General features: G+C 45.5%; 2 protein-coding genes and 1 pseudogene across 2 annotated transcripts in view; all 3 read left to right on the top strand.

Annotated features, from left to right (window-relative positions):
- The first annotated feature begins 35,272 nt into the window (after nucleotides 1-35,272).
- Nucleotides 35,273-106,919, top strand: LOC123067618 (uncharacterized; annotated as a pseudogene).
- Nucleotides 106,920-109,727: 2,808 nt separating this feature from the next.
- LOC123071142 (probable LRR receptor-like serine/threonine-protein kinase At2g28960) lies at nucleotides 109,728-116,318 on the top strand. Its single transcript, XM_044494638.1, has 12 exons — nucleotides 109,728-109,894; nucleotides 110,140-110,707; nucleotides 110,980-111,479; nucleotides 112,157-112,301; nucleotides 112,590-112,661; nucleotides 112,749-112,814; nucleotides 112,890-112,970; nucleotides 113,738-113,892; nucleotides 114,009-114,244; nucleotides 114,399-114,528; nucleotides 115,317-115,376; nucleotides 115,455-116,318. Exons 1-12 carry the CDS (start codon nucleotides 109,744-109,746, stop codon nucleotides 116,123-116,125), a joined length of 2,835 nt encoding a protein of 944 aa, XP_044350573.1. The 5' UTR covers nucleotides 109,728-109,743; the 3' UTR covers nucleotides 116,126-116,318.
- A 26,234-nt stretch (nucleotides 116,319-142,552) lies between these two features.
- LOC123071139 (probable LRR receptor-like serine/threonine-protein kinase At1g51810) overlaps nucleotides 142,553-144,179 on the top strand; it is a 14,217-nt gene continuing 12,590 nt past the window's right edge. Inside the window, exon 1 of the mRNA XM_044494637.1 lies at nucleotides 142,553-142,566. Within this exon, the coding sequence (XP_044350572.1) occupies nucleotides 142,553-142,566 (14 nt within the window). The remainder of the gene's footprint in view (nucleotides 142,567-144,179) is intronic.

Here is a 144,179-nt window from a genome sequence, read left to right as displayed (position 1 = left end):
CCGGATACACCCAACTATCTGAAATGGTCTCAGACTGCCATCACATTTGACCAGTCTGATCACCCGACATACATAGCCACCCCTGGGAGGCAAGCTCTGGTGGTCGACCCAGTCGTCGAAGGCACTCGACTGACTAAAGTTTTGATGGATGGTGGCAGTAGTCTGAATATAATGTATGCAGAGACATTGAAAGGGATGGGCATTCCGATGTCCAGACTCAGTACCAACAACATGAGTTTCTATGGAGTCATTCCCTGGAAAGAAGGCTGCATCACTCGGTCAGATTGCTCTTGATGTAGTTTTCGGTGATTCCAAAAATTACCGCAAAGAAAAGTTGACATTTGAAGTCGTGGATTTCCAGAGTGCCTATCATGCTATTTTGGGCAGGCCGGCTTATACACGTTTTATGGCTCGACCATGTTACGTGTACCTCAGATTAAAGATGCCTGGCCCCAAAGGTGTGATCACTGTTACTGGCAATCGGAAGAAGGCGGAAGAGTGCTTTCAGAAAGGCTCAAAGATCGTCGATGCTTAGATGGCAGCAAAAGAGTGGCAGGAGCACCAGAAAAATACAGACCCGAGTGATTTGTTGCGAGCTAAGAAGCCCACTACAGAATCAGCATTTTAGTCGTCTGGTGAGACAAAACCGATTCACATTCACCCGACTGACCCCAATGCTGCTCCGACTGATATCTCTACAATGCTCGACTCCAAATAGGAAGAAGCGCTCATCCAGTTCCTCCGTGAGAACTGGGACATCTTCGCATGGAAACCTTCTGACATGCGGGTGTTCCCAGGGGGCTGGCTGAGCACCGTCTACGAGTCGACTCAAAAGTGAAACCTGTTAAAGAGCATCTTCGATGGTCCGCCGTCCAGAAAAGAAAGGCCATTGGCGAGGAGGTGGCTCGGCTCTTAGCAGTAGAGTTTATCCGAGAGATTTACCACTCCGAGTGGCTCGCCAATGTCGTCATGGTCCCCAAGAAGGACAAGTCACTTCGCATGTGCATTGACTTCAAACATATCAATCGGGCCTGCCCGAAAGATCATTTTCCTCTCCCCCGCATCGACCAAATAGTCGACTCGACTGCGGGATGTGAGCGCCTGTCTTTCTTAGACGCTTATTCCGGTTACCATCAGATCCGTCTGTATGGACCCGATGAGATCAAAACAGCTTTCATGACCCCATTCGGGTGCTTCTGTTATGTCACCATGCCATTCGGCCTCAAGAATGCCGGAGCCACGTTCATGAGGATGATTCAGAAGTGTTTGCTCACTCAAATCAGTCGGAATGTGGAAGCGTACATGGATGATATTGTGGTCAAGTCACGGAAAGGTTCCGACCTGCTGACTGATCTTGCAGAGACATTTGCCAACCTCAGGAGGTATGATATCAAGCTTAATCCATCAAAGTGCACATTCGGAATTCCTGGCGGAAAGTTACTCGATTTTCTTGTTTCCGAACGAGGAATCGACGCCAATCCAGAAAAAGTTGGTACTATACTCCGAATGAAATGTCCTGTGCGTGTGCACGATGTATAGAAGCTTACTGGTTGCTTGGCCGCGTTAAGTCGATTCATCTCTCGTCTCGGTGAAAAGGCATTGCCTCTTTACCGACTGATGAAGAAGTTATACAAGTTTGAGTGGACTCCTGAAGCTGATGCAGCGTTTGCAGAGCTAAAAACCATGCTTTCCACCCAGCCGGTGCTTGCTGCCCCGATCAGGAAAGAGCCTTTGCTGCTCTACATTGCAGCCACAGGACAAGTCGTCAGTACAGTACTTACGGTCGAGCGGGAAGAAGAAGGAAAAGCCTTTAAAGTTCAGCGCCCAGTGTATTATATTTCTGAAGTTTTGACCCCATCAAAGCAAAGATACCCTCATTATCAGAAGCTTGTATATGGGATTTATATGACCACGAAGAAGGTTGCTCATTACTTCTCTGACCATTCCATTACAGTCGTCAGCGATGCTCCATTGTCAGAGATTTTGCACAACAGAGATGCAACCGGTCGAGTGGCAAAATGGGCGATTGAACTCCTTCCCCTAGATATCAGATTTGAGGCAAAGAAAGCCATCAAGTCCCAAGCAATAGCAGATTTCATCGCCGAGTGGACCGAATAGCAACTACCGACTCAAGTTCACTCAGAGCACTGGACCATGTTCTTTTATGGTTCTAAGATGCTGAATGGATCCGGTGCTGGGGTAGTGTTGGTTTCCCCCCGAGGAGATAAGCTCAGATATGTGCTCCAGATTCACTTTGATTCCTCCAATAACGAAGCAGAATAGGAAGCACTTTTGTATGGGTTGCGCATGGCCATTTCACTCGGCGTCCGTCGCCTCATGGTCTATGTCGACTCTGATTTGGTGGTTAACCAAGTGATGAAGGAATGGGACATCAGAAGCCCATCCATGACTGGTTACTGCAATGCAGTAAGAAAGCTAGAGAAGAAATTTGAGGGGTTAGAGCTTCATCATATACCCCGACTGAAAAATCAAGCAGCTGATGATTTGGCAAAAACAGGTTCCAAGAGAGAAGCCATTCCCAGTGATGTGTTTTTGGAACACATCCACACGCCATCAGTTCAAGAGGATCCTTTCACCAAAGAAGCCCCGCAGCCTAAAAGTGCCACGGATCCGACTGAAGTTGAGGTCCCAGCTGTGGTCGACATGATCATGGAAGTTTTGGTTATCACTCCCGAATGGACAGTGTCGTACATCGCGTATATCCTGAGGAAAGAAGTCCCAGAGAATGAAGAAGAGGCTCGGCAGATCGTACGTCGATCCAAGGCCTTTACTGTGATAAGGGGACAGTTGTACAGGGAAAGTGCGACTGGAGCCAGTCAGATATGTATAACACCAGAAGAAGGTCGGATAATTCTCGATGATATCCACTCGGGGACCTGTGGCCATCATGCATCCTCTCGGACTATTGTGGCTAAAGCATACCGAGCGGGGTTTTACTGGCCCAGAGCAAATGAAATGGCGAACGAGATAGTCGACAAGTGTGAAGGATGTCAGCTCTATTCCAATATGTCGCACAAGTCCGCCTCAGCCTTAAAGACCATTCCAATCGTCTGGGCCTTTGCTGTTTGGGGATTAGATATGGTTGGACCACTGAGAACTGGCAGGAGTGGCTTCACCCATGTACTAGTGGCAGTCAACAAGTTCACTAAGTGGATCGAAGCCAAGCCTATCAAGAATCTTGATGCCGGCACTGCTATCAGCTTCATCAGAGAGTTGATATTCAGATATGGAGTTCCGCATAGCATCATCACTGATAATGGGTCAAACTTCGATTTTGACCAATTCAAAGCCTTTTGCGCTTCTCAAGGCACGCGAGTCGACTACGCTTCCTTCGCTCACCCCCAGTCGAATGGACAGGCAGAAAGAGCAAACGGCCTAATTCTCAAAGGACTGAAACCCCGGTTGATGTGTGATCTCAAACACATAGCAGGCGCATGGGTCGACGAACTTCCATCAGTACTTTGGGGATTGAGGACTACTCCTAATCGGTTGACTGGGTGAACTCCATTCTTTCTGGTCTATGGAGCTGAAGCAGTTCTGCCGAGTGACCTGCTTCACAATGCACCTCGAGTCGAGCTCTACTCTGAAGATGAAGCAGAACAAGCCCGACAGGACACAGTCGACCTTCTAGAAGAAGAAAGAGAGATGGCCATGATCCGATCGACCATCTATCAGCAAGACTTGTGTCGATTCCATGCCAGAAACATGAAGAGTCGAGCCTTCCAAGAAGGAGACTTGGTCCTCCAAGTGGATCAACAGAAGCCACACAAACTCGCCCCTACTTGGGAAGGCCCCTTCATCGTCACCAAAGTTCTTCACAATGGAGCATACCATCTTTACAATGTCGGTCACCAGATTGATGAGCCTCGAGATTGGAATGCGGAGCTGCTCCGCCCCTTTTACACTTAAGTACTCACTCGGGTGAGATGTAATAAAAAGTACTCCTGTAGTTTGTTTATCAAAGACAAAAGTTTTATAATTTTCCCTTTGATTGTTGTTGCTTTTGTTTATGTGAGAAATCCCCCAGTTGGTGGCTTAGCTGCGAATCCGTTTCACCTAAGTTTGTAAAAAAAATTCCTACCGAGTGACGAGCAAGCCTCTCACTCGGGGGCTTAGCTGCGAATCCGTTTTGCCTAAGTATTTGAAAATCCTCCAGAGTGGAGAGCAAACCTCTCACTCAGGGGCTTAGCTGCGAATCCGTTTCGCCTAAGTATTTGAAAATCCTACTGAGTGGAGAGCAAACCTCCCACTCGGGGGCTTAGCTGCAGTCCAGTACTCGCCTAAGTGTTTGAAATCCTACCGAATGGAGAGCAAACCTCCCACTCGGGGGCTTAGCTGCAGTCCAATACTCGCCTAAGTGTTTGAAATCCTACCGAGTGGAAAGCGAACCTCCCACTCGGGGGCTTAGCTGCAGTCCAGTACTCGCCTAAGTGTTTGAAATCCTACCGAGTGGAGAGCAAACCTCCCACTCGGGGGCTTAGCTGCAGTCCAGTACTCGCCTAAGTAATTGAAAATCCTACCGAGTGGAGAGCAAACCTCCCACTCGGGGGCTTAGCTGCAATCCAGTACTCGCCTAAGTGTTTGAAATCCTACCGAGTGGAGAGCGAACCTCCCACTCGGGGGCTTAGCTGCAGTCTAGTACTCGCCTAAGTAATTGAAAATCCTACCGAGTGGAGAGCAAACCTCCCACTCGGGGGCTTAGCTGTAGTCCAGTACTCGCCCAAGTACTTGAAAATCCTACCGAGTGGAGAGCAAACCTCCCACTCGGAGGCTTAGCTGCGGTCTAGTACTCGCCTAAGTATGAAATCCATTCCGATCCGCAAGGACGACAAGGTGCAGGTCGACTGCTACCTTCTCCTTCTGAGCTACACCACAAATACAACATGCACTCTACAAGGACGCAGGTCGATTGTAGTCTGTGCTCCATCCTTACCTACAAAAGCGGTGAAGAGCAGGTCGACTGGACTCTCCACCTCAGGGCTGCGTCTCACACATTAAAATATATTCCGAGTGAAGAACAAAATTCACTCAAAGGCAAATGCAAGCATATTCAACGATAAACCAAGTTCGGATAACATCCTACGGATTCGGAAGTGCGCAGGCATCAAGCCTGATAAAGTTTATCGGTTACAAAACCACTCGGCATTCCGAGGCAAATTTAAGGCGAAGCATAGAAGTTTTTTACTCCTCGGGTGGAGGACTGGAAGGCGCGACAAACTGATCCAAGTCGATCCCATTAGCAATCCGAGTGGCAGCGGTAATGAAGGTCTCCATGAAAGACTGGAAGGCATGCTTCTTGGTGTTGGCCACTTTGAGGGACGCCAGCTTGTCCTCTCGCGCATCCTTGCAGTGAACACGAACCAGGGACAGAGCAACATCAGCACCACACCTGGCAAAAGACTTCTTCCATTCCTGTACTCGACCTGGGACTTCGTTCAGTCGAGTCATTAGAGACTCGAGGTCATTTTGACGCGTCTCCCTCGGCCAGAGTGTCATATCGATTCGCGACGCAACAACTTTCAGTCGAGCAAGATAGTCAACCACACCAGCAACACGAGACTCTAGTCGGAGCATGTTCATGGCAGTTTCATCCTTCACAGGAGAGTTGATGGGTTCCAAGCCTGTCTCCACTCGGTTGGTCTCCTCCTCGAAGTTTTGGCAGAATTCTGAAAACACAAGTCAAAGATAAACCAGCAGCTCTACGACGAGTCAACGATAACAAGTCAGTCGGGTGGGAGAGATTACCCTCAAGCATGATGAACAACTTCTTGGCAAGCCCCCCAGATAGACCTCCAGATCGTTCTTCTTCCCCACAAGTTCACTAGCCTTGTCACTCAGAGCTATCTTGTCATTCTTCAGACGGCTGACCTCCTTGTTTGCCGCGTCAAGAGCAGCTTTCAGATTGGCGTTCTCCTCTTCAAGCTTACCGACTGAAGCCAGTTTTTCCTCCGCAAGCTTCTTTTTGTCCGAAGCCGCCTTCTGCGCCTCAACAAGGTCACAATCCTTCTTCTTCAGAGCCTCCTTCATTTTATCTGCAAAATGACAATGAGATCAGAATCAGGAATGGGCAGAAAGATAAAGATAGTCGTCAAGTTCTCACCAATTATACCTTTTGCCTCGTCCTTCGCCTTCTGAAAGTTCTCCTGAACAAGCTTCAAGTCAAGGTCGAGTTGGATATGTTTGTTTTCCAACTCAGTATAGCGAGCCACAAGCTCACAAGATTTCTGCGAAGGATTAGTCGACAGACATCAAAGATAGTTCACTTCCGAGTGACTAACAGAAAAATCATAGCATTTCTAAGACTACAGCCGAATCAAAATATTCAACAGTAGTCTCGGGGACTACACCTAGTGGGTGCACTCAGCGTGCCCCCACTAGTTCTACCGACTTGGTCCGATCGGTCGGCCGAAAGAGACAAAGAGGTCATGGTCTTGGTCTCATCCTGATCTACCAAAAAAAGGTTCTTTAGACTACAGTCGACTGCCAGCAGTCCACCATAGTCTTGGGGACTACACTCACTGGGTGCACTTAGCGTGCCCCCACTGATTCTACTGACTCGTTCCAAAATTCCACTCGACATGGTCTGACCAGACCGAGTGAACAAGTTAGAGTGAAGAAGTTCAAAATACAAGACTACAATCGACCTCCGGCAGTCCACCATATTCTCGGGGACTACACCCACTGGGTGCACTCAGCGTGCCCCCATCGATTCAAATATACAATTGACACACCCAGTGGGTGTACAGATGCAAAGATAAGAAAGTCTTCAGATAACATATCCTAACAGAACAAGCGATGACTAACTAACCTGGACGTTGCTCTAAAGTGCTGAGCTAGCATCATAGGCCGCTTGGCTGGCTTCCCGGATCGCCTTCACCTGCTCCATCATGATCCCCGCCTGGCGTATAGCCTCCTTAGCAGCACCCGCTTGGTCCTCTGGGACGTGGTGTGTGGCGAAAAGGGAGGGCGGGTCAGCAGTCGACGTTGAAGGCCGGACACTCGTCAGCGGCACAGTGAAGGACACGGAATGCCGAGTGACATCGTCACCCCCTTGAACCGATGCCTCAGGCACTGATGCAGTCTGAGTGATCTTGCCAGCCGGCGCCTTTTTATTCCTCCTTACCCTTAGGGGCACCTCGTCGTCATTGTCAGGGAGATCAATGACATGGGGAGGAGCTGCAGGAAAAATCCAAAGTTAAAAACGAGAATCCAATCGACCAAAAGTGAAGCTACAAGAGAGCGTACCAAGGTTGGAGGTGGCAGCGTCTTCCATTTCTTGGTCGTTGTTCTTGGCGGAGGTCTCGGAGGTAGCAACACTGCAGGTTTCAAAAACCAGTCGGTTAGTCGATGATTCGACCAGGAGTTCGTCTATGCTAATCAAGAAAACACAAGTTCTGTTGTTACCCGGAGATTGTGGGAATGGCCATTCTCATCTTGGGCAAGGCCTTCGGCGGCTTTGACGGCTTCGGCTGCTTCGGTGCTTTCTCAGTCGGCGCCGGAGAAGCCGCCCGAGGGCGCTAGGTCGATTGCCCAACGGGCGCAATCGCTTTGCCACGCTCACTCGCGGGGTCATGGATGAGCTTGGATCGCCTTTCCGTGCGAGGAGGATTGACTTCCTCCTCCTCCTCCTCTTTGCTGGAGCCGTTGTCATCCTCTTCCCCCTCACCATCAGATTGCCACTCCTCACTCTCACCTCCGCTTGCCTCTCCCTCCTCGGCCTATTCTTACGCCCCGTTGGGCATCGAGTACATCTCAGTCGTGGCCTAGAAGACAACAAACAAGACAAACGTCAGTCGACTTATTTTGAGCAAACAGAATGAAGAAAGCAGAATCACAGTCAGATATGCAGAATTGTACCTTGTCTACTTCGTATGACTGGTCGAGTGGAGGGATCCTCCTGGCTCCTCGGGGGTTGTCTTTGTTCCCTGTGATGCTCGCCAGCCACCGCTCCAGCGTGGCGTCGTCAATCTCCTCCGGATGAATCCGAGTGGTGTCCTCAGTGCCAAAATACACTCACATCGAATGGTCTCGAGCTTGAAGCGGCTGGATGCGTCGGAGGAGGAAGACCTCCAAGAGGTCCATGCCAGTCACCCCGTCACGGATAAGCTGGACGACCCGCTCGACCAGCACCTTAACCTGCGCCTTCTCTTCCGGAACCACCTTCAAAGAGGAAGGCTTCCTCACTCGTTCCATGGAAAAAGGAGGGAGCCCAGTCGACTGCCCTGGCGTCGGCTGGTCTTTGCAGTAGAACCAGGTCGACTGCCATCCACGGACCGAGTCGGGTAAGATCATTGTCGGAAAGACGCTTTTTCCTCTCAACCGAACCCCAAGACCCCCGCACATCTGAATCACTTGGGTTCTCTCGTCACTCGGATTGGCCTTTTATCACCATCTAGGAGCACAGGTGAAGATGTACTTGAAAAGACCCCAATGAGGCCGGCAACCCAAGTAATTCTCGCACAAAGACACGAAAACAGCAAGGTACACGATTGTGTTGGGTGTGTAGTGGTGGAGTTGCGCCCCAAAGAAATTCAGAAATCCCCGAAAGAAAGGGTGAGGTGGCAAAGAAAACCCATGGTCGACATGGGTAGCCAAGAGAACGCACTCACCCTCCTGAGGCTGCGGCTCGGACTCCTTCCCCGAGAGCCGCACCCATCCGTGGGGGATCAGTCCTCCATCGGCCAGGTCGTCCAGATCCGCTTGACGGGTCGTCGAACGGATCCAGTCGCCCTGGATCCAGCCCTGCGGCAGGCCGACCCTCGATGAAGATCCGCCCCGACTGGTCGCCCTTCCCTTCGCCTTCGCCGTTGCCTTCTTCACCCGTTCCAGGGCCTCCGTATTCTCTTTCACCATCATCGTCGGCGGAACGCGCACGGGGCAGCGGCACTGAGATGGAAGCGAATGAGGTGGATGACTCTGGGAAGAGAGGAGGAAATGAGAACGCACTATTCAAAAATCCCCGTCCGGCTCCTTATATAAGGTTACTTCCGAGTGACTGACTGGTAGGCCCGGGCGATCCTGTCAAATCCCGCAATAGTCGCGCGCGCGATATGTGGCGAAAAGGTGGCACAGGTATCGAGGCATCCCTGCCTTATCCCATCCAATTACTGCAGCCTCCCCTGCCCCACGCACTTCTCGAAATTCAAATCCCGTAAAATCCGCGAGCAGCAGAACAACTTGTCAGACGGAGGATCCCCTCCACATCGTCACTCGGAGTTTTTCAAGCAAAGAAATTCACTCGACGGATACAAGAATGGATCAAGGCGACTGAAAAAGAAGTTGGTGCCGTCACCTAAAGTTCATTGATCCAGAACAAGACATACTCATAGCACGAGAAATGGGTCGGAAGAGTTTTAAACTCCTTCCCCACTCAAACCTCGATCCATTCGGGGGCTAATGATGAAGCTATGTACCTAGGGTAGGGTCATGGACCTATCCAAACTACCCTACCCAAGGACATCTCTAGAAGAAACCACCTTTCAATCGACTCAGTAGTGTTCCACTCGATTGACTCGAAGACACTCGACCATGAAGCCAACCACTCGACCATGAAGTCATAGACTCGACAGTGAGGAGGCCTAAAGTCACTCTGCACACCAACGGTCGGTCATTAAGTAGCTTTTATGGTCATCATAGTACTTTATGTGTAGCGTTGCCAGTAAGGCCCAATCTTAATGTATCTTAAACCCTGCATAACTGAGGGCCGGAGGGGTCTGGTGGACTCTATATAAGCCACCCCCCTCCTTAGTGTAAAGGGTTCGCACCCCTGTAACTCATACGCATACAATCCAGTCGACCGCCTCCGGGCTCCGAGACGTAGGGCTGTTACTTCCTCCAAGAAGGGCCTGAACTCGTAAATCCCTTGCGTATACAACTACTCCATAGCTAGGATCTTGCCTCTCCATACCTACCCCCTATACTACTGTCAGACTTAGAACCACGACAAGTGTTGCGCGTGCGCTTTCTCCTGGGCGGGTCGACCGAGCTGATGCGCTCAACAGAGCTGATGGCCCTCAAGCGCCTCCGCCTCCCCATCCTACCACCCAGGTGGTTGCTCCACAACAGCGTGGGCGCAGTGATGCCGCTGCTGGCTCCGTCCGGAGCCGACCAATGGCGCGATCGACATCATCATCATCTATGCCAAGCACAACCTCGGAGACCATGGCGCGGGCTCAGCTGCTGCTAACGTTTCCACTAGCGGCCGAGTAGATGGACGAATGGCATGCCACCATCCAAAGCCTGTTCAGCTTCGCCAAAGCCGAGGGCTCGCAACGAGCTGGCCCGTAGCAACCTCCCAAGCGGTGGCGGCGGCCCATGCTGCTGCCCACACGGAGGGAGTCGTCCCCATGGTGCAGTCCCCACCACGGCAGCCAACACGGGCGCGACCAAATCAAGACCCCGATGACGTCTCGATGGCCTCCTCTGATCCACGAGCACGTCCAGGAAAATGACATACCCCGTAAGATAGGCGGACAGGAGATGTGTGCATCGTCGAGCAGCACCGCGGAGACCTCTGTTGAGTCGATGGGTGTGATGACCCCGACGTCGACGAGCCCATGCTCGGTGTTAACGGGCCCCTGCCTTTCAAGGTTGGCTGCCCTGCCTTCACCCATGAGCTGCGGCAAGTCCGTTGGCCATTCGTTCGCACGTTCAAGCTAGAGATACATGAGAAGTATGATGGGAGGCTAAACCCGGCAGAGTTCCTGAGCATCTACACCATCACTGTTCAGACTACCGGGGGAAGGGCTGAGAAGGTGTTCGCCAACTACTTCCCTTTAGCCCTCAAGTCCTATGTGAGGTATTGGTGATGCACCTGTCGGAGAACTCTATTTCCTCATGGGCAGACCTGTGCCACGAGTTCATCGGTGCTTTCACCGGTGGCCACCACGAGCTGGGCCATCCCAGCAATCTGCAGCTTCTCCAGCAGAAGGAAGGAGAGACCCTCCGTAAGCTTCTGTGGATCCAGGAACTTTTGTTCTCCATCTTACTCAGCCCTCCGCATCCCCAGCGACAATGGCCCGGAAGAGGAGAAAGTTGGACACCAGAAAGCCTCTCCCGATATAGTCATTCGCTCCCGGCAGAGACCCTGCCGGAAACAACTCCTCACAGCCTGCCGGACCACCCCCTCCAGCCGAGCCCATGGACCCCACGTACGAGGTTGGTGCTCCCGCAGCAGAGGAGGTGCCAGTAGTACTTGTTGCCGAGCCACAGGCTCCAACTTGGGAAAGGCACATTGTCTGCTTCCTCCAAACCGGAGAGCTTCCCGGCGACCAAGACGAAGCTGAAAAAGTAGCCCAGAGGGCCAGTATGTATCAATTTGTCGATGACACTCTGTACAAAAGGAGGCCCAACGGTGTGAAATTGAAGTGTGTCTGCCTGGAAGAAGGAAAGGAACTACTAGCTGAGATACACAAAGGAATGTGTAGATCACACATTGGATCAAGGGCATTAGTTGGGAAACCATTCTGGCAAGGATTTTATTGGCCCACAACCCTCCAAGATGCGGTCGAGCTAGTCACTTATTGTGAAGCCTACCAGTTCCATTCCAAGAAAACCCACCTGCCTACCCAAGTGCTTCAGATAATCCCTCTATCATGGCCATTTTCGGTCTGGGGGCTCGATATCTTCAGGCCCTTCCCCCGTGCAATCGGGGGCTTTGAATTCTTGTTCGTTGCCATCGACAAGTTTACAAAGTGGTCGGAAGTGAATGCGGTGAGAAAGGTGATTGCTGAGTCAGCTACCAAGTTCTTGAAAGATCTGGTGTGTTGTTTTGGAGTTTCGGAAGGACCATCACCAACAACAGCACCCATCACGAGTCGCGCCTTCATGCAATATGTTATTGCTCTCGGATGCAAGATCTCATTCGCCTCTATGGCACACCCCAGGAGCAATGGACAAGCTGAGAGGGCGAACGATGAAGTGCTACATGGACTCAAGACAAGAACCTTTGATACGCTACAGAAGCACGACAGGCGGTGGATCGAGGAGCTTCCGGTGGTTCTCTGGTCCCTTAGAACAACACCAAACCAAGCCACCGGGCATACTCCCTTCTCCCTGGTCTATGGGGTAGAAGCAGTTATCCCCACGGAACTCATTTATGGGTCGCCTTGAGTACTTGCTTACGATGAAGTCATGCAAGATCAGCACCGACGTGATGACCTTGTGCTACTCGAGGAGAACCGTCTCCGGGCTGCTACGCGTGCTGCACGCTATCAGCAAGCCCTGTGTCACTATCAAGCCGCAGGGTTCATGCCCGGTGTTTTGAGGAAGGTGACCTTGTTCTTAGGTGCGTTCAGTCTGCCAAGGGTACACACAAGCTGTCACCAAAGTGGGAAGGCCCTTACCGGGTAGTATGAGTTACCAGACCTGGCGTAGTCTATCTGGAGACCGGAGATGGCACTCTGTCGCAAAACTCATGGAATATTGAGCATCTCCGCAAGTTCTACCCGTAAGGCGCGAGGCTGTCAGGCCCTGCTAGGCAGCCACCCATTTGTACATGCCTTGCCTCAGCTGCATGTAACGCCTTGTACAAAGTCGTGGCGATGACCATGTGCAAGAGAAAATAAAGAAGCGTTGTAGGGGGGCCCCGAACCTAGATTGCATGCATGCATGAGCATTCTAGATCACTGCATAAGCATTTCATGAGCATCTGCATATGCATATAGATAGGATCGCATCCTGCATTCATTCTCATCTTCATGAAGTTGCAGGTTCTTGACGTGAACTTGGCTTCGACAAGGAGTTGAGAGGATTGCCCGACACTGCAATCTCCGACAAGCCAAACAGATAAGTTCTGCCTCTTGTCCATTTGTGTTCTGTAAGCTATAACTTAAGCATTAGAAAACCTCGCCGCCTCTTCTTAGACTTAGGTGGTCCCATCCCTTACTCGAACGCTGCTTTGATCAGGATGGGCGTAGTGGCCTTTGGTAAAAGGAAGTTGGCGGGGGCTGGTCCCTTTGTCTGTAACCCAACAGATATGGTTCTCCGGCAGACAAAAAGGGTATCGGCAAGGTAGCCTTCCGGGAAAAACTCGTTTACTTACACTAAAGAGGCATCTCACCTCTGCATGGACATATACATGCACGGGTTCCCGGCAGGGTTCATCTTTTTCGTTAACATGCTGGTACAAGTACAAGCATTACAGAACACAAGCATGGACACGAGAGATTACATTATTTGAATTAAAATTTGGCAAGTGCCTACAGATTTAGGATTGAAAAAAGATAAGTGCCCCATGATGCCTTTGCCCCTGTCCATATCCTACAGGATGAGGTCAAAGAGGCGGGAAGGCGGGCACAACTGGAGTCCGGCGCCTCCACAGGATCAGGATGACACCGCTCTCTGGCAAGGAGGAAGACACCGAAGGGCATGCATGGATGCTGACGCTGCCGGAGGATCGGGTGGTGAGGCATGGAGTCACCAGCAAACACTACTCGTTGGAATGGAGGCCCCCATTCTTGGTGCGTCATGGGTCATCGCCATCGTCCACATCACTACCACATGAAGACCCCAGATCATCAGCCACACCGAGCGCCATGCTCTATGGCTTCCCACACAAAGAGCATGGTTGTCCCCAACGGCCCTGACATCGTAAATCACCGCACGTCCTGAAGACGTGTACGAAGACGAGAAGCCCTCCACCGCAAACAAAGGATGACACTTGGAGGAGTCAAATCTGCCCTCCACGGCGGCAGGCCTCCCCCAAGGCTCTTCCCCTGTGTCGTGCAGGAACAAAGAATGAGGAGCAACCGACTACCATGCCCCGCACCCGCCGCGGGCCTCGGCATGGTGTAGTTCACATCCCCTCCCACCAAAATCAAGGCTACGGGTGGCACGACATAGAGCACACTGGAATCGCCACCTCCAGTGTTACCGCCGCGCCGCCCGAGTATCCTCACGACCATGAAGAATTCCGAGCTAAAACCTGGGGACCAGCCCCGGCCTCTCCCTTCCAGCATATTCAAGATGGATCAAGACAGAGAAGAAGGAAAATGCGGATGGATTCCTCCACTCCTCCCCTGCTCTTCCTTTTGTAGGCGAGAAGGAGGCTGGAGGCTGGATCTGCAACGGGCGACCACCACTCTCCTCCAACAATTCAAGGAAGTTGGGCCCTCACCATTATACTCTCATGCGCCATGCACCTCCGTTACTTACCCCACGCGATGCATGCGGCATACATGGCTAAGGATAAGGGCGTGGTGGGAAGAGTGAATTGGCAGCTTCTACCCCGTGCATTAAAGTCATTTACAGGCCATTACTAGAGCGGCCCCACCACTATTGGGTTTGCATGACATGCGAGGGAACCCGAAACTGGCCCGGAATCAAGATTAATGAAGAAGCAAAGAAGATCTCGAGAGACCAGCCTCTTCAGCAGCTCTACCTGTGCACATGTTAGGCCCTGCCCCGACGACGCTCGGCAGCGTGTTCGGGGCAGGCCCGTGGGCTTCTGTCGGTGCAACATACCCTGGGTCTATTGCCTTGACTGTGCACATGCACAAGGTCAAGATTCAAGCACCAGTCCAAGACGGAATACAAGAAACCAAGAGACTCAAAGAACTAACAAGCAGACCAGAGGGACCAAGACCAAGCTAGAAGAACAGGATATTGATAGGAAAGAAGCCTCCCTTGCCGGGCAGGTGAGCCCGGCAAGGGGCGAGGCCACCCCCAGAAGAATATGACCAAGGCACCCCGGCAGAGCCTGCCGGGACCTGCGGAGGCCAGATTGCCTCACGGACCGCTCCACCACGACTCACGTCGTCGATCATTGCGGTGTCAAGCTGCAAAGTGATTAAGTGGCAGCCAGTCACCACATGGCAGCTCCTTTCTATCAAGAGAACCCACAGACGACACCCGTCCTATGACGTGTCAGGCAAGCAGGCGTGGAGCTGGCAAGATAGCCCGGCAAGCCTTGCCAGGCAACCAATGACGTGATGCTAAGCAGTGCATTAAATGCGCACTGTCAGCCTGCAGAGTTAGGTATGATAGCACTATTTGCTATCATATCAGTGTCTAATGACTAATTTGCCACTGTGGTGACCCCTTAGCCTATAAAAGGAGGCCCATGGCAACAGTTCGAGAGGTTGGAAAGTTAGATCACTCTGACCCCCATACGCGCGTAGTCACTGCCGCCCTGAGATGACCCCTGCCGGGCAAGTGTACTATGCACCACCACCACCACATTTCCACCATCAATCCACCAAAGCAGGAGTAGGGTTTTACGCCTCATGGCGGCCCGAACCTTTGTAAAACTGCATGTGTGATCTCTGCCGCGCTGCCCCACGTTGGTCTGCTCTTTGTGCAACGTGACTCCTCCCTGCCGAACCAGCAAGGGGTCGTCATGGTCCCATAGGTAGTCGTGGTTTCCCATGACAAAGAAGATCCTAAGAGTCTTGTATGGTAAATATGATATTGTGTGCACATTGATCCAAATGATGCCCAGTTACAAAGATCTTAAGCCAACGAAAGTCATTGGAAGAATTGTTGCTCATGAGATGACACTCAAGGATAAATAAGAGCTTCACAACAAGTCTAGTGGTGCATATAAAGCCTCTTGTGATGCTCCTGCCACATCAAGTGAAAACAAGTCTTCAATGAGGAATTGAGCTTAATGGTGAATAACTTCAACAAATTCTACAAGAGTAGAAATAAAGAGAGAAGCTCCAAGTCAAGATCCTACCATGACAAAAGATCTTCTAGTCGTGAGCGAAATTGCTACAATTGTGGAAGACCCGGACACTACTCCAATGAGTGTACGGCTCCCTACAAAAGAAGAGAAGACTCACCTAAAAGAAGAAGTAGAAGAGAAGAATCACCTCCAAGAGAGAGAAGGAGTAGAGATGTCGTTATAAACGAAGAACTTCTCACAGAAGCAAGGATTCAGAAAGGAAGGACAAGTCATCAAAGAGCTACACAAAACGAAGACATCAAGCTCATGTTGGTGAATGGGTATCCGGTTCTGACTCCTACCACCACTCCGAGAGAAGTTATCACTCCGACTCCGAATATACTCAAGATGAAGGTGTTGCCGGTCTTGCACTTGTGCCAACCAACTCCTACGATATATATTTGACTCACCAAATGAAGGAATTGGAAGATGCTTCATGGCTAAAGGCCCCAAGGTATCACACCCCGAGTATATTGATTTCAATAGTGATGAAGATGATTTGCTAGGTGATGATGAGTTACTTGTTGACAATGCTAGTGAAAGAAACTATGATGAAACTATTATTAATCATGCTAATCAAAATGAAACGAATGACAATGATAAGAAGGAGATTGAGTGTATAACTAAAGAACTAAACACTTTTAAGTTAGCTCATGAAACTACTTTGGAAGATCATCGAGAACTTTTAAAAACTCATGAGAAGTTACGCTTCGAGAAGCTCAACCTAGAGCAAGAACATGGGTTCTTAAAAGCCATCAATGATGATCTTCAGAAGAAAAGTTCTTCTTACATTGCCAAGCATTTACTCTTGTCTACTTACATGCCACAAGTAAAATGTAGCAACAAGAGTAAGAAAGATTCTTCTTCTAGTAGTAAAAATAATCATGCTAAATCCAATATTGTTGCTTCTAGTAGTTCTCTTGATTCCACTAATGATTCTCTTAGCCAAGTTACACTTGAGCAAGAAAATAGCTTATTGAAGGGAATTATAGAGAAAGGTGTTTACAAGAGCCTTGCGGGAAGTAAGCAATTTGAGGAAATTGTACGCAAGCAAGGAAAGCGCCGGCAGAATCAAGGTGTTGGTTTTGAACGGAAGTTCAATGCCAATTGAGTTGAGTGGGAAGAAGATCAATACCCCAAGACGAAGTTTGTTCCTCAACAAGAGAAGTATGATCCTACTTCCTTCAAGGGGACACAAGCTCAAGATGATCTTCCACCACAAGACCACAAGCTAAAAGGCAAGGACAAGCTTCAAGAGGAAATTGATGCATTTGAAGAAGCTCCAAAGGCCTTGGTCAAGTGGGTTCCCAAGTCTACCTCAAGTTCTGCTTCATCAAGTACATCTACAACCCCAAGGATTCCCATCAAGATGATGGAGATCCCGAAGAAGAAGAACTAGAGAGTTCTTGAGGGTGACTCCACCAACATACTTCACTTATATTCATATTGGCAAGAACAAGTGCATTCAACTTCCACATATTACACTAGTTCAAGGAGTCACAAACCCTCTTGTTAGTGTGGCACCCCGGCTTAGAGCAACCGATTTACCTTGCATTTCCAACCCAGAGATCATGTCTTCTGGCAATACAAAACATCTTGGTATAGAAAATAACTGCTTTGTTGAAACTAGCGGAAGCATAGTGTTATATTACATCAAGTAGCAAGGCCAAGTGGCACACTCAGTGCGGCTGAACAATATGTACATTATTTAGTGAACATACAGGGGCCTCGAGCACGACATCTACATGGCAGCAGAACAATGACGTAGCGGGACTCCATAGCATAGGGACACCGATGTGGACACGGTCTAGACACGACAGCACTCTGATCCAGTTAGATTTTCCCGAAATATGGCATAACACGCCAGGTCAGTACATTGAATGTACTTGCAAGCTCACAACAAGTATAACCATAATGGCAAACAATATCGTGACATTTAATCAAGTTAAATGCAAACACCAACATGCTACTCATGCAGTGAAACCAAACTTGTGTATGGAGTTACTTGGACTCTCACGGGTTGCCTCGCAACCAAACGGTGATCATAACGGATCACAAACGGAACCATACTTAGTTCAACGGGTTACCTTGTAACCAAACGGAGATCACTCCCGGATCACAAATGATACCACAATGATCAGTCTCCCTAACATCATCATGATTCAACCAGTGCAATGCAAATAACTTAGTGTGCAAGATTTCTTTATAAAAGTTGATCCATGGTATGACTTACTTACGAACTCGGCCCTTATCCACGGGCGCGACTATCGATAGATTAATACACTCAACAGAGGTAGCGCACTGTACCCACACTACGGAACCCATGGACTCACACTCCCATTCGGGTGGACCAACGGTATTCAGATAGCCGCATGTGGCTTTTTAAATTATCTTTCTAATTATGCCAAACAATCAATCGTCCTTATATTTTCATCAGTCTTGCTATAAGTCGCAGTAGATGCTATATAGGTCCGTCGGATCTTACATCAAGATCCGTGCTTTCAGATTTTCTTTTTTCTCTCTTAAATCTCAGTCGAGTGAGACATAGCCACGCCATTAACTAGAGGCTCAGGCGCCATTAATGGAGACCTTGGGAGAGAGGTGGATGGCATATGGAGGTCAAAGGGCTCTCCTCCCGATAAGCACGCGCAGGGGTCTGATCTCATGCCTCTCCTACTCAAATAGCTACCCTGCATGGTGCCTCCTAGCTAATAAAAAATGGGTACGTGTGGTGGCACGTAAATGGTAGTAAATAGAACGCCCATGGTTTCAATAATACTTGTGTTTCTGATTCTAACGTGACAGCACTTGTTCCAAAATGACTTTGTTCATTGTTAATGTGTGCGCCTTCGCAAATCGGACATGGCACCAAGCCAAGTTTCATTATTTTCATGAATGTTTTGGATTTACAGGAATTAAAAAACTAAGTTTCTCAATGTTTCCAGCCCAGCCACGACGCCCAGAATTTTGAATTTCATTCCCATTTCTTTCATGGAACCTAGAAATTTACCCGAGGACACACATGTGATTTTTCAACCAACTTTGGTGCACTGGAACATGTGCTTGTATTTCAAATTTAAATTATGCACACAAAGGTGACACGTTCCCTCTCAAAACCACGAGCCTTGCTGAGAGAAGCTACGATTTGCAAGAAGCTTATACCAAAATTTGTTCCTATTGGGCCAATTTTTTTTACCACGGCATGGTACTAATATGACATGACACCATGCCAAGTATCATGATTTTAAAACCAAGTTTCTCAATGTTCTCGACCGAGCCACGATGCCCAGATGTTTGAATTTTATTCTCATTTTTTGCATGGGACCTAGAAATTCACCCAAGGATTATAATGTGATTTTTCAACCAACTTTGGTGCACGGGAGCATGTGCTTGTAATTCAAATTTGAATTATGCACATTAAATGACCAAAAACTCAATTAATGTGTAAAAAAGGCCAAACGAAGCCGGAATAATTCCAAATTTTAACAGGGCACTCATGTAGTTCTATGTTGCCTTTGTAAATAAACTCAAGAGGGACAGTGATATAGTTTCGCACTCAAAGGTGGCATGTTCCCTCTCAAAACCACGAGCCTTCTTGAGAGAAGCTTTGGTTTGCAAGAAGCTTATACCAAAATCTATTCCTATTCAGCCAATTTTTCTACCACAACATGTTAGTACCATGACATGACACACATGCCAAGTTTCATGATTTTCAGACGTGTTTTGGATTTACAAGAATTTTCAAACCAAGCTTCTCAATGTTCTCGGCCGAGCCACGATGCCCAGATGTTTGAATTTTATTCTCATTTCTTGCATGGGACCTCGAAATTCACCCGAGGACATAAATGTGATTTTTTAACCAACTTTGGTGCACGAGAGCATGTGCTTGTAGTTTAAATTTGACTTATGCACATTAAATGACCAGAAACTCAATTAATGTATAAAAACAACAAACGAACCCAGAATAATTCCAAAATTTAACAGGGCACTCATGTAGTTCTATGTTGCCTTTGTTAAGAAACTCAAGGGTGAGGGGGCAGGGTATATCATTTCACACTCAAAGGTGGCACGTTCCCTCTTAGCACCACGAGCTTCCAAATTGGCCCAATTTTTGACCACAACATGTTAGCGCCATGACATGACACCATGCCAAGTTTCATGATTTCCAGGCGAGTTTTGGATTTACATGAATTTAAAATCTAAGTTTCTCGATGTTCTCAGTCGAGTCACGACGCCCAGATCTTTGAATTTCATTCTCATTTCTTCCATGGGGCCTAGAAATTCAACCAAGGACACACATGTGATTTTTCAACCAACTTTGGTGCACCGGAGCATGTGCATGAAGTTCATATTTAGATTATGCACTTTAAAAGTCCAGAAACTCAATTAATGTATAAAAAGGCCAAATGAACCCGAAATAATTCCAAAATTTAACAGGGCACTCATATAGTTCTATGTTGCCTCTGTAAAGAAAATTAGGGAGGACGCAACGTATATCGTCTTGCACACAAAAGTGACACGTTCCCTCTCGGAACCACGAGGCTTGTTGAGAGAATCTCCGATTTTGCAAGAAGCTTATACCAAAACTTGTCCCAATTCAGCCAAAAATTATACATATGAAAACAGGGTTTAGATTATCCCGAACATCTCGCTACCTAGACCAATAATGTAATATGATTTGAATTCAACATAAAATGGAAACAATATTTGAATTGGAGAGCGTATGGTACATGTAATTCATAGTGAAATATGAATACTGCTATATGCATGTTTTTTGTTATCAAGATAATATTTAAATTATTGTATAACTTGACAACAATCATATTCAAATAAGGAAAATTGATTCAAATTTAGTCCATATGGTAGACGAGAATATATATGTTCACATGGTGGAGTAAAATGTTCATATATGATGGAAGATCAAAATGTACGACTACATCAATTATAAACCGCAAGGTCACCTAACGATATATTCGAATTCAACATAACGTGGATTCAAAAATTGAAATTTGAGATCCTGGCATTTGTAATCATATAAAAAGGGACATTACTCTTTCTTTTGGTGGGAATTGATTTGTTTTTCGTTGTTGTTGAGGGAAGTGCGAATCGATTTGGTACTGTATATTGAAATACAATCGACATTTTTTTTTCATTACGTATTCCATTTGTCGACAATCTCTGTATATTGAACTACTCTTCATGTGTATCAGCCATTTGGGCCGGTTATGGAAAAATCTGGAGTGAAAACAAGGTCTTGAGAGCAGGCAATGGTACATGTTGAAGCATATATCTCGATGGTTACAGGGAGCTCCTCAGAGGAGGATTCAGAGATAGATGACCAATCCTATATCCCACCTGAGGTGTATGCTCTAAGTTGCAATGTTTTATATTTCTAATATGATGCATATGGTGTCTTGCATTGCTTAGTTTAGACATCATATGCAAAATATTGAATTCCATCTGCTTAGTTTAGAGATCATACATGCGAGTGCCAGCTGCTTAGTATATGAATCAATTATGTCAATTATATCATGTCATCCTGTACACTTAGACAACATGTATGTGAATTATTTCATCCCAACCTATTTTAGAAAGACATCATATAGTTTTGTCATGTCATCTTGTTTAGGTACTCATCATATGTTGAATTATGCCATTATATCCTGTTAAGTTATCCATCATATATCTGAAATTGTGTCATGCTATCCTGTTTAGTTAGGCATTATATATGTGAAATTGTGTCATGCTGTCATGTTTGGTTAGACAACATATATGTGAATTACCACATCTATCTATCATACAATGTTTGTACGTTCAAATTTCTTTTCTTGTTTATCAGCCATTTGAATTGGAGGGGGTGATGGAAGTATCTAAGGGAGCAAAAAGCCGTTCTTCACAAAAGACAGTGCTACCTGTCGATGCAGATAAAACCATGGTTGTACTGGCCCACAAACTAGCCCCACCACACATAATCGAGACTCTTCCAGATTGCACACTTACACCATTGGGCAGAGAACCAGCTACAACCTATCTAACCGCAACCCCAGCGGATAGTAACCCACTTCTAGTTGACAAAGCACCGTGTCCACCACAGAGTACCCCCACATGAGCAGTTTGTAAAGCTACTGCAGTGCCCAAAGCACGAAGACAACCACAGCTAACCCAAACTCCACATTTAAAGCAGAAGATCAACTGTTCTTAGGTCAGATTCCGTAGCTATGGTCCATACTCCTTTGCTGTTGCATCACTGTATTTACTCATACCAACTACTTTCGAATTTGAAGGATCCAATTGAAACTCTAATGGTGTAACAGGTATGTTTTAAACCTATTTCTTTAACCGGATTGTTGTTCTAACTTCTTGCTCTATGTTGATTTCAGTTTAAGTTGTACAAACAGTTATGTTCTCATGTGATGCACATTACAAGTGCTGCCAATGTTGTGTAGTTTCTCACACTTATATTCTGTCTATGCTGATGTGTCTTAAAAATATATGAGTTGAACTGTGTCTCTATCTTGATTAGGCAACATAAAATAGAATTATATGGACAATACAGTGACCATAGTACATAGATATATGTTTGTTTCCTGTTGGTATCCTGTCCACCTTACTACTAAACCGGTTTACCAAAATGAGTTTCATATACTACAAGCTAAACATGTGATGTGTCTGCTTGTTTCTCTTGTAGTAAGCAAACAGAATATTGGAGAAGAGCACCCCAGTATGAAATGGTAGAGAAAGTAATGCAGATAAGGTTCAAGATAGTGAGACAACCCTATTGGTCTCCAAGAAAGGTGATAAAAACAATCATGTAGACAGTGAGAAAACCACACAGTCCTGCGTTGATGTAGTGTTCGAGTTACTGGCCAGTACCGCTAGCACAAGCTCTTCGAACTCGCTGCCTGAATCACTTCGGCTTCTTCAGTCTTCGCTACAAGCTGAAAGGCATCAGTCAGCTGTGTTGTGGCAAGAAGCCGAAGGACTAAGGAAGTCCTTGCAGAATTCAGATGCGTACTTTCTTGTGCAACAACAAGCGCTGGAGGATTTAAGCGCCAAACAAGAGAAAGTTAATAAGCTTGCTAAGCATCTTGCCAGCATTATGGGTACCCAGGATATTGTTTCTTGAGCTCTTCTGAAGTGGTTTTAGTTCTGGACTTGTTTTGCTGCGGCGTTTATATGCTGCATTGTTCCCTATATTTGCACTGGTGGTGAACTTTTTTGCCCAGTGGATGTAATATGTGTAATAGCCGTGATAGCCTAGCATAAGTTGCTTGCTTATTTATTTCCTTGTTGTATTGTTTATTTGTTTGCTTGTAGTTAGTGCAATTCTTTTTCCGTGGTTTGCTAGTGGCTGCAATAACCTATTTTTAAAACTAGGGCACAATAACCATGGGCTACATATTTACTGTAGTGGCACTGGGCCTCCTACCGGCCGTAGAAACCATGGGCCTTCTACGGGCCGTAGAAACAATGGGCCTTCTACGGGCCGTAGACACAATGGGCCTTCTACGGGCTGTATCATCAATGGGCCTTACATGGGTCAGACGATCGATCGGCCAAACATGGGCCAATAACAGACTGCATTATGGCCGTAAACGAGCTAGAGTTGGAATCGTCTGTTCATGGGCCCACCATAACGGGCCGTCGTTAATAGGTTGTATTTGATGATGCTATGAAAACAGCCCAATGTATTAACAGGCCACAAACGGGCCGACTGTAACAACGGGCTGAATTTGGCCCACAAGCAGAAAATGACAGTAATGGGCCGTAAGTAACCGAATGCTGGAAATGAGCCCAAGAATAAATGGGCCCTGAGAAGGCTGAAAGATAACATGGGCTGGAAACGGCCCAATGGAATAATGGGCCGTTAATGGGTATAAAGTGATACACTTTTCATTATGGGCCAGTTTCAGCACGGGCCATCAATGGGCCAAGAGTTACAAAGGGCTCATATGGGCCGAAAGACGTCATGGGCCATACATGGTCCGGAAGTTAAAATGGGCTGGAATCATATTGGACGGCCCAGATGACGCTACTGGGCCTAATTCGGATAGGCCGTAACGGGCCCTGTGTTTGCGGGTTGTAAATAGGCTATATGCGAACAGGCCATTAAGAGGCTTTCCGTGGGCCGGCCCGCCACCTTTTGACCAAGTCAAACGGGTCGGCCTTTTCACAGGAATGGGCCTCTATTAGACCGTGCCATGTGTCGACATATCATAGGCGCCTTCTATCCAATGAGTGGATGACATCTGTCCCAACGATGAGCCGACACGTGTTTCCTCCAGCCAATGATGATTTTACACGTGGAAAATCCCCATTGGTCGGGGCTGTTAACGGGTTATCGGATCCAAAACCCGACTCGATAGCTTAATGGTGTTCCATTACGGTGGATGCCACGTGTTGGTCACCCTTGACGAAAGCACTTGTGCGACGCGCGATTTATCATCATGGAAGTGGACACTTCCGTGATGATAATTTTGGTAATGTCATGGAACACTTCTACGACAGCACAGGTATGACTATCTTGAATCTGTCATAAAATCATCATGGATGTACATGCATGACAGAAAACGTGACCTACTGTGACAAACACGTATCATCAGGGAAGTGTATTTTTTTTGTACTGCGTCGAGCCACCCACGATCTTGTCGTGCGTTGAGCCGCTCCATCATCGTAGTTCTGCTTGCTGCCGCCTTCAAGTTTCCGGCGACGTACCTCCTCCTCGTGTCGTCCAAGTGCCGTCTTTGAGTTGGGCCGTGCCTGCAGTAGCCTCGTCGCCCGTCGTTTCCGTGAGCCTGCGGCGTCCTGACCTGCCTCACTTTCTTACATGCAGTTGCGCCAAACTACTGTTAGCATGGATTCAGTCGTGGCTCCGGCTTATTTTTTCACCCAAAGGCCTCTGCAAGTCTCCCTCGTGCCTCAGCGTCCATCTGAGTCACTGTCCTGCCTCGTCTTTCATCTGAATCACCGTTGCGCCTCGCCTCCTGGAGATGTTACCGTTGTGCATCGCGCCATGTTTTGATCTGCCACATCCAGGCTAGTGCCGCCCTCCATCTCCCTGATTGGCTCCGCCCACCCGGGCTGCTGGGTCTCTGCGACCATCGCTGCTCCCCCGACGGTTGGCCTCGCCTGCGCCTGGCTACCGGGTCGCCGCGCTCGCGGATTCGATCACAAGCTGTTACTGCTGCAAGCCTCCCTCGTCGGCGCCGTCTCTGCTACCAAGGCTCGCGCCTCCACGGCTACCTGCCCCTGTGACTTTACCACCACTTCTACTGCAGTGAAAAAGCGAGTGGAGTGGTTGCAGCGGCTGGTGGTGCCTGCATCCTGCCGCTATGTTTCCCGCCAGTGGCCGGTCGTCGGTGTTGTTTTGCTGTTGCTGCATAAGTAAATGTGAGGAGGATTCTGGTTCTGAATACAGGCGAGCGAGCAAGAAGAATAGAAATGTGTGTTCGTCGGAGGAGAGAAAGTGCAAAGAAAGGAAGCAGTACATGGAGTCCAGATGACATGTATCAGCAGAGGGAGGCGGATGACGTTCTGTCATTTTTTCTTCCGGTTTAAAAGCAGTGTTTTCCACATGGATCAAGTTATCCCTCCATGTATTTGACAGTCACAGCATGGGGGCGTCATGACTAGCGACCTATGTGTGCATGCGTTGAAGCATTGATGGCAGTTAAATCAAAGCGTTCCACGCAAAAATATCATGTGAGATAAGAAAAAAACGAAGGAGGATAGGATACATGGAGGCCTGGTACTACAGCTATACAGAGCAGTACTACAGCAGAAGATCAAATGGTCATTCAAAAAAAATTACCTAGCGATGATGTTAGGCTTGTTGAGGCCGTGCAAGCGTCTGTTCCGCGCCAAGCTACCAGAAAATTCAATCAACACAAGCATCCTCGTTTATCTGACAAAAATACCAGGTCGTATCTGTCCGATTTATTTTTCAATACATATTCATCCAGGAACAATTATTCTGGCCGGTAATATTTTTGCATAGGACAATGATTCATTATAAAGGTGGTGCCATGATGTGCCTATGGAGTGTGCGTTAGCATCACCATGCACCGGCGTCTCTGCCCGTTTGCTGCTGAATGGATGTGTGCAAGCCGCTGCCCGTGCAGCTCGAGCTACATTAACTTGTTGGAACCACGCCCACGATTGACTCGGCGTACGCGCGGCTTACTGCTCCTGTGATTGAGTCGCCCGTCCGCACTGGCTTATAATGCCGCGGCCGGCTCATCTGTCTGCTCCCGTGGTCGACTCGGTTGTGATTGATTTCAGCTTCACCATGATGATCATCCACTCGGCGGTGGATAAATTCTGGCCTGGCATATCAGGTGAAATCAATCCAGTATATTTTTATATATTATATATATTTTTTCTTTAAAAAGAGCAATTAATCTAGCTTGCGATGTTTTTGATGCAGGACAATTGTTCACTACATCAACATGACGTGGTTGACTCACCCGTCTGCGCGGCTTACCGCGCCTATGATTGACTCGCCCGTCCGCACCGGCTTACAGTGCCACGGCCAGCTCATCTGTCTGTACCGCCTCTAATGTTGCGGTTTTCTTTACCGTCCGTCTCTTGCAATCGGATCTACATCAATACACCGGGATGCACCTGTCTGCATGAGCTATTTATTGAGTATGAGCAAGTCACTACTTGGGTAGCCCGATTTTCTTCTAACAATTTCGAGGCAAATTATTATATATTATCATCCGCCATCGGCACTAGATGGCTCAATGAGCAGGCGCACAAGTCGCCGCCACTATAGTTTAGTTAACTTCAAACAACCAGTTGGAAGGAACCATTGGCCAAGTTGTTGATACGGCTCATATGGGATCATTTATAACCCGCCACAGTCACCTCAACTTTCTCTGGATTCGCATCACGCTATCAACACCAATGATATACACCTTATGCTATGGTCAAAATATGAAGAATCTCAAGCCAACTCTTTGAGTCGTCTTAAGACTCGAGGGCTACGATGACATGACTCAGCAAATCTTGCCAGTTTCAATAAATTCAAGAACCCCGGGATGATGGAGGGAAAGATAACCCGGTCCCAGAGGCTATCGCCATATTAGTGAAAATTTAAAAGGCTATCAGAAAATATCCGGCTCAAAATGAAGATTCCGGTTTAAAATCCGTCTCAAGAGACATCTCTCTCCCACAAAGCTCTGAAGCTTTCAAATCCGGTTTAAAATTCCAGCTCAAGAAGAATACATCTCTTGCAAGTTCAAGTTCTCAGGAAAATTAAAGGTTGCCAAAGAGAACTTGCTGCCATGATGTGCGGTTCAAACCCAGGTATCCTGCCTGATGGGTTTATCTTCATATGATCACTTGGAGGCTTCCTGCTCAAAGAGAACATATCTATCGGTACCCTCTTAATCGGCGCAATGCCAAACCCACTAGGGGGCTTCTTGATTGTATTCTAATCATAGCTTGACCCCTTTTGGGTCCGACTTTGATCTTATTCAAATTAGAATCGCTAAAAAAGGCTCAAGGTCATTTGGGGGCTTTCTGTTCAAACATAGGTCGTATTCGAACTAAAGAGAACATACTTGTCGGTACCCTCTTGATCGGCGCAATGCCAAACCCACTAGGGGGCTTCTTGATCGTATTAGAATCATATCTTAACCCCTTTTGGGTCTGACTTTGATCGTATTCGAATCAGAGTCGTTATAAAAGGCTCAAGGTCATTTGGGGGCTTCCTGTTCAAACATAGGTCATATTTGAACCAAAGAGAACATAGCTATGGGTACCCTCTTGATCGGTGCAATGCCAAACCCACTAGGGGGCTTCTTGATCGTGTTTGAATCATAGCTTAACCCCTTTTGATCCAGCTTATTGGTCATATTCGAATCGGGAGCCTCGCTTTTTTCTCTCTGTTTGACTTAAGTTTTTGAAAAAACAATCTTTTGGGTTTGTCTTGAGACCTTTTTGTTCATATCTGAGGCATATATATGAGGTTTCTATTTAACCCGGCTTAACTTGGGACGATAAGTCGCCAGCAAATGACAATCATAAATATTTGGAAGTATTGGCTTCTAAAGATTGGGTTATCACCCCTACTGCATAGGTATCATAAGTCGGCAGTACAATTTCAATATCACAGGTATGATATTTTTTATAATACATGTTTAAACCGGTCCTGACTTTAAGTCGCCGGTATATTTTGGATTGTGCCATTGGAATCATGCACTTATCAATCATTGGATTATTTCCCTTATTGGATACGGCGATGTAAGTCAGCAGTATGAGCCAATTCTACAGGTATGTTTTCCTGATTATATAAATATGCGAGGTTGGATGACCTGACCTGGCTTTTGACGTTAAGTCACCAGTATGTTTAGGCCTGAATGGCCTTGCTTGATCTTTTCGGTAATTACATAAGACTATATTGGGTTGTTACCCGCCTTGGCCTTTGACGATAAGTCGCCAGGGCATATGTTGTTTAAACTCTATCCAGGATTTGCAGAACTATGACTTGTATAAATGATTAAGTTCAAGCTCATCATAAAAATTGATGCTTCAAAATGATTATCTGTTCTGGATTTTCTCAAAGGCTATAAGTCGCCGGGTTATAAAAATTCTGGCTTACAACGAATGCGCATTAAGTCGCCATCGGCCAAGAGCTGTCGAGTATTTAAACTTCAGAATTACTTGACAACTGATAAGGTATTCAAATTTATAATAGCCAAACTTGGCTGGATTTTCATGATGATATTGACTGATTGAGGTTTTCATACCGGATTATATTATTCAAATCTTGAATAGCCAACATGGCTAGATTTTTATAATGGTTATCAATAACTAGTATTATGATTGAGGTTTTCAAAGTTGCTTTGGCGCAATGGCTATTATTTCTTTATCAATGGATATGATTTATTCTGCAATGGAAGGAATAGTCCTAGGTCGCTGCAGGCTTACGACCCGACACTTGGGGGCTACATTATTCAAGTTGAGATTACATCAAATATGCAAGTCCCATGTCACTGCCAGCATGCACCATGGCACTTGGGGGATAATGCAAAGTCATTTTTTGGCTCACTTTATTGAAGATCCGGCTCATCACATTATAATGAGCCGACCCTTGGGGCTACCAATTGCTCATGTCAACAATTCAAGGTACACAAGCCTTAATCAATTATATTGAAAAGGTTCGCTACTCAGTTGGTAGAGTACAAAGCTCTTAACCTTGTGGACGTGGGTTCAAGCCCCATGGTGGAGATTACATCATATGATGTTATTATCAATGAATTATATACAAAAGTCCCTGCTCATTATTGCATAATGACCCGACCCTTGGGGGCTACACTGGTTGAAGTTTTTATGAGCATAAGGCAATTACAAGTCCCAGGTTGCTGCAAGCATGACAACCCAACACTTGGGGGCTATAGGTGATATGCATATAAGAGAGAAAAAACTTCAAATTCTCAGTTTTGAGCATACCACATTGACCCAGTGTCTGCAACAATCATGACCCGACATCAGCAACAATTACATGAACCGACATCATTTATTTATAACCCGACAAATTTGGCAAATCATAAATCGGCAAGATCTACATCTTTAAGTCGGCTGAATATCAGTTGAGTATTTCAAGACCAATATTTTTGTCAAGACAGAGCATTAAAGGCCGACTCAAATGGATTATTTCACTACAAGAGCCAATGTCGGCAAATTGATTATGAAGCTGGCCTATTGACCCGTATTTTTCAGAAGAAGTGCCCGGATTTTTTGCATTGGCAAAGTTTGAACACAACTATTAAAGGAGATTTGCTATGAGATACGCCTCCAGGAGGAAATGACAAGGACTTAAGGATGATCAGGTGCCGGTTCAGAAAAATATTTAACCTGGAGCACAACCTATCAAGTTTGTTCTTGTGTTTATTTTACAGGATCAGTTTAACATGGATAAATCCAAATTAAACTAGGGGCTAATGTCGGGTATATACCCCGCGGTATGACCTGGCCGAAAGTATGACCCGACTAGACTTGGCGTTTCATTGGTAACCCGCAGGAGGATTGGCGACTCACGAGTCTGGAGGATCACTGGTCTGATGACTCATGAGCTTGGCGACTCACGAATGGCCTTGACGGCGGGTCAGATAGAAGACTAGGACCAAGGCCCAGAAGGTCGGCTCATGTTATGGTGGGCCGGCTTAAGAGGAAAGCGTAGGGAATATTCCCTTACAAAGGAAGCAAGACTAGGACTCCGCTTGTAATAGAGTAATCCTAATCCTACTAGGACTAGTCATGTAACCCGCCCCTTCAACATATATAAGGAGGGGCAGGGCACCCCAAGAGGGGGAAGAAAAATAATCTCTAAGGCTAGACACAACTAAAAGGGAGCCGGCTTATGCAGCGTCTCCCTGATGAGCATAATGAGATCTAGCCACAGAAAACATGTAGGGCTATTACCGGATGATGTTTCCCGGGGCCCGAAGTTGTCTAAATCCTTGTCTTTTGTGTCGATGCGTCTCGCGCTTTCGTCCCGCTCAACCCCTCTCAAGATACCACATAGATGCATTAGCCTCACGACTAAGTCCTCGCACTAGGACATCTGTCGTGACAATTCCATGACAGTTGGCGCCTCGCAACCAAACAGTGATCAGAACGGATCACAAACGGAACCATACTCTATTCAAGAGGTTACCTTGTAACCAAACGGTGATCACTCCCGGATCACAAATGATACCACAACGGTCAGTCTCCCTGACATCATCGTGATTCAACCAGTGCAATGCAAACAACTTAGTGTGCAAGATTTATTTATAAAAGTTGATCCATGGTGTGACTTACTTATGAACTAGGACCTTTAGATTAATACACTCTGCAGAGGTAGCACATTGTACCCACACCACGGAACCCATGGCCTCGCACTCCCATTCGGGTGGACCAACGACATTCTGACAGAACTCTCCCATTGCCATGACACTCTTTGGGCCACTCCGACCAACTCCCCATTGGGCTAAGTCATAGGTTGCCCCAGCCTACCAAAGGCAAAACGGCCACCATCGTGGAAAATAAATGGTCCCAAACGGGGACAAGGTACCATAACAACAACGGGCTCACAAGGTCATGTCTGCTTACCGGGCCAGGGTAATGCACACCCATAACCATCCCTATTGGAGGCACCGACAAGAGGCATGACAATGGGTGAACTAACAACCTCCCCATACTAAGGCAAATGTGGTTGCACTTGTCAGCACGATTCAGTGGCACCATGACCCGATCAACTTTATGTTCAAGTTCAATTAATATCAGGTTTAACTTGAAATAAAATGCTCAAGTCACCATATGCCATGCTCATGCAACCATATGACATGCATCACTATCACTTAGAAACAACAGATCAACCTTATGAAGTTCTAATTGCACAAATCATTACTCAACTTACTGGTTCCTTCTTACTGGTCATTTATACTCATCATTTTTGGTTGTCATTGATCATATGAAACTCATCATGCATATATGGAAATAATATCGATATTCATCATACCATAGTCATGTAAAAATCAATTAGGCAAACTACTCATGTTATAGCTCACTAGTTCAAGCACTCATTTCTGTTAACTAAGCATCTTGATCAGGACAAACTATTCTAGCTCAAGAAATATTCATAAAATAACTATATGCAAAAATTATCATATAATCAAGTTGGAAAATCATGGATATTGCAAACAAACCATGAAAATGTTATTGTGGCTTGCCTTAGTGCAGAGGAGCTTCACACTCCTCCTGGATGCCTTCAAGACAAGCTTCACCTTCTGAAAATAATTCAAATGACAAAAATAAAATATCAAGAACACTTCTGAAAATTTCCAGAAATTCTAGACAACAGAGAAAAATCTCAGCTTGGGTGTGCTGCTAGGATTTTCTAGTAAGAACACAATGCAAAATGAATCAACTCATTTGGACTTGTAGTTTAGGAGTTACAGCTAGTCAAAGTTTTGGTGAAAAATTGAATTAAATTTGGATAAAAGAAAAACCAGGGGGTGACGTCGAAGATGTAAACCAGTGGGGCACCAGCACTCATACCGCTTCGGGTGCGGCTGAGTGGCTGACAGCGGGCCCCAACGGTCAGGAGGGGGAGGGGGAGAGAAGCAGAGTCGGGCGGGGCCGCGGCGACACTTTCTCCAGCGAGGCGTGCCCGGCGACGAGATCTGAGAGGATAGGAAGGAAGAGGAGATCAAGGTGCACCTGCCCATACCCGTAGCATGGCTAGGGGTGGCCGGACGGGCCCGGACCGGAGCTCTCCAGCAGTGGCGGCGGGTGGAGCTCATCGGAGATGGTGATCCCGGCGAGGCAGGGCCGGTCCAGGTGCTCCAACAGCACCAACACGCACCAGTGGTTCACCAAGGACACGCCGGAGAAGTCTGTGGAGCTCGAGCGGCTTTGGAGAGGGAGGGGCAGTGGATGGGGATCGCCGGCGAGCTCGGGGCGGGAACGGCAGACAGAGGCCTGCCCAGCCGGTTTGCGGCTACCTACGGCGTTGTGGACGTGTGATGAGTGCGTTTGTGGAGAGAAACGAGCTCGGGGGGCTCTATTTATTGGCGAGGCCGAGGTGGGGGTCGAGAGCTCACCGGAGCTCTCTGGAGTGGCGCCCGGCGACGAATGGCGTCAGTGAGAGGGGGAGACATCGGGGATCACGCGGGAACTGTAGGTGAGCAGCGACGAGCATAGGAGCATGGTACGCGACAAGCACAGGGGCACGGGCACACTGTTGGCTCGGCCGCATCATGCTCGTGCTTGCTGTGGCAAGCTCCGGCATCGGCGAGCGCCAGGGCGGGGTTAAGGAGGTGCAGACGAGGATGGGGGCACGCTTTGGCAAGGTGCGGCGGCTGGGGCTGCGAGCACGCGTGAAACAGAGACGCTGGCGCACTGCAGAGCGTGTCGGCCGCATGCCAACCCCCTTGGATGAACATGGTCACCGCGTGAACTTTGGCATCAGGCTGAGCTAAGCGCAAACACCTTGTCTGGCATGTAGTCCTTAGTGGTTTTGGTTGTTTTGCACGGTTGGCTGGGTCACAGGTGAACTGTGTGAGTGGGTTTCTTCCTGGCAAGTTTCTGGACAGAAACTTGTGAGGCTTACTGGGAATGATCTAGTAGGAATCAAGGGCTGTGCTTCGGGGTTTAGCATTCTCTTGGGAAAGTAATGAAGCTCACAAAAGACCAGCCTCATTTGATCAAGAGAAAATATACTTGTTGTGTAATGTGGTCATTCTGTCCAGAACAGAAATTATTTTTTGTAGCAAAAATATTCCAAAAACGTATGCAATATTTTTTCACATGGAGGTTCCCTAGGGTTCAAAGAATATTTGTAAATTTTCTCAAGATTTTTAGAGCAATAAAAATAGGGGTTGCTTTGGAGCATAATTCTCTGAAGTGATTTTCAGGGAAGAAAATGAATATTTTTCTTTTATGAAAAATATTCCTTGGGTTATTCTTGGAGTTTTTCAGAGAAGGAAAGATGAGCTAGGGGTGGATGGGTCACTTGGGTGAAAAACAAGGGTAGGCCCAAGTTTCAAGTCCATTTGAATTGATTCAAAACTCCAAATCCAAAGCAAATGCAAAAGAAAGTCCAGAAAAAGAGAGAAGGAAAATCGAGGCTATCATAGTTAGTAAATCAATGGACAAGGTAACCTAATGCTTTCATGGACATCATCTTGTGTGTACTTCACTCTATGTCTATGGATATCCTTGCTTGTTCCTTGTGGGACTAACCCATGTAGGTATTAAAAGTGCAACTCACTCCAATGGATTTCTTCAAATGATCTACATCAACATTGAGCATCCACATCTTCAACATCTACATGAAGTCATCATCGACAAAACCCAAGGTTAGTTCATCCCTCTAAGAGGGGATATCACATCTAGGGGGAGCTTTACTCTAAGAATTGAGCTAAAGCAACTCTAATGGTGTGAGCAGAACAATGCTTTATGTAAAAGTGGTAACCCCAGTTGTGCTTAAACGATGAGTATGACCTATGATCAAATGTTCTCATTTGACTCCTAAGTCAATATACTCATATATAGATGACCTAGTCATCACCAATTGCTTGATAGATGCTAGAGTGCTTGTGCATGCTTTCCCACATATTTCATTTGCTATCTTATTGTGTGAGCATGTTGGTTGCATAATTTTTTTCTCCATTCGAGGACATCCATTTGTTGTTTTGATTGTTTGGTCTTTTCTTTTGCCAAATGGATGGACAAGAATTCCTAAGTACTCCCTCTAGCTATCTATGCCTTTCTCGTCTCAAGCTCTATTCATGCTACATCACAAAGTTTGATCAAGTCAGATTCGAACCCTCTAGGTGAGGAGCACTCAGAGCCATTGATTTGTCATAGACTTAAACTTCCAAAACCTCTTGATGTATTTTGGTCTGCCGATTCATTCCTTTCGGTCATACCGAGTTCATTAAGTTGATCTAGGTTTTAATCTCGATGCAATCGATTTGAACACTTTGGTCTCACCGAGTTGCTGTAATCGTTTGCGATTCTACATCTCGGTGCCACCGAGTTGTTCCACTCGGTCACACCGACAGGGTCTGGATATATATACCCATGGGTCAAATTTTTGGAAATTTCTCCGAAACCCTTCGCCCGCGTTGTCCAGCTCTGCCGACTCGAGGTCTCCGGATCATCGCCTTCATCACCTGCGACCCCCTGCCGCTGGTCTTTGCTGCCGTCAACATATTCTTCTCTGCCATTGTCGTCGTAGCAAGCTCACCGCCAAGTTAGGGTATGAGCTCGAACCCTATGTGCAATCTCTGCATCTGATTCCTGCACTTAGGACAATGCCTTGAATATTATGAAGTTTGAAACACTTCTATCCAATCAAAACCCTCATTGGATTAGTTTTGATTCGAAAACTTAGGTTTAGGTTTCCGCCGAATTCATCTCGGATCGACCGAGTTGTAGAAATCGGTCTCACCAATTTGGCCCAGGCATTGCACTTGTGATTTTCGGTCTGACCGAATCTTGCAAATTGTTGTGACCGAGTTCAGATCTCTGTGAAACCCTAGCAATCTTGGAGTCACCAACTGTTTCTCGGTCTGACCGATTTCACTAGTTTGGACTCTGAACATTGCTTCGGTGTCACCAAGTTCATCAAATCGGTAGCTCTGAAATGACTTCTGTAGAAAACTAAAACTAATTTTTGGCTCACTTGTTTTGCAAAAACTCTGCACTTTGTGATGCTCATCCACTCTGTCTCATCTATATCTATTCGCAGGGTCAGCCTTCAGCTTTCAACAATGTTTGACAACAGTGATAGCCAGAATCAGTATGAGGAACAGGTTCGGATGAGTGAGGGAACTAGTCCCTCTGACAGCAGCTATGATGATAGGAGCAGAAGCACTCCCAGCAACCTGCCAAAACTGCAACTAGGCAAAGGAAGAAGAAGACATCATATTCCAAGGATGAAGATTTCAAGGTTGATGAGGAAGTCTCTTCCAAAAGGAAAGGAGACAAGAAAGAGCTTGGCACTGGTACACCAAGCCAGGGATGAAGAAGAAATCTCCTGCTAGAAGGATCCCTATGTCCAAAGCTAGAGCCTCAACCCAGGAAACCATGGAGTTCATACTTGAACCAAAAGAGGCTGGTGAGGGCAAGAAGAGGAAGGAGAGGGTCAAAAAGACCATGGCCAGAGTTATTGGCAGATCTTCTATGATCAGAGACCCATATGAGGAGGAAGAAGAGCAACATGCACCTCCTACAAAGACTCAGAACTTGATGGGGGGTGCAATTAGGTCAGGGGCTGCTCCATCAAAGCCCAAGATTGCCCCCAAGGCTGCTGCTCAAGCCCCTAAGAGACCCACCAGGAACATTCCAGCTGTTGAGAAGAATAATGCCCCAGTGCCTAAAGTAGAACAAGAAGACGAAGGGCAAGTGCTTAGGAAATTGAAGCCCAAGAATCCTGACCATGATGACACCTGTCCTGTGTCTGAGAACATGAATATAAGAAAGGATGCAGGTCTCAAGCTATGGAGGCAGACTAACCCATATGCCATTGTTGTTGACTACAGGTTCCATACAAAGGAACAACAAGACTTCTATGAGACTGTGCTCCTTGACAAGAAGCCAATAGTAAGTGACATGAGATGGGTTGACTGGAAGTTCATTGACAACAATGAAGATCATTTCCCAGGAGTTCATGAGAGTTTCAGATCAACGGGAGTTGATGCATTTGTTGGTCAGAATTTGACTAAATGGAATGATGAGTTGATCATGTAGTTTTACTCTACAGCACACTTTTACCCTGATGGTAAAATTATTTGGATGACTAAGGGTACTAGGTACCAATCTTCTGTTGCTCAGTGGGCAAAGCTATTTAATGCTCCAGAAGAGCATGAGGAGGACACTGATGTGTACGCCAAGCCAATAAAAGTACATGACTCTATGGCTCACATGTACAAGGAAGTTCCAGATGCTGCCTTGGACACCCACAAGTTTGGGTCAGTTTACTATCTACTTTCAGGTCTGCCAACAATCAACACAATCCTCAGACACACTTTGCTGCCCAAGTCTGGAGATGATAGGATGACTAGAGGGTACTCAATAAATCTGATGCATATGTTTGATGTGCCTGAGAAACTCAAAGTTATGACATTGATTGTTGAGACAATCAAGAGGACTGTTGCTGACCAAAAGAGATCATGTGGCTATGCTCCACATATCCAGATGCTCATCAACTCCAAGATGGGCAAGGGCATGTATCTCTTGGACAAGGAACATCTTCCCATGTTGCCTGAGTTTGAAGACAATATAGTTGTCATGGATCCATCACATCCCACATCTATGCAGGCTTAGGAGAAGAAAGAAAAAGCAAGAGCAGAGAAGGCAGCCAAGGCACCAAGTGCTGAAGAGGCCTCCCATATATTTTTGAAATCGAAGCAAGATAAACTTGGTTATCTCATTCAAGCCACTTTGAGGATTGAGAAAGGATTGACAACCCAAACTCAAAATCAAGAGAGTTTTGACAGGATAATCGAGACTAAATTTTATGATCTAGACTTGAAGGTCATAGAGATCCAGACTGCAGTTGAGAAACTCCAGGATTAAGTGGAAGAGAGAAGAGGGAGAGCTACCACAGAAGCTTTTTAGAGAGTGCCAAGGGCACAAAGGTCTACAGCTGTGCCAGCCAGTGACACATGGGCTACTACTTCAGCACCAGCAGGTACAGTCTCTGTTGTTCCTCCAGTTGCAACTCCACCAGCTCCTCAGACCTCTTCGGATGCATTCGTTGTAGGACTCCTCTCCACGCCACCTTCGCACTCTGGACCTCCCGGAGATCATGCTTAGAGAGCCGCATAGCACTATGCATTTTCAAGTTTTTTGGTAACTTGTTGCCAAAGGGGGAGAAAGTGTATAGATCATAGGCTTCGAGAGAGAGTGTGTGTGTTTGCTTCTTTTTGCCTTTCTTGCTACTCTATTTGCTTTGCTTGTTTGGTATGATACAATTTTTATGCTTGTGTGTGAGATACTTCTATGATCATATGTTTGATCATATCATACTTTAATGCTTGTGCTTAATGATGATATTCTATCTCTCATGTATGATCATTCATATCTTATTTTCGTGATGAGTGCATATTTCATATTCTATCATTTTGAGCGCTCCACCAAGATGTATGTGACATGGAAGAGTGACCCATGGTCCTAATTGATTGTGCATTTGCATTCAAAAGAAAATTTCAAATAATGCACAAATTTAGGGGGAGTTCTTGCTTATCACATACTTCTCAAAGCGACGATGTACTTTATTTATATTATCATTTGTCGAAGCTTTGATCTATATGTTGTCATCAATTACCAAAAAGGGGGAGATTGAAAGTGCAACTAATCCCCGGGTGGTTTTGGTAATTCATAACAACATATAGCTCATTGAACTAATATTCTTCAAGATCAATGTTTCAGAAAGTTCAATGGTTGGTATGGCATGGACTAGAGATGTGGACCCCTCAAAATGCTAAGGACACATATTGGCAAAATCTCAAGACTCTACATTTTCATTTTAGTGATTCAAGATCACATTGAGTCCCTAGGAAAAGCCAATACTATTAAAAGGGGATGAGGTGTTGCTTAATGGCTTGCTTGCTCAAAATGCTTAGTGATATGCTCCAAAAACCCTCAACCACTCACTCATTTCCACATATGTCCTAAACCTAAAGTCAAACTCGGCCCCACCGATTTGATCTATCTGGCGCCACCGAGTTCACTTGACATAGCCATATCCACAAACCCTAATCAATTCGGTCTTACCGATAGGGATCTCGGTCTCATCGAGATGGGATTGCAAACTCTATGTTTCCCTTCGTAACGTTTCTGTCTAACTGAGATGAGCGATTGGTCCCACCGAGTTCGCAGTGCGAACTCTCTATTTCCTTTTCGTAACATTTCGGTCTCACCGAAATGAGCAATCGGTCCCACCGAGTTTGCCTGGCAAATCTATGTTTGCTTATTACTGAAATTGGTCTCACCGAGTTCATGTGATCAGTCTCACCGAGATGAGATTTTGCCCTAACCCTAGTGCATCGGTCTCACCGAGTTGGTATTGTCGGTCCCATTGAAAAGCCTAACGTTCACATTTTGAACCAAGTTGGTCTCACCGAGTTTCACTATTTGTCCGACCGAGTTTGGTAAATTGTGTGTAACGGTGCGATTTTGTGTGGAGGCTATATATACCCCTCCACCCCCTTCTCCATTTGAGTGAGAGCCATCAGAACGTGCCTACACTTCCACTACTCATTTTCTGAGAGAGAACCACCTACTCATGTGTTGAGACCGAGACATTCCAATCCAACCACATGAATCTTGATCTCTAGCCTTCCCCATGTTGCTTTCCACTCAAATCATCTTTCCACCATAGCCAAAGCTATGAGAGAGAGTTGAGTGTTGGGGAGACTATCATTTGAAGCACAAGAGCAAGGAGTTCATCATAAACACACCATCTATTACCATTTGGAGAGTGGTGTCTCCTAGATTGGTTAGGTGTCACTTGGGAGCGTCCGTCAAGATTGTGGAGTTGAACCAAGGAGTTTTTAATGGCAAGGAGATCGCCTACTTCGTGAAGATCTACCCAAGTGAGGCAAGTCCCTCCTGGGCGATGGCCATGGTGGGATAGACAAGGTTTCTTCTTTGTGGACCCTTCGTGGGTGGAGCCCTCCATGAACTCATGCAACTGTTACCCTTCGTGGGTTGAAGTCTCCATCAACATGGATGTACGATAGCACCACCTATCGGAACCATGCCAAAAATCTCCATGTTTACATTACGTTTGCTCCTTTCAAACTCCTCCCCTTTACCTTCATATGCAATGATTTACATTCCTCTGCTACACTCTTAAAATTGCATGTGTAGGTTGATTGCTTCACTTGTGCTAAGTTGCTAAAGTCTGCCAAGACTTAAAATTGGGAAAAGGCTAGATTTTTATTTGGTCAAGTAGTCTAATCACCCCCCTCTAGACACACTTTCGATCCTACAGATCCCCAACGCCACTGCCAAATAGAGATGGATGATGACGCAATCTATACAATGACTAAGTCCCTGCTTAATGAGAGTTGGGAGACTTGCAGCAAGACCGGCTTGGCTCCTTTCTGTACCCTCAATAAAGCCCCTGATGTAAGTACTTTAAATAATTTTCCCACTTATTCATTATTAAAATTGTCTTCTCACTATCATTTGATCTTTGTAGGCCAATTCCTCCTTCTAGAACAAGAAATGCCAGGACAAGCCGACAAAAAAGGTCAGAACAAAGGGCAAGGTAGTCAAGAAGCCTGCCAAGAAGAAAACCAACACCTCAGAGAAATTTGCTTTAGATGATGATGATGAGTCATAGGTAGAACTTGACTCCCTTGGCTCATTTTTTTAATTATGTTATTGACACTGATTACCATCAGGATGAAGCGGGTGCCAGCAACATAGATGGTCTTGAGGTAACTATCCTTTCTCCCGACTCAGAGCCTTTGCCAAGACAGACAGTCCTCCCAATAAGCCGGAAAGTAAGGCCTTTAGCTTACTTGGATCCCAACTTTATTTTGAAGAAGCAGCAGCATGAAGTTTGCTGCATGACCTAGAACAACGGAGGTGGGGAGCTCTCCTCTGGTTTACCCAACACTCCGGCCCCGCGCAAGCACCGGGAAGAGGTGCCTCCATGTTTAAACTCTTTTTATCCAAAGGTGAGTCTTGTTCACCAGCCACTTAATCCTTCCGACTCAAACTATCAAGGATCTTCAAATTCTTCTTCTGGTGACTCAATGGGGACTCATATTCCGGCTTTCAAGATTGCCACTGGGTAACAATACTTACCTTCATTGTTTTAACTTTGTAAATAGACATACTGATCTCTTTATTTTTCCTTTCTCAGCGGAATAGCCAAAGCCAAGATAAATAAGCCGGTTGAGGACCCCAAGGTGCACGAGCCAGAAAAACAACTGCCGGAGTCTGAAGCCTCAATTCAGAATCTTGAAAATATCACTGATGAGCCGCCACCAGTAAATCCAGAGGCCTCTGTGGACCCCATGAATATGGATTCATCAGGTGCTAAACCGCCAAGCCCTGCCAAGCCTACTGAAGAGGTTGAAGATGTTGTGGTCACTAGCACCAGGTACAATGAACCGGGGAATCCTATGGTGCTGGCCAAACATTCTACTAAGGAAGAATTTTCAGCTGCTGAAAAGGGCAAGCGGAAGTTGGATTTGGAGAGCTATGCCTAGTTCAACGCTCAGGAGATTCACGCGGGTTATTTAAACCTCCTTCATACTAGCCGTGACTTTGAAGCCGGCTTGGTCAATCTCATGAAGGAGCGCTTTGAGGTAAGCATTAACAAGACCTTCTCATATTAGTTTATACCAGTCAGCCGCCAAGTCTGTTGAATACGAAAGAATTTAATATGTTGTAGACTTAGATAATCTTTTTGATCATGTAGCTATACCATTGCAATTTGTAATTGCCGAATCATAACATGTAGCCCCCAAGGGCCGACTTAAAATTGGAAATTTAAGCCGGGACATCAAGCTGTAGTGCTAAAATCCACATATGTAGCCCCCAAGGGCCGGCTTAGGCTGCATAGCTAAGCTGGGACTTACCATCATATTTATGAACAAATCCAAACATGTAGCCCCCATGAACCGGCTGTAATTGAAGGAATTTAGCTGGGTCATTATAGATTTGTCTTCAAAATAGCAATGTGCATTAGCCCCCAAGTGCCAAGTAAAATACTTGTATTATGCTTGGGACTTCCAAGAAGAAGATCATAATATTGTCTGTCTCTGTTCATTGCAGGCTGAATTAAGTATGAAAGAATCTGAAGTCACTGATCTGCGGCAGAACATCAAGTTCCAACAATCTGAAACTTCGAAAGCCAAATCAGAATTGAATACTGCTTTGGAAAACACCGAAAAGCTAAAAAAGGAGTTCGGTGCTGAGAGAGTCGGCTAGGATACTGAGAAGGCAGCTCTGTTAAAGAGAGCGGAAGATGCTGAGGCTGCTCTTAAGCCGGTGACTAGCGAGTTATCCGGCTTAAAACATCATATCAGTAGCATGACAACCGCCATCTTTGGTAAGTAATATTGTACTTCAATTGTTCACCACCAATGTATAACAATCATTAACCGGCTTATCAATCTCTTTTCTGATGCAGGCTCCAGAAGTTCCAAGCTAGGTCCAGACATGCGCGTAAAGCTGCATATACCCTTGTGGAGCAGTTGTACACCGACGCTCAATGGGCAATTTCTGTGGTCTCCCATAAGAAGCAACCAGTTTCACTCATCAAGGAAGTGATGAAGAAACTATCGGTGCTGCCGTAAAGAGTTGAAGAACTAAAGCGGTCAACTGCTAGAGTCGGTGCCATCACTATGCTGAGCCAGGAAAAGGCATGACAAGCAAAACTTGACCTGAAAGAACTAGCCACCAGTTGCCCACGCTTGAAAGAAGACGGTTCTCCCTTCGAAGCGGCAGATTTCACCAAGTGCATAAAAGAAATGCGCCCTTTGGCAAGCCAGCTGCAGAGGAGACGGACTTGTCAAAATATCAGGCGGCTTACACCAAAGAAAACTTAAGAGTAGCAGCGCTGGTTCATGATTCCATGGACCTCATCCCGCCAACATGTAAGCACACCTTCGCCCCTGATATTGATCCGTCGGGCCTTATAGATGATGAAGCTGTGTTTAGAGCATTGACTGGGATCAACTGGGCCACATCTGACTTCCAGGCAATGGGTGAGGAAGAAGAAGAAGAACCGGTGCAAGATGACTCAAAGTCTTCAACACACCAAGATCAGGACAGCTGATCCCTTGTGGCGGCTTACCAACTACCTCATGGCACAGTTTGTTCAAAAAACACTTAATCATTTTGGGATTCATGGTAGCCTTGTAATAGGCTAGTTGAAAACAATGATCTGACATGCCATTGTGCATGTTTTGATGCTTGAATATGTTAAACTGTCATTCTGACGTTTGAAGATCCACGGTTTTGTGCTTTATCACATTCATTCATCAGACGGGTCATAACAAATAATGTTGTGATGCTTGCACACACACAAATAAATAACATGTGCCCTGGCAGTTTTCCCCAGGGCGGGTTATAATGCTCAACATAATATGTTCTGGTGACTTAAAGTCTAGAACGAGGGCGAGCTATCAAAACTGCGCATATTCATATAACAAGTAAAACATACCTGTGAAATTGGTTCATACAACTAGCTTACATCGCCATATCCGGTGAGGATGACAGTTCAACAACTTAGAGCACATAACTCCAAGCGCATAATCCAAGTATACTGGCGACTTAATGTCTGAAGCTAGAACAGGTTATCAAAACTCCAGATATGCTCAAATCTGAGCCATAATGATTAAGGCTACATGGCCTGAATCATTTTAAACCATATGCCAATATGGTACAAAGATGTGAATCCAACAATCTTTTGAGAAAAATAACAAATTAGGAAAAAAAACAAGGCGTTCATAGGCTGCCAAGCCTCAATATCACGTGTTGTTTGGTAACCTTTAACCTGGGCAATAAACCCCCAAGTGATTTGCAACAAGGCGTATAAGCCGGATCAATAGGGTAGTCATAGCTATGCTCAATGAGTAGGATTTTTAACAAGGCGTGCAAGCCGGATCAATAGGGTAGTCATAGTTATGCTCAATGAGCAGGAAGCCCCCAAGTACTTTTTAACAAGGCATGCAAGCCGGATCAAGAGGGTAGTCACAGCTATGCTCAATGAGCAGGAAGCCCCCAAGTATCTTATGAATTGATAATAAAGACTCAGATACTCATAAATGAAAGGATAGAGGCCCTGAATTATTAGGGGTGCTAGCTTTATTATACTTGATCATAATATATACATGGATGAAAATATATACAACACAAGAGCCAGTGGCTCAGGTGTAATAAGGCAAAAGATGAGCAATGTTCCAAGGCCGGTAGGTCTCCTCCTCCGTTGTGCATGAGTCCTTGTGGTCTCGAATATCAATGAGGTAGTACGACCCGTTGTTCTCACCACAAAGGGCCCTTCCTAGGTGGGGATAATTTGTGCATGTCTGTTTGATCCTGGATGAGCCGGAGCACCAAATCGCCTTCTTGAAAGGTTCGAGTTTTAACCCGGCGGCTATGATAGCAATGTGAATCTTGCTGGTATATCGCCGTACGAGCCGCCGCAAGGTCACGCTCTTCATCCAACAAATCAAGAGCATCTTGACATGCTTTTTCATTATCAGCTTCAACATAAGCCGCCACACGGGGCGAGTCGTGAAGGATATCACTGGGAAGAACTGCCTCTGCTCCGTAAACCAAGAAGAAAGGCGTATAACCCATGGACTGTTGGGGGTAGTATTGATATTCCAAAGCACTGAGGGTAAATCCTCAACCCAATAACCCGGCGTCCTCTGCAAAGGGACCATAAACTGGGGTTTATACCTCTCAAGATTTCTTGATTGGCCCTTTCGTCTTGACCATTGGACTGGGGGTGAGCCTCTGATGAAACGTCAAGAGGAATATGCTCTTGTTGAAAAAATTCTTTCATAGCACCTTTAGATAGATTAGTGCCATTATCAGTGATGATGTTATGAGGATAGCCAAAACAGAAAATAACCTTTTTAATGAATTGAACTATCGTTGCCGCATCACACTTGCTGACCGGCTCTGCCTCAACCCACTTTGTGAATTTGTCAACCGCCACCAAAAGATGGGTCTTCTTATCCTTGGATCTCTTGAAAGGTCCAACCATATCCAGCCCCCAGGATGCAAACCGCCAAGTAATTAGAATCATTCTGAATTCTTGAGCTGGCACATGAGCTCATCTAGAAAATTTCTGACAGCCATCGCACTTGCTAACCAGATCTTCCACATCAGCATGAGCCATCAACCAATAAAACCCATGACGAAAAGCCTTAGCAATGAGAGACTTAGAGTCGGCATGATGGCCGCAATCCCCTTCATGAATCTCCTTTAGAACCTCACGACCCTCCTTAGGAGAGATGCATCACTAGAACACCCCTGTGACACTGCATTGGTGTAACTCGCCATTGGCAATGGTCATTCACTTAGACCACTGGGTTATCTTCCTGGCCAAAGTTTCATCCTCAGATAACTCGCCCATGGGTCATATAAGCCAAGTATGGCGCTGTCCAATCCGTAATAACATGAAGAGCCGCCACCAACTATGCCTCTGGGTTAGGAATAGCAAGATCCTCCTCTGTGGGCAATTTAACTGAAGGATTATTTAGAACATCAAGAAAAACATTAGGTGGTACCAGTTTACGCTAGGACCCCAGCGGGCTTAAAGCATTAGCCGCCTCATTTTTCCTGCGATCAATATGTTCCACCAGATAACTTTTGAAATGACCAACAATATCATCAATCGTCCGGTGATAAGCCGCCATGAGCTGGTCTTTAGAATCCCAAGTTCCTGAGACTTGTTGAGCCACCAGATCTGAATCGCCAAAACACCTGACCCGGTTTAAGTTCATCTCTTTGGCCATCCGAAGACCATTGAGTAAAGGCTCATATTCAGCTGCATTGTTAGTGCAAGGAAACATTAGCCTCAAGACATAACAAAACTTATCACCTCGTGGGGAAGTCAAAATAACTCCAGCCCCCGATCCTTCCAACTGCCTGGATCCATCAAAATGAATAGTCCAATACGTATTATCCGGCTTATCCTCGGGCATCTACAACTCTGTCCAATCATTGATGAAACCCACAAGTGCATGAGACTTAATGGCTGTTCTAGGAATATATTTCAGACCATGGGATCCAAGCTCAATGGCCCACTTAGCCACCCGTCCTGTAGCTTCCCTGTTTTGAATAATATCCCCAAGAGGAGCAGAACTGACCATAGTGATGGGATGACCAAGGAAATAATGTTTCAACTTGCAACTAGCCATGAATACTCCACAAACTAGCTTCTGCCAATGTGGGTACATCTGCTTAGACTCAATTAATATTACACTGACATAGTAAACTGGCCTTTGAACTGGATATTCTTGCCTGACTCCTTCCTCTCCACAACAACTGCCACGCTGACGGCCTTGCTATTAGCAGCCACATATAAGAGTAAGGGCTCCTTATCACTAGGAGCTGCAAGAATCGGCGGCTCAGCCAACTGTTTCTTAACCACCTCGAACACCCCATTGGCAACATCACTCCACACAAAGCGATTTGTCTTCTTCATCATCTGGTATAAAGGAATAGCATTTTCCCCCAGGCGGCTTATAAACTAGCTTAAGGCCGTAATATGACCCTCCAAATGCTGAACATCATTAACACACGCCGGCTTAGCCAAAGAAGTGATAGCCTTGATTTTCTCTGGGTTAGCTTCAATACCTCTCTCAGAGACCAGAAAACCTAAGAGCTTGCCTGCTGGCACACCAAAAACACATTTGGCCGGGTTAAGCAACATCTTATAGAACCGGAGATTGTCAAGGTCTCCAGAAGATCATCTAGCAAGGTCTCCTTCTTCCTGGACTTCACAACAATATCATCCACATAAGCGTGAACATTGCGTCCAATCTGGCTGTGGAGGCAATTCTAAACACAACGCTGATAAGTCACCTGGGCACTCTTGAGCCCAAAAGGCATAGACACACAGCAGAAGGCTCCAAAGGGAGTGATGAAAGATGTCTTCTCCTAGTCCTTAACTGCCATTTTGATATGATGATAACCAGAATAAGCATCTAAAAAACTCAAACGCTCACAACCCGTTGTAGCATCAATGATCTGATCAAAACGAGGGAGAGCAAAAGGATCAGCCGGACAAGCCTTGTTAAGGTCTGTGTAATCTATGCACATATGTTAAGTGTCGTTCTTCTTAAGCACCAGCACCGGGTTAGCCAACCATTCAGGATGAAAAACTTCAACCATAAACCCGGCCGCCAAGAGCCAGGCCACTTCTTCACCAATGGCCTTGCACCTTTCTTCATTAAAATGCTGAAGGAATTGCTTGACCGGTTTAAACTTCGCATCAATATTGAGAGTATGCTCAGAGAGTTCCCTCGGTACACCTGGCATGTCAGAAGGTTTCCATGCAAACATGTCCCGGTTCTCACGGATGAACTCAATGAGCACACTTTCCTATTTCGGATCCATGTTAGCACTAATAATGAACTGCTTGGATGAATCGACAGGGATGAAGTCAACCTATTTTGTGTCATCCACCAATTTAAACTTCAACAAAGGGTCCTGCTCTATAGTCGACTTCTTCAAGGGGGTCATATCTGTCGGGTCAACATTATCTTTATAGAACTTTAGCTCCTCTGTTGCACAAGCCGACTCAGCATAGGCATCGTCGCCCTCTTCGCATTCCAAAGCTATCTTTCTGTTTCCATGTACCGTGATGGTACCCTTATAACCCGGCATCTTAATATGCAGATAAACATAACAAGGTTGTGCCATAAATTTGGCATAAGCCGGCCGTCCAAATAAGGCGTGATAAGGGCTCTTGATCTTACCACTTCGAAAGTCAATTTTTTAGCGTTGTAGTCATATTCGTTACCAAAAACTACCTCCAAGGCTATCTTACCAACTGGATATACTGACTTACCGGGCACCACCTCATGAAAAACTGTAGAGGACGGCTTAAGATCTTTGTCAGCAAATTCATACGGCGAAACATATCATAGCAAAGGATATTGATACTAGTTCCCCCATCCATGAGCACTTTAGTGAACTTGTACTCTCTGACCTGAGGTGCCACCACCAAAGCTAGCTGACCCGGATTATCAACCTCGGGCGGATGATCCTCATGAATCCCTACAGTTGGTTGTTCTGACCATCGTATGATGGAGAGACAGTTGGCGCCCACCGTGGGGCCAGCGCATGATGGTTTCGAGTTCTTGAAGGGCAGCTTCACAGGGCTCAAGGGATACACTATGGGCCGGATGACTAAGAGTCGTCGTGGCAAGCTTTACATCGATGACGTGGGCTGGGGCCTCGAGGCCGGCTCAATCGAGTATGGGTACCGGGTCCCCTTTGGCGGAATTCATGTCTTCATTGGCAAGATTGGAGATACGGAGGTTGAGCCAGACACCTGCACCGACATCATCGAGACGGCTCAACGCATGCGACCCGCCAGGGTTCAAGCCGCCCCAAGAGATGTCTTTGTTGGTTTTACTCAAGGAGTGGATCTTGAGGGTGGATCTGTGTATGGTGGAGAGACGATCGTCTATTCAGGCAATGAGTCATCAACTGGCGAGAGCGATTCCATGTATCAAGTTCTGGATGGCGGGCTTGGGGGTTGTTCCGATAGTGACAGTATTCTGGACCCCTTACGAGCCGCCACACCGGGTTGTGATCTTCATGGCCGATACGCAGCCAGGGCAGGATTATTCAACTGCAGCAACGATGATCTCTGGGTCAACAATGGCAATGGCAGCCGAGGCAGCAGGCCCTGTGCGCTCGTCGACTCAAGTTTTATCTGATCTATTGGATGCCCTGGCAACACTATTAATGGCAGAGGCAAACCAAACTCAGCATAACGCATATGTTGTGAAATTACGTGATGAGATAGCGCAAGCCAAGGAGGATCTAAATGCTGAGAACACCCGGATGGACCAGTAACCCGCCCGGGGTGGACCGAGCTGTTGAGGCGTCGGCGGCTGGAGAACCGTTTCACCTACGTGCTATAGACCCCCGCGTTTGAATTTGACCCCTCCCCAGCGCGTTCTGACACCCCCGGGTCATTTTTCTAATCCCTTGGATAACATGATAGCTGCGTCTACTAGACTGGCGGCTTTCCCCGTTCAAGATGAGTCACCAGCAGCAATGGAAATACAGTGAGCCGAAGAGCTTCTTCAGATGGCCATGACTCAACAGGCGGCTTATTTGTACAATCGTGATTGGATTCATTCAACGCCATGCCCAAGTCAAAGCTATAGCCGACACCTGGATGAGTCGGCTGTGTTGAGCAGTGAGCGGCACCATAATCAACCTCGTAGGCCTGACTCACCGTGTGTTGGGAACATTTTCCAGACCTTGGTGGACCAGGGCAAGGTGCGGCGTGAGGCTGAATTGGCGTCTCAGCAACAATCTCCGGCTTATCCATTAGCCTCTATGGGGGTAGGAGTAACTTCCAGAACCTCAGGTAACCTTGTTTAGTGTCGGCCCTGCGCAATGAGCGCTTGCCCAAGGATTTCAAGGGCCCCGTAAGGTGCTTAACTACACGGAGGATCAACCCCCGGAGACTTGGATTGAAAGCTACGAGATGGCAATGAGATGTTGGACATCAGTGATGCTGCATGTGCTAAGTATTTCACCATGATGTTAGATGGGCCGGCTCGTACTTGGTTGAAAGTGCTACCTGCTAACTCTATCGGGTCATGGGCGGAGTTGAAAGCACAGTTTATTCAAAATTCCAAAGATAAATGCAAACAACCCATGCGAGGGCGAGTCAACAACCCGTTGGGTGCGTCGGGTCTCAGCTATTATACATTCGTCAGAAGGTATCAATGTCGGCCCAACAATCCTGATGTTGGAGAAGAATTGTCGTTTCCTTCCCCTTAAACAGAAATTGGGACGGCTTAAATGTCATTGCAATGATATGGGGGAGCTCATGTTGGCTCTCACTAAATATGTCGACTCAGATAGCACTAAAGATCTTGAATCTGATGAAGAGAAGGACGATAAGGGAAAGAAGAATGGCAATGTGAAGGGACAACATAACCCGACGAACCAAAGTGGCAACGGTAAACGGAAAGCCAATGGCAATTCTGATTTTGTGGCTAACACCAATACACAGGGAAATAACCGGTGTCGTAAGGGGAGAGCACCACCACCCCGGTTTGGAGGGCCAAGGTTTGACCTGGAGGCCATGGTGAATCAACCTTGCTTGAAGCACGACACGTAGGAGACGCCAGCTGGTCATCTGTGGAAGGATTGCTTCATAATGAGGGAGTATAAAAATTCTAGTTTCTCCCAGAATAATCATGGTCCGCAAGGCGGTTCAGAACCCGGCTCACACGGGCCTGGGTTTGGAGGTGGTGGCTCAAGCTCTGGCTTTCAGGGCCAAGGTACTCAAGGTGGTTTTAATCGGCAATCTGGCCAAGGAAATCAGCAGCAGCAGTCTGGTTATCAGAGCCATCCTAAACAGCTTAATAGCAGGCAATATCATGTGTTTACTATGAGTCTGTGAAAACGGGATCAAAAGATCCATAAGCGGGCGGTGAATTCTGTTGAACCGGCGGTTCCTCGGTATTTAAGATGGTCTGAGCAGCCTATCGTGTGGAGTCGGGAGGATCACCGGCCCCGGGTTGACAATCTGAGTCAATTAGCTTTGGTAGTTGCACCTTAGGTGGGAGGATACAAGTTAACAAAGGTACTCATGGATGGTAGCAGTAGTATCAATATCCTTTACTATGAGACTTTTTGTTGAATGAATTTAACTGACAAAGATCTTAAGACATCTTCAACTATTTTCCATGGTGTGGTGCCTCGTAAGTCGGCATATCCAATGGGTAAGGTAACCCTGGAGGCGGCCTTTGGACATGCTTATGATTCCAGAGCTGAGAAGTTGACCTTTGAGGTGGTGAAGATCAAGAGCATGTAACATGCCATGTTCGGGCGGCCGGCTTACGCCAAGTTTATGGCACGGCCGTGTTATGTTTATTTGCAGCTTAAAATGTCGAGTCATAAGGACACCATCATGGTGCATGGTGATAGGAAGATTGCTATGGACTATGAAGAAGGAGATGTTGCGTATGCTGAGTCGGCATGTGCCGCTGAGGAGTTGAAGTTTTATAAAGACATGGTTGACCCGGCGGATATGACGCCTTTGAAGAAGCCAACTACAGAAAACGAACCCCTGTTGAAGTTTAAATCGGCAGATGACACTAAGATGGTTGATTTTGTTCCTGGTGATTCGTCCAAGCAGTTCGGCATCAGTGCTAATATGGATCCGAAATAGGAAAGCGCGCTCATCGAGTTCATCCATGAGAACCAGGACACCTTTGCATGGAAGCCTTCTAACATGCCAGGTGTACCGAGGGAACTCGCTGAACACACTATTAATGTGGATCCCAAGTTTAAGCTGATCAAAGAGTTTCTTTGGCATTTTAACGAAGAGAGGTGTAAGGCCATTGGTGAAGAAGTGGCCCAGCTCTTGGCGGCTGGGTTTATCATTGAAGTTTTTCATCCAGAATGGTTGGCTAACCCGGTGCTGGTACTTAAGAAAAACGGCACTTGGCGTATGTGTGTGGATTATACATACCTTAACAAAGCTTCGGTTGATCCTTTTGTTCTCCCTTGCATTGATCAGACTATTGATGCTACGACGGGTTGTGAGCATTTGAGATTTTTGGATGCTTATTCTGGTTATTATCATATCAAGATGGCAGTTAAGGACCAAGAGAAGACAACTTTCATCACTCCCTTTGGAGCCTTCTGCTATGTGTCCATGCCCTTTGGGCTCAAGAGTGCCCAGATGGCTTACCAACATGTGTTCAGAATTGCCTTCATAACCAAATTGGGTGCAATGTTCATGCTTATGTGGATGATATTGTTGTGAAGTCTAGGAAGAAGGAGACTTTGATAAATGATATGAAAGAGACCTTTGACAATCTACGGGTCTATAAAATGATGCTTAACCCGGCCAAGTGTGTCTTTGGCGTACCAGCAGGCAAGTTATTGCGTTTCCTAGTTTTTGAGAGGGGCATTGAAGCTAACCCGGAGAAGATCAAGGCTATCACTTCTTTGGCTAAGCCGACGTGTATCAATGACATCCAGCATTTGGCGGGTTGTATTACGGCCTTGAGCCGGTTTATAAGCTTCTTAGGAGAAAAGGCAATTCCTTTGTATCAAATGATGAAGAAAACGGATGATTTCGTCTGGAGTGACGCGGCTAATGAGGTGTTTGAAGGCCTTAAGAGACAGCTGGCTGAACCGCCGGTTCTTGCTGCTCCTATTGAGAAGGAGCCCCTGCTTCTGTATGTGACTGCTAACAATAGGGCGGTCAGTGTAGCCGTTGTGGTGGAACGGAAAGAGCCGGGCAAGGAGTATCCAGTTCAAAGCCTGGTTTATTATGTGAGTGAGGTGCTCATTGAGTCTAAACAGAGATATCCGCATTGGCAAAAAATGGTTTATGGCGTGTTCATGGCCAGTCGCAAGTTGAAGCAATATTTCCTTGGCTATCCCATCACTGTGGTTAGTTCTACTCCTTTGGGAGATATTATTCAAAACAGAGAAGCCACAGGTTGGGTAGCCAAGTGGGCAATTGAGCTTCGGCCCCATGGGTTGAAGTATGTCCCTAGAACGGCCATCAAATCTCAAGCACTGGTGGATTTCATCAATGACTGGACGGAATTATAGATGTATGAGGATAAGTCGGATAACACGTATTAGACTATTCACTTTGATGGATCCAGGAAACTGGAAGGCTCGGGGGCTGGAGTCATTTTAGCTTCTCCGTGATGTGACAAATTTTGCTATGTTTTAAGGTTGATGTTCCCTTGTACTAACAATGCAGCTGAGTATGAAGCCTTACTCCATGGTCTTCGGATGGCTAAAGAAATGAATATAAGTTGGGTGAGGTGTTTTGGCGAATCAGATTTGGTGGCTCAGCAAGTATCAGGAACGTGGGATTCCAGAGATCCACTCATGGCGGCTTATCACTGGGAGGTTGATAATATTGCTGGTCATTTCAAGGGGTATCGAGTGGAGCATATTGATCGAAGGAAAAATGAGGTCATTGATGCATTAAGCCGTCTCAGGTCCCAGTGTAAGCCGGTACCTCCTAATACTTTCCTTGATATTTTGCATAACCCTTCGGTTAAATTGCCTACAAAGGAAGATCTTGCAATTCATGACCCGGAGGCGCAGTTGGTGGCGGCTCTCCATGTTATTCCTAATTGGACTGTTCCATATTTGGCTTATATGACCCGGGGCGAGTTATCTGAGGATGAAACTCTGGCCAGGCAAATAACCCAGAGGTCTAAGTGAATGACTATTGTCAATGGTGAGCTACACAAATGCAGTGTTACAGGAGTGTTTCAACAATGTATTTCCCCTGAGGAGGGACGTGAAATTCTAAGGGAGATTCATGAAGGAGATTGCGGTCATCATGTCGGCTCTAAGTCTCTCATAAGTAAGGCTTTTCATCATGGGTTTTATTGGCTGACGGCTCATGCGGATGTTGAAGATCTGGTCAGTAAATGTGATTGCTGTCAGAAATTTTCACGACGAGCTCATGTGCCGGCTCAAGAATTGAGCATGATTCCAATTAGTTGGTTGTTTGTAGTTTGGGGGCTGGATAGAGTTGGGCCTTTCAAAAGGTCTAAGGATAAAAAGACTCATCTCCTGGTAGCTGTTGACAAATTTACAAAGTGGGTTGAAGCTGAGCCGGTCAGCAAATGTGATGCGGACACGGTGGTTCAATGTATCAAAAAGGTGATCTTTCATTTTGGATATCCTCATAGTATCATTACTGATAATGGTACTAATCTGTCTAAGGGAGCAATGAAAGAATTATGTCAACAAGAGCATATCTGTCTTGATGTATCATCAGTGTCTCACCCCCAGTCTAATGGCCAAGCTGAAAGAGCTAATCAAGAAATCTTGAGAGGTATCAAGCCCCGGCTTATGGTCCCTTTACAGAGGACACCAGGTTGTTGGGTGGAAGAGTTTCCCTTAGTGCTTTGGAGTATCAATACCACCCCCAACAGATCTACAGGTTACACGCCTTTCTTCATGGTTTGAGCAGAGGCGGTTCTCCCTAGTGACATACGTCACGACTCGCCCCGTGTGGCGGCTTATGTTGAAGCTGATAATGAAAAAGCACATCAAGATGCTATTGACATGTTGGATGAAGAGCGTGACCTTGTTGCGGCTCGTTCGGCGATTTACCAGCAAGATCTGCATCATTATCACAGCCGCCGAGTTAAAACCAGAACTTTTCAAGAAGGAGATTTGGTGCTCTGGCTCATCCAGGATCAAACTGACATGCACAAGTTGTCCTCACCTTGGGAAGGGCCTTTTGTGGTCAGCAAGAATCTGAACAACGGGTCATGCTACCTTATCGATGTTTGAGACCACAAGGACTCACGCACATCGGAGGAGGAGATCCACCGGCCGTGGAATATTGCTCATCTTCAGCCATATTACACCTGAGCCATCGGCTCTTGTGATGTACATACTTTTGCCAATGTATATATTATGACAAGTATAATAAAGTCAGCATCCCTGATAATTCAGGGCCTCTGTCATTTCATTTTAAGAATTTGAGTCTTTATTTACTTCATAAAGTCACTTGGGGGCTTCCTACTCATTGAGCATAGCTATAACTACCCTACTAATCCGGCTTGAAACGCCTGAATCAAAATATTACTTGGGGGCTTCTTGTTAAATAAACAGGAGCTTTGTTGTCCCTCGTAGTAGGCTTGGATGCGAGGTTTATTCACCAAAAATCCGGGTTATCATGCCTTTGTATGCTTGCCACTCCGACCAAGTAATCCTTGAATGACTCGCCGTACTCTTGACAGTCAATCTTGGAAAGGCCCTGAACTTGTCAAGGTTAAAATGTTGATTGATCATGTGAGGCCCGACTTACAAGGTTTGAATGAAGGAGTAACTCAGTGGTTGTGCAGCCCTTGAAAATCACTTGATGTTGAGGCCCGGCAGCCTTTGAAAGCCTTGATTTTTGTTTTCTATTGCCTTTCAATCTTTTTTGCTATTTGTCCCATGTTGATATATGGTTGAAAGTGGATTCAGGCCCTGATGCCTTGATCTTAATGTGATATTACCCGATGTTTTGGTAACCCTGTCTGGCTTTGGGCGTTAAGTCGCCAGCAGATGAGGATCATATGTTTGAGGTCCTGTACTCTCAACATTTTGGGGGATGTTACCCTCTGTTGTCTAAGGCGTTGTAAGCCGGTAGTGTGAATAAATTACAAAGTGCTGCACTCTGAGTTGGGATTGTTGCCCTTATTTCATATGGCATGGTAAGCCGGCAAGATACATAGTGGACATTGTTGCCCTTATTCTATAAGGTTTTGGTAAATCAGCCCTAGTTATGGACATTACAGTCACTAGTGGTTTGTTATATGGAGTTTTTGACCCGCCTTGGAGAAAACCGCCAAGGTACTTCTGCTCTGTTTTTATGCAGGGTTTATGATGACATGCCTCAGCAAAGTTGATAATGAGCATAAGCATGAACACTGGATCGTCAAGGAAGATTAAAATGGTTCATAAAGTGTTATGAAGGTTAACATACGCGCTGGCATGGCAGATAATTGTTTTAAATCTCACCTATTACAAGGAAGCAGATGGCCCAAAAGAATAACTGTTTTTGTAAAGTATTACAGCTGGCAGATGCTAAGCCGGCGGGCAGCTTACTGGTCTTGACCTTGGTGGCTTGAGGGTTGTGGATCATCCAGCACCGGTTCATCGTCCTCCTCTTCACCCATTGGCTGGAAGTCAGATGTTGCCTAGTTGATCACAGTCAAAGCTTTCAATATAGCTTCATCACTGATGACCCGCAAGTATACGGGATAGTTGTAGCCTCTTTCGATAAGTAAGAGCGTCAAACCCAACGAGGAGCTAAAGGTAGAATAAATACTCTCTCAAGTCCTATCGGCCACAGATACGACTCTACGCACGCTTGACGTTCGCTTTACCTAGAACAAGTATGAAACTGGAAGTACTTTGTAGGAGTGATAGGATAGGTTTGCAAGATAATAAAGAACACATAAATAAAAAGTAGGGGCTGTTTAGATAAAGATGCAATAAAGTAAATATAGCGAGTGTGGAAAAGTGGTGGTAGGAGTAGTGGAATTGTCCCTAAGCAATTGACTACGTTACTAGACCAATAGCAAGTTTTTATGTGGGAGAGGCCCTGCTAGCATGTCATCCCTGACATGGAATTCTATGCACTTATGATTGGAACTATTAGCAAGTAGTCCACAACTACTAACGTTCATTAAGGTAAAACCCAACCATAGCATTAAGATATATTGGTCCCCCTTCAATCCCGTATGTATCAATTTCTATGCTAGTCTGGAGATTCTGTCACTCTTGCCCTCCAATACATAGTCCTATCAACATACAACTAACCCTATGGTGTGATCCATGCACGCGCTCATATGATGGGCACCATAGGACAGCAACATAACCACAAGCAAATTAAATCAATCATAGCAATTCATCAACCACCAATAGGACAACGAAAATCTACTCAGACATCATAGGATGGCAACACATCATTGGATAATAATATGAAGCATAAAGCACCATGTTCAAGTAGAGGGTACAGCGGGTTGCGGGAGAGTGGACCGCTGTAGATAGAGGGGGGAAGGTGATGGAGATGTTGGTGAAGATGACGGCGGTGTTGGTGAAGATCGCGGTGATGATGATGGCCCCCGGCGGCGTTCCGGCGCCACTGGAAGCAAGGGGGAGAGAGCTCCCCTTCTTCTTCTTCTTCCTTGACCTCCTCCCTAGATGGGAGAAAGGTTTCCCCTCTGGTCCTTGGCTCCCATGGCTTGGGAGGGGCGAGAGCCCCTCCGAGATTGGATCTATCTCTCTGTTTCTGCGTTCTTTAATTCCGCCCCTTCACCGTTTCCTTTATATCTGGAGATCTGTAACTCCGATTGGGGTGAATCTTTTGCCTAGATTTTTCTCACAAAATTAGCTTTCTTGCGGCAAAAGTAGAGCCTCAACCGCCTTACAGCTGGCCCACGAGAGCCCAGGGCACGCCCAGGGGTAGGGGGCGCGCCCCCCTGTCTCGTGGCCACCCCGGACACCGTTTCGCGTTGATTCTTCCTCCGAAAAATCCCAAATATTCCAAAATAATTCTTTGTCCTTTTTATCCCGTTTGGATTCCCTTTGATATTGGTTTTCTGCGAAACATAAAACATGCAACAGATAGGAACTGACACTGGGCACTGGATCAATATGTTAGTCCCAAAAATAGTATAAAATGTTGCCAAAAGTATATGAAAGTTGAAGAATATTGGCATGGAACAATCAAAAATTATAGATACAACGGAGACGTATTAATCACAAATAAGTGTTGATGGGTCAATGTCAGGGGCAAAAGTGTGCTTACGACTTGGAGGCGTAAGGTCCAGAGAATCATGGATTTGCGCCTTGACCTTCTTGTTGTCAGCATCGTAAACCGGCTGATAATGTGACATATCAGTATCTTCGGCCATCTTGCTTGCTAGAGGACACATTCCCCTTGCTATTGAAGCAAAATCTTCTGCACTGAAGGCAGGCCCGTCTTCCTTGACGTTGGGGCAACCATTGGCCAAGTCCTTGAAGGAAATATGCCCTAGAGGCAATAATAAAGTTGTTATTTATATTTCCTTATATCATGATAAATGTTTATTATTCATGCTAGAATTGTATTAACCGGAAACTTAGTACATGTGTGAATACATAAACAAAACATATGGTCCCTAGTATGCCTCTACTTGACTAGCTCGTTAATCAAAGGTGGTTATGTTTCCTAACCATAGACATGTGTTGTCATTTTATGAACGAGATCACATCATTAGAGAATGATGTGATGGACATGGCCCATCCGTTAGCTTAGCATAATGATCGATAAGTTTATTACTATTGCTTTCTTTATAACTTATACATGTTCCTCTGACTATGAGATTATGCAACTCCCGAATACCGAGGAACACCTTGTGTGCTATCAAATGTCACAACGTAACTGGGTGATTATAAATATGCTCTACAAGTGTCTCCGAAGGTGTTTGTTGAGTTGGCATAGATCGAGATTAGGATTTTTCACTCCGTGTATCGGAGAGGTATCTCTGGGCCCTCTCAGTAATGCTCATCACTATAAGCCTTGCAAGCAATGTGACTAATGAGTTAGTTGTGGGATGAAGCATTACGGAACGAGTAAAGAGACTTGCTGGTAACGAGATTGAACTAGGTATGAAGGTACCGACGATTGAATCTCGGGAAAGTAACATACCAATGACAAAGGGAACAACGTATGTTGTTATGAGGTTTGACCACAAATACGATGTCAACTACATGATCATGCAAAGAGCAATATGACAATGATGAAACGTGTCATAATAAACGGAACGGTGGAAAGTTGCATGGCAATATATCTCGGAATGGCTATGGAAATGCCATATAGGTAGGTATGGTGGCTGTTTTTAGGAGGGTAAATAATGGGTTTATGCTACCGGCGAAAGTTGCGCAGTAAAATAGAAACTAGCAAAGTGGAAGGATGAGTGTGCGTATATCCATGGACTCACATTAGTCATAAAGAACTCATATACTTATTGCAAAAGTCTACTTAGCCCTCGAATCAAAGTACTACTACGCATGCCCCAAGAGGGATAGATTGGTAGGAAAAGACCATCGCTCATCCCCGATTGCCACTCATAAGGAAAGCAATCAAAGAGCACCTCATGCTCCAACTTCGTTACATAACGGTTCACCATACGTGCATGCTACGGGACTTGCAAACCTTAACACAAGTATTTCTCAATTTCACAATTACTCAACTAGCACGACTCTAATATCACCACCTTTATATCGCAAAACTATTGCAAGGAATCAAACATATCATATTCAGTGATCTACAAGTTTATGTAGGATTTTATGACTAACCATGTGAATGACTAATTCCTGTCATCTTTCTAAATAGATATAAGTGAAGCAAGAGAGTTTAATTCTTTCTACAAAATATATGCCCATGCTCTAACAAATATAAGTGAAGCAAAAGAGCATTCTACAAATGGCGGTTGTCTATATGAAGAGAAACATGCAATCCAACTTCAAATGATATAAGTGAAGCACATGAAGCATTCTATAAATCCATACTCAAAAGATTTAAGTGAAGTGCAATGAGCATTCTATAAATAAACCAAGGACTATCTCATACCAGCATGGTACATAAAATAAAAATGAAAACTAAATGAAAAATACGGTCCAAGACTTGCACATAATGCATAAACGAAACGGATACGAAAACATACCAATACTTGTTGAAGAAAGAGGGGATGCCTTCCGGGGCATCCCCAATCTTAGACGCTTGAGTCTCCTTGAATATTTACTTGGGTTGCCTCGGGCATCCCCAAGCTTGAGCTCTTGCCTCTCTCCCTTTTCCTCATATCGAGACCTCCTCGTTTAGACACTTCATTCACACAAAACTTCAACAGAAAACTCGGTAAGATCCGTTAGTATAATAAAGCAAATCACTACTCTAAGTACTGTAGCAACCAATTCATATTTTGTTTTTCCAATGTGTCTACTGTAATATAGCTTTTCCATGGCTTAATCCACTGATATAAATTGATAGATTCATCAAAACAAGCAAACTATGCATCAAAAACAGAATCTGTCAAAAACAGAACAGTCTGTAGAAATCTGAACAATAACAATACTTCTGGTACCCCAACAATTCTACCAAAATTAGGAAAAAATAAAAAAGTTGTATAGAAATACAGTGCAAAAGGAATCAGAACCATTTGACGTTCCAGTTAAAAACGTAAAATCGCGCACTACAGCCAAAGTTTCTGTCCTGCACCGTACAAACCAACAAGCATTGTAAACATCCTAAAGGCAAACCTTGGCACATGATTTTTATAATACAATGGAATTATACAAGGGGATAATTATTTTTGTTGAAAAGTTTCTGTAATCAAGATTCACAAAGTTCCCGTGAGCATGAACAAAGTTCAAGGCTAGCTCCCACTTCAACAATGCTTGTCTTTCTCACTTTCACTTTCCTTTTTGAAAAGTTTTAGGTTCCCCTCTTTATTTTTTGTTTTTAAACTATATGAAAGCACTCAACAGAAATAAATGACTCTCTAAAACTTCCGGGTTGTCTCCCTGGCAACGCTTTCTTTAAAGCCATTAAGCTAGGCATTTAGTGCTCAAGTAATGAATCCACCCGGATCCCAAGGTATATCAAAGCCAATTTTAATTAACAATGATTTGTAATTTAGTATTGAGCACAACGTAACATATATCGTGCAACAACGAAGTCTAACTCTCTTCCTATGCATCAGCATGTCATAAAAGAACAATTCATGCACACCAAGTAAAGGCCAATGCATAGTATAAGCAGTTTCTTGCAATTTCATAGTATGGGAAACATAGAGAGGTGGAGAAATAGTTCCTCTCTCATAATAATTGCAAGTAGGAGCAGCAAGCACATGCATATTACATTCATCAAAATCATCATGTGCAATGGTAAAAGGCAACCCATCAATATAATCCTTAATAAACACAAACTTCTCCGATATAGTGTAGTTTGGAGAATTCAAAAAGATAATAGGACTATCATGCGTGGGTGCAATAGCAACAATTTCATGTTTAACATAAGGAACTATAGCAAGTTCATATCCATAAGCATAATTCATATTGGTATCTTGGCCACAAGCATAGCAAGCATCATCAAAAAGGGATATTTCAAACAAATTCAAGGGATCATAGCAATCATCATAGCAATCATCCTTCGGTAAGCACGAAGGGGAATTAAATAATGTATGAGTTGCAGGATTACTCTCATTAGAAGGTGGGCACGGGTAGCTAATCCGCTCTTCCTCCTTTTGTTCTTCGCTCTCCTCATCATCTTTTTCATCCAATGAGCTCACAGTTTCATCAGTTTCTTCTTCCATAGCTTCCTGCAAAATATTAGTCTCTTCTTGGACAACGGAGACTTTCTTCATAAAAGCATTAATATAGTAATTGTATTCATGATTTTCATAGCAATATCTAAGCATAGCAAGATTTTCAGGCCTATAACCATCATCATCAAAAGCTTCATACTTTTCAAACAAAGCTTCAATTTCATAAGCAGCCTTAAAAGCAACAAATTCTTCTATTTGTTCCACATCATAGTAATCATATATACCATTAGCATAAGAAGCTAAGGTTTCATTATCATTAAATTTGCATGAAAAGGGAAGGTGTGGAGCCTCCATCCTAGAGCAACAAGTAATATCATATCTCAAGCATAGATTCCAGGCATACCAATGCAACATAATAACTTGATCCCATAATAGTTTCCCTTTTTGTGTCGACCGATAATCCCTAAAGTATTCACGTTGATCCAACGTGTCTCCCATTATGAAGTTGAATGGGGTTTTCTCAGGATTATCAAAGTAGTACATAATATCTCTCGCATAATGAGAGTCGGGGGTTTTAGGAGTTACCCCATCTACATGAGTAGCAAGTACATCTAATTTTTTTGGTATTTTGCGTTCCATATCCATAACTAAAGATAGAGAACAGCTTAGAACAGCAAATAAAAATTATTTAGTGATAAAGCAAACAAGCACACACGAGAATATTCACCCCATGCTATGACTCCCCGGCAACGGCGCCGGAAAAAGGTCTTGATGACCCGCAAGTATACGGGATAGTTGTAGCCTCTTTCGATAAGTAAGAGTGTCGAACCCAACGACGAGCTAAAGGTAGAACAAATACTCTTTCAAGTACTATCGGCCACAGATACGACTCTACGCACGCTTGACGTTCGCTTTACTTAGAACAAGTATGAAACTAGAAGTACTTTGTAGGTGTGATAGGATAGGTTTGCAAGATAATAAAGAACACGTAAATAAAAAGTAGGGGCTGTTTAGATAAAGATGCAATAAAGTAAATATAGCGAGTGTGGAAAAGTGGTGGTAGGAGTAGTGGAATTGTCCCTAAGCAATTGACTACATTACTAGACCGATAGCAAGTTTTTATGTGGGAGAGGCCCTGCTAGCATGTCATCCCTGACTTGGAATTCTATGCACTTAGGATTGGAACTATTAGCAAGCAGTCCGCAACTACTAACGTTCATTAAGGTAAAACCCAACCATAGCATTAAGATATATTAGTCCCCCTTCAATCCCGTATGTATCAATTTCTATGCTAGTCTGGAGCTTCTGTCACTCTTGCCCTCCAATACATAGTCCTATCAACATACAACTAACCCTATGGTGTGATCCACGTGCGCGCTCATATGATGGGCACCATAGGACAGCAACATAACCACAAGAAAATTAAATCAATCATAGCAATTCATCAACCACCAATAGGACAACGAAAATCTACTCAGACATCATAGGATGGCAACACATCACTGGTTAATAATATGAAGCATAAAGCACCACGTTCAAGTAGAGGGTACAGCAGGTTGCGGGAGAGTGGACCGTTGTAGATAGAGGGGGGAAGGTGATGGAGATGTTGGTGAAGATGACAGCGGTGTTGGTGAAGATCGCGGTGATGATGATGGCCCCCGGCGGCGTTCCGGCGCCGCCGAAAGCAAGGGGGAGAGAGCCCCCCTTCTTCTTCTTCTTCTTCCTTGACCTCCTCCCTAGATGGGAGAAGGGTTTCGCCTCTGGTCCTTGGATCCCATGGCTTGGGAGGGGCGAGAGCCCCTTCGAGATTGGATATATCTATCTGTTTCTGCGTTCTCTAACTCTGCCCCTTCACCGTTTCCTTTGAGATCCGTAACTCCGATTGGGGTGAATCTTTTGGCCAGATTTTTCTCATAAAATTAGCTTTCTTGCGGCACAAGTAGAGCCTCAACCGCCTTACAAGTGGCCCACGAGAGCCCAGGGCGTGCCCAGGGGTAGGGGGCGTGCCCCCCTGTCTCATGGCCACCCCGGACACCGTTTCGTGTTGATTCTTCCTCCGGAAAATCCCAAATATTCCAAAATAATTATCCGTCCGTTTTTATCCCGTTTGGATTCCGTTTGAGATTGGTTTTCTGTGAAACATAAAACATGCAACAGACAGGAACTGGCACTAGGCACTGGATCAATATGTTAGTCCCAAAAATAGTATAAAATGTTGCCAAAAGTATATCAAAGTTGAAGAATATTGGCATGGAACAATCAAAAATTATAGATACGACGGAGACGTATCAATCACTAATAAGTGTTGACGGGTCAATGTCAGGGGCAAAAGTGTGCTTACGACTTGGAGGCGTAAGGTCCTGAGAATCATGGATTGGCGCCTTGACCTTCTTATTGTCAGCATCGTAAACCGGCTGATAATGTGACAGATCGGTATCTTCAGCCATCTTACTTGCTAGAGGACGCATTTCCCTTGCTATTGAAACAAAATCTTCTGCACTGAAGGCAGGCCCGTCTTCCTTGACGTTGGGGCAACCATTGGCCAAGTCCTTGAAGGAAATATGCCCTAGAGGCAATAATAAAGTTGTTATTTATATTTCCTTATATCATGATAAATGTTTATTATTCATGCTAGAATTGTATTAACCGGAAACTTAGTACATGTGTGAATACATAGACAAAACATATGGTCCCTAGTATGCCTCTACTTGACTAGCTCGTTAATCAAAGGTGGTTATGTTTCCTAACCATAGACATGTGTTGTCATTTTATGAACGAGATCACATCATTAGAGAATGATGTGATGGACATGGCCCATCCGTTAGCTTAGCATAATGATTGATAAGTTTATTACTATTGCTTTCTTCATAACTTATACATGTTCCTCTGACTATGAGATTATGCAACTCCCGAATACCGAGGAACACCTTGTGTGCTATCAAATGTCACAACGTAACTGGGTGATTATAAATATGATCTACAGGTGTCTTCGAAGGTGTTTGTTGAGTTGGCATCGATCGAGATTAGGATTTTTCACTCCGTTTATCGGAGAGGTATCTCTGGGCCCTCTCAGTAATGCTCATCACTATAAGCCTTGCAAGCAATGTGACTAATGAGTTAGTTGTGGGATGAAGCATTACAGAACGAGTAAAGAGACTTGCTGGTAACGAGATTGAACTAGGTATGAAGGTACCAACGATTGAATCTCGGGCAAGTAACATACCAATGACAAAGGGAATAACGTATGTTGTTATGCGGTTTGACCGATAAAGATCGTCGTAGAATATGTAGGAGCCATATGAGCATCTAGGTTCCGTTATTGGTTATTGATCGGAGATGTGTCTCGGTCATGTCTACATAGTTGTCGAACCCGTAGGGTCCACACGCTTTACGTTCGATGATGATATGTATTATGAGTTATGTTTTTTTATGACTGAAGTTTATTTGAAGTCCCAGTTGAGATCACAGACATGACGAGGAGTCTCGAAATGGTCGAGACATAAAGATTGATATATTGGACCATGTTATTTGGACACGGGAAGAGTTCCGAATGGTACCGGAAAAAAATAGAGTGTCGGCGGGTTTACCGACCCCCCCCCCCCGGAAGCAATGGGCCACCATGGGCCTTAGTGGATAGAGAGGAGGACTGCATTGGGCTGCCCCCCCCCCTAGCAGTGCGAATTGGACTAGGGGAAGGGGGCGACGACTTCCTATCCTACTCCCTCTCCCTCTCCTTCCTTCCCCCTTCCACCAGCTTGAATCCTACTAGGACTTGGAGTCCTAGTAGGTCTCCCTACTCTTGGTGGGCCCCCTAGGGCCAGTCGACCTCCCGCTCCCTCCTTTATATACGGAGGTAGGGAGGCACCCTAGAACACACAAGTTTCTCTTAACTATGTGTGATGCCCCCTCCATAGTTACACACCTCGATCATACCATCATAGTGCTTAGGCGAAGCCCTGTGCCGGTAACATGATCATCACCGTCGCCATGCCGTCGTGCTGACGGAACTCACCCTCGTCCTCAACTGGATCAAGAGCACGAGGGACATCATCGAGTTGTACGTGTGCTGAACGTGAAGGTACCGTACGTTCGGTACTTGTATCGGTTGGATCGCGGAGATGTTCGACTACATCAACTGCGTTACTAAACACTTCCACTTTTGGTCTACGAGGGTACGTGGACACACTCTCTCCTCTCGTTGCTATGCATCACATAGATAGATCTTGCGTGATCGTAGGAAAATATTTTGAAATACTACTTTCCCCAACAGTGGCATCCGAGCCAGGTCTATGCGTAGATGTTATATGCATGAATAGAACACAAAGAGTTGTGGGTGATAATAGTCATACTGCTTACCACCAACGTCTTACTTTGATTCGGCGGTATTGGTGGTTGAAGCGGCCTGGACCGACATTACATGACTGCGTTCATGAGACTGGTTCTACCGACGTGCTTTACACATAGGTGGCTGGCAAGTGTCTGTTTCTCCAACTTTAGTTGAATCGAGTTTGACTACGGCCGGTCCTTGTTGAAGGTTAAAACAACACACTTGACAAAAAATTGTTGTGGTTTTGATGCGTAGGTAAGAACGGTTCTTGCTAGAACCCCGTTGCAGCCACGTAAAATTTGCAACAACAAAGTAGAGGACATCTAACTTGTTTTTGCAGGGCTTGATGTGATATGATATTGTCAAGACATGATGTGATATAAATTGTTGTATGAGATGATCATGTTTTGTAACAGAGTTATCGGCAACTGGCAGGAGCCATATGGTTGTCGCCTTATTGTATGAAATGCAATCGCCATGTAATTGATTTACTTTATCACTAAGCAGTAGCAAGAGTCGTAGAAGCAATAGTTGGCGAGACGACAATGATGCTACAATGGAGATCCAGGTGTCGCGCCGGTGACGATGGAGATCATGATGATGCTTCGGTGATGGAGATCATGAGGACAAGACGATGATGGCCATATCATGTCACATATTTTGCTTACATATGATGTTTATCTTTTATGCATCTTATTTTGCTTAGTACGGCGGTAGCATTATAAGATGATCCCTTACTAAATTTCAAGGTACAAGTGTTCACCCTGAGTATGCACCGTTGCGACAGTTCGTCATGCTGAGACACCACATGATGATCGGGTGTGATAAGCTCTATGTTCACATACAACGGGTGCAAGATAGTTTTGCATGTGCAGAATACTCGGGTTAAACTTGACGAGCCTAGCATATGCAGATATGGCCTCGGAACACTGAGACCGAAAGGTCGAACGTGAATCATACAGCAGATATGATCAACATAGTGATGTTCACCATTGAAAACTACTCCATCTCATGTGATGATCGGACATGGTTTAGTTGATGTGGATCACGTGATCATTTAGATGACTAGAGGGATGTCTATCTAAGTGGGAGTTCTTAAGTAATATGATTAATTGAACTTTAATCTATCATGAACTTAGTCCTGATAGTTATTTTTCATGTCTATGTTATTGTAGATCAATGGCCCGTGCTACTGTTCCTTTGAATTTTAATGCATTCCTAGAGAAAGCTAAGTTGAAAAAAGATGGTAGCAATTATACGGGCTGGGTCCGTAACTTGAGGATTATCCTCATTGCTGCACAGAAGAATTGCGTCCTGGAAGCACCGGTAGGTGTACCCCCTGCGCTGGCAACTGCAGACATTGTGAATGTCTGGCAGACGCGTGTTGATGACTACTCGATAGTTCAGTGTGCCATGCTCTATGGCTTAGAATCGGGACTTCAAAGATGTTTTGAATGTCATGGGGCATATGAGATGTTCCAAGAGTTGAAGTTAATATTTCAAGAAAATGCCCAAGTTGAGAGATATGAAGTCTCCAACAAGTTGTATAGCGCAAAATGGAGGAGAATAGTTCTGTCAGTGAACACGTACTCAGAATGTCTGGGTACCATAACCACTTAACTCAGCTGGGAGTTAATCTTCCTGATAATAGTGTCATTGACAGAGTTCTTTAATCACTTCCACCAAGCTGTAAAGGCTTCATGATGAACTATAATATGCAAGGGATGAACAAGACAATTCCTGAGCTCTTCGTGATGCTAAAAGCTGCGGAGGTAGAAATCAAAAAGGAGCATCAAGTGTTGATGGTCAACAAGACCACTAGTTTCAAGAAAAAGGGCAAAGGAAAGAAGGGAAACTTCAAGAAGAACGGCAAGAAAGTTGCTGCTCAGGAGAAGAAACCCAAGTCTGGACCTAAGCCTAAAACTGAGTGCTTCTACTGCAAACGGACTAGTCACTGGAAGCGAAACTTCTAAGTATTTGGCAGATAAGAAGGATGGCAAAATGAAAGGTATATTTGATATACATGTTATTGATGTGTACCTTACTAATGCTCGTAGTAGCGCCTGGGTATTTAATACTGGTTTTGTTGCTCATATTTGCAACTCGAAACAGGGGCTATGGATTAAACAAAGATTGGCTAAGGACGAGGTGACGACGCGCGTCGGAAATGATTCCAAGGTCGATGTGATCGTCGTCGGCACGCTACCTCTACATCTACCTTCGAGATTAGTTTTAGACCTAAATAATTCTTATTTGGTGCCAGCGTTGAGCATGAACATTATATCTGGATCTTGTTTGATGCGAGACGGTTATTCATTTAAATCAAAGAATAATGGTTGTTCTATTTATATGAGTAATATCTTTTATGGTCATGCACCCTTGCTGAGTGGTCTATTTAGTTGAATCTCGATCGAGGTGATACACATGTTCATAATATTGAAGCCAAAAGATGCAAAGTTGATAATGATAGTGCAACTTATTTGTGGCACTGCCGTTTAGGTCATATTGGTGTAAAGCGCGTGAAGAAACTCCATGTTGATGGACTTTTGGAATCACTTTATTATGAATCACTTGGTGCTTGTGAACCATGCCTCATGGTTAAGATGACCAAAACTCCGTTCTCCGAAACGATGGAACGAGCTACTGACTTATTGGAAATAATACATATTGATGTATGCGGCCCAATGAGCGTTGAGGCTCGTGGCGGGTATCGTTATTTTCTGACCTTCACAGATGATTTGAGCAGATATGGGTATATCTACTTAATGAAACATAAGTCTGAAATGTTTGAAAAGTTCAAAGAATTTCAGAGTGAAGTGGAAAATTGTCGTAACAAGATAATAAAGTTTCTACGATCTGATCATGGAGGAGAATATTTGAGTTACGAGTTTGGTCTTCATTTGAGACAATGTGGAATAGTTTCACAGCTGACGCCACCTGGAACACCACAGCATAATGGTGTGTCCGAACGCCATAACCGTACTTTACCGGATATATTGCAATCTATGATGTCTCTTATTGATTTACCGCTATCATTTTGGGGTTATGCTTTAGATACGGCTGCATTCACGTTAAATAGGGCACTATCAAAATCTGTTGAGACGACGCCTTATGAACTATGGTTTGGCAAGAAACCAAAGTTGTTGTTTCTTAAAGTTTGGGGCTATGATGTTTATGTGAAAAAGCTTCAACCAGATAAGCTCGAACCCAAATCGGAGAAGTGCGTCTTCATAGGATACCCAAAGGAAACTGTTGGGTACACCTTCTATCACAGATCCGAAGGCAAGATATTTGTTGCTAAAAATGGATCCTTTCTAGAGAAGGAGTTTCTCTCGAAAGAAGTGAGTGGGAGGAAAGTAGAACTTGATGAGGTAATTGTACCTTCTACTGAATTGGAAAGCTGTTCATCACAGAAATCAGTTCCAGTGATTCCTACACCAATTAGTGAGGAAGCTAATGATGATGATCATGAAACTTCGAATCAAGTTACTACCGAACCTCGTAGATCATCCAGAGTATGATCCGCACCAGAGTGGTACAGTAATTCCGTTTTGGATGTCATGTTACTAGAACATGATGAACCTACAAACTATGAGGAAGCGATGATGAGCCCAGATTCCGCGAAATGGCTTGAGGCCAAGAAATCTGAGATGGGATCCATGCATGAGAACAAAGTATGGACTTTGGTGGATTTGCCCGATTGTCGGAAAGCCATAGAAAATAAATGGATCTTCAAGAAGAAGACTGACGCTGACGGTAATGTTACTGTCTACAAAGCTCGACTTCTTGCGAAAGGTTTTCGACAAGTTCAAGAAGTTGACTATGATGAGACTTTCTCACCCGAAGCGATGCTTAAGTATGTCCGAATCATGTAAGCAATTGCCCCATTTTATGATTATGAAATTTGGCAAATGGATGTCAAAACTGCATTCCTTAATGGATTTCTTAAAGAAGAGTTGTATATGATGCAACCAGAAGGTTTTGTCGATCCAAAGGGTGCTAACAAAGTGTGCAAGCTCTAGCGATCCATTTATGGACTGGTGCAAGCCTCTCAGAGTTGGAATATACGCTTTGATAGTATGATCAAAGCATATGGTTTTATACAGACTTTTGGAGAAGCCTGTATTTACAAGAAAGTGAGTGGGAGCTCTGTAGCATTTCTAATATTATATGTGGACGACATATTGTTGATTGGAAATGATACTGAATTTCTGGATAACATAAAAGGACTTGAATAAGAATTTTTCAATGAAAGACCTTGGTGAAGCTGCTTACATATTGGGCATCAAGATCTATAGAGATAGATCAAGATGCTTAATTGGAATTTCACAAAGCACATACCTTGATAAAGTTTTGAAGAAGTTAAAAATGGATCATTCAAAGAAAGGGTTCTTGCCTGTGTCACAAGGTGTGAAATTGAGTTAGACTCAATGCTCGACCACTGCAGAAGATAGAGAGAAGATGAAATCAGTTCCCTATGCTTCAGCCATAGGCACTATCACGTATGCAATGATGTGTACCAAACCTGATGTGTACCTTGCTATAAGTATAGCAGGGAGGTACCAAAGTAATCTAGGAGTGGATCACTGGACAACGGTCAAGAACATCCAGAAATACCTAAAAAGGACTAAGGATATGTTTCTCATTTATGGAGGTGACAAAGAACTTGTTGTAAATGGTTACACTGATGCAAGCTTTGACACTGATCCGGATGACTCTAAGTCGCAATCCAGATACGTATTTATATTGAATGGTGGATTTGTCAGTTGGTGCAGTTCCAAGCAAAGCGTCATGGCGGGATCTATGTGTGAAGCGGAGTACATAGCTGCTTCGGAAGCAGCAAATGAAGGAGTACATATCCGATCTAGGTGTAATACCTAGTGCATCGGGTCTAATGAAAATCTTTTGTGACAATACTCGAGCAATTGCCTTGGCGAAGGAATCCAGATTTCACAAGAGAACCAGACACATCAAGAGATGCTTCAATTCCATGCGGCATCAAGTCGCGGAGGGAGACATAGAGATTTGCAAAGTACATACGGATCTGAATGTTGCAGACCCATTGACTAAGCCTCTTCCATGAGGAAAACATGATCAGCACCAAGACTCCATGGGTGTTAGAATCATTACCATGTTATCTAGATTATTGACTCTAGTGCAAGTGGGAGACTAAAGGAAATATGCCCTAGAGGCAAAAATAAAGTTGTTATTTATATTTCCTTATATCATGATAAATGTTTATTATTCATGCTAGAATTGTATTAACTCAAAACTTAGTACATGTGTGAATACATAGACAAACCATATGGTCCCTAGTATGCCTCTACTTGACTAGCTCGTTAATCAAAGATGGTTATGTTTCCTAACCATAGACATGTGTTGTAATTTGATGAATGGGATCAAATCATTAGAGAATGATGTGATGGACATGACCCATCCGTTAGCTTAGCATAATGATCGATAAGTTTATTGCTATTGCTTTCTTCATAACTTATACATGTTCCTCTGACTATGAGATTATGCAACTCCCGAATACCGAAGGAACACCTTGTGTGCTATCAAACGTCACAGCATAACTGGGTGATTATAAAGATGCTCTACAGGTGTCTCCGAAGGTGTTTGTTGAGTTGGCATAGATCAACATTCGGATTTGTCACTCTGTGTATCGGAGAGGAATCTCTGGGCCCTCTCGGTAATGCTCATCACTATAAGCCTTGCAAGCAATGCGACTAATCAGTTAGTTGCGGGATGAAGCATTATGGAACGAGTAAAGAGACTTGCCGGTAACGAGATTGAACTAGGTATGAAGATACCAATGATCGAATCTCGGGCAAGTAACATACCGATGACAAAGGGAACAGCGTATGTTGTTATGCGGTTTGACCGATAAAGATCTTCGTAGAATATGTAGAGCCAATATGAGCATCCAGGTTCCGCTATTCATTATTGATCGGAGATGTGTCTCGGTCATGTCTACACAGTTCTCGAACCCGTAAGGCCCGCACGCGTAACGTTCGATGATGATACATACTATGAGTTATGTGTTTTGATGACCGAAGTTCGTTCAGAGTCCCGAATCAGATCATGGATGTGACGAGGAGTCTCAAAATGGCCAAGACATAAATATTGATATATTAGACCATGTTATTCGTACACGGCAAGAGTTCTGAATGGTACCGGATAAAAACGGAGTGCCGGAGGGGTAACCGAAACCCCCCGAGGAAGCAACATGCCACCATGGGCCTTAGTGGCGAGAGATGAGGGCTGCATTGGGCTGCCACCCCCCCCCCCCCTAGCAGTCCGAATTGGACTAGGGGAAGGGGGCGGCGCCCCCCTTTCCTACTCCCTCTCCCTCTCCTTCCTCCCCCCTTCCACCTGTTGGAAATATGCCCTAGAGGCAATAATAAATTAGTTATTATTATTATATTTCCTTGTTCATGATAATCATTTATTATCCATGCTATAATTGTATTGATAGGAAACTCAGATACATGTGTGGGTACATAGACAACACCAAGTCCCTAGTAAGCCTCTAGATGACTAGCTCGTTGATCAATAGATGGTTACGGTTTCCTGACCATGGACATTGGATGTCGTTGATAACGGGATCACATCATTAGGAGAATGATGTGATGGACAAGACCCAATCCTAAGCCTAGCACAAAGATCGTGTAGTTCATATGCTAAAGCTTTTCTAATGTTAAGTATCATTTCCTTAGACCATGAGATTGTGCAACTCCCGGATACCGTAGGAATGCTTTGGGTGTACCAAATGTCACAACGTAACTAGGTGGCTATAAAGGTGCACTACAGGTATCTCCGAAAGTGTCTGTTGGGTTGGCACGAATCGAGACTGGGATTTGTCACTCCGGTTGACGAAGAGGTATCTCTGGGCCCACTCGGTAGGACATCATCATAATGTGCACAATGTGACCAAGGGGTTGATTACGGGATGATGTGTTACGGAACAAGTAAAGAGACTTGGCGGTAACGAGATTTAACAAGGTATCGGCATACCGACGATCGAATCTCGGGCAAGTACAATACCGCTAGACAAAGGGAATTGTATACGGGATTGCTTGAATCCTTGACATCGTGGTTCATTCGATGAGATCATCGTGGAACATGTGGGAGGCAACATGGGTATCCAGATCCCGCTGTTGGTTATTGGCCAGAGAGCTTTCTCGGTCATGTCTGCATGATTCCCGAACCCGTAGGGTCTTCACACTTAAGGTTCGGTGACGCTAGAGTTGTTATGGGAATTGGGGTGCAGTTACCAAATGTTGTTCGGAGTCCCGGATGAGATCCCGAACGTCACGAGGAGTTCCGGAATGGTCCGAAGGTAAAGATTTATATATGGTAAGTCCTATTTTGGCCACCGGAAAATGTTCGGGATTTTTCGATATTGTACCAGGAAGGTTCTAGAAGGTTCCGGAGTGCGGCCCACTAGCATGGGGGGACCCACATGAACGTGGGTAGTGGGGGCAAGGCCCCGCACCCTTGGTCAAGGTGCATCAAGATCCCCCCTTAGAAGGAATAATATCATATCCCGAAGGAATAAGATCAAGATTCCTAAAAAGGGGGGATAACAATGGTGGGGAAGGAAATGATGGCATTTCTTTCCTCCCACCTTTGCCAATGCCCCAATGGACTTGGAGGGCAAGAAACCAGCCCCCTCCACCCCTATATATAGTGGGGAGGTGCATGGGAGCTTCACCCTTGCCCCTGGCGCAGCCCTCCCCCTCTCTAACTCCACCTCCTCCTCGGTAGTGCTTGGCGAAGCCCTACCGGAGAACTGCAAGCTCCACCACCACGCCGTCGTGCTGCCGGAGCTCTCCCTCAACTTCTCCTCTCCCCTTGCTGGATCAAGAAGGAGGAGACGTCCCCGGGCTGTACGTGTGTTGAACACGGAGGCGCCATCCGTTCTGCGTTAGATCGGATCTTCCGCGATTTGAATCGCCGCGAGTACGACTCCCTCATCCGCGTTCTTGTAACGCTTCTGCATCGCGATCTTCAAGGGTATGAAGATGCACTCATCCTCCCTCTCTCTCTCGTTGCTAGTCTCTCCATAGATTGATCTTGGTGATGCGTAGAAAATTTTGAATTTGTGCTACGTTCCCCAACAGTGGCATCATGAGCCAGGTCTATGTGTAGTTTATATGCATGAGTAGAACACAAGTTGTTGTGGGTGTTGTTTTTGTTCAATATGCTTACCGTTACTAGTCCAATTTTGTTTCGACGGTATTGTGGGATGAAGCGGCCCGGACCAACCTTACACGTACACTTACGTGAGACAGGTTCCACCAACTGACATGCACTTGTTGCATAAGGTGGCTAGCGGGTGTCAGTCTCTCCCACTTTAGTCGGATCGGATTCGATGAAAAGGGTCCTTATGAAGGGTAAATAGCAATTGACATATCACGTTGTGGTTTTTGCGTAGGTAAGAAACGTTCTTGCTAGAAACCCATAGCAGCCACGTAAAACATGCAAACAACAATTAGAGGACGTCTAACTTGTTTTTGCAGGGTATGCTATGTGATGTGATATGGCCAAAAAGAATGTGATGAATGATATGTGATGTATGAGATTGATCATGTTCTTGTAATAGGAATCACGACTTGCATGTCGATGAGTATGACAACCGGCAGGAGCCATAGGAGTTGTCTTAATTTATTGTATGACCTGCGTGTCATTGAACAACGCCATGTAATTACTTTACTTTATTGCTAACTGGTAGCCATAGTAGTAGAAGTAATAGTTGGCGAGACAACTTCATGAAGACACGATGATGGAGATCATGATGATGGAGATCATGGTGTCATGCCGGTGACGATGATGATCGTGGAGCCCCGAAGATGGAGATCAAAAGGAGCAAAATGATATTGGCCATATCATGTCACTTTTTGATTGCATGTGATGTTTATCATGTTTATGCATCTTATTTGCTTAGAACGACGGTAGTAAATAAGATGATCCCTCATTAAAATTTCAAGAAAGTGTTCTCCCTAACTGTGCACCGTTGCGAAAGTTCGTCGTTTCGAAGCACCACGTGATTATCGGGTGTGATAGATTCTAACGTTCACATACAACGGGTGTAAGCCAGATTTACACACGCAAAACACTTAGGTTGACTTGACGAGCCTAGCATGTACAGACATGGCCTCGGAACACAAGAGACCGAAAGGTCGAGCATGAGTCGTATAGTAGATACGATCAAGATGAAGATGTTCACCGATGATGACTAGTCCGTCTCACGTGATGATCGGACACGGCCTAGTTGACTCGGATCATGTAATCACTTTGATGACTAGAGGGATGTCTATCTGAGTGGGAGTTCATAAGATGAACTTGTTTATCCTGAACATAGTCAAAAAGTTTTTGCAAATTATGTCGTAGCTCGCGCTTTAGTTCTACTGTTTTAGATATGTTCCTAGAGAAAATATAGTTGAAAGTTGACAGTAGCAATTATGCGGACAGTATAAGGCTTATGTCCTTAATGCACCGGTCGGTGTGCTGGACCTCGAACGTGGTCTGTGGATGTTGCGAACATCTGACATACACGTTTTGATGACTACATGATAGTTCGCTAATGTTAAATGGTTTAGAATTGAGGCACCAAAGACATTTTGAAATGTCGCAGAACATATGAGATGTTTCGAGGGCTGAAATTGCTCGTGCCCACGTCAAGAGGTATGAGACCTCCGACGAATTTCTTAGCCTGCAAACTAAGGGAGAAAAGCTCAATCTTGAGCTTGTGCTCAGATTGTCTGAGTACAACAATCACTTGAATCGAGTGGGAGTTGATCTTCCAGATGAGATAGTGATGTTTCTCAAAAGACATTGCCACCAAGCTACTAGAGCTTCGTGATGAACTATAACATAACAGGGATAGATATGATGATCCTTGATCTATTAGCAATGTTCGACACCGTGAATGTAGAAATCAAGAAGGAGCATCAATTGTTGATGGTTAGTGAAACCACTAGTTTTAAGAAGGGCAAGGGCAAGAAGGGGTACTTCATGAAATGGCAAATCAGTTGCTGCTCCAGTGAAGAAACCCAAGGTTGAACCCAAACCTGAGACTAAGTGCTTCTATAATAAGGGGAACAGCCACTGGAGCAGAATTACCCTAGATACTCGGTAGATGAGAAGGCTGGCGAGGTCGATAGAAGTATATTGGATATACATTATGTTAATGTGTACTGTACTAGTACTCCTAGTAGCACCAGGGTATTAGATATCGGTTCGGTTGCTAAGTGTTAGTAACTCGAAATAAAAGAGCTACGGAATAAACGGAGACTAGCTAAAGGTGAGATGACAATGTGTGTTGGAAGTGTTTCCAAGGTTGATGTGATCAAGCATCGCCTGCTCCGTCTACCATCGAGATTGGTGTTAAACCTAAATAATTGTTATTTGGTGTTTGCGTTGAGCATAGACATGATTGGATTATGTCTATCGCAATACGGTTATCCATGTAAGGAGAATAATGGTTACTCTATTTATTTGAATAATACCTTCAATGGTCTTGCACCTAAAAGAATGGTTCATTGAATCTCGATCGTAGTGATACACATTTTCATGCCAAAAGATATAAGATAGTAATGATAGTACCACTTACTTGTGGCACTGCCATGTAAGTCATATTGGTATAAAATGCATGAAGAAGCTCCATGTTGATGGATCTTTGGACTCACTCATTTTTGAAAAGTTTGAGACATGCGAGCCATGTCTATTGGTGTATACGCATGAAGAAACTCCATGCAGATGGATCATTTGGACTCACTTGATTTTGAATCGCTTGAGAAATGCAAATCATACCACATGGGCAAGATGACTGAAAAGCCTCGTTTTCACTAAAATGGAACAAGATAGCAACTTGTTGGAAGTAACACATTTTGATGTGTGCAGTCCAATGAGTGCTGAGGCATGCAGTGAATATCGTTATGTTCTTACTTCACAGATGATTTAAGTAGATACTGAGTATATTTACTTGATGAAACACAAATCTGTATTATTGAATGGTTCAAGTAATTTCAGAGTGAAGTTGAAGATCATCATGACAAGAGGATAAAATGTCTATGATATGATCATAGAGATGAGTATCTGAGTTACGAGCTTTGGCACGCAATTAAGACATTGTGGAAATTGTTTCACAATTAATACCGCCTGGAACACCATAATGTGATGGTGTGTCTGAACATCATATTTGCACCCTATTGGATATAGTGCGTACCATGATGTATCTTATCAAATTACCACTATCGTTCATGGGTTAGGCATTAGAGACAACCGCACTCACTTTAATAGGGCACCACGTAATTCCGTTGAGACGACACCATTTGAACTATGGTTTGGAGAAACCTAAGTTGTCATTTCTTAAAAGTTTGGGGTTGCGACGCTTATGTGAAAAAGTTTCAGGTTGATGAGCTCGAACCCAAAGCGGATAAAAAATGCATCTTCATAGGACACCCAAAACAGTTGGGTATACCTCCTATCTCAGATCTGGAAGCAGAAGTAATTGTTTCTAGAAATAGGTCCTTTCTCGAGGAAAAGTTTCTCTCGAAAGAATTGAGTGGGAGGATGGTGGAGACTTGATGAGGTTATTGAACCATCAATTCAACTAGTGTGTAGCAGGGCACAGGAAGTTGTTCATGTGGCACCTACACCAATTGAAGTGGAAGCTGATGATAGTGATCATGATGCTTCAGATCAAGTCACTACCGGACCTCGTAGGTCGACAAGGACGCGTACTACTTCAGAGTGGTACGCAATCCTGTCTAGGGGTCATGTTGCTAGACAACAATGATCCTACGAGCTATGGAGAAGCGATGGTAGGCCCGGATTCCAACGAATGGCTCGAGGCCATAAAATCCGAGAGAGGATCCATGACTTTGGAAGAAATACTTGATGGTCGTAAGGCCGTTGGGTATAGATGGACTTTAAAAGGAAGACAGACAATGATGGTAAGTATCGCCATTAAGAAAGCTCGACTTGTCGTTAAGATGTTTTCCGACAAGTTCAAGGAGTTGACTACGACGAGACTTTCTCACTCGTAGCGATGCTAAGAGTCTGTTGGAATTATATTAGCAATTACTGCATGATTTATGAAATCTTGCAGATAGGATGTCAAAACATTGTTTCCTCGACAATATCCTTGAGGAAAGGTTGTATGTGATACAACCAGAAGGTTTTGTCAATCCTGAAGAACGCTAACAAATATGCAAAGCTTCAGCAATCCTTCTAAGGACTGGAGTAAGCATCTCAGAGTTGGAATGTACGCTTTGATGAGATGATCAAAGATTTTGGGTTTATACAAAGTTTATGAGAAACTTGTATTTCCAAAGAAGTGAGTGGGAGCACTATAGAATTTCTGATGAGCACATGTTGTTGGCATATTGTTGATCAGAAATGATGTAGAATTTCTGGAAAGCATATAGGGTTATTGAAAAGTGTTTTTCAATAGAAAACCTGGAATAAGCTGCTTGAACATTGAGCATCAAGATCTATGAGGATAGATCAAAAACGCTAAATGGTACTTTCAAATGAGCACATACCTTGACATGATCTTGAAGGTGTTCAAGATGGATCAGTCAAAGAAGGAGTTCTTGCCTGAGTTGTAAGGTATGAAGTTAAGAGTTAAAGCTCGACCACGGTAGAAGAGAGACAAAGGACGAAGGTCGTCCCCTATGCTTCAGACGTAGGCTCTATAGTATGCTATGTTGTGTACGGGACCGGAAATGTGCCTTGCCATGAGTCAGTCAAGGGGTACAAGAATGATCCAGGAATGGGGATCATTGGACAGCGGTCAAAAATTGTCCTTGGAGTAAATAAGGACATGTTTCTTGATTATGGAGGTGATAAAGAGTTCGGCATAAAGGGTTACGTCGATGCAAGCTTTAACACCTATCCGAGTGACTCTGAGTAACAAACTGGATACGTATAGTGGAGCAACCATTTGGAATAGCTCCAAGTGGAGCGTGGAAGCAGCATTTACAATATGACCTAGAGATTTGCAAAATACATACGGATCTGAATGTTGCAGACCCGTTGACTAAAACCTCTCTCACAAGCAAAACATGATCAAACCCCAGAACTCATTGAGTCTTAATCACATGGTGATGTGAACTAGTTTAGTAACACTAGTAAACTCTTTGGATGTTGGTCACATGGCGATGTGACATGTCAATGTTAATCACATGGCGATGTGAACTAGATTATTGGCTCTAGTGCAAGTAGGAGATTGTTGGAAATATGCCCTAGAGGCAATAATAAATTAGTTATTATTATTATATTTCCTTGTTCATGATAATCGTTTATTATCCATGCTATAATTGTATTGATAGGAAACTCAGATACATGTGTGGGTACATAGACAACACCAAGTCCCTAGTAAGCCTCTAGATGACTAGCTCGTTGATCAATAGATGGTTACGGTTTCCTGACCATGGACATTGGATGTCGTTGATAACGAGATCACATCATTAGGAGAATGATGTGATGGACAAGACCCAATCCTAAGCCTAGCATAAAGATCGTGTAGTTCGTATGCTAAAGCTTTTCTAATGTCAAGTATCATTTCCTTAGACCATGAGATTGTGCAACTCCCGAATACCGTAGGAATGCTTTGGGTGTACCAAACATCACAACATAACTGGGTGGCTATAAAGGTGCACTACAGGTATCTCCGAAAGTGTCTGTTGGGTTGGCACGAATCGAGACTGGGATTTGTCACTCCGGTTGACGGAGAGGTATCTCTGGGCCCACTCGGTAGGACATCATCATAATGTGCACAATGTGACCAAGGGGTTGATCACGGGATGATGTGTTACGGAACGAGTAAAGAGACTTGGCGGTAACGAGATTGAACAAGGTATCAGCATACCGACGATCGAATCTCGGGCAAGTACAATACCGCTAGACAAAGGGAATTGTATACGGGATTGCTTGAATCCTTGACATCGTGGTTCATCTGATGAGATCATCATGGAACATGTGGGAGCCAACATGGGTATCCAGATCCGCTGTTGGTTATTGGCCAGAGAGCTGTCTCGGTCATGTCTGCATGATTCCCGAACCCGTAGGGTCTACACACTTAAGGTTCGGTGACGCTAGAGTTGTTATGGGAATTGGTGTGCAGTTACCGAATGTTGTTCGGAGTCCTAGATGAGATCCCGGAAGTTACGAGGAGTTCCGGAATGGTCCGGAGGTAAAGATTTATATATGGGAAGTCCTATTTTGGCCACCGGAAAATGTTCGAGATTTTTCGGTATTGTACCAGGAAGGTTCTAGAAGGTTCCGGAGTGAGGCCCACCAGCATGGGGGGACCCACATGAACGTGGGTAGTGGGGGCAAGGTCCCACACCCTTGGTCAAGGCGCATCAAGATCCCCCCTTAGAAGGAATAAGATCATATCCCGAATGGATAAGATCAAGATCCCTAAAAGGGGGGGATAACAATCGGTGGGGAAGGAAATGATGGCATTTCTTTCGTCCCACCTTTGCCAACGCCCCAATGGACTCGGAGGGCAAGAAACCAGCCCCCTCCACCCCTATATATAGTGGGGAGGCGCATGGGAGCTTCACCCTTGCCCCTGGCGCAGCCCTCACCCTCTCTAACTCCACCTCCTCCTCGGTAGTGCTTGGTGAAGCCCTGCCGGAGAACTGCAAGCTCCACCACCACGCCGTCGTGCTGCCGGAGCTCTCCCTCAACTTCTCCTCTCCCCTTGCTGGATCAAGAAGGAGGAGACGTCCCCGGGTTGTACGTGTGTTGAACGCGGAGGCGCCGTCCGTTCGGCGTTAGATTGGATATTCCGCAATTTGAATCGCCGCGAGTATGACTCCCTCATCCGCGTTCTTGTAACGCTTCGCATCGCAATCTTCAAGGGTATGAAGATGCACTCATCCTCCCTCTCTCTCTCGTTGCTAGTCTCTCCATAGATTAATCTTGGTGATGCGTAGAAAATTTTGAATTTCTGCTACGTTCCCCAACACCACCAAGTGGAGTCCTACTAGGACTTGGAGTCCTAGTAGGACTACCTACTCTTGGCGCGCCCCCTAGGGCCGGCCGGCCTCCCCCTCCCTCCTTTATATACAGGGGTAGGGGCACCCTAGAACACACAAGTTTCTCTTAACCGTGTGCGGTGCCCCCCCCCCCTCCAGAATTACACACCTCGATCATACCATCATAGTGCTTAGGCGAAGCCCTGCGCCGGTAACATCATCATCACCATCGCCACGCCGTCGTGCTGACGGAACTCACCCTCGTCCTCACTTGGATCAAGAGCATGAGGGACGTCATCGAGCTAAACGTGTGCTAAACACGGAGGTACCATGCGTTCGGCACTTGGATCGGTTGGATGGCAAAGACATTCGACTACATCAACCGCGTTACTAAATTATTCCGCTTTCGATCTACGAGGGTACGTGAACACACTCTCCCCTCTCGTTGCTACGCATCACATAGATAGACCTTGCATGATCTAGGATTGTTTTTGAAATATTACGTTCCCCAATAGTCCTTCGGGTCAAGATCTGCTTGCCACGCCTTAGCTCCGGTTAGCGCAGTAAGTGCACCGGCTCTTGCGGCTGACTTCTTAAGTTCTTCAATCCACTGGCGCAAAACAGATAGCTTCTCCAGTGTATCCTTTATGAGGTTTGGCGGTTGTTTCTTATGGGCAGCTGTGGAAATAGCCCGCTATGCACCAGTATATAATTGCTCTACAAGGGTGTAGGCGGCTTTCAATTTCATGTGCATATCTGAGCCAAGATGGGCGATTTAGGAGCCTGAGTTAACAAGTACATTTTATGCCGGATTAGTAATGATTTCTATACATTGATAGTAATAAATGGAGATGAAGTTGCTTACCGAAGATGGCAGCAGTCATGGCATTTATTTGATTTTTTAAGCCAACAAGTTCTTCAGCCACCGGCTTAAGAGCAGTTTCTGCTTCCTTCGCTCTCTTCAATAGAGATGATTTCTTTGTTTGCCAGCCTGCCCAGTCAGCTTTGAAGTCTTTCTTAAGCTTTTATATATCTGCCAAGGCGGTGGTCAATTCTGTTTTAGCCTTGGAGGTTTCAGACAGCTGGGATTTGATGTTTTCTTGAAGATCAACAACTTGGGAGACATTGACAGTAAGTTCGGCCTGCAGGATATAAACAATAGCCGGGTCAAAGTCATCTTATTTAAAAGTCCCAAGCACAATACAAGTATTTTACTTGGCACTTGGGGGCTAATGCATATTGTTCTTTTTTAAGACAATTTTATTTTGACCCGGCTAAGATAAACCGGCCCTTGGGGGCTACACATGCAAAGTTAAAGTACTATTGGAAGTCCCGGTTTATCTTGAAAGTATAAACCGGCCCTTGGGGGCTACACATGCAAAGTTGAAGTACTACTGAAAGTCCCGATTTCTCTTGAAAGTATAAACCGACCCTTGGGGGCTACTGGATTTCATCTACAAAATTATTAAAGTTTACAATACATTTTATTCTATCATGTCCAGTAAACTTGGCGGCTAATGGAAGTGTATTCATATGAAGAGCGTTGTAGTGCTTACCTCAAAGCGCTCCTTCATCAAATTCACTAAGCCGGCCTCAAAGTCACGGCTGGTGTACATGCGGTTCAAGTACCCAGAATGGATCTCTTGAGCATTGAAGTGGGCATAGCTGTCTAAATTGGCTTGCCTTTATCAGCAACAAAAATTTCTTCTTTGGCTTGTGCTTTGACAAGACAGTGGGGTTGCCTGGCGTCGTATAACCATGCCCAGTAATAGTAACATCACCAGCCTGCTCTTAAATTGGCTTGATGGGGCTTGCCGGCTTGATGGGGCTTGGCGGCTTAGTAGGGCTTAGTGGTTTAGTGGTAACTGGATCAACATCCATCTGGTCCATGTCAACATTGTGATCGACCAGTGGCGGTTCGTCGACTGTGGCTTCAGGGGCCTGGTGGGAAATATCTGCTGACTGGTGCTCCGGCTCAGAAGGGTTCTCAGTATTTTTTGTCACCTTCATCTTCTTGATGGGCTTGGCCATAGCTATGTGAATGAAACACAAGATGAGGTTAATACATCACTTGAGTACATATTGAAAGCAAAGACTTGACAGTCTTACCCACGCACCGGTTTGAAGGCCGGGACAGATTCCCCGTTGAGTTGAGTCGCCGGAGGAAGAATGAGATGTTCCCTGATAATTTGAATCGGAAGGATTAAGAGGTTGTCGAAAAAGACTGGCCCTGGGATAAGTTAAGTCGGAGTTCGTTGAGACCTCAGGACGACGCTTGCGAGGGGCTGGAGTGTTCGATAAGCCAGAGGAAAGGATCCCGCTTCCGCTGTTCCGGGTTGTGCGGTGAGCTTCATGTTGCTGCTTCTTCAAAATAAAGGTGGGATCCAAATAAGCCAAAGGATGAGAAAACCTTACTTTCCGGCTTGCTTGGCGAGTTTTCTGTTTTGGCACAGATTCTGAGCCAGAGGAAAGAACAATTACCTCTTCGTCACCCGCACGGCTGGCTTCGGCTTCCTCCTGATAACGGTCATTGTCAATGAGATGTATAAAAAAAGAGCCAAGAGAGTCAAGTTCTACCTTCGACTCATCATCATCACGATCATCATCCAAGTTTAACTCGGAGGGATTGGTCTTCTTCTTGGCAGGTCTTTTGGTGGCCTTGGTCTTGGTCCGGGTCGGCTTGGCCGGCTTATTTGCGGCTTCTTCTTCCAAAATGGAGAGTCGGCCTGTTGAGGTCAAATGATTACAAGTGGACAGTATTAACACAAATATGGTTTACAATAAACACAGAGTGTGCAATACTTACAGATGGCGGCTTGTTGAAGGTGCAGTAAGGACTAAGTCCTATTTTACTGCATTCCGCCCAAGTTTCGTTCAGTACGCCTCGGTGGCTTCAATGATTTCTACGTCAGATAGTTAAATTTCGTAGTGGCGTTGGGGGTCTTTTAAGTCATTGGTATATTCACACATTAAGCCAGGGCGACGGCTTAATGGCAAGATCCTCCAGGAGACCCAACACGGAACAAGGTCAATGTCGGTTAAGCCATTAGCCATGAAGGCTCTGACCTTTGAAAACATGGACGCATACTTGGCCCATTCCTTCGTGTTGAGTCATTGTAGAAGCGGATGCGTGTTGCTAAGACGGTGGTCACAGTAACCCGGCAGAGGATTCTCGTCTGTTGGAGATGTGTTTTGGCAGTAGAACCAAGTTTGGTTCTAGTCCTTGGGATGACTGGGCGGCTTGGCATAAGGGAAACTGGCTTCTTTCCTCTTCTGAATTGAAACTCCACCGAGTTCCAAGTTGGGCCCGTCAGTAAACTCTGTTTGACAGTTTAAGTAATAAAACTCTCTAAACAAATCAACGGTTGGCTCTTCTTGAAGGTAAGCTTCACAGAAGACTTGGAAATTGCAAATATTGGAGATGGAGTTTGGCCCAATATCTTGAGGATGAAGTTGAAAAAAGTGCAGTACGTCCCGGAAGAATTTTGAGCCGGCCAGGCTAAACCCACGGATCATATGATCAGTGAGTACAATTATTTCTCCTTCTTTGGGAACAGGAGGATTTTCAAGGCCTGGAACCCTCCAGTGGATGTCCTCTTTCTTGGCTAAGGTGCCAGTTGCAACGAAATTGTTCAGATCTTCCTCGGTGACCCGGGATGGTACCCAGTTGCATGTAGTGAACGTCTTAGTCATGGTTGGTCTGAAAAGATTTTTTTTCCAGTTTAAGGTTATGCTGGTAAGCCGGTTCTTGGTTCAAGGGTAAGAACGGTAAAGCGTGCAAGTGTATTAAGCCGGAGGATAGCATTGGAATTATGAAGGCAAACTATTGGCGGCTTAAGAGGGGACTAATGGTGTCTGGCGGATTACGGTTTATGAGTTAAGCTGCCCACGCAGATCGATTTTCAAATCTGTGAGTGGAAAAATTGCTAAGTGTTGAACAAACAGCTTCACAGAAGGACGCTATGATTTTGGATCTACGGCAGTTCAAATAATGAAGAAAATTCCTACACCTAAGTAGCAGCGGCAGAGCAGTTCATGTGTTTAGATGGGATCTTGCACGGAGAGGAGATGTTCAGATATCAAAAATGAGCGCTACAACTAATCCCACGCAAGATGAGCACTTAACTCAGGCCAAAACTACGAGGAACGGGAAGAATGAAAAGAAATGGAGATGGGCTCCGACGAACTCGAACGAACCCTAATGGATCTATGGTGAGAGAAGGAGGAAAAGTTTACCGGAGTTGTTGAAGTAGCGGAGGCGAGCAGATGAGCTCTGATCCGTTCAGGTTGATGCAGCGGCCATGGATGAGGCAGTGGTGAAGGTCGATGGCGGCGGCAGAGTTCGGGTGCTGGTGGCGTTGTGAGGAAGAAGATGAAGACAAGGAGGCAAGGGGGGAAAGTGAAAGGGACCCCTAGCCCTATTTATAAGGCAGAAAGGATAAGTGGCATGCACGGGAAACAAGGAGGCCAAAAAATGGATATGTGACAGCATAGACGCCTCGATTTTCGGAGGATCATTAAGAAATGACAACATATTAAGATTTGGGCCTTGTGTGATATTAATGTGAGATGACGTCACGACGAGTTACCATGATTTTAAGAGATGACGTCATGGCGGGTTATAAGATCATGTAAGGACAGATGAGGAAGGGTTTTTCTAAGTGTTGAAGATTGATATGAACAAGTTCACACCAACCTGGGGCCTAATGTTGGGGATATAACTATTTGGTATGATCCGCCTAGGAGGGGTCGGGTCATGCCACTGGCGGTTTATAATGAAGAGGCCCAAGAAGATGTTGAAGATGGCGGTTCATGAAGCAAGCTTACTAAAGGCCCAAGACCCAGAGGAGACTTGAGGCCCACGGGCGTAAACCGCCATATGTTTAACTTGTACGTTAAGGAAAGTGTAGTTCTGTCACCGAGCCGGACACGTTGTGTATGAGCCGGTCGGGACTCTGTAAGCCGCCGGGCATCAGCCTGTGTATATAAAGGAGTGACCGGGCGGCGGGTTAAGGCAAGAAACAACAAGTCGAGAACTAGGTCAAGCGTATTCGCTCCCTGATAATCAAAACCCAAGCAATACACCCTTTTTTGAGAACTGATGACAGTGAGGTTCCCTCACTGACTTTTATATTAAATAAGTAAAGTTAGGGGGTTAGAGAGTCTGTTAGTGTACAAATTACATGGGGTGGAAGGGGGTGTTAAGAGCAGAATACAAAGCCCAAAAGAAGCTAAATCAAAGCAAGTTGACTATTGACTGGATGAGGGGCCCCTGCTCCTGCTTCGATCGATGAACCAGCATGGCAAAGTCTCGTTTAAACCTGTCCCTCCAAGAATCAAAAGAAGGTTGCACCCCTAAAGCAGGAGTAGGACTTTACAACCTAAAGCAGGAGTAGGCCTTTACCTCGTGGGAAGGGGCCGAACCTGGGTAAACTCTATGTGTCCTTTGTCCCGTTATAAGCCCTTCAAGTTAACCTCGTAGTGATGGATCCACACCTAAGTCCTCATGCTAGGGCGTCTGCCGTGACAATTCGACGATAGGTATCGAGGCATCAGCGGCTCAACTGAGCTCACCGCTCTCTTATGAACCTTCTGGTCTCGTTTGCACAGACTTGTGGTAAACACATGATATTGACCACTATTCAGCTGCTTCAGATTACTCTGATAACCGGACTGCTGCTGCTGATTACCCTGATTAGGTTGCTGATTAAAACTGCCTTGATTACCTTGGCCCTGAAATCCAGAGTTTGAGCCGCCACCTCCAAAGCCGGGTCCGTGAGAGCCGGATCCTGACCCGCCGTGCAGGCCCTGGTTATTCTGATAAAAACCAAAAAATTTATACTCCCTCATGATGGAGCAATCTTTCCAGAGATAAGTGGCCGGCTTATCTTGAGTACCATGCTCTGGGCAAGGCTAATTCATTACCGCCTCAAGGTTAAATTTTGGCCCGCCAAACAGGGGCACTGATGACTTCCCCTTACGACGCTGATTATTATACTGTGTGTTGGTATTAGCCACAAAGTCTGAACCGCCATCAGATTACTTGCGCTTACCATTATTACCTTGACCTGCCGCATTGTGTTGTTGTCCCTTTGCATTTCCATTCTTCTTCCCCTTGCCAACCTTATCCTCATCAGACTCAGGGTCCTTAGTGTTATCAGAATCAACATATTTGACAAGAACTGTCATGAGCTCCCCCGTATCATTGCAATGGCGCTTAAGCCACCCCAGCTTCTGTTTAAGGGGAAGGAACCAACAATTTTTCTCCAGAATTAGGATGGCTGAGCCAGCATTGATGTTTTCCGACGAGTGGATAATGGCCGAGAGCCGACGTACCCAATGGGCAGTTGATTCGCCCTCACTTTGGACACAAGTGTCCAAATCAAGAATCGACATGGGTTGCTTGCATGTATCCTTGAAATTCTGAATAAAGCGCGCCTTTAATTCAGCCAATGATCGGACAGAGTTGGGGGGCAATCCCTTTAACTAGGTGCGAGCCGGCCCATCCAACAACATGGTGAAATACTTAGCGCACACAGCACCATTGACATCCAACATCTCCATGGCCATCTCGTAGCTCTCAATCCAAGCCTCTGGGGGTTGATCCGCTGTGTAATTGGGTACTTTTCGAGGGCCCTTAAAGTCCTTGGGTAATCGCTCATTGCGTAGAGCCGACACTAAACATGGTACACCCACCGTCTTGGAAGTCATCCCAGCTTCTACGGACACTGAAGGGTTTAATTGAGGTTGCTGAGCCCCAACTGAGCCGCCAGCTATGCCTCTCGGCGTGCCCTGGCTTGATCTACCAAAACTAAGCATGGTTATCCGCCCATGGTGGGTAATGCCCACGGGGCTGGTTACGGTGCCGCTCACTGCTCGAAACCGCCAGCGACTCAAGGCATTGGCTATAGCTTCGACTCTGAAGTGGAGTTGAATGAATTCGATTGCGGCTGTAGGAGTAAGCCGCCTGCTGAGCCACCACCGTCTGAAGAAACTCGACAGCCTTCCGAGCCTCGACCGCCTTAGGAGACTCGCCTGTCACCGAGAGAGCCGCTAGCCGTGATTCCACGGCAACCATGTGGTCCAATGGGTTAGAGAAGTGACCGAAGGTGTTGAGGTTCGCTGAGGCGGGGTTAAATCGACGCGGGCCGGATCTGCCGCGTGGGGTTGAGCCGTCGTTCCAGTCCTAGGCACTTCAGGGGCCCGGGTCATGCCGGGCGGGTTACTTGGTCCTGCCCCAGGTGTATTGGAAAGATTCCTTGCATCAAACTCATGAGGCAGATGACTCTGGTATCTCTTGTGAAAAACAGCGTTTGATGCATTCTGATCCAGGCTTAAGCGAATTTTTTTTGCTTGAATCTGCTGCGATTCCACCTCCAAGGTGGCTTGCTCTGTTGCCATCCTGGTATTTTCAACGTTAAGATCCTCCTTAGCCTGAGCTATCTCATCTCGCAGCTTTGCAACATTCGTGTTATGTTGTGCTTGATTCGCCGGGGTTACCTCCACCATTAGCAAAGTTTCCAAAGCCTTCATGAGTTTAGATAAAACTTGAGCCGACGGGCGCACAGGGCCTCCTGCCCAGGCTGCCGCAGTGGCCGCTTAACCAGAAATCATTGTCGCCGCAGTTGATGAATTCTGCACTGGTTGTGTGCCAGCCATGAAGATTGCTACCCTGCTCGGCGGCTCATAGGGGTCCGGAATACTGTCGCCATCAGACCAGCCCCCAAGCCTACCATCTTGCAGTTGATACATAGAATTGGTCTCGCCGGTTGAGGACTCATCGTCAGAGTAGATGGCCGTCTCTCCACTAGACACAGATCCTTCCTCAAGATCCACTCCATGAGTAAAACCCACAAATGCATGCTTCACAGCGGCTTGAACCTTGGCGAGTTGCGCGCGCTGAGCCGTCTCGATGATGTTGGTGCAGGCGTCCAGCTCAGGCTCCGACTTGCCGATCTTGCTGATGAAGACGTGGATTCCACCGAAGGGGACCCGGTACCCGTATTCAATTGAATCAGCCTCGGGACCCTAGCTTGCGTTGTTGATGTAGATTTTACCGCGGCGACTCTTGGTCATTTGGCCCATGGTGTATCCCTTCATCCCTGAGAAGTTGCCCTTCAAGAACTCGAAACCACCGTGCTTTGGCCCCACGATGGGCGCCAACTGTCGTGGATTTAACACAGCAGATGTCCTAGCAAAAGGACTTAGGTGTGGAGCCATCACAACTAGGTTAGCTTAAAGGGGTTGAACGAGACAAAGGACACAGAGTTTACCGAGGTTCGTCCCCTCTCAATGAGGTAAAAGCCTGCTCCTGCTTTCGGATGTACTGCTTGGGTTTTGATTACCAAGCAGCGAATACGCTTGACATACTACTTGGTCGATTGTTTTTTGAGTTAACCCGCCGCCGGGTCACCCCTTTATATACAGGTTGATGCCCGGCGGCTTACAGAGTCTCGGCCGGCTCCCACAAACATGACCGGCTCGGTTTCTAACTAAGCTTGCCTTACAGAACAAGTTAAACATATCACAGATCACACCCGTGGGCCTCAAATTGTCTCCAGGTCTTGGGCCTTCAATCATCTCGATCCATGATCCGCCATCTTCATGCTTAAGTCGCCAATGGCATGACCCGGCCCCTCCTAGGTGGGGCATACCTAGGAGTTATATCCCCAACACACAGGCTAGAAACGTCCCGTGTGAATCATGGGCCCTTAATGAGTATAAAGAAATTTACTATTTATTATGGGCCAGAGTCACCACAGGCCACTAAAGGGCCCAAAAATACGAAAGGCCTCATATGGGCTGAAAGGCATCATGGGCCATACATGGGCCTATAGTGAAACGGGCTGGTATTATACTGGATGGCCCACATGACATTGTTGGGCCGAATTCAAAAAGGCCATAACGGGTCGTGAGTTACAGGGTCATAAAATGGGCTATATGCGAACAAACCGTTAACAAACTTTTTATGGGCTGGCCCGCTAGCTTTTGACCAAGTCAAACGGGCCGGCCTTTGTAAGCTAAATGGTCCACTGTTGAGCCGTGCCACGTGTCGACATATCATAGGCATCTATCTATCCCAATGGTGAGCTGACACATGGTCCCAGTGACTAATGATAATTTTACACGTGGAAAATCCCCATTGGTCTGGGTTGTTAACGAGTTATCGGATGCAAACAAAACCGGATAGCTTAACGGTGACCCATTACGGTGGGAGCCACGTGTCGATTACCCTTGACGAAAACACTTCCATGATGCGACATTTATCATCATGGAAGTTGACACTTCCGTGGTGATAATTTCAGTATTGTCATGGAACACTTCTACGACAGCACAAGTATGACTATCTTGATTCTGTCAGAAAACCATCATGGACGTACATGCATGACAGAAAATGTGACCTACTGTGACAAAGACATATCATCACGTAAGTGTTTTTTTGTAGTGCTCACCTCGTCAAAGCGAAGGCCGCAAAGAAGGAGAAGCTCAAGAAGTGGTTGGTCACTAGTGGGCCTGGTGGTGTGCATTGGGCATGGAGGTCGTGGCAGATGAGGCGGCCATGGCAGACGCCGCCAGATGGGCACGCCCATAGTAGAGACGACGCCATGGCCGGAACATTACAAGCCTTTGTACTACTACGCTGCCAAGCAACTCGAAACCCCCACTGGTACGGTGCCCTTCATCATCGTTGTTAATGTGGCATCGCTCTTCTCCAAGTATTCTCCGCCAAAGCTCCTCCAGATGCGGACAATGGGCGGGGAGCATATGGGGGGCTGCATGTTGTTCGCTACAATGCCCAGAGTGGGGGAGCCAGTGTACGACGACCCAGACACGCAGATGCTCGATATCATCTACAATGGAGGCAAAGCAGGAAGAGGGGTCTACGAGGATGGGCATGTGGAAGACTTGGATCCCACCCAGCCCGGAAACTACCAACGACAGTTGTCCTACACCCAGACCAGCGATGGCACACGGCAACAGCAGCATTGGGCCGCCAGATAGCAGGAGCCGAAGGAGGAGGAGAACGGCAAGGACGATGATCCGGATAATACATTCAGCGAGCCAAAGAAGAATGGTAGAGGAGAAAGCTTCAATATGCGGGAGGACGAGTGTCGGTGTCAAAACCGGCGAATCTCAGGTAGGGGGTCCCGAACTGTGCGTCTAGGCGGATGGTAACAGGAGACAAGGGACACGATGTTTTTACCCAGGTTTGGGCCCTCTCGATGGAGGTAAAACCCTACTCCTGCTTGATTAATATTGATGATATGCGTACTACAAGAGTAGATCTACCACTAGATCAGAGAGGCTAAACCCTAGAAGCTAGCCTATGGTATGATTGTTGTTCGTCCTACGGACTAAAACCCTTCGGTTTATATAGACACCGGAGAGGGCTAGGGTTACACAGAGTCGGTTACAATGGGAGGAGATCTACATATCCGTATCGCCAAGCTTGCCTTCCACGCCAAGGAAAGTCCCATCCGGACACGGGACGAAGTCTTCAATCTTGTATCTTCATAGTCCAGGAGTCCGGCCAACGGTCATAGTCTGGTCATCCGGACACCCCCTAATCCAGGACTCCCTCAGTAGCCCCTGAACCAGGCTTCAACGACGACGAGTCCGGTGCGCAAATTTTCTTCGGCATTGCAAGGCGGGTTCCTCCTCCGAATACTTCATAGAAGATGTTGAACACAAGGATAGTGTCCGGCTCTGTAAAATAAGTTCCACATACCACCGTAGAGAGAATAATATTTGTACAAATCTAATCTGCTGACGTATTCCGCAGCATGACATCATGCCATGGCCAAGCCTTTATTCGAACCGTTTTACGTCCCACCTCAGCGCGTTTAGCGAGGTGGTTTCCTTGGCACGTCTTGTCAAAGCAGAGATCGTGTCCCCTTATTCCGGGATTCTCATCAATACGGGCGTGGGTAACCCAACCGCGCCATTAATCATGGCGCTTGGGAGATAAGCAAGTTTTACTAGGCTGGTGGGGGTACATAGTTTCGTCCGCCCATATAAGGGGATAAGGATCCACTCTTTCCATCTACGCCTTATTCCTCCTTTGCTTATCCATCTCCGTGCACTCGAGCTCCAGCGCCCAAGTCCGCACTTCCCACCTCAACCTTCTCCAGCCATGTCCGGAGCGGGGGGCAGGTGGATGGCCTCCTCCGTCACGGAGAGGCACATCAAAAAGTTGAGGAAGGTCGGATACTTGTCAAATGACATTGCGCACCGGCTCCCAGATGAGGGGCAGCTCATCCCCACCCCCAGGCCCAATGAGAGGGTGGTGTTCCTCCCCCATTTCCTCCGCGGACTGGGCTTCCCACTTCACCCATTTGTCCGGGGGCTCATGTTCTACTACGGCCTGGATTTCCACGATTTGGCCCCAAACTTCATCCTCAACATCTCGGTGTTTATCGCCGTGTGCGAGGTCTTCCTCCGCATCAAGCCCCACTTCGGCTTATGGATGAAGATCTTCAATGTCAATCCGAAGGTAGTGGGCGGCCAGCAGGCGGAGTGCGGAGGCGCCATGGTGGGCAAGATGGCCAACGTCACATGGCTCGAGGGTTCCTTTGTGGAAACCATCAAAGGCTGGCAATCGGGGTGGTTCTACATCACCGAGCCGCGTGACCCTGAATGGGCAGCGGCCCCCGAATTCCGATCTGGCATCCCCACGCGGCTCACCTCATGGAAAGAGACGGGCCTATCATGGGGTAATTCGGCAGAGCTGACCGGCCTCCAAACCTGCGTCAAAGACCTGATTGACAGGAAGGTTAAACTTGTCACCGTAGTCCAGGTCATGCTCTTCCGTCGGATCCTCCCGTGTCAACGACGGGCTTTTAATTTGTGGGAATTCGACCCGGCCCAGCTCCAAACTTTGTCCAGGCTCTTCGACACAACGCACGAAGATGCCCGGAAGGTGCTTTTCAAGAGCTCTGAGGTTCACCTTCCCATTACTGAGGATCGCGGATTCTGCGCGAAGCGCCAAGCCAGCGCGGTAAGCTTAGTTTACCCATTACAGGGTACTTGTTTTTCATAGTTTGACTCTATGCGGGATCTAAGCTCCCATTCCTTTAACAGGACTGGCAGAAGACGTCCGGACAGATCGACTGTCCGGCTCCTTTGCCCGAAGGCCCAGCAGATGCCCGCTTGGCGAAGCTGCTGGTCCCGGCACCTCACGTGGTGCCGGAGAAGAAGGCCAAGAAGAAGGCCATGGGAACTCGAAGGAGCTCCCAGCACCTGGTGGTGTCGGACTCATCGCCCGACAACCCCAAAGCGTCGTCCTCCTCCGAAGACGAGGAGGAGGAAGAAGAAGCCTCTCCCCCTCCAACTAAGGGAGGAAAGAAAAGGAAGGCCGCCCCAACTGGGGAGGCCGGAGGGTCCAAGAAGGGGAAGACCCTTCTTCCGGACTACGCCACCGACGCCGAAGACGGCGGAGAGGAGTGGCCATCCAGGGCCAAGCCCCTGGCAACATCGTAAGTATCCGGATACCAGAATAACTCATGGCGTTCCTCTAGTGCACAGTATCTTCTAACGCTGGACATAATCATGCAGTCCGCCCAAGGCCCAGCTTGATGCTTCATCGAGCGGATCCCTGGATTCGTCGGATGTGAATAGTCTTTCACTTCTGACTGCTACCTCCCCTCGCCCCACGTACGATGCCGAGGTGGAGTCCCAGAAGGGGCCAAGCCAGGAGGAGGTAGCCCAGGAGGCGCCGCAAGGCGACCTTCCGGGCTCCAGGCGCAAAGGTGATAAAACCCCAGAGGGATCTAAGTCCGGCCCTGGGCCGGACGCCGCCCCGGAAACCTTAGTGGTTCCGGAGTCCGGCAGGTGGCCCCTTCATAAGAAGGGCAAGCCTACGACGTCGGTGACCTTCGTCCAACCGGAGGCACTGTATAGTTTGCTGGAGGTGCTTAACGATGCCTCCATCGACAAGGAGCACCGCACTATTATGAGTGCGGTGATCCAGAAGGTTCAGTCCGCCAAAAGCAGGCTGACAGAAGCCTGTGCCAGCCTTCTAATAGGCTTTAAGGTATGTATTTAAGACATGTAAAAATATTACCGCATAGACAGCAGCCCCTGATGCTCATGTCGGTGTTCGGAAAGAAAAGCCGGACTAAGGATCTACAAAGATATACGCAGGAGTCTAACATAAATATGTCAATATGGGAATGCAGGCTGCGCTGCTGACCTCTGCCGCACTGACTGCGGAGGCCAATGCATTGAAGCAGAGCCTCGAGCGGTCCAAGAACGAGCTCGGCCTCGCCAAGAAGCAGCTTGAGGACAAGGAAGGTAAGTAGTACCTTATTTAAGTATATAAAAATACCTGGTTGCAAATAATGATAGGACCAACATGAATGTTACAGGGGCCACAACCGAGGTGGCGACCCTGAAGGAAGCGCTGTCCAAGGCCGAAGACAATGCGGCCGCGGAGCGCGTCGAGCGAGAAAAGCAGGAGGCGCAGGCAGAGGAAGTGCGGCAAGAGCTCCATGCTCTTGTGAAGAAACACGAGAGCTTGGAGCTTGACTCAAAGACTCGAGAGTCCGAGCTTGCCTCGGCCCTTGAGAGCACCAAATCCGCCAAGGCCGAAGCCCAAAAAGACCTCCAGGAAATTGAGGCGATGAAGAAGATAGCGGCGGGTAAGGAATTCTTTATGCAAAGCAAGCACGTGAAAGTGAATTACTTGTTACTTACCCGAGTCCGGAGCTCTCCAGGAGCATTCGCAGATCTGCCCCACATTGTGTCCGACGCCGTCGCATTCTACCGAGCCAAAGAAGGGAGCTCGACGGAGAAAGTGTTCTGGTCCTAGTATGCTGAGGCCGGACACCCGGTGCCCTTGAGCGACCAGCTGAAGCAGCTAGTCGAGCTCCATAAGGTAGCCGAACAGGCCATGAAGGGCCTTATAGGTCGGTTGTGGCCTGGGGCGGTCCTGCCTGGGAGCTACTTTGGGCTGGTGAAGCGGCTGGTGGATTCCTGTCCACGGCTTGAAGTCAACAAGCGCTCCATATGCATCGAAGGCGCCCGTAGGGCCCTTGCTCGCGCGAAAGTGCACTGGGGCAAGCTAGATGCTGAGAAGCTAGTGACAGATGGGCCACCGGAGGGGAAGGAGCATCGCAGGCCCGACATGTATTATGAGGGCGTCCTGAAGGGTGTCCGCCTTGTGGCGAATGAATGTACCAGGGATGTAATTTTTTAGTAAACTCGCTCGTGTTTATCCTGTGCGCTGAAAACTTGTTCATATGCGCTAAGCAACACTTGTTGAATTTAAAATATTACCTTATGTGTGGCCATTTATTGAATCTGAGAGATGCAAGTCGTCGGCTTCTACCCCCATGCCACGAATGCTGGGGTGTTCGGGATAAACCTGAGCGCTCTTGTTCCCATTCTTGGGTCCTTCTAGGGAGGCACTCAGCACAACGAACAAGGCAATCGGACTATAATGCTTTATCACTCTCACTTAGCCATAGAATTCTATAATTTTAAATTTTGGCGAAGCCCCTAGTATTCGGAAGACCGAGTTCGGGGCGCTATCGACGCCTAGGCCGGACAATGCCAGCTCCTCGCTCTAAGCGGCATGAGTCTTTAGGGACTCGAAAACCTCTTGAACAGCGACCGGCTCTCGCCCTATCATGATGGTCAGTTTTAGCTTTCTCTACTGAGGTGCTCAACCCAGCTCAACTGGGGCACAACCGCAGTTGTTCTCCCAGTGCTACCTTAGCCGATATAACGGAACGTAAGGTACCAAAACATGGGAGCCGGGCAAACCCAACTATTGACCCAAGACATGATTCAGAGCCGATGCATATAATGCTATAAGTTCGGGGTGCCGCACTCATGAGAGTGTTCGGTCTTCTCACACCATATTCTGGGGTACTTAAGCCCCTGGTGTATTGGCCGTACCAAAGTGTACAGTTGCATAATGTTATAACTGAACATACTTACATAAAAAAATGAATGCAAGAATAGACAAGAGCTATGTATTGTTTATTAAAGGGCTACTGTGAAAGCAGAACGATACAAATAGTGCGATAAGCAAGAGCTGGGATTATTTGACATGTCCCCCTCCAGGGGCAAGCTGTGGGACTTTATGTAAGACAGGTATTTAGCTCGTTAAAGAGACCACCTGGACATTCGACGTAGCTTGCTGCCTCCGTGGCTGTTGCATCGTGTGTTCGACGATTGTACTGCCGGACAGGCCTTCCGGAGAATGGAGTCCTGGAAGTAAGAAAAAAGAAATGACAAAATCAGGAGCCCCTAGTGCGGTTGAGCCGCATTTTGGGCGTGCCGTGGTTGTGCCCCTCCCCTTATGCCCATGATATTTCCAGAGCGTAATTATGTACGCGTAGCACTGGTTTCGCAATTTCACGAGGGCTGGGGTTGGGGCCGCACTGCTATGCTTGCACAGAACGTGCCATGCGGTCTTGTTGTAGGTTACTCCGGGTGCGCTTGACGGTGCCCGGACGTGTAATAGTCGGACTGGAGAATTGCCTTGAGAGGCCACTTTGTACTTCCGCCGCGAGGGCCGCTGTATGCTCCTCTGTTCGGAGAGAGCGTTCGGTGTTTCCATTGACCATAATGACTCCTTGAGGGCCTGGCATCTTGAGTTTGAGGTATGCATAGTGCGGCACAACATTGAACTTTGCAAATGCGGTTCGTCCGAGCAGGGCGTGATAGCCACTGCGGAACGGGACTATGTCGAAGATTAACTCCTCGCTTCAGAAATTATCCGGGGATCCGAAGACCACTTCTAGTGTAACTGAGCCTGTACAGTTGGCCTCTACACCTGGTATGACGCCTTTAAAGGTCGTCTTTGTGGGTTTAATCCTTGAGGGATATATGCCCATTTTTTGCACTGTATCCTGATAAAGCAGGTTCAGGCTACTGCCTCCGTCCATAAGGACTCTAGTGAGGTGAAATCCGTTAATGATTGGGTCTAGAACCAATGCGGCGAATCCGCCGTGGCGGATGCTAGTGGGGTGGTCCCTTCCATCGAAGGTGATCGGGCAGGAGGACCATGGGTTGAACTTTGGGGCGACTGGCTCCAACGCATATACGTCCCTGAGTGCATGCTTCCGTTCCCTTTTAGGGATGTGGGTTGCGTATATCATGTTCACCATCCGCACTTGTGGGGGAAAGCCCTTTTGTCCCCTATTATTCGGCGGCCGGGGCTCCTCCCCGTTATCGCTATGCAGCCCCTTGTCTCTGTCTTCGGCGCTTAACTTGCCTGCCTGCTTGAACACCCAACAGTCCCTGTTGGTGTGATTGGCTGGTTTTCCGGGGGTGCCGTGTATCTGGCACAAGCGATCGAGTATTCGGTCCAAATTGGACGGGCCCGGAGTACTTCTTTTGGTGCTACCAAACGTCACAACGTAACTGGGTGATTATAAAGGAGTACTACAGGTGTCTCCAAAGGTACATGTTGGGTTGGCGTATTTCGAGATTAGGTTTTGTCACTCCGATTGTCGGAGAGGTATCTCTAGGCCCTCTCGGTAATGCACATCACTATAAGCCTTACAAGCAATGTAGCTAATGAGTTAGTTACAAAATGATGCATTACGTAATGAGTAAAGAGACTTGCCGGTAACGAGATTGAATTAGGTATTGAGATACCGACGATCGAATCTCGGGCAAGTAACATACCGATGACAAAGGGAACAACGTATGTTGTTATGCAGTTTGACCGATAAAGATCTTCATAGAATATGTGGGAGCCAATATGGGCATCCAGGTCCCGCTATTGGTTATTGACCGGAAACGTGTTTCGGTCATGTCTACATAGTTCTCGAACCCGTAGGGTCCGCACGCTTAAGGTTTCGATGATAGTTTTATTATGAGTTTATGAGTTTTGATGTATCGAAGGAGTTCGGAGTCCTGGATGAGATCGGGGACATGACGAGGAGTCTCGAAATGGTCGAGACATAAAGATCGATATATTGGACGACTATATTCGGAGTTCGGAAAGGTTCCGAGTGATTCGGGTATTTTTCGGAATACCGGAGAGTTACGGGAATTCGCCGGGGAGTATATGGGCCTTATTGGGCCATACGGGAATAGAGGAGAGAGGCCGAAAGGAAGGAGGCGTGCAGCCCCCCTCTGGTCCGAATTGGACAAGGGGTGCGGCCCCCCTTTCCTTCCTCCTCTCCCCCTCTTTCCCCCCTTCTCCTACTCCAACAAGGAAGGAGGGAGTCCTACTCCCGGTGGGAATAGGACTCCCCTTGGCGCGCCCCTCCTAGGCTGGCCGCCCCCTCCCCCTTGCTCCTTTATATACGGGGGCAGGGGGCACCTCTAGGCACAACAACACAAGTTGATCTACGGATCGTTGCTTAGCCATGTGCGGTGCCCCCCTCCACCATATTCCACCTCGGTCATATCGTCGCGGAGTTTAGGCAAAGCCCTGCGCCGGTAGAGCATCATCACCGTCACCACGCCGTCGTGCTGACGGAACTCATCTCCGACACTTTGCTGGATCGGAGTCCGGGGATCGTCATCGAGCTGAACGTGTGCTGAACTCGGAGGTGCCGTACGTTCGGTACTTGGATCGGTCGGATCGTGAAGACGTACGACTACATCACCCGCGTTGTCATAATGCTTCCGCTTACGGTCTACGAGGGTACGTGGACAACACTCTCCCCTCTCGTTGCTATGCCATCACCATGATCTTGCATGTGCGTAGGAAATTTTTGAAATTACTACGTTACACCATCAGTGGCATCCGAGCCTGGTTTTATGCGTAGATGTCATATGCACGAGTAGAACACAAGTGAGTTGTGGGCGATACAAGTCATACTGCTTACCAGCATGTCATACTTTGGTTCGGCGGTATTGTGAGATGAAGCGGCCCGGACCGACATTACGCGTACGCTTACGCGAGACTGGTTTCACCGTTACGAGCACTCGTGCTTAAAGGTGGCTGGCGGGTGTCTGTCTCTCTCACTTTAGCTGAATCGAGTGTGGCTACGCCCGGTCCTTGCGAAGGTTAAAACAGCACTAACTTGACGAACTATCGATGTGGTTTTGATGCGTAGGTAAGAACGGTTCTTGCTAAGCCCGTAGCAGCCACGTAAAACTTGCAACAACAAAGTAGAGGACGTCTAACTTGTTTTTGCAGGGCATGTTGTGATGTGATATGGTCAAGACGTGCTGCTATATTTTATTGTATGCGATGATCATGTTTTGTAACCGAAGTTATCGGCAACTGGCAGGAGCCATATGGTTGTCGCTTTATTGTATGAAATGCAAACGCCCTGTAATTGCTTTACTTTATCACTAAGCGGTAGAGATAGTCGTAGAAGCAATAGATGGCGTAAACGACAACGATGCTACGATGAAGATCAAGGTGTCGCGCCGGTGACGATGGTGATCACGACGGTGCTTCGGAGATGGAGATCACAAGCACAAGATGATGATGGCCATATCATATCACTTATATTGATTGCATGTGATGTTAATCCTTTATGCATCTTATCTTGCTTTGATTGACGGTAGCATTTTAAGATGATCTATCACTAAAATTATCAAGAAGTGTTCTCCCTGAGTATGCACCGTTGCCAAAGTTCGTCGTGCCCAGGCACCACGTGATGATCGGGTGTGATAAGCTCTACGTCCATCTACAACGGGTGCAAGCCAGTTTTGCACACGCAGAATACTCAGGTTAAACTTGACGAGCCTAGCATATACAGATATGGCCTCGGAACACGGAGACCGAAAGGTTGAACGTGAATCATATAGTAGATATGATCAACATAGTGATGTTCACCATTGAAACTACTCCATCTCACGTGATGATCGGACATGGTTTAGTTGATTTGGATCACATCACCACTTAGATGACTAGAGAGATGTCTGTCTAAGTGGGAGTTCTTAAGTAATATGATTAATTGAACTTTAATTTATCATGAACTTAGTCCTGGTAGTATTTTGCAAATTATGTTGTAGATCAATAGCTTGCGTTGTTGCTTTCATATGTTTATTTTGATATGTTCCTAGAGAAAATTGTGTTGAAAGATGTTAGTAGCAATGATGTGGATTGGATCCGTGATCTGAGGTTTATCCTCATTGCTGCACAGAAGAATTATGTCCTTAATGCACCGCTAGGTGACAGGCCTATTGCAGGAGCAGATGCAGACGTTATGAACGTTTGGCTAGCTCAATATGATAACTACTTGATAGTTTTGTGCACCATGCTTTATGGCTTAGAATCAGGACTTCAAAACGTTTTGAATGTCATGGACTATATGAAATGTTCCAGGAGTTGAAGTTAATATTTCAAGCAAATACCCGAGTTGAGAGATATGAAGTCTCCAACAAGTTCTATGGCTAAAAGATGGAGGAGAATCGCTCAACTAGTGAGCATGTGCTCAGATTGTTTGGGTACTACAATCGCTTGAATCAAGTGGGAGTTAATCTTCCAGATAAGATAGTGATTGACAGAATTCTCTAGTCACCATCACCAAGTTAGTAGAACTTTGTGATGAACTATAGTATGCAAGGGATGACGAAAACGATTCCCGAGCTCTTCGTGATGTTGAAATCGACGAAGGTAGAAATCAAGAAAGAGCATCAAGTGTTGATGATTGACAAGACCACTAGTTTCAAGAAAAGGGCAAAGGGATAGAAAGGGAACTTCAAGTACAATGACAAGCAAGTTGTCACTCCCGGGAAGAAGCCCACAGCTGGACCAAAGCCTGAAACTGAGTGCTTACACTGCAAAGGAAATGGTCACTAGAAGCGGAAATGCCCTGAATATTTGGTGGATAAGAAGGATGGCGAAGTGAACAAGGGTATATTTGATATGCGGGTTATTGATGTGTGCCTTACTAGTGTTTATAGTAGCCCCTGAGTATTTGATACTTGTTCAGTTGATAAGATTAGTAACTCGAAACAAGAGTTATATAAACAGAGACTAGTTGAAGGGGAAGTGACGATGAGTGTTGGAAGTGGTTCCAAGATTGATATGATCATCATCGCACACTCCCTATACTTTCGGGATTAGTGTTAAACCTAAATAAATGTTATTTGGCGTTTGCGTTGAGCATGAATATGATTTGATCATGTTTATTGCGATACGGTTATTCATTTGAAGTTAAAGAATAATTGTTATTCTGTTTACATGAATAAGACCTTCCATGCTTATACACCCAATGGAAATAGTTTGTTGGATCTCGATCGTAGTGATACACATATTCATAATATTGATGCCAAAAGATGCAAAGTTAATAATGATAGTGCAACTTATTTGTGGCACTGCCGTTTGGGTCATATCGGTGTAAAGCGCATGAAGAAACTCCATAAAGATGGATTTTTGGAATCACTTGGTTATGAATCATTTGATGCTTGCGAACCGTGCCTTTTGGGCAAGATGACTAAAACTCCGTTCTCCGGAACAATGGAACAAGCTACTGACTTATTAGAAATAATACATACCGATGTATGCGATCTAATGAGTGTTGATGCTCGTGGCAAGTATCGTTATTTTCTGACCTTCACAAGGTGATTTGAGCAGATATGGGTATATCTACTTGATGAAACATAAGTTTGAAATAGTTGAAAGGTTCAAAGAATTTCAGAGTGAAGTGGAAAAATCATCATAACAAGAAAATAAAGTTTCTGCGATCTGATCGCGGAGACGAATATTTGAGTTACGAGTTTGGTCTTCAATTAAAACAATGTGGAATAGTTTCACAGCTCACGCCACCTGGAACACCACAACGTTATGGTGTGTCCGAACGTCGTAACCACACTTTATTGGATATGGTGCGATCTATGATGTCTCTTACTGATTTAGCATTATTGTTTGGGGTTATGCATTAGAGACAGCTGCATTCACGTTAAAAGGGCACCATCTAAATCCGTTGAGACGACATCGTATAAACTATGGTTTAGCAGTAAACCTAAGCTGTCGTTTCTTAAAGTTTGGTGTTGTGATGCTTATATGAAAAAGGTTTTCAACCTGATAAGCTCGAACCCAAATCGGAGAAGTGCGTCATCATAAAATACCCAAAGGAAACTGTTGGGTACTCCTTCTATCACAAATCCAAAGGCAAAACATTCGTTGCTAAGAATGGATCCTTTCTAGAGAAGGAGTTTCTCTCGAAAGAAGTGAGTGGGAGGAAAGTAGAACTTGATGAGGTAACTGTACCTGCTCCCTTATTTGAAAGTAGTTCATCACAGAAATCTGTTCCTGTGACTACTACACCAATTAGTGAGGAAGTTAATGATGATGATCATGAAACTTCAGATTAAGTTACTACAGAACCTCGTAGGTCTTCCAGAGTAAGATCCGCACCAGAGTGGTACGGTAATCCTGTTCTGGAAGTTATGTTACTAGACCATGACGAACCTACGAACTATGAAGAAGCGATGGTGAGCCCAGATTCCGCAAAATGGCTTGAGGCCATGAGATCTGAGATAAGATCCATGTATGAAAACAAAGTATGGACTTTGATTGACTTGCCCAATGATCGGCGAGACATTGAGATTAAATGGATCTTCAAGAGGAAGATGGACGCTGATAGTGTTACTATCTACAAAGCTAGAATTGTCGCAAAAGGTTTTCGACAAGTTCAAGGTGTTAACTACGATGAGAGTTTTTCACTCGTATCTATGCTTAAGTGTGTCTGAATCATGTTAGCAATTGCCGCATTTTATGAAATCTGGCAAATGGATAAACAAAACTGCATTCCTTAATGGTTTTCTTAAAGAAGAGTTGTATATGATGCAACCAGAAGGTTTTTGTCAATCCTAAAGGTGCTAACAAATTGTGCAAGCTCCAACGATCCATCTATGGACTGGTGCAAGCATCTCGGAGTTGGAATATACGCTTTGATAAGTTGATCAAAGCATATGGTTTTATACAGACTTTTGAAGAAGCCTGTATTTACAAGAAAGTGAGTGGGAGATCTGTAGCATTTCTAATATTATATGTGGATGACATGTTGTTAATTGGAAATGATATGGAAATTCTGGATAGCATGAAAGGATACTTGAATAAGAGTTTTTCAAAGCAAGACCTCGGTGAAGCTGCTTACACATTGAGCATCAAGATCTATATAGATAGATCAAGACGCTTGATAAGATTTTTCAATGAGTACATACCTTGATAAATTTTTGAAATAGTTCAAAATGGAACAGTCAAAGAAGGAGTTCTTGCCTATGTTACAAGGTGTGAAGTTGAGTAAGACTCAAGACCCGACCATTGCAGAAAATAGAAAGAGAATGAAAAGTCATTCCCTATGCCTCAGTCATAGGTTCTATAAAGTATGCTATGCTGTGAACCAGACCTATTGTATACCTTGCTCTGTATTTGGCAAAGGAATACAATTTTGATATAATAGTAGATCACTGGACATGGGTCAAGAATATCCTTAGTGAAGACTAAGGAGATGTTTCTCGATTATGGAGGTGATAAAAGAGCCCGTCGTAAAAGTTACAATGATGCAAGCTTTTACACCAATCCAGATGACTCTAAGTCTCAATCTGGATACATATTGAAAGTGGGAGCAATTAGCTAGAGTAGCTCCGTGTAGAGCATTGTGGACATAGAATATTTGCGAAATACATACGGCTCTGAATATGACAGACCCATTGACTAAGCTTCTCTCACGAGCAAAACATGATCATACCTTAGTACTCTTTTGGATGTTAATCACATAGCGATGTGAACTAGATTATTGACTCTGGTAAACCCTTTGGGTGTTGATCACATGACGATGTGAACTATGGGTACTAATCACATACAGATGTGAATATTGGTGTTGAATCACATGCTGATGTGAACTAGATTATTGACTCTAGTGCAAGTGGGAGACTGAAGGAAATATGCCCTAGAGGCAATAATAAAGTAATTATTTATTTCCTTATTTCATGATAAATGTTTATTATTCATGCTAGAATTGTATTAACCGGAAACATGATACATGTGTGAATACATAGACAAACATATAGTCACTAGTATGCCTCTACTTGACTAGCTCATTAATCAAAGATGGTTATGTTTCCTAACCATAGACATGTGTTGTCATTTGATTAATGAGATCACATCATTAGTAGAATGATGTGATTGACATGACCCATTCCGTTAGCCTAGCACTTGATCATTTAGTATGTTGCTATTGCTTTCTTCATGACTTATACATATTCCTGTAACTATGAGATTATGCAACTCCCGTTTACCGGAGGAACACTTTGGGTGCTACCAAACGTCACAACGTAACTGGGTGATTATAAAGGAGTACTACAGGTGTCTCCAAAGGTACATGTTGGGTTGGTGTATTTCGAGATTAGGTTTTGTCACTCCGATTGTCGGAGAGGTATCTCTGGGCCCTCTCAGTAACGCACATCACTATAAGCCTTGCAAGCAATGTGGCTAATGAGTTAGTTACGAAATGATGCATTACGTAACGAGTAAAGAGACTTGCCGGTAACGAGATTGAACTAGGTATTGAGATACCGACGATTGAATCTTGGGCAAGTAACATACCGATGACAAAGGGAACAACGTATGTTGTTATGCGGTTTGACCGATAAAGATCTTCGTAGAATATGTGGGAGCCAATATGGGCATCCAGGTCCCGCTATTGGTTATTGACCGGAAACGTGTTTCGGTCATGTCTACATAGTTCTCGAACCCGTAGGGTCCGCACGCTTAAGGTTTCGATGACAGTTTTATTATGAGTTTATGAGTTTTGATGTACCGAAGGAGTTCGGAGTCCCGGATGAGATCGGGGACATGACGATGAGTCTCGAAATGGTCGAGACATAAAGATCAATATATTGGATGACTATATTCGGAGTTCGGAAAGGTTCCGAGTGATTCGGGTATTTTTCGGAGTACCGGAGAGTTACGGGAATTCGCCGGGGAGTATATGGGCCTTATTGGGCCATACGGGAATAGAGGAGAGAGGCCGAAAGGAAGGAGGCGAGCAGCCCCACTCTGGTCCGAATTGGACAAGGGGAGTGGCCCCCCTTTCCTTCCTCCTCTCCCCCTCTTTCCCCCCTTCTCCTACTCCAACAAGGAAGGAGGGAGTCCTACTCCCGGTGGGAATAGGACTCCCCTTGGCGCGCCCCTCCTAGGCCGGCCGCCCCCTCCCCCCTTGCTCCTTTATATACGGGGGCAGGGGGGCACCTCTAGGCACAACAACACAAGTTGATCTACGGATCGTTCCTTAGCCGTGTGCGGTGCCCCCCTCCACCATATTCCACCTCGGTCATATCGTCACGGAGTTTAGGCAAAGCCCTGCGCCGGTAGAGCATCATCATCGTCACCACGCCGTCGTGCTGACGGAACTCATCCCTGACACTTTGCTGGATCAGAGTTCGGGGATCGTCATCGAGCTGAACGTGTGCTGAACTCGGAGGTGCCGTACGTTCGGTACTTGGATCGGTCGGATCGTGAAGACGTACGACTACATCAACCGTGTTGTCATAACGCTTCCGCTTACGGTCTACGAGGGTACGTGGATACACTCTCCCCTCTCGTTGCTATGCCATCACCATGATCTTGCGTGTGCGTAGGAAATTTTTGAAATTACTACGTTACACCAACATCCGGACAGTCGGCTATTTTATTTTTCTTGGTTAAGAACCGTGTCCAGAATTGTCTGGCCGATTCCTCTGGCTGCTGAATGATGTGGCTTAGGTCATCGGCGTCTGGTGGTCGCACATAGGTGCCCTGGAAGTTGTCAAGGAATGCGGCTTCCAGGTCCTCCCAGCAACCAATTGACTCTGCTGGCAAGCTGTTAAGCCAATGCCGAGCTGGTCCTTTAAGCTTGAGCGGGAGGTATTTGATAGAGTGTAGATCATCACCGCGGGCCATGTGGATATGAAGGAGATAATCCTCGATCCATACCGCAGGATCTGGTGTGCCATCGTATGATTCGATGTTTACGGGTTTAAAACCCTCGGGGATTTGATGATCCATTACTTCATCTGTGAAGCATAGTGGGTGTGCGGCACCTCTGAACTGGGCTATATCACGATGTAGCTTGAATGAGCTTTGTCTGCTGTGTTCGGCCTGGCCGTATTTGCCATGTCCGACATGACGGTTATCGCCACGTGCCATGGGGCGCCCACGCGATCCGTAGATCGATCTTGTTTGCCTTGCCTTGTCCCCCAATATGTCTCGCAGGTCCGGCGCATTTCCCCGTGCCTTGGTATAGCGGCGCCGGGGTGCGGCTTGAATCGATAGCCGAGAGGCCTCTCTGTCGCGGCCACGAGGTGGCCGGTCGGCCGCGTCGTGCGCTGGTGATGTAGGTTTAGGTGCTTCCTCCTCTAATCGGGGTAGCAGCCTGTGCTTTGGGTAGCTCTTGGAGGGGCGTTCGAGTTCATACTCTTCGGCCGCAAGGACTTCAGTCCATCGGTCGGCTAGCAAGTCTTGGTCAGCTCTAAGCTGCTACTGTTTTTTCTTGAGGCTGCTTGCCATGGCCATAAGCCTGTGTTTGAAACGCTCTTGTTCGACGGGGTCCTCAGGCACGACAAATTCGTCGTCTTCGAGGCTTGCCTCATCTTCAGAGGGAGGCATGTAATTATCATCCTCGACCTCCCTGTCTGCCGCTCTCTCATGAGTGCTGGCCTCTCCATCCTCCTGTGCTGAATCCTGCTGGAGGGGGTTGTCTTCGGAACTGTTCGGGGTGTTATTATCTCCCGTGCCGGAATCACCGTTTTTGCTTTGGCGGGATTTAGAGCGGCACCGCTGACGCCGGCGCTTAGGCTGCTTCTTGGAGGGGTCATCCTCTGTTGTTCCATCGTCATTCCCTTCTTTTGGGGTGTCCACCATGTATATGTCATATGACGAGGTGGCCTTCCAGTGCCCTAGATGCGCTGGGTCTTGGTCGTCTCCTACATCGTCGTCCATACCGTCGATGTCTTCAGAGTCGAAATCGAGCATGTCGGTTAAATAATCGATAGTGGCTATTAAGTGGGTGGTGGGTGGGCTTTGAATTTCTTTGTCGTCCGCATCCCATCCTTGCTGACCATAGTCCGGCCAGGGCTCTCCTGATAAGGAGAGAGATTTTAGTGAATTCAGAATGTCGCCGAAGGGCGAATGCTGAAAGATGTCCGCGGCGGCGAACTCCATGATCGGCGCCCAATCGGATTCGATCGGCAGGGGCGCGGAAGGTTCGGGGTCCGGAGAGGAGTCCGGCACCTTGGAGTCGCGAGCTTCGCAAAGGACAAGACTGGTGTTCGGCTCGATCGCCGTAGAGGTTGCAGCCCCCGAGGCGGTGTCTAGCCATCCGTCCTCGATTGGCATAGTCGGCTCCGAACTAAGGGTCGGAGCGGACACCGGGGCGGCCTCCTGGGCACTGTTCGGCGGCAGAGCTAGATCATGCCCATCGCGACAGTGCGGCACGCCCGGCCGTGGCTCGAATCCGTCGAAGATCAAGTCTCCGCGGATGTCGGCCGTGTAGTTCAAGCTTCCAAATCTGACCTGATGGCCAGGGGCGTAGCTTTCGATCTGCTCTAGATGGCCAAGCGAATTAGCCCGCAGTGCAAAGCCGCCGAATACGACGATCTGTCCGGGGAGAAAAGTCTCACCCTGGACCGCGTCGTTGTTGATGATCGGAGGAGCCATCGGACCTAAAGATGACGACACAGAGGAACTCTCAATGAAAGCACCAATGTCGGTGTCAAAACCGGAGGATCTCGGGTAGGGGGTCCCGAACTGTGCGTCTAGACGGATGGTAACAGGAGACAAGGGACACGATGTTTTTACCCAGGTTCGGACCCTCTCGATGGAGGTAAAACCCTACTCCTGCTTGATTAATATTGATGATATGGGTAGTACAAGAGTAAATCTACCACGAGATCAGAGAGGCTAAACCCTAGAAGCTAGCCTATGGTATGATTGTTGTTCGTCCTACGGACTAAAACCCTCCGGTTTATATAGACACCGGAGAGGGCTAGGGTTACACAGAGTCGGTTACAATGGGAGGAGATCTACATATCCGTATCGCCAAGCTTGCCTTCCACGCCAAGGAAAGTCCCATCCGGACACGGGACGAAGTCTTCCATCTTGTATCTTCATATTCAAGGAGTCCGGCCAACGGTCATAGTCCGGTCATCCGGACACCCCCTAATCCAGGACTCCCTCAACGAGCTTTGCGCGTTGCATGGTTGGCCACTAGTATTGGTCTGATCCATGTCACGTAGCAAAAGGGCACAACCTTTTGGAGGAACGTTCACATATGGTTCCATGAACACAAGCATTTCGCGCCCTACTCCGACGCGGTCATCCACAACCGTGAATGGAAGTACCTCAACCATCGATGGTACACCATCCAAGAGGTCGTGTACAAGTATTGCATGCACTTGAAGCATCTCATCTCACAGTGGCCTAGCGGTGCACAAATCACTGAGCAAGTAAGTTGATTACTAGCCGAATATGATTAGTTTTGTTGATCACTAGCTGGACATGTATTGTTTTGTTGCTCACTAGCCGGATATGCATTGTTGACAATGTTTCACTTTGTAGCCTACCTGTGCTTATGTGGTGTACAAGAAGTTGGAGAAGAAGTCCTTTACCGTCATGCATTGTTAGTTGAAGTTAAATGGGCAATGGAAGTTGAATCATAGCCAAGACCGCCGCCCAAGCCAACGCGGAAGAAACTGGTGACCCTACCGACCCAACCCAAGAACTGTCGAAGAAGGTTAAAATAAATTTACAGGGGAAGAAGTGGGAGGGGGAGAGGGTGAAGCGAGAAGGTGCGGCGGCCACGCAGACAGAGAGGTTCGAGGACATCTTGGCGAAGGAGGAAACATGCGTGAAGCGCTCAGACATTAAGGAGGAGAAGAAGGCAGAGAGGTTCAAATTGTTGATGGAGGCGACGGACAAGAAGCTCAAGCTCGAAGAGAGGAGGACCATGATCTAAGAGAGAAAGGTTGCGTTCAAGGAAAAGAAGGTGAGGATCACCGTCAATGCGGAGGACGCTAAGATGTTGACCTTGAATGTTGACTCTTTGGATGCCGACGCAAGAATGATCATGTAATCTGTCCGCTACCAGATGTTGCAGCAGCAGAAAGATCAGTTGACGGCGGCGGACAATAAGGACGCGGCGGAGGCGGAGGCTGTCTACGCCGCGGTGACGTCACCACCTTGATCGGGGAGCAGACGGCTGGGATTGTCGGTCCGACATGGCAGAAAATTGCACAGACTACCGGACTGATGTTCTTTTGAATTCAGGCATTTAAAAACTAAGCATACTTGTCTCTTTTTGGTTCTGATTGGGCGGCGTTGATGGGATCCCGCGGGCTGTGGAGATGGGAGTAAATTTGAATTTGCATTTACTAACGGACATATACATGATTGCGTTGATGACGGCCTACCACATCCATTTCTGCGAACTGGTCCCTGTCTGTCGACGGACGCGGAAGGAAATTTGAGATGCCCTTGGTCTTGTCATGTGAGTCTTTTCGAATGAGAATAATCATTCGACCGATCCTTCCCATGTATTCAGCTGAGAGCTTAAACTAGGACGCGCTCTGCTCTGTTTGATGCTCATGCTGCATGCACAGGATGCAAACCATCCAACAACTGTCCGGTGTGTATGCATCGTATTCAACATGATCTTCTTCTTTCCTAACCACGCGCGTTCAGCACGGTCGTCATTATGCTGACAATACAAACCCGGCCAGGCCCCCTCTCTGGAGAAAGGAAAGGGCAGAGGGAGCCGCGTCGTCCTCGTCTGGTTCACATGGGCTCGCGCATACGTCCGCTTTGGGTTAAAAAACATCGCATAATATTGTCAAGAAAAGCATCCCATCTTCCTTATATCAGCCCAGTTTGGGTGCTGGGCTTTGGTCTTGAAACTTTATCTTTCATTTTGTCTTCTACTTCTTCTGTTCTTAAATATAAGTCTTTTTAAAGACTATAACTGCATACGGAACAAAATGAGTGAATCTACATTCTAAAATATATACATCCATATGTAGTCTTTATTGAAATCTCTAAAAAAAACTTATATTTAGAAACGGAAGGAGTATTACCGTAGCCTTTTTGAGTAAGAGTGTCATCTGCATGCATGCTGGATACATACTTGAGGATAGGGATCATGTCAAAAATAAAAATCTCACACGTGGTTAAAAAGACTTATATTTAGGAACGAAAGAAGTATTACCGTAGCTTGTTTGAGTAAGAGTGTCATCTATCTGCGTGCATGCTAGATACATATTCGAGGATTGGGAAATCATGGCAAGAATAAAATCTCACATGTGGTTGTATGAACTGGATTGACGTATAATGTGTTGCCTAGTTTTTTTTCATCAGATAGGTTTTTTGGTTGCATTGGCTAGAGCATGCATTTCTACATGGTATCAGAGCCAAGAGGCCTTGGGTTCAAGACCCGGCTGACGCAATTAAATTGCAGCCCACTTTCGGTCCACTTTAGGCCTGAGGGAGCCACACGTGAGGGAAAGTGTTGACGTATAATGTGATGCCTAGTATCTTTCATCAGATCGGTCTTTTGGTTGCATTGACTAGGGCATGCACTTCTACAAGCTGCCTTTGCATTGCATCACTTAAGATGGTTTAAAGAAATCAGTAACCACAACAAACAACAATGGAGAGGATCACCCAGCCATACCCCTCTTCAACATTTAATCTTTGGCCCTGGGACACCAATAAGAAGGACAACCGATGTAGCTATAGATAAACTTTGCTCTATCCATGAACACCAATTGGTAACAAACCCCTTCTGCCTCAAAATAGATAAGATCATTCCATGTTCAAGCTCATCAAAAGCTTTTTCAAAGTCAATTTTTAAGTACAACAGTAGGCAGCTTGCTTTTGTGACATTGGAAAAGATACCCATAAGCCAAAGCAATGCAGTCCTGAATAGTCCTGGATTTAATAAAGCCATACTTATTAATATGAACAAACTCCATTATGACTGTCTACAGTCCATTGACTAGTGTCAAAAGCGTTCTTATATTATGAGACAGGGGGAGTACTAGCTTAGTTGGTAGCTTGATAGTGCAGTTTCTGCCTTGTTCGATGTTCACGTTGGGATGCGAATTTGGCAAACAAGCAAACCATCCAACAACCGGCCGCTGTGCGTGTAGGATGTAGTGTACCTGGGTCTGGGTGGGTGTGTTCTTCTTCCTACCCGCTGCAGTCAACACGGTCGTCGTCGCGATTACGCCGACGAAATAAATCTAGGTCTTGTCTGGGGAGAAAAGAAGGGGTGGAGGGTGCTGCATCGTCCTCGTTCACACTGCCCCGCCGCGCATACGTCCATGTCCATCTCCGCTTTGGGTTAAAAACTCGCATAATAATGTCAAGAAAAGCATTCATACTTTCTTTATATCAGCTCAGTTTGGGAAAGCACCTCAGCTTGGTCGCGCTGGGCTTTGCTCTTCTAATAACTGTAGCTTGTTCCAGTTCTTTACTCCAGCACAGCGAGCGGGCTGGTTCAAAAGAAAGATCAACGTGCGTTCAGGAGCGAGCTGCAGGTAGGGCCTCGTTATCACGCTGACGGGCAGCTGATTCTAGCAGAGATTATCAAACTGAACTCCATGGCAAGTCTTACCTTTAGACAATTGCAAGTAGCAGGTTCACCTACTGATGGACAAAGCTTTCGTTTTCTTTATCACGCCGCACCGATTGAGCTCAGGTCACTAAAAATACTACTAAACCGGACGCGTTAGCTGGTTTCCTCTGCCATATAAGTGCACAAGGTTGCTCTGTGGCACATAGGGATGCCTCTCGCTTGCAAGGCCCTGCAAAAACCCAAGGCTGCCATGGCGATCATCAACTCGGCGAGTACAAAACTGAGATGGATCCTGGCGCCGCTGCTCGTCCTGGCCATGACGACGACTCGAGTCCATGGCCAGCCTTCTTCTACCTCTGGTAATGAAATCCGTGTCGTCCTGGCTTTTCCCTTCTAGATAGACCCCTGCACCTCTTCGACCTCTGCTCCATCTGCATGCACAGCTCAGTTTACTTCAGTGCAACTTAAGAAATTTCAATTCACTGAGATCTTAATACTCATACTTTTGCTATTAGATATCTATAAATGGACAGGTTAGACATGGTCTTTCAGCATATCTTAAACCTGAAACACAAGAAACCGACACATATTCTCCGTTATGCAGGGTTCATAAGCCTCGACTGTGGAAAGAGAAATAATACTCCCTACACCGACAGCAGCATACGAGGAATACAGCACCAGTCCGACGCTGGATTCGTCGAGGGCGGTTTGACCCACCAAATAGCAGCAGTGTACATGGCTGGTGCCCCATATGAGAGTCAAAAAACCTTGAGGAGCTTCCCCAACGGCTCAAGGAATTGCTACACGCTGCCATCCACCCCTGGTAAAAAGCTGGTGAGGGCCTTGTTTACTTACGGCGACTACGACGGGTTGAACCGGACCATGGACGGGTCGCCATTTTTATTTGGGCTCCATATCGGTGCCAATTTCTGGGAGGCGGTAAACTTGACAAATTGGGATCCATCAAGCACAATATGGAAGGAGGTGCTCACCGTTGCTCCGGGCGACTCGGTGTCGGTCTGTCTGATAAACTTCGGTACAGGGACTCCATTCGTGTCTGCGTTGGAGCTGAGGCCACTGCAAGATTCAATGTACCCTTTTGTGAATTCTTCGGTGTCAATCAGCTACTTTCGCCGGATCAGATTTGGTCAAGCCACTGACTTCATCACAAGGTGAGACAAGGCTGACATCCATAATAATTTTGGATTTGATCTTAATTATGCCTGACAATGGTTTTGAAGTTGGCTAGCACGGAACATTTGAAGTGTTTGCTCCTTAATCTGTTTCCTGAATCTTGCAAATGCTTCTAACAAAAACTAATGCCATCCCAAGGTGACAAGAAGTTTGGCTGGCGAGTTGTCACAGCTATTTCCTTCAAGTTAAAAAAAACAGTTTATTGGCTAGCTATTTACCTGTTTTCTCCTTGTCTTTGTGTGCGATGAAGATATCCATTGGACCCTTACGACCGGTTCTGGGAGGGCTGGTCTTTCTCCTACAACACCTACCCCTGGATGACCCTAAACACTAGCAGTCCAGTGAGAAGGCTACCCGGCGACAACACCTTCCAGGTACCAGAGGGCATCCTCCAGCAGGCCAGCACTCTAGACACAAACTACTCCTTCTTCGAGATCAATGTGGCAGTGGGTCCCAACCTGGACGCCAAGAATCTGCAGCTTCTCCCGATCTTCCACTTTGCCGAGATCAACATCAGCAACCAGAATAGGAGGTTCGACATCTACAGCGACAATGACTTGCTGTTTCCAGACTTCTCGCCGTCAAGATTTCAGGCGGACAGCATGCACGAGAACGGGCGGTTCTTGCATAACCCTACCGCAACCTTCCTGCTGAACAAGACACGCAGCTCAAGGCTCCCGCCGCTCATCAATGCGTTTGAGGTGTACTCGCTAGTGCGGATGGATAACCTCACCACTGACGCCGACGATGGTAAGATTAATGTATATACTGCATGTGCATTACACTTTGTCATGTACTCCCTCCGTTCCTAAATGTAAGTCTTTTTAGAGCCCCCGCAAAGAAAAGTCTTTTTAGAGATCCTAATAAGTGACTACATACGGAGCAAAATGAGTGAATATACTCCAAAATATGTCTATATACATCCGTATGTAGTCCCTTATTGGAATCCCTAAAAAGACTTATATTTAGGAATGGAGGGAGTGTATGTAGCAGATTCGCATGATCATCATGCAGTTTATTCAGTTGGTGGAACAGAACCTCCAGTCCTTGCATTTAAACAATTCTTAATTAACAAGATCTCACTGTGTATAGACTCCTGAAGATCCTCAACTCCAATTGACATTGTCAGTATCCACATTATAGTAATAGAAACAAGTTTATCAACCAGCTGATTCAGTAGTAACTCCTTAGTAAGCGACCTTCTAAAGTTCAATTGCCAATGAGCCATGGCCAAGACCGTAGTAGATAAATAGATTAATATAATTTATTCACTTCTATTAAATAGATAAAACTTGCATATGAAATAACTTTGCAACTAGTTAAGTTAATGTTTACATTCTTTTTAATACATATAAGGGCCCATACCCAACATATACAGCATTCTTTATTCTGTTCACATTTATTTCATTGTTTTTTGGGTGTTGCAGTCAATTACATGAAAGAAGTCAAGAAACACTACAATTTGGCACGAATAAACTGGAACGGAGATCCATGCTCCCCAAGAGAATATTCCTGGGAAGGTTTGACTTGCGACTACTCTAAGAGAAACCAGAATCCGAGGATTGTTGCAGTGTAAGAACATAACCAGGACTTGTACCATATACATTTTGGAACATAAACATCACAATTCATATTTTTAACCTTTGAAGTACATTGCATTTTTTATATGGTAAGAAAAACTCGTCACTTGTCTTACTAACTATTATCTTGAAAACACAGTTAATTTAGTTGAAAGCTTGAAAACATATGCAATTTAGTGTAAAGAACCACAGAAAGATACTTAAATAATCTTAAAGAAACATGTTAGCTCAATACTACGGCTAAATTAATAGACTTGTACTAAAATGAGTTGTTTTGCAGAGATCTGTCTACTAGTGGACTGAAAGGTGGATTAATCATATCATTCATGAACATGGCATCACTGGAGAACTTGTAAGTGGTGCCTGCCACTAAATATTAATGGGCTAAACGGGATTATTTGTGACAATTTTTATGACCCTAAGCACAAAACATATGTAGGGATTTATCACACAACAATTTGACAGGAGCTATTCCAGACTACCAAATAAAGTCACTCAAAGTTCTGTAAGTCTCTCTGCTTAATATAATATTTGGTTGATGGTATAAAATTTAGAGAATAATTTTCACTTTATTTTACAGCGATTTGTCATATAACCAGCTCGATGGACCAATCCCTAATTATATTCTTCAAAGATCTCAGGCCGGTCTGCTTGACTTAAGGTTTGCAAGCTCTGTTGTACAATTCCTTTTCTTTTAACTGAATGTTTCACAATTTCTGACTATAGAAAAAATAGATCAAATTAAACAACTACACTCAAAAGAAACAGGGTTGAGCTTCATAGAAAAATCAAGGTTTAGCAACAGTCTTTGCAAATACAATGTAAATACGCCACACTTCACCAAACAAGAGTTACACAAGTTTGACTTTCTGTGGCCACAGTTTGGTGGTGTTATATTTTGTGTCGTGCCACACTTTTCTACGCCATGCTGCAGCAGCACCATGGCTGTGTGCATCGCTTGATGCAGAGGCCGTGGTAATCCTCCTTTTCCAAAAAAAAATGCAGCAGCAGCACCACTTGTCGTACATGTGAACAGCTATCAAATTTGACGAAGTTGTCATGGCCAATTCAGTGCCACAAAAAGTGTGTGAAGCAACACTTTTGCAGAGCATTACATTGATTCAAGCATGCCCTCAGTTACATGTACTACTCCATCTAGTAACTATAAAAGCTTTATTGTCTATGGGCATTCAATATGAGAAATAGATAAGGACCTTAGTAACTGCAATCTACAAACCATGAAGTTTCTTCTTTTAGATTGCATATATGAGAAACCATGAAGTTCATTCGTTCAGAGTGCGTATATGTTTAGCATGTTAGACGTGTTAGAAAATGGAGGCATCTTCTAATCATAATTTTGTAGAGCTGTTGTAGCTAACATCGTATTAATTCATTTTTTTCCTATATGCTGTGTAATGGTGACACTAGGTTAGAAGGCAATCCCGTATGCTCAAAAGTCAAAGATACGTACTGTTCAAATAAGAAGAACACCAAATCTACCATGCTCATCGCAGTGATAGTTCCTGTAGTACTGGTATCCCTCCTAGTAGTGATGTGCATACTCTGGAAATTGTGCTGGAAAGGTAAAATAAAAAAATTCTGCTCTTAAACTCTCTTTCATCAATGGAATAGGTGGTAAACATTAAACAGCTGCTTCACCCAAAACTTTCATGTAACACACTACTTTATGATTCTGCAGGGAAGTCAGGAGACAATGAGGATTATGCTATGTATGAAGAGGAAACACCCCTACATATTGATATCAAACGGTTCACGTACGCAGACCTGAAACACATAACAAACGACTTCAAACAAATCGTTGGAAAAGGAGGTTTTGGTACTGTTTATCATGGCACAATGGAAAATGGTGATGAAGTAGCTGTTAAGGTGCTTATGGAGACATCAATAGCGGAGTCAACAGATTTCCTCCCTGAGGTATACCACGAAACCAACTGGGTCAAATCAATAATTTCTTCAATAGAAAGTAAACTATAAGTGTGCAAGATATCAACCCTTTCCAGAGTCCAACAGAAAGTAAACCCATTGTCTTCAGCTCTAGGATGATTAGTAACTATATCTGTTGCTGCAGGTGCAAACCTTGTCCAAAGTTCATCACAAGAATCTCGTGACTCTACAAGGATATTGCCAGAACACGAAGTGCCTAGCCCTCGTTTATGACTTCATGCCCAGAGGAAATCTTCAACAGCTTTTAAGAGAAGGTTTTCCCTCCACAATTTCAAATTTTCTATCAAACATAGTTGACTTAGGCAATGTTTTACTTCATTCAAAATCAATAACTACACAGGGGGCAATAGCTTTCATTAACCACTTGGAAACCACCTACCCACCAAACTTCATATTGTGCATTGCAGCATAATATAAAAATTGGCAGGACCTAGCATAATTTAAAAAAAAAACTCAAATCAAATAAATCTGGCTTTCACATCCTTGACCCTACTGTAAACGAGATTTTTAATAAAACCTGATTTCCTTGTCAAAGGTTTAGTTGATTGCATAGACTGTTATTGCTGCTGCTAATCAATACACTTGAGTTGGTGGACCTAGTTCTTCTTGGGAGCTTTTCCTTTTTGGAAATTTGCTTAGAATTGTCCATTGCCAAATTCATAAACATGGCATAGTCATAGATACTCGGCTAATAAAATTGGGGCACCACAGTTACATAGGTCTACTCAGTCATAATTATGACTCAATAGTTACATATTTAAAACCAGTAAGAAACAAAACAACGACAGAGGTACATATCAAAGAATACTTCAATAGATCATAATATTTATTAAAGAGAAGGAAAAGCAGTGACCTCTCAAAGATCATCAAGTACCTATTTATGCCGGGTTCGGACCATAATAGACCAATTGATAACATGCTTAATCATTGTGCTTTAAACATCATTCTGAAGTTAAATGTGCAAAAATTACAAAGCTAGTATGTATGCTACCATGCATGTATCGTGTGGCACTTGCATTAACTTTGGTATGTCTTGATGCAGGAGATGACTACAGTTTGACTTGGGAACAGCGACTTCATATTGCACTTGATTCGGCACAAGGTTCATATTTCATTTACATGCTTTCTTTTAGGTGATGTACGTATGTATGTATGCATATGTTGACAAAGTAAACTACAGGACTGGAATATCTACATGAGTCATGCACCCCATCAATAGTTCACAGAGATGTCAAGACAGCCAACATCCTTCTGGACAAGAACCTGGTGGGGATAATAGCTGATTTTGGGCTTTCGCGGGCTTTTAACGATGCACACACGCACATATCTACCGTTGCTGCTGGCACTCTCGGCTACCTCGACCCCGAGTACCATGCAACTTTCCAGCTCACCATCAAGACGGATGTTTACAGCTTCGGCATCGTGCTCTTGGAGATCATCACTGGCAAGCCCCCGGTATTGATGGACCCTCACACCTACCACCTACCAAACTGGGTACGCCAAAAGATTGCGAAAGGCAGTATTCAAGATATCGTGGACAAGAGGCTGTTGGATCAGTACGACGCCAATTCCCTGCAGAGCGTGGTGGACCTTGCCATGAACTGTGTGGAGAGTGCAGCCATCGACAGGCCGAGCATGACCGAGGTTGTTTCAAGGCTAAAAGTGTTGTTGCCAACGACTCCAAGCCAGAAACAGTATGCTTCCCCGTCCTCCACGAAGTCCATGAATGATGAAATGCGAAAGCAGTTCCAGCTGTTGATTTCTGGAGAAGGCAACTACGAGAGCTCCAGCTCCTTCCAGTCTCGCTATACCAGTAGGATGACAGAATTGCCCCCCTTATCTGGACGGTGAAAGGAAAATGCGTACTGAGTTATTGTTGCGTCTGCTTAGACAAAGTTTGGTAGTTTGCTCAACTTGTCATGATTGGTTGTAGATAAACAGAAATCCAGTCATTTTGTTTCCATTTTCTGATCTTGATTGTTGTTTGGATGAGGGGTAAAAGAAATTGTGCGAAGTTTGGTATTTAGTTCAAGTAATTTTCAAACAGGGAGCACCTACTTCCATGTGAGAACTCGGTGATCTGTCAATGTAAATTTAAACAAATTGCTGGATAATTATCTTTACATAAAACTAGATGATTTTCGTCTAAATTAAACTGTGCACATGCATTACATTTTCTACATATTTGACTGAACCCTATTCTAACCTGCTCTAATGATCGTCGGTGTCTGTCCCCATGTCCGGCAGCTCGCATGTCTGCCGTGTGTCCCGGAACTGAAGCTCCGCCTCCCGCGACACCGGCAAGCGGCTAATCAGCCGACAATGATGAGCCTGCCAAGCTTAGTTTCAACAGGAGGGGAGGAGTGGTGGCCTTCTGGGACCCTAAATGTCAGTGTCCTCCCATGCTCTACTCTTCCTCGTTGTCGGTAACATCCGCGGACATGCCGGCTTCGTCGTTGTGGCGACGGGGTGTGGCCGGCGTGGAGCTAGCGACGTCGTCCTCGTACTTGTCATAAACTTCATCTGCCGCCTCGTCAGTCTCCTTGAAGGCGGCATGGTGATGTTGACATGGGCTCATGGTAATGCCAGCATGGGTTGGCAAGGATGATGGCGCCGGCTCCTTGTCGGCTACCTCTTCCATTGGCTCGTCCGCATCACTAGCCTCTAGAAAAGCTCGTCAGTCTGTTGGTCTGCTAGCCGGACACAACGGCAGCCTCCTTTTGTTTGGACGAGAGTCTGTCCCGCAGAGCTGTGTTCTGTTCTCTCTTGCTTTTTTCTTTGATCTACTTCGTAAGAGATTTTTCTTAACACCTTCTATTGTTTGACGTGTTGTTTTATTCATAATAAAGCAATGAACTTTTTTTAGAAAACTTTCGACCTATTTGTTTTCAATCATTACAGTACAACGAACACCAAATAATAATAATTACATCCAAATCCGTAGATTATCTGGCGAGGGCTACTAGAGAGACGAAAGACTGTTTCGAGAGAGAAGACCTCATTGTTGTCCTCGCTTAGAAGCGGTCGCATGCTCCACCTTGTCTTTGGATGACGACTTGTGCTTGTCCTGTTTGTTAGAAGGGATAGAATGGATGATTGGCGGAATATGATGGATGTATTACTGAGCGTCGAGAGCGAGTATATATTGAGTACAAGACTTGGAGGGTGACGCCTCTTCTAGAGATAAGGTAGGAGATGGATTACATACCCTAGACTACCATACACATGTAACCCAAATATTGTTGGGGAACGTAGCAGAAATTCAAAATTTTCCTACGTGTCACCAAGATCTATCTATGGAGAAACCAGCAACGAGGGGAAGGAGAGTGCATCTACATACCCTTGTAGATCGCTAAGCGGAAGCGTTCAAGAGAACGGGGTTGAAGGAGTCGTACTCGTCGTGATCCAAATCACCGGAGATCCTAGTGCCGAACGGACGGCACCTCCGCGTTCAACACACGTACAACCCAGTGACGTCTCCCATGCCTTGATCCAGCAAGGAGAGAGGGAGAGGTTGAGGAAGACTCCATCCAGCAGCAGCACGACGGCGTGGTGGTGGTGGAGGAGCGTGGCAGTCCTGCAGGGCTTCGCCAAGCACCACGAGAGAGGAGTACTTGGGAGAGGGGGAGGGCTGCGCCAAAACTTGGGGGTGCGGCTGCCCTCCCACTCCTCCACTATTTATAGGTGGGGGGGAAGAGGGGGCCGGCCCCCTTAGATCCCATCTAGGGTTGGGGGCAGCGGCCAAGGGGGGAGGAGTGCCTCCCAAGTCAACTGGAGGCCCTCCCCCTTAGGGTTTCCCCCTTCCCATGCGCATGGGCCTTGGGGGGGCTGGTGCCCCTGGCCCATTAAGGCTAGGGCGCCCCCCCTACAGCCCATGCTACTGTATTAGACGTGGTGGAACAATTTCCGGACCTTCGGACCCCTCCGGAATCCTCCGGAACCTTCTGGAAGCTTCCCGGTACAATACCGGAAAAACCCGAACTTTTCCCAGAACCCGGACAACAACTTTCCATATATAAATCTTTACCTCCGGACCATTCCGGAACTCTTCGTGATGTCCGGGATCTCATCCGGGACTCCGAACAACATTCGGTAACCACATACAAACTTCCTTTATAACCCTAGCGTCATCGAACCTTAAGTGTGTAGACCCTACGGGTTCGGGAGACATGTAGACATGACCGAGACGTTCTCCGGTCAATAACCAACAGCGGGATCTGGATACCCATGTTGGCTCCCACATGTTCCACAATGATCTCATCGGATGAACCACGATGTCAAGGACTCAATCGATCCCGTATACAATTCCCTTTGTCTAACGGTATTGTACTTGCCCGAGATTCGATCGTCGGTATACCGATACCTTGTTCAATCTCGTTACCGGCAAGTCTCTTTACTCGTTCCGTAACACATCATCCCGCGATCAACCCCTTGGTCACATTGTGCACATTATGATGATGTCCTACCGAGTGGGCCCAGAGATACCTCTCCGTTTACACAGAGTGACAAATCCCAGTCTCGATTCGTGCCAACCCAACAGACACTTTCGGAGATACCTGTAGTGCACCTTTATAGCCACCCAGTTACGTTGTGACGTTTGGTACACCCAAAGCATTCCTACGGTATCCGGGAGTTGCACAATCTCATGGTCTAAGGAAATGATACTTGACATTAGAAAAGCTTTAGCATACGAACTACGATCTTTGTGCTAGGCTTAGGATTGGGTCTTGTCCATCACATCATTCTGCTAATGATGTGATCCCGTTATCAACGACATCCAATGTCCATGGTCAGGAAACCGTAACCATCTGTTGATCAACGAGCTAGTCAACTAGAGGCTTACTAGGGACATGGTGTTGTCTATGTACCCACACATGTATCTGAGTTTCCTATCAATACAATTATAGCATGGATAATAAACGATTATCATGAACAAGGAAATATAATAATAACTAATTTATTATTGTCTCTAGGGCATATTTCCAACAGTCTCCCACTTGCACTAGAGTCAATAATCTAGTTCACTTCGTCATGTGATTAACATTCACACGTCACATCGCCATGTGACCAACATCCAAAGAGTTCACTAGTGTCATTAAACTAGTTCACATCATCATGTGATTAAGACTCAATGAGTTCTGGGGTTTGATCATGTTTTGCTTGTGAGAGAGGTTTTAGTCAACGGGTATGTACTTCGCAGATCTCTAGGTCATTCTGTAAATGCTGCTTCCACGCTCCACTTGGAGCTATTCCAAATGGTCGCTCCACTATACGTATCCGGTTTGCTTCTCAGAGTCACTCGGATAGGTGTTAAAGCTTGCATCGACGTAATCCTTTACGCCGAACTCTTTATCACCTCCATAATCGAGAAACATGTCCTTATTTACTCCAAGGACAATTTTTGACCGTTGTCCAATGATCCATTCCTGGATCATTCTTGTACCCCTTGACTGACTCATGGCAAGGCACACTTCCGGTACGGTACATAGCATAGCATACTGTAGAGCCTAGGTCTAAAGCATAGGGGATGACCTTCGTCCTTTCTCTCTTTTCTGTCGTGGTCGAGCTTTAAGTCTTAACTTCATACCTTACAACTCAGGCAAGAACTCCTTCTTTGACTGATCCATCTTGAACACCTTCAAGATCATGTCAAGGTATGTGCTCATTTTGAAAGTACCATTAAGCGTTTTTGATCTATTATTATAGATCTTGATGCTCAATGTTCAAGTAGCTTAATCCAGGTTTTCCATTGAAAAACACTTTTCAAATAACCCTATATGCTTTCCAGAAATTCTACATCATTTCTGATCAACAATATGTCAATAACATATACTCATCAGAAATTCTATAGTGCTCCCACACACTTCTTTGGAAATACAAGTTTATCATAAACTTTGTATAAACCCAAAATCTTTGATCATCAAAGCGCACATTCCAACTCGGAGATGCTTACTCCAGTCCTTAGAAGGATCGCTGGAGCCAGCATACCTTTTAGCATCCTTAGGATCGACAAAAACTTTCTGATTGTATCACATACAACCTTTCCTTACAAAGACTGGTAAGGAAACTCGTTTTGACATCCATCTACCAGATTTCATAAATGCAGCTAATGCTAACATGATTCCGACGGACTTAAGCATCGCTACGGATGAGAAAATCTCATCGTAGTCAACTCCTTGAACTTGTGAAAAACTCTTCGCCACAAGTCGAGCTTCATAGATGGTGACATCACCGTCCACGTCCGTCTTCTTCTTAAAGATCCATTTATCTCAATGGCTTGCCGATCATCGGGCAAGTCCACCAAAGTCCATGCTTTGTTCTGATACATGGATCCTATCTCGGATTTCATGGCTTCTAACCATTTGTCGGAATTTGGGCACATCATTGCTTCTCCATAGCTCGTAGGTTCATTGTTGTCTAGCAACATGACCTTCAAGACAGGATTACTGTACCATTCTGAAGTAGTACACATCCTTGTCACCCTACGAGGTACGGTAGTGACTTGATCCAAAGTTTCATGATCACTATCATAAGCTTCAACTTCAATTGGTGTAGGTGCCACAGGAACAACTTCCTGTGCCCTGCTACACACTAGTTGTAGTGACGGTTCAATAACCATATCAAGTCTCCACCATCCTCCCACTCAACTTTTCGAGACAAACTTTTCCTCGAGACAGGACCCGGTTCAAGAAACAATCCCTATTGCTTTCGGATCTGAATTAGGAGGTATACCCAACTGTTTTGGGTGTCCTATGAAGATGCATTTTATCCGCTTTGGGTTCGAGCTTATCAACCTGAAACTTTTTCACATAAGCGTCGCAGCCCCAAACCTTTAAGAAATGACAGCTTAGGTTTCTCTAAACCATAGTTCATACGGTGTCATCTCAACGGAATTACGTGGTGCCCTATTTAAAGTGAATGTGGTTGTCTCTAATGCCTAACCCATAAACGGTAGTGGTAATTCGATAAGAGACATCATGGTATGCACCATATCCAATAGGGTGCAACTATGATGTTCGGACACACCATCAAACTATGGTGTTCCAGGCGGTATTAATTGTGAAACAATTTCCACAATGTCTTAATTGCGTGCCAAAGCTCGTAACTCAGATACTCATCTCTATGATCATATCATAGACATTTTATCCTCTTGTCATGATGATCTTCAACTTCACTCTGAAATTACTTGAACCATTCAATAATTCAGACTTGTGTTTCATCAAGTAAATATACTCAACATCTACTGGAATCATCTGTGAAGTAAGAACATAACGATATTCACTACATGCCTCAGCACTCATTGGATTGCACACATCAAAATGTGTTACTTCCAACAAGTTGCTATCTTGTTCCATCTTACTGAAAACGAGGCTTTTCAGTCATCTTGCCCATGTGGTATGATTTGCATATCTCAAGTGATTAAAAATCAAGTGAGTCCAAACGATCCATCTGCATGGAGTTTCTTCATGCGTATACACCAATAGACATGGTTCGCATGTCTCAAACTTTTCAAAAACGAGTGAGTCCAAAGATCCTTCAATATGGAGCTTCTTCATGCGTTTTATACCAATATGACTTACATGGCAGTGCCACAAGTAAGTGGTACTATCATTACTATCTTATATCTTTTGGCATGAAAATGTGTATCACTACGATCGAGATTCAATAAACCATTCCTTTAGGTGCAAGACCATTGAAGGTATTATTCAAATAAATAGAGTAACAATTATTCTCCTTAAATGAATAACCGTATTGCAACAGACATAATCCAATCATGTCTATGCTCAACGCAAACACCAAATGACAATTATTCAGGTTTAATACTAATCTTGATGGTAGAGGGAGCATGCGATGTTTGATCATATCAAACTTGGAAACACTTCCAACACATATCGTCAGCTCACCTTTAGCTAGTCTTCGTTTATTCCGTAGCTCTTTTATTTCGAGTTACTAACACTTAGTAACCGAACCGGTATCTAATACCCTGGTGTTACTAGGAGTACTAGTAAAGTACACATTAACATAATGTATATCCAATATACTTCTATCGACCTTGCCAGCCGTCTTATCTACCAAGTATCTAGGGTAATTCTACTCTAGTGGTTGCTCCCCTTATTACAGAAGCACTTAGTCTCGGGTTTGGGTTTAACCTTGGGTTTCTTCACTAGAGCAGCAGCTGATTTGCCGTTTCATAAAGTATCCCTTCTTGCCCTTGCCCTTCTTGAAACTAGTGGTTTCACCAACCATCAACAATTGATGCTCCTTCTTGATTTCTACTTTCGCGGTGTCAAACATCGCGAATACCTCAAGGATCATCATATCTATCCCTGATATGTTATAGTTCATCACGAAGCTCTAGCAGCTTGGTGGCAATGACTTTGGAGAAACATCACTATCTCATCTGGAAGATCAACTCCCACTCGATTCAAGTGATTGTTGCACTCAGACAATCTGAGCACAAGCTCAACAATTGAGCTTTTCTCCCTTAGTTTGCAGGCTAAGAAAATCGTCGGAGGTCTCATACCTCTTGACGTGGGCACGAGCCTGAAATCCCAATTTCAGCCCTCGAAACATCTCATATGTTCCGCAATGTTTTGAAAACATCTTTGGTGCCTCAACTCTAAACCGTTTAACTGAACTATCACGTAGTTATCAAAATGTGTATGTCCGATGTTCACAACATCCACAAACGACGTTCGGGGTTCAGCACACTGAGCGGTGCATTAAGGACATAAGCTTTCTATTGTCCGCATAATCGCTACTGTCAACTTTCAACTATATTTTCTCTAGGAACATATCTAAACAGTGGAACTAAAGCGCGAGCTTACGACATAATTTGCAAAGATCTTTTGACTATATTCAGGATAATTAAGTTCATCTTATGAACTCCCACTCAGATAGACATCCCTCTAGTCATCTAAGTGATTACATGATCCGAGTCAACTAGGCCGTGTCCGATCATCACGTGAGACGGACTAGTCATCATCGGTGAACATCTTCATGTTGATCGTATCTACTATACGACTCATGCTCGACCTTTCGGTCTCTTGTGTTCCGAGGCCATGTCTGTACATGCTAGGCTCGTCAAGTCAACCTAAGTGTTTCGCATGTGTAAATCTGGCTTACACCCGTTGTATGTGAACGTAAGAATCTATCACACCCGATCATCACGTGGTGCTTCGAAACGACGAACTTTCGCAACGGTGCACAGTTAGGGGGAACACTTTCTTGAAATTTTAATGAGGGATCATCTTATTTACTACCGTCGTTCTAAGCAAATAAGATGCATAAACATGATAAACATCACATGCAATCAAACAGTGACATGATATGGCCAATATCATTTTGCTCCTTTTGATCTCCATCTTCGGGGCTCCATGATCATCATCGTCACCGGCATGACACCATGATCTCCATCATCATGATCTCCATCATCGTGTCTTCATGAAGTTGTCTCGCCAACTATTACTTCTACTATTATGGCTACTGGTTAGCAATAAAGTAAAGTAATTACATGGCGTTGTCTAATGACACGCAGGTCATACAATAAATTAAGACAACTCCTATGGCTCCTGCCGGTTGTCATACTCATCGACATGCAAGTCGTGATTCCTATTACAAGAACATGATCAATCTCATACATCACATATCATTCATCACATTCTTCTTGGCCATATCACATCACATAGCAAACCCTGCAAAAACAAGTTAGACGTCCTCTAATTGTTTTACATAGTTTCAATGTTTGGTTTAATTAATTAGATTCTCTGGAGAGCTATATGTTGTTAGATGAGAACTATGTATGTACTTTGGTTTTAATGTGATAATGAACTTCTATTAATTTGGTCACTTAATTATCTATTCATGATGTTCTGTAATGGTTTTTGACACACTTAATTATATATAATGCACGCAGATGAACCGGCAATGGATGTACGGTGACAGACACACCTCCGAGTACATTAAGAGCGTGCATGATTTTCTCGAAGTGGCTGAGGCAAACAAGCAGAATGGTTTTATGTGTTGTCCATGCCCTAAATGTGGGAATACGAAGTCTTACTCTGACCGGAAAATCCTTCACACCCACCTGCTTTACAATGGTTTCATGCCACACTAAAATGTTTGGACGAGGCACGGAGAAATAGGGGTTATGATGGAAGACAGCGAAGAAGAAGAGGACGATGACAACTATGTGCCTCCTGAATACGGTGATGCTGCAACGGGGAAAGCTGCTGAAGATCAAGAGGAACCAGACGATGTGCCCAATGATGTTGCAACGGGTGAAGCTGCTGAACATCAAGAGGAACCAGACGATGTGCCCGATGATGATGATCTCCGCTAGGTCATTGTTGATGCAAGGACTCAATGCAAAAGTCAAAAGGAGAAGCTGAAGTTTGATCGCATGTTAGAGGATCACAAAAAAGGGTTGTACCCCAATTATGAAGATGGCAACACAAAGCTCGGTACCGTACTGGAATTGCTGTAGTGGAAGGCAGAGAATGCTGTGCCTGACAAAGGATTTGAGAAGCTACTGAAAATATTGAAGAAGAAGCTTCCAAAGGATAACGAATTGCCCGACAGTACATACGCATCAAAGAAGGTCGTATGCCCTCTAGGATGGGAGGTGCAGAAGATACATGCATGCCCTAATGACTGCATCCTCTACCGCGGTGCGTACAAGGATCTGAACGCATGCCCGGTATGCGGTGCGTTGCGGTATAAGATCAGACGAGATGACCCTGGTGATGTTGACGGCAAGCCCCCCAGGAAGAGGGTTCCTGCGAAGGTGATGTGGTATGATCCTATAATACCACGGTTGAAACGTATGTTCAGAAACGGAGAGCATGCCTGTTGGGGAACGTAGCAGAAATTCAAAAAAATTCCTACGTATCACCAAGATCTATCTATGGAGAGACCAGCAACGAGGGGAAGGAGAGTGCATCTACATACCCTTGTAGATCGCTAAGCGGAAGCGTTCAAGTGAACGGGGTTGATGGAGTCGTACTCGTCGTGATTCAAATCACCGATGATCAAGTGCTGAATGCACGGCACCTCCGCGTTCAACACACGTGCAGCCCGGTGACGTCTCCCACGCCTTGATCCAGCAAGGAGAGAGGGAGAGGTTGAGGAAGACTCCATCCAGCAGCAGCACAACGGCGTGGTGGTGATGGTGGAGCGTGGCAATCCTGCAGGGCTTCGCCAAGCACCACAGAGGAGGAGGGAGAGAGAGATGCAGGGCTGCACCAACGAGAGATCGAATCGCGTCTATTATGGGCAGCCCTAGGCCTCATATATATAGGGAAGGGGAGGGGCTGCGCCCCCTCTAGGGTTCCCACCCCCTAGGGGGCGGCAGCCCTAGATGGGGATCAAGTATGGCGGCCAAGAGGGGGGGAGGAGAGGGAGGCGCACCAATATGGGCCTTAAGGCCCATATCCCTTAGGGTTTGCCCCCTTTCCACCTCTTAGGCGCCATGGGCCCTTGTGGGAGGCGCACCAGCCCACTAAGGGGCTGGTCCCTCACCACTCTTAGCCCACGCAAGCCTCCGGGGTTGGTGGCCCCACTTGGTGGACCCCCGGGACCCTCCCGGTGGTCCCGGTACATTACCGATAAACCCCGAAACTCTTCCGGTGACCAAAACAGGACTTCCCATATATAAATCTTTACCTCCGGACCATTCCGGAACTCCTCGTGACGTCCGAGATCTTATCTGGGACTCCGAACAACATTCGGTAACCACATACAAGCTTCCTTTATAACCCTAGCGTCATCGAACCTTAAGTGTGTAGACCCTACGGGTTCGGGAGACATGCAGACATGACCGAGACGTTCTCCGGTCAATAACCAACAGCAGGATCTGGATACCCATGTTGGCTCCCACATGTTCCACGATGATCTCATCGGATGAACCACGATGTCAAGGACTTAATCAATCCCGTATTAAATTCCCTTTGTCTATCGGTACGATACTTGCCCGAGATTCGATCGTCGGTATCCCGATACCTTGTTCAATCTCGTTACCGGCAAGTCTCTTTACTCGTTCCGTAACACATCATCCCGTGATCAACCCCTTGATCACATTGTGCACATTATGATGATGTCCTACCGAGTGGGCCCAGAAATACCTCTCCGTTTACACGGAGTGACAAATCCCAGTCTCGATTCGTGCCAACCCAACAGACACTTTCGGAGATACCTGTAATGTACCTTTATAGCCACCCAGTTACGTTGTGACGTTTGGCACACCCAAAGCACTCCTACGGTATCCGGGAGTTGCAAAATCTCATGGTCTAAGGAAATGATACTTGACATTAGAAAGCTTTAGCATACGAACTACGATCTTTGTGCTAGGCTTAGGATTGGGTCTTGTCCATCACATCATTCTCCTAATGATGTGATCCCGTTATCAACGACATCCAATGTCCATGGTCAGGAAACCGTAACCATCTATTGATCAACGAGCTAGTCAACTAGAGGCTTACTAGGGACATGGTGTTGTCTATGTATCCACACATGTATCTGAGTTTCCTATCAATACAATTATAGCATGGATAATAAACGATTATCATGAACAAGGAAATATAATAATAATCAATTTATTATTGCCTCTAGGGCATATTTCCAACAGTCTCCCACTTGCACTAGAGTCAATAATCTAGTTCACATCGATATGTGATTAACACTCAAGGTCACATCCCCATGCGACTAACACCCAAAGAGTTTACTAGAGTCAATAATCTAGTTCACATTTACCATGTGATTAACACTCAATGAGTTCTGGGTTTGATCATGTTGCTTGTGAGAGATGTTATAGTCAACGGGTCTGAACCTTTCAGATCCGTGTGTGCTTTACAAATCTCTATGTCATCTCCTAGATGTAGCTACCACGTTCCATTTGGAGCTATTCCAAATAACTGTTCTACTATACGAATCCAGTTTACTACTCAGAATAATCTGGATTAGTGTCAAAGTTTGCATCGGCGTAACCCTTTACGACGAACTCTTTTACCACCTCCATAATCGAGAAAATTCCTTAGTCCACTAGTTACTAAGGATAACTTTGACCGCTGTCCTGTGATCCATTCTTGGATCACTCTTGTACCCCTTGACTGACTCATGGCAAGGCACACTTCAGGTGTGGTACACAGCATAGCATACTGTAGAGCCTACGTCTTAAGCATAGGGGACGACCTTCGTCCTTTCTCTCTATTCTGCCGTGGTCGAGCTTTAAGTCTTAACTTCATACCTTACAACTCAGGCAAGAACTCCTTCTTTGACTGATCCATCTTGAACACCTTCAAGATCATGTCAAGGTATGTGCTCATTTGAAAGTACCATTAAGCGTTTTGATCTATTCTTATAGATCTTGATGCTCAATGCTCAAGTAGCTTAATCCAGGCTTTCCATTGAAAGACACTTTCCAAATAACCCTATATGCTTTCCAGAAATTCTACGTCATTTCTGATCAACAATATGTCAACAACATATACTCATCAGAAATTCTATAGTGCTCCCACTCACTTCTTTGGAAATACCAGTTTCTCATAAACTTTGTATACACCCAAAATCTTTGATCATCTCATCAAAGCAAACATTCCAACTCCGAGATGCTTACTCCAGTCCTCAGAAGGATAGCTGGAGCTTTGCATACTTATTAGCATCTTTCAGGATTGACAAAACCTTCCGGTTGTATCACATACAACCTTTCCTCAAGAAAGTCGTCGAGGAAACAATGTTTTGACATCCTATCTGCAGGATTTCATAAATAATGCAGTAATCGCTATTATAATTCCAACAGACTCTTAGCATCGCTACGAGTGAGAAAGTCTCACCGTAGTCAACTCCTTGAACTTGTCGGAAAACATCTTAACGACAAGTCGAGCTTTCTTAATGGTGATACTTACCATCATTGTCCGTCTTCCTTTTAAAATCCATATGTACCTAACAGCCTTATGACCATCAAGCAGTTCTTCCAAAGTCTACACTTTGTTTTCATACATGGATCCTCTCTCGGATTTATGGCCTCGAGCCATTTATCAGAATCCGGGCCCACCATTGCTTCTCCATAGCTCGTAGGCTCATTATTGTCTAGCAACATGACTTCCAAGACAGGATTACATACCACTCTGAAGTAGTACGCATCCTTGTCATCCCACGAGGTTTGGTAGTGACTTGATCTGAAGTTTCATGATCAGTATCATAAGCTTCCACTTCAATTGGTGTAGGTGCCACAGGAACAACTCCCTGTGCCCTATCACACACTAGTTGAAGAGACGGTTCAGTAACCTCATCAAGTCTCCACCATCCTCCCACTCAATTCTTTCGAGAGAAACTTTTCCTCGAGAAAGGACCCGATTCTAGAAACAATCCCTTATTGCTTTCGGATCTGAGATAGGAGGTATACCCAACTGTTTTGAGTGTCCTATGAAGATGCATTTATCCGCTTTGGGTTCGAGCTTATCAACCTGAAACTTTTCCACATAAGCGTCACAGCCCCAAACTTTTAAGAAATGACAGCTTAGGTTTCTCTAAACCATAGTTCATACGGTGTCATCTCATCAGAATTACGTGGTGCCCTATTTAAAGTGAATGTGGTTGTCTCTAATGCCTAACCCATAAACTATCGTGGTAATTCGATAAGAGACATCATGGTACGCACCATATCCAATAGGATGCAACTATGATGTTCAGACACACCATCACACTATGGTGTTCCAGGCAGTATTAATTGCGAAACAATTTCCACAATGTCTTAATTGTGTGCCAAAACTCGTAACTCAGATATTCATCTTTATGATCATATCATAGACATTATATCCTCTTGTCACAATGATCTTCTACTTCACTCTGAAATTACTTGAACCGTTCAATAATCCAGACTCGTGATTCATCAAGTAAATATACTCAACATCTACTCAAATCATCTGTGAAGTAAGAACATAACGATATCCACTACACGCCTCAGCACTCATTGGACTGCACACATCAAAATGTATTACTTCCAGCAAGTTGCTTTCTGGTTCCATTTTACTGAAACCGAGGCTTTCAGTCATCTTGCCCATGTGGTATGATTTGCATGTCTCAAGTGATTCAAAATCAAGTGAGTCCAAACGGTCCATTTGCATGGAGTTTCTTCATGCATATACACCAATAGACATGGTTCGCATGTCTCAAACCTTTCAAAAACGAGTGAGCCCAAAGATCCATCAACATGGAGCTTCTTCATGCGTTTTATACCGATATGACTTAAGTGGCAGTGCCACAAGTAGGTGGTACTATCATTACTATCTTTTGGCATGAACATGTGTATCACTACGATCGAGATTCAATAAACTATTCATTTTAGGTGCAAGACCATTGAAGGTATTATTCAAATAAGCAGAGTAACCATTATTCTCCTTAAATGAATAACCGTATCGCGATAGACATAATCCAATCATGTCTATGCTCAACGCAAACACCAAATAACAATTATTTAGGTTTAACACCAATCTCGATGGTAGAGGGAGCGTGCGATGCATGATCATATCAACATTGGAAACACTTCCAACACATATCGTCAGCTCACCTTTATCTAGTCTCCGTTTATTCCGTAGCTCTTTTATTTTGAGTTACTAACACTTAGCAACCGAACCGGTATCTAATACCCTGGTGCTACTAGGAGTACTAGTAAAGTACACATCAACACAATGTATATCCAATATACTTCTAACGACCTTGCCAGCCTTCTCATCTACCAAGTATCTAGGGTAATTCTGCTCCAGTGGCTGTTCCTTTTATTACAGAAGCACTTAGTCTCAGGTTTGGGTTCAACCTTGGGTTTCTTCACTAGAGCAGTAGCTGAATTGCCGTTTCATGAAGTATCCCTTCTTGCCCTTGCCCTTCTTAAAACTAGTGGTTTCACTAACCATCAACAATTGATACCATTGAAACAAGATTGGACTAGTAACGGTAAGCATATTGAACAAAATCAACGCCCACAACTACTTTGTGTTCTACTCGTGCAAAGAATCTACGCAATAGACCTAGCTCATGATGCCACTGTTGGGGAACGTAGCAGAAATTCAAAATTTTCCTACGTGTCACCAAGATCTATCTATGGAGAAACTGAAGGAAATATGCCCTAGAGGCAATAATAAAGTTATTATTTATTTCCTTATTTTATGATAAATGTTTATTATTCATGCTAGAATTGTATTAACCGGAAACATAATACATGTGTGAATACATAGACAAACATAGTGTCACTAGTATGCCTCTACTTGACTAGCTCGTTTATCAAAGATGGTTATGTTTCCTAGCCATGGACAAAAGAGTTGTCATTTGATTAACGGGAATACATCATTAGGAGAATGATGTGATTGACTCGACCCATTCCGTTAGCTTAGCACTTGATCGTTTAGTATGTTGCTATTGCTTTCTTCATGACTTATACATGTTCCTGTAACTATGAGATTATGCAACTCCCGTTTATCGGAGGAACACTTTGGGTACTATCAAACGTCACAACGTAACTGGGTGATTATAAAGGAGTACTATAGGTGTCTCCGAAGGTACATGTTGAGTTGGCGTATTTCGAGATTAGGTTTTGTCACTCCGATTGTCGGAGAGGTATCTCTGGGCCCTCTCGGTAATGCACATCACTATAAGCCTTGCAAGCAATGTGACCAATGAGTTGGTTACGGGATGATGCATTACGCAACGAGTAAAGAGACTTTCCGGTAACGATATTGAACTAGGTATTGGATACCGATGATCGAATCTCGGGCAAGTAACATACCGATGACAAAGGGAACAACATATGTTGTTATGCGGTTTGACCGATAAAGATCTTCGTAGAATATGTAGGAGCCAATATGGGCATCCAGGTCCCGCTATTGGTTATTGACCAAGAATAGTTCTAGGTCATGTCTACATAGTTCTCGAACCCGTAGGGTCCGCACGCTTAAGGTTTCGATGACAGTTATATTATGAGTTTATGAGTTTTGATGTACCGAAGGAGTTTGGAGTCCCGGATGAGATCGGGGACATGACGAGGAGTCTCGAAATGGTCGAGATGTAAAGATCGATATATTGGACGACTATATTCGGAGTTCGGAAAGGTTCCGAGTGATTCGGGTATTTATCGGAGTACCAGAGAGTTACGGCAATTCGCCGGGGAGAAGTATTGGGCCTTATTGGGCCATACGGGAAAGAGAGAGGGGCTGCCTAGGGCAGGCCGCGCGCCCCCCCATGGCCTAGTCCGAATTGGACTAGGGGGAGGGGCCGCACCCCCTCCTTCCTTCCCTTCTCTCTTCCCCTTCCTTGTCTCCTACTCCTAATACATGGAAGGACTCCTAGTTGGACTAGGAAAGGGGGAATCCTACTCCCGGTGGGAGTAGGACTCCCCTAGGGCGCGCCATAGAAGAGGGCTGGCCCTCCCCTCCTCCACTCCTTTATATACGGGGGTAGGGGCACCCCATAGACACACAAGTTGATCTACGAATCGTTCCTTAGCCGTGTGCGGTGCCCCCCTCCACCATATTCCACCTCGGTCATATCGTCGCGGAGCTTAGGCGAAGCCCTACGCCGGTAGAGCATCATCATCGTCACCACGCCGTCGTGCTGACGGAACTCATCCCCGACACTTTGCTGGATCGGAGTCCGGGGATCGTCATCGAGCTGAACGTGTGCTGAACTCGGAGGTGCCGTACGTTCGGTACTTGGATCGGTCGGATCGTGAAGACGTACGACTACATCAACTGTGTTGTCATAATGCTTCCGCTTACGGTCTATGAGGGTACGTGGACGAACACTCTCCCCTCTCGTTGCTATATCATCACCATGATCTTGCGTGTGTGTAGGAATTTTTTTGAAATTACTACGTTCCCAACAGTGGCATCCGAGCCTAGGTTTTATGCGTTGATGTTATATGCACGAGTAGAACACAAGTGAGTTGTGGGCGATACAAGTCATACTGCTTACCAGCATGTCATACTTTGGTTCGGCGGTATTGTGAGATGAAGCGGCCCGGACCGACATTACGCGTACGCTTACGCGAGACTGGTTTCACCGTTACGAGCACTCGTGCTTAAAGGTGGCTGGCGGGTGTCTGTCTCTCTCACTTTAGCTGAATCGAGTGTGGCTACGCCCGGTCCTTGCGAAGGTTAAAACAGCACCAACTTGACGAACTATCGTTGTGGTTTTTGATGCGTAGGTAAGAACGGTTCTTGCTAAGCCCGTAGCAGCCACGTAAAATTTGCAACAACAAAGTAGAGGACGTCTAACTTGTTTTTACAGGGCATGTTGTGATGTGATATGGTCAAGACGTGATGCTATATTTTATTGTATGAGATGATCATGTTTTGTAACCGAAGTTATCGGCAACTGGCAGGAGCCATATGGTTGTCGCTTATTGTATGAAATGCAAACGCCCTGTAATTGCTTTACTTTATCACTAAGCGGTAGCGATAGTCGTAGAAGCAATAGATGGCGTAACGACAACGATGCTACGATGGAGATCAAGGTGTCGCGCCGGTGACGATGGTGATCATGACGGTGCTTCGAAGATGGAGATCACAAGCACAAGATGATGATGGCCATATCATATCACTTATATTGATTGCATGTGATGTTTATCCTTTATGCATCTTATCTTGCTTTGATTAACGGTAGCATTTTAAGATGATATCTCACTAATTATCAAGAAGTGTTCTCCCTGAGTATGCACCGTTGCGAAAGTTCTTCGTGCCGAGACACCACGTGATGATCGGGTGTGATAGGCTCTACGTTCAAATACAACGGGTGCAAAACAGTTGCACACGCGGAATACTCAGGTTATACTTGACGAGCCTAGCATATACAGATATGGCCTCGGAACACGGAGACCGAAAGGTCGAGCGTGAATCATATAGTAGATATGATCAACATAGCGATGTTCACCATTGAAACTACTCCATCTCACGTGATGATCGGACATGGTTTAGTTGATTTGGGTCACGTGATCACTTAGATGACTAGAGAGATGTCTGTCTAAGTGGGAGTTCTTAAGTAATATGATTAATTGAACTTAAATTTATCATGAACTTACCTGGTAGTATTTTGCAAATTATGTTGTAGATCAATAGCTCGCGTTGTTGCTTTCATATGTTTATTTTGATATGTTCCTAGAGAAAATTGTGTTGAAAGATGTTAGTAGCAATGATGTGGATTGGATCCGTGATCTGAGGTTTATCCTCATTGCTGCACAGAAGAATTATGTCCTTAATGCACCGCTAGGTGACAGACCTATTGCAGGAGCAGATGCAGACGTTATGAACGTTTGGCTAGCTCAATATGATGACTACTTGATAGTTTAGTGCACCATGCTTAACGGCTTAGAATCGGGACTTCAAAGACGTTTTGAACGTCATGGACCATATAAGTTGTTCCAGGTATTGAAGTTAGTATTTCAAGCAAATACCCGAGTTGAGAGATATGAAGTCTCCAACAAGTTCTACAGCTAAAAGATGGAGGAGAATCGCTCAACTAGTGATCAAGTGCTTAGATTGTCTGAGTACTACAATCGCTTGAATCAAGTGGGAGTTAATCTTCCAGGTAAGATAGTGATTGGCAGAGTTCTCTAGTCACCATCACTAAGTTACTAGATCTTCGTGGTGAACTATAGTATGCAAGGGATGACGAAAACGATTCCCGAGCTCTTCGTGATGTTGAAATCAACGAAGGTAGAAATCAAGAAAGAGCATCAAGTGTTGATGATTGACAAGACCACTAGTTTCAAGAAAAGGGCAAAGGGAAAGAAAGGGAAACTTCAAGTAGAATGGCAAACAAGTTGTCACTCCCGTGAAGAAGACCAAAGCTAGACCAAAGCCTGAAACTGAGTGCTTACACTGCAAAGGAAATGGTCACTGGAAGCGGAAATGCCCTGAATATTTGGTGGATAAGAAGGATGGCAAAGTGAACAAGGGTATATTTGATATACAGGTTATTGATGTGTACCTTACTAGTGTTTATAGTAGCCCTTGAGTATTTGATACTTGTTCGGTTACTAAAGATTAGTAACTCGAAACATGAGTTACAGAATAAACAGAGACTAGTTGAAGGAGAAGTGACGATGAGTGTTGGAAGTAGTTCCAAGATTGATATGATCATCATCGCACACTCCCTATACTTTCGGGATTAGTGTTAAACCTAAATAAATGTTATTTGGCGTTTGCATTGAGCATGAATATGATTTGATCATGTTTATTGCAATACGGTTATTCATTTAAAATCAGAGAATAATTGTTGTTCTGTTTACATGAATAAAACCTTCAATGGTCATACACCCAATGAAAATAGTTTGTTGGATCTCGATCGTAGTGATACACATATTCATAATATTGAGGCCAAAAGATGCAAAGTTAATAATGATAGTGCAACTTATTTGTGGCACTGCCGTTTGGGTCATATCGGTGTAAAGCGCATGAAGAAACTCCATAAATATGGATTTTCGGAATCACTTGGTTATGAATCAATTGATGCTTGCGAACTGTGCCTTTTGGGCAAGATGACTAAAACTCCGTTCTCCGGAACAATGGAACAAGCTACTGACTTATTGGAAATAATACATACCGATGTATGCGATCCAATGAGTGTTGATGCTCGTGGCGAGTATCGTTATTTTCTGACCTTCACAAGATGATTTGAGCAGATATGGGTATATCTACTTGATGAAACATAATTCTGAAATAGTTGAAAGGTTCAAAGAATTTCAGAGTAAAGTGGAGAATCATCGTAACAAGAAAATAAAGTTTCTACGATCTGATCGTGGAGACGAATATTTGAGTTACGAGTTTGGTCTTCAATTAAAACAATGTGGAATAGTTTCACAGCTCACGCCACCTGGAACACCACAACGTTATGGTGTGTCCGAACGTCGTAACCGCACTTTATTGGATATGGTGCGATCTATGATGTCTCTTACTGATTTACCACTATCGTTTTGGGGTTATGCATTAGAGACAGCTGCATTCACGTTTAAGTAGGGCACCATCTAAATCCGTCGAGACGACAACGTATGAACTATGGTTTAGCAGTAAACCTAAGCTGTCGTTTCTTAAAGTTTGGGGCTACAATGCTTATGTGAAAAAGTTTCATCCTGATAAGCTCAAACCCAAATCGGAGAAGTGTGTCTTCATAGAATACCCAAAGGAAACTCTTGGGTACACCTTCTATCACAGATCCGAAGGCAAAACATTTGTTGCTAAGAATGGATCCTTTCTAGAGAAGGAGTTTCTCTCGAAAGAAGTGAGTGGGAGGAAAGTAGAACTTGATAAGGTAATTGTACCTTCTCCTGAATTGGAAAATCGTTTATTACTGAAATCAGTTCCAGTGATTCCTACACAATTTAGTGAGGAAGCTAATGATGATGATCATGAAACTTCAGATCAAGTTACTACAGAACCTCGTAGGTCTTCCAAAGTACAGTCCGCACCAGAGTGGTACGGTAATCCTGTTCTGGAAATCATGTTACTAGACCATGATGAACCTATGAACTATGAGGAAGCGATGATGAGCCCAGATTCCGCGAAATGGCTTGAGGCCATGAAATCTGAGATGGGATCCATGTATGAGAACCAAGTGTGGACTTTGGTGGAGTTGCCCGATGATCGGCAAGCCATATTGTATAAATGGATCTTCAAGAGGAAGACAGATGCTGATAGTAGTGTTACTATCTACAAAGCTCGACTTGTCGCAAAAAAAGGTTTTTTGACAAGTTCAAGGTGTTGACTACAATGAGATTTTCTCAACTGTAGCGATGCTTAAAGTCTGTCCGAATCATGTTAGCAATTGCCACAATTTATGAAATCTGGCAAATGGATGTCAAAACTGCATTCCTTCATGGTTTTCTTAAAAAAGAGTTGTATATGATGCAACCAGAAGGTTTTGTCAATCCTAAAGGTGTTAACAAAATGTGTAAGCTCCAGCGATCCATCTATGGACTGGTGCAAGCATCTCAGAGTTGGAATATACGCTTTGATAAGTTGATCAAAGCATATAGTTTTGTACAGACTTACGGTAAAGCCTGTATTTACAAGAAAGTGAGTGGGAGCACTACAGCATTTCTGATAAGTATATGTGAATGACATATTGTTGATCGAAAATAATGTAGAATTATTCTGCAAAGCATAAATGAGTGTTTGAAAAGAGTTCTTTAAAATAAAGACCTCAGTAAAGCTACTTACATATTGAGCATCAAGATCTATTGAGATAGATCAAGACACTTGATAAGATTTTCAATGAGTACATACCTTGACAAGATTTTGAAGTAGTTCAAAATGGAACAGTCAAAGAAAGAGTTCTTGCCTGTGTTGCAGAGGTTTGAAATTGAGTAAGACTCAAATCCCGACCACAGCAGAAAATAGAAAGAGAATGAAAAGTCATTCCCTATGCCTCAGTCATAGGTTTTATAAAGTATGCTATGCTATGTACCAGACCTATTGTATACCTTGCTCTGTATTTGACAAGGGAGTACAATAGTGATCTAGGAGTAGATCACTGGACATTGGTCAAGAATATCCTTAGTAAGGACTAAGGAAATATTTCTCGATTATGGAGGTGATAAAAGAGCACGTCATAAAAGTTACCTCGGTGCAAGTTTTCACACCGATCCAGATGACTCTAAGTCTCAATCTGGATACATATTGAAAGTGGGAGCAATTAGCTAGAGTAGCTCCGTGCAGAGAATTGTAGACATAGAATACTTGCAAAATACATACGGCTCTGAATGTGACAGACCCGTTGACTAAGCTTCTCTCACGAGCAAAACATGATCACACCTTAGTACTCTTTGGGTGTTAATCACATAGCGATGTGAACTAGATTATTGACTCTAGTAAACCCTTTGGGTGTTGGTCACATGACGATGTGAACTATAGGTGTTAATCATATACAGATATGAATATTGGTATTAAATCACATGGCGATGTGAACTAGATTATTGACTCTAGTGCAAGTGGGAGACTGAAGGAAATATGCCCTAGAGGCAATAATAAAGTTATTATTTATTTCCTTATTTCATGATAAATGTTTATTATTCATGCTAGAATTGTATTAACCGGAAACATAGTGTCACTAGTATGCCTCTACTTGACTAGCTCGTTTATCAAAGATGGTTATGTTTCCTAGCCATGGACAAAAGAGTTGTCATTTGATTAATGGGATCACATCATTAGGAGAATGATGTGATTGACTCGACCCATTCTGTTAGCTTAGCACTTGATCGTTTAGTATGTTGCTATTGCTTTCTTCATGACTTATACATGTTCCTGTAACTATGAGATTATGCAACTCCCGTTTACCGGAGGAACACTTTGGGTACTACCAAACGTCACAACGTAACTGGGTGATTATAAAGGAGTACTACAGGTGTCTCCGAAGGTACATGTTGAGTTGGCGTATTTCGAGATTAGGTTTTGTCACTCCGATTGTCGGAGAGGTATCTCTGGGCCCTCTCGGTAATGCACATCACTATAAGCCTTGCAAGCAATGTGACCAATGAGTTGGTTACGGGATGATGCATTACGCAACGAGTAAAGAGACTTGCCGGTAACGAGATTGAACTAGGTATTGGATACCGACGATCGAATCTCGGGCAGGTAACATACCGATGACAAAGGGAACAACGTATGTTGTTATGCGGTTTGACCGATAAAGATCTTCGTAGAATATGTAGGAGCCAATATGGGCATCCAGGTCCCGCTATTGGTTATTGACCAAGAATAGTTCTAGGTCATGTCTACATAGTTCTCGAACCCGTAGGGTCCGCACGCTTAAGGTTTCGATGACAGTTATATTATGAGTTTATGAGTTTTGATGTACCGAAGGAGTTCGGAGTCCCGCACCCCCTCCTTCCTTCCCTTCTCTCTTCCCCTTCATTGTCTCCTACTCCTAATACATGGAAGGACTCCTAGTTGGACTAGGAAAGGGGGAATCCTACTCCCGGTGGGAGTAGGACTCCCCTAGGGCGCGCCATAGAAGAGGGCCGGCCCTCCCCTCCTCCACTCCTTTATATACGGGGTAGGGGCACCTCATAGACACACAAGTTGATCTACGGATCGTTCCTTAGCCGTGTGCGGTGCCCCCCTTCACCATATTCCACCTCGGTCATATCGTCGTGGAGCTTAGGCGAAGCCCTGCGCCGGTAGAGCATCATCATCGTCACCACGCCGTCGTGCTGACGGAACTCATCCCCGACACTTTGCTGGATCGGAATCCGGGGATCGTCATCGAGCTGAACGTGTGCTGAACTCGGAGGTGCCGTACGTTCGGTACTTGGATCGGTCGGATCGTGAAGATGTACGACTACATCAACCGCGTTGTCATAACGCTTCCGCTTACGGTCTACGAGGGTACGTGGACGAACACTCCCCCCTCTCGTTGCTATATCATCACCATGATCTTGCGTGTGCGTAGGATTTTTTTTGAAATTACTACGTTCCCAACAGAAACCAGCAACGAGGAGAAGGAGAGTGCATCTACATACCCTTGTAGATCGCTAAGCGGAAGCGTTCAAGAGAACGGGGTTGAAGGAGTCGTACTCGTCGTGATCCAAATCACCGGAGATCCTAGTGCCGAACGGACGGCACCTCCGCGTTCAACACACGTACAACTCAATGACGTCTCCCATGCCTTGATCCAGCAAGGAGAGAGTGAGAGGTTGAGGAAGACTCCATCCAGCAGCAACACGACGGCATGATGGTGGTGGAGGAGCGTGGCAATCCTGCAGGGCTTCACCAAGCACCGCGAGAGGAGGAGTACTTGGGAGAGGGGGAGGGCTGCGCCAAAACTTGGGGGTGCGGCTGCCCTCCCACTCCTACACTATTTATAGGTGGGGGGAAAGAGGGGGCCGGCCCCCTTAGATCCCATCTAGGGTTGGGAGCAGCGGCCAAGGGGGGAGGAGTGCCTCCCAAGTCAAGTGGAGGCCCTCCCCCTTAGGGTTTCCCCCTTCCCATGCGCATGGGCCTTGGGGGGCTGGTGCCCCTGGCCCATTAAGGCTAGGGCGCCCCCTACATCCCATGCTACTGTATTGGATGTGGTGGAACAATTTCCGGACCTCCGGACCCCTCCGGAATCCTTCGGAACCTTCTGGAAGCTTCCCGGTACAATACCGGAAAAACCCAAACTTTTCCCGGAACCCGGACAACAACTTTCCATATATAAATCTTTACCTCTGGACCATTCCGGAACTCCTCGTGACGTCCTGGATCTCATCCAGGACTCCGAACAACATTCGGTAACCATATACAAACTTCCTTTATAACCCTAGCGTCATCGAACCTTAAGTGTGTAGACCCTACGGGTTCGGGAGACATGTAGACATGACCGAGACGTTCTCCGGTCAATAACCAACAGCGGGATCTGGATACCCATGTTGGTTCCCACATGTTCCACGATGATCTCATCGGATGAACCACGATGTCAAGGACTCAATCGATCCCGTATACAATTCCCTTTGTCTAACGGTATTGTACTTGCCCGAGATTCGATCGTCGGTATACCGATACCTTGTTCAATCTCGTTACCGGCAAGTCTCTTTACTCGTTCCGTAACACATCATCCCATGATCAACCCCTTGGTCACATTGTGCACATTATGATGATGTCCTACCGAGTGGGCCCAGAGATACCTCTCCGTTTACACTGAGTGACAAATCCCAGTCTCAATTCGTGCCAACCCAACAGATACTTTCGGAGATACCTGTAGTGCACCTTTATAGCCACCCAGTTACGTTGTGACGTTTGGTACACCCAAAGCATTCCTACGGTATCCGGGAGTTGCACAATCTCATGCTTAGCATTGGGTCTTGTCCATCACATCATTCTGCTAATGATGTGATCCCGTTATCAACGACATCTAATGTCCATGGTCAGGAAACCGTAACCATCTGTTGATCAACGAGCTAGTCAACTAGAGGCTCACTAGGGACATGGTGTTGTCTATGTACCCACACATGTATCTGAGTTTCCTATCAATACAATTATAGCATGGATAATAAACGATTATCATGAACAAGGAAATATAATAATAACTAGTTTATTATTGTCTCTAGGGCATATTTTCAACAAATATATCTCTAACATTCCCCGCAGTCGTAGCGGCAGCATCGTGAACAACATGAGCATCGCGGAACGGTCAAACTGGAGAGAATAGTAGCCGGCAGCCTGACATCCCCCCGTGCTACTTCTTGAGCTTGCGTTGGTTTTTTCCTTGAAGAGGAAAGGGTGATGCAGGAAAATAGAGATAAATATTTTTCCCAGTTGAGAACCAAGGTATCAATCCAGTAGGAGGAACACACAAATCTCCCATAATTGCACATTCACAAACAAATAAATACTTGCACCCAACGCAATAAAGGGGTTGTCAATCCCTTTAGGGTTACTCGCAAGGATGAGATCTGATAGTGATGGATATAAAAGATAAGTGAAAATGCAAAATAAAACAAAAGTAAATAAATTGCAGAAAAGTATTTTTGTATTTTTGATTTTATATATCTGAAAACAATATGATAAAAAATAGACACGGGGGGTATAGTTTTCACTAGAGGCTTCTCTCTCTCGAAGAAAGCATACGATGGGTCGTGGGTGAACAAATTACTGTTGAACAATTGATAGAAAAGTGCATAGTTATAAAAATATCCAAGACAATGATCATATGTATAGGCATCATGTTTGAAACAAATAGACTGACTCCTACCTGCATCTACTACTAGTACTCGACACATCGACCGCTATCCAGGATGTATCTACTGTATTAAGTTAACAAGAACGAACAACGCCTTAAGCAAGATGACATGATGTAGAGGGATATATCCTATAAATATGAATAAACCCCATATTTTTATCCTTAATAGTAACAATACAAATACATGTCATGTCCCTTTCTGTCACTGGGATTGAACACCGCAAGACTGAACCCATTACAAAGCACATCTCCCATTGCAAGAAAAATCAAACTAGTTGGCCAAACCAAATCAATAGATAGGAAGAAATACAAAACTATAACAATCATGCATAAAAGAGTTCAGAGAAGACTCAAAAAATATTCATAGATAATCTGATCATAAACCCACAATTCATTGGATGTCAACAAACACACCGCGAAAGAAGATTACATCGAATAGATCTCCAAGAACATCAAGAAGAACATTCTATTGAAGATCAAAAGGAGAGAGAAGAAGTCATCTAGCTACTAGCCATAGACCCGTAGGTCTATGGTAAAGTACCCACGCATTAGCGAAGGGAAGCAAGGTTGATGTGGATGCCCTCCATGATCGAACCCCCCTCCGGCAAATTATCGAAAAAGGTCCCCAGTGGGATCTCAAGAAGATAGAAACTTGTGGCGGCGGAAAATTATTTTTGGTGTGCCCTCTGGTCTTCAGGTAATATTTGGGCATTTGTAGAAGAAGAATTAGGGTTGGAGGACACCCGTGGAGACCACAAGCCTGGGGGCGCCAGGGGGCGCCCTGTGAGCTTGTGGTCACCCTGTGGCCCTCCAGGTCTCTTCCCGAAGCTTCATGGGTGTCTTGTGGTTCAAAAATTCGTCAAAAAGCTTTGTTCCATTTGGACTCTGCTTGGTATTAATTTTCTGTAAAGACAAAAACAAGGAAAAAACAGTAACTGGCACTGGGCACTACGTTAATAGGCTAGTCCCCAGAAATGATATAAAATAGCATAATAATGCATATAAAACATCCAAGATTGATAATATAATAGCATGGGACAATAAAAAATTATAGATACGTTGGAGACGTATCACCCTGCTATCGCAATGGTCGATGCATCGTAGAAGTTGTAGCTGGAGTGGAAAAAACGAGGTTGCTCTAGCAAGGCAGTAGCCCTTTGTGTCGTTTGTCGAGTTAGCTGAGAGCGTAGGGTGGTGTAGTCGTGACCGAGGTAGCCGTGCGAAGTACACCGTGGTCGATGTCGAGTTAGGGTGGCCGGTGTCGAGGAAGTCACCGCGGAGCTGCGGGCGCAAGGAGTCGCCGAGTTGGTCATGAGTGCAATGGTGTCGAAGTAGTGGTGCGCGGGGAAGAAGACGTTGACGACGCGTCACACAGGGTTTGCCAAGACCGGAGACACAACATGGACGAATGCACGCATCAGTGTTGCCAGCATCGGGCATGCGTAGACGGACGAAGACGAAGTTGACGAAGCGCAGCACCAGGCTTGCCAGGCCCAGGGACACGCCGTGGACGAAGGCACGCATCGGTGTTTTCAGCATCGGCATGCATAGACGACGGACCTGCTTGAGCTGTATGCCATGTCGAGGAGTCAGTGGAGCTAGCAGAGAAGGAGACTCGATGACGATTGTGGCGCCAATAGGCGTGGGGTCGGTGTCACCAACGGTGGTCGAAGTAGACGAAGTGGTCGGAGAAGAGGACGGCGACGCTGGCGACGAGCTGGTGCTGGACATAGATGAAGGAGGTGGACAGGCGGCAGCGGCTAGGTTAGGAGCGCGGCGGCGCTGCTCGAAGTACGCGAAGAACTCGACAACATGACGAAGAACGGCGCGGATGATGGCGTTCCCACGCCAAGAAAGGAGGCGGGGCGCATACCATGGGAAGTTGATGCGCGGGGATAAGTAAAGTGGACCGCGGGCCGCGGCGCTATGGCCCGATGGGGCGACGCAGCGGCATCGGATAGGTCAAGGCGATGGCGGGAAGACCTCAGAGCGGCGGCGTGGACCGCGTGCCCGGCACTACGGCTCGAAGGGGTGGCGCAACAGTGATGCGCGGGTCGATGCAGCCACGGAAACGACCTCGGCCGCCCATTGCTTGATCGGTGAAGGGGTGCGTTGTACTCGAGAACAATTTTCACGGGACGGAGGCGCGTACAAGCAGCTGGCGAGGTTAGTCGCGCGGTGTGGACGAAGCAAATCGTGTACTCTAGGTTGATCAGCCCAAACGCCCGCGAGGTCGGAGTGTTCGCTGGACCAGATGACAAGAGCTGACAACAGAAGATGAACACGAGTTATACTTATATACAGGAACCTGATTGAACGCGTACAAGGACGCAGCACACCTAATGCAACGGTCAGCATGCCCAAACCAAGACCTGCACGTAAGTTGTCCAGGCCAACACTTGCACACGTGCAGCTACCTTGCATGAACCAAGCGGCGGGATCGGTGGTCAGCGCGAGCGGCCGGCCACAGCGGCGTCAAACTACGCCCGTGTTGAGCACGTGAGTTGACGACGAGGAACGGCCGATGGCCTCCGCACCAGCAGACCTCAAGCGTTACGCGTGAAGCTTGAGATGCGATGGATGGAGACGGGGTGGATGGAGTTCCGATCGGATTAGGACGGCGACGGCCGGCACAGGGCGATGGGCGGCAGATGCACATGCGACAGCCTGGAGGGCCGGCATGTCACGCAAGGCCGCCTGGTCAGAATGGAGGCCGGTTGGACGCGCCAATGTCGAAGTAGAGGCACACAAAGGACGACGGTGGCGGTGGACGATGCAAACCGATCTTAGACCGGAAAACTAAAAAGAAAACGCCAATCAATGCGACCGGCGGGAGAAAGAAAAATCCGGATCAAAGGATAGTGAAAAAGACTCTCCGGGACAGCCGGTCAACTCGACCGGCAGACGAACCCGAGGTGCGGGAGACGCAGCCTTCGTCGGCGATCATGGAGGCCGACCGCCCCGCGGGCGGCTCGCGGGAAAGAATCGACGGGCGGTGGCTAGGGTTTGGATCGGTTAGACTGATACCATGTTAGAAGGGATATAAAGAATGATTTATGGAATATGATGGATGTATTATTGAGCATCGAAGGCGAATATATATTGAGTACTCCCTCTGTAAACTAATATAAACGCGTTTAGATTACCATTTTAGTATTTTAAACACTCTTATTTAGTTTACGGAGGGAGTACAAGACTTGGAGGG

This window comes from Triticum aestivum, chromosome 3B, assembly GCF_018294505.1.
Source record: "Triticum aestivum cultivar Chinese Spring chromosome 3B, IWGSC CS RefSeq v2.1, whole genome shotgun sequence".
In the NCBI taxonomy this organism is placed as follows: domain Eukaryota; kingdom Viridiplantae; phylum Streptophyta; class Magnoliopsida; order Poales; family Poaceae; genus Triticum; species Triticum aestivum.
This window is presented reverse-complemented; position numbering and strand designations above follow the sequence as displayed.

Excerpts from the sequence above, each read along its gene's own strand:
- LOC123071142 (XM_044494638.1), top strand. The coding sequence starts at position 109,744 with ATGCCTCTCGCTTGCAAGGCCCTGCAAAAACCCAAGGCTGCCATGGCG. Across the intron at positions 111,480-112,156 it reads CACCACTGACGCCGACGATG|TCAATTACATGAAAGAAGTC; the intron begins GTAAGATTAATG and ends TGGGTGTTGCAG. Across the intron at positions 113,893-114,008 it reads CTGGAAATTGTGCTGGAAAG|GGAAGTCAGGAGACAATGAG; the intron begins GTAAAATAAAAA and ends ATGATTCTGCAG.